Raw genomic sequence first — 141327 nt, 5'->3', positions numbered from 1 at the left:
GTTATCCCGAACATCTTAAGCGCGTGGTTCAAAGCAGTTCAGGCCTAAAAAAAAAAAACATGTTCTGAATGATTTCAGCTCATTCAGTTTTGTTATGAGCTCAATTTATTTCAGCTGTCATGGCAACCAAATGTGAATGTGTTCCTCATTGTGTCCTCATAAACAAAGAAAAGCAGTCTTTGTCACTCGAGTAAAACACTTGAAAGTAGAAGTCAAAGAAGACTGGATTTCAGGCAGACAAAGTATTTTCTCTGCGCGGACGCTTCAATAAGTCGTTGTCTGTGTGGTTCACTGTGGATAAGCAGTGACGATAAAGATAAATGGGAAAATTATTTTAGTTTGGTTGTTATAGGGGCGCCTCTGTATGTGTGTGTGTGTGTGTGTGTGTGTGTGTGTGTGTGTGTCACACAAGGCAAGGCAAGTTTATTTGTATAGCACATTTCAACAACAAGGTAATTCAAAGTGCTTCACATAAAACCATTAAAAGCATCAAAACATAAGGCAAAAGAAAAGGAGATTTAAAAACAATTAAAGAAACCGTGTAAGAAATAAAATTCAGTAGTAAAAAATCAAGCCACAGGCTGGCAACTACTACAATCATACTCTTAGAAGTATCAGTAGACTTGTGCTTCATTGTTTTGAGTCACACCAAAAGGCAGTTTCACTTTTTATGTAATCTTGTGAAATCATATTCGTTGAAAGCCACACTAGAGACGGCCCATGACTTAAGGCAATCAATTAAAGTGTCGTGTATTGTGTCAAATATGTCAGTACGGTCCAACAGAATGAGGAAAGCTACACACTCGGTGTCTGCTGCTCAACCTTAAGCCATCAGAAACTTTAACGAGACACAACTTAACTGCTCTGATTTGCCCTCAAACCAGATTGGATGTTCTCAAAGATGATTTTTTTTTTTTTACAGATAATCTCATTCAGCTGTTTAAACATAACCCACTCTTAAACTCTGCCCCAAAAAAGGTAAATTAGAAATAGGACGGTAGCTGCTAGGGGCAGAATGATCTAAACTGGATTTCTTCAGTAGAAGCTTTATTACCACAGTCTTAAAAGCTTTTGGGAATATCTCGCAATCTGAGGAGGAGGAGGAGGTATTCAAGGGTCGGTCCAAAGATAAATCTACCAAAGGTGTCTTTCAAAAGGCGACAGATCAGTAGCGATGAGCATTGGCATTTTTGCTCTTGCGTGAACTGTCACACTTGTTAGAAATGATTTGGACATACCTCAGATTCATGCAGACAGATAAAATCCCAATTTGGACATTGGACAAAAGCAAGATAGAAGGAAAAAAACTCCTTGAAATGTTAATTGTTACTGATTAACCTCTATTTATGATTAAAAAAGCAATCAGATCATACCAGTAATTAACAAGAGCTACTACACGATTCATTGTATGGTACAGTTAAACAGTGCGCCAGAGCCAAATACACTGTTCTTACTGTAGACAATAAGGAATTAAAGGAATGGGTTAACATTTTAGGAAAATATCATCTGTATAAAGCAACCTGGTAAATAATAATAAATCACAGTTATTTAATTCAGCATATTTGCACTCTGCATCATTGCACGAATATATTAATGTTTACAATTTACAGAAACAGTCCGACTTATACACATGAATCTAGTTGTTCATTTGTTGCATTGTTTATATGTATATACTTTTAATATATATTTGTAATCTGGTACATTATGTACCTAACAGCTAAATGTTCAAATGTACTCTTGTTCAGCTCATATTTATGGTATTTGTCAAACTTCTGATTCAAGTGCCAGTTGATTAGGCACACAAAGAAAGAGAAGCAAATAGAGAAGTGAGAGTCCAGATGCTTTTTGCACAGCTGAGGGTTTGGTCTTGGTTTGAAGAGAGCTTCTTCTGCTTCATGAAGAAGAAGAAAAAATAGAAGGAGCTGCTCAACCTCTGCTCTGGGCTAATTTTGGCCCTGTAGTATCTGTGCCGATTGTGAGGAGTCACAAGTAAATCTCCACAGGCCTTCAAGGGCACAGACATTCTTGTGCAGATGCAAGCGCACTTTGTTGCCGCACCACACACACACACACATAAAAAACACACATTCAGACACACGCGTGCGCTGCCTCACACTGATATTTGATGGGGAAGCAAATAGGAGCCTCTGTGTTGAGCCTCTGTGTGATGAGCAGCCTCAGTTCTGCTTCTGCTGCTTGCAATGTTGACGACAAATTGTAAGCTCCAATTGTCTTCACCTGTGCTTCGCTGCCTCACAGGGCTGATCAATTGGTCAGCGTGACCCGTAGTCATGTGTCGCCATTATGTACTATAATGAATCACTTACACACAGAATAATCGCGCATTTGAGCTGTTTAATTACACACTCAGAAACACAATTCATCAAAGCCTCAAACGTGTACACACAGATGTGGATATCCAGATGTGCTCCCTGTGGCTAAGTTCTGATCAACACAAACCTGGAATAAGAATCAGCCTGATGTAGCTGTGATGTCTTCCCGCATTGCTGCAGTACATTCTCATCTCTTTATCCTCCTTGTGGTGGTATTTCCACCATGTATGGAGGCTTTTTTTCCCTCCTGTGACATTTTGTGTAGGTACAGTAGCTTCACAGTAGTCTTGTTCATGAAAAGTATACGTTGCACAGGGAAAAGTAATTCAACCTTGTTTGATTGAGGTTAGCTTAAAGGCCAGAGATGTATCTTGTGTTGCTGTGAGGTGAGGCAGCACAACACCCCTGGAGACACCACACCATTGCAGCACCTATCTCCAATGCAGAGAAAGGGTTATCAGAGGCCATGTTGTAAGGCTTTGGGCGAACTCGGCTCACAGTTTTAGCTCAACAACTTGAAGCGCTGACACTGATGCCTGAACTGTGCTTGACGTCAAACTGTCAGCAAATTTGGTTTACAGTTTAAAAATATTTTACCTAATTTGAGGTTCTGTGGTGTATTTATGATGCTCTCACGTTTTTAAATATGTTTGTAAAAAAGGCCAACGCACAATAATAAAAGATAATAATAAGCATCTGGATTTCATGGTGGTAATGGAAAGAAAGGTACATAATACATTTTACATTCAATTAAAGTATTTCACAGTTCGCCAAAAGGAAGAATGCAATTCCACCATTACTTTGTCTGATTTTCCTCTTCGTCAGGTTCATTTTTTTGTTGCACAGGAGCTCCTATTACTGATGATTTCAAAGACAAACTACCAAACACATGAAAGTCACAACTGTTCCCATGGAAACAGATTAAATGCTTTTTGCATGAGAGCAGACGTGGGCTGAGGATATAACGACATAAAGAAAAAGGGAATTCCAGCAGTGCAGTGTACACTTCGACTTCGAGTACTTTGTTTTTGACAGGGGAATTGATTTCCTAATTGAATGTGTTTGAGGAGGAAGCAGATGTGGAGGAATTTAGATGGAAAGATATGTGCATGCGAAAGATGGAGGAGCCTCCAGGACTTTCCCTTTGCAGTGAAAGCCCTGCAGGCGTTTCTTTATTGCAAAGGCAAACTTTGAAGACCAAAGAGAGAGAGAGTGAGGAAAGAGGGAGGTCACTATTAAGGCTGGTACATTCATGTTTTTGCCCTTAACTATGATTTCTTTATGCGTCAATATTTTTCTTCTGTCCACACTTTCCCAACCCCGTTTCCAAACTGCAGCTCCAATCAAAACGACCCCTCAGCCACTGTTGGCAAAGTTAGAGACTTGGCTTCTTTCCGCCGGCACTTCCGGATGGGTTTCATGACCATGCCGGCCTCCCAGGACCTGTCCCCTCACTCTTGTGCCTCCGCCATGGCGCCGCGCTCGCAGTCCTGCCACGCTGTAGGTGCTGGGGATACAGGTCTGGAAAACGGCGATTACTCTGACACCCAATCCCATCACTGTGGCCGCTGCCCCCCAACCAAACCCAAGCGCCACCCCAACACTCGCCTCAGCGGCTCATCCACTGACGGCAGAGGACCCTTTGACATGCCGCCATCTCTCACGTCCTCTCACTCGCAGACCAAACACTCAGAGAAGAAAAATGGTAAGAAGTGTATTTTCAGGTGCATATTCCACAGAAAAGGATGATCTTGTATCTTCACATGCATTTTTATTTCTCCAACAGCCATGAAGAAGTCTGACTCTGGAGACCTCGGAGGGAAGAAGGTGCCTCCTTTAAAGCCCAAGAGAAGTCCAAGCACCCAGCTTTCCTTTGACCCGCTCCCTCCACGTGTGCCTCCTTCTGCCACATCCTTGCCTTTCCAGGCAGCAGACTCACAGATTCAGACAAGGGACGGGGACGATGAGCCGGTCTATATAGAGATGGTGGGCCAAGTGTTCACTAGAGACACCCAGACAGCCACCCCCCATCCTGTCACACCTGTGGCCACCACGCCTGACTCTGACTCAGACCAGAGTGAGGCTATCTATGAGGAGATGAAATACCCGCAGCAAGAGAACAGAGAGTCCCACAGACACCACCCTACCAAACACGAGAAACTGAAAACCTCTAAACACTTCCATGTCACCCCTTCCTCCTCCAACAGCGCCTCCTCTCTGCCACGCCCCTCCTCTTCCTCTCCTTCCTACTCCAAATCCAAAGCTACCGTGTCGATCTCCCATTCGTCTCCTCTGCCTTCCTCTGCATCCTCCACCCCTGTCCCCCAGGTCCTCTCCACCAGTCCGCACACTCCACGAGCTCCTACTCCCTACCTGCTGCAAGGGACTAAATCTGAGTCCGAGTCTAACACGAAGATCCCAGCCCCTTTCCCCAATCTTCTACAACACCGGCCTCCGCTGCTTGCCTTCCCACAGCCAGCAGCAGCCTCCAGCGGGGTCGGGGTGCAAAACAAGTCTGCGTCTGCTAAAATGGGAACTCAAACATCCAGCGTGACAACTCAAGCCAGCACCTCCTCCTCAACTTGTTCGAATGTTCCCTCGGCGCTGTCAGGCTCCAAGGAGTCGTCAGGAGGAAGTGCATCCCAGCAGGACAAACACAGCAGGGACGCCCAGTTGGGCCCTGCTCCCGGACTGAGAGCCAGGAGCCACTCCACACCTCTGCCGCCCTCCTCCAAATCCACCTCCCCTTTCTCCCATCACCACCACCACCCTCACCATCGCCCCTCGCACTACCACCACTATCGCAAGCCAGAGAGAGGAGACTCTCCCGCTCCACTCAAGAGCAGTTCTCAGAACCAGGCCACAGTCCAGACCCAAACCTCAAGTACAGGCAGGGAGGGCAAGTCTGTTAGCTTCCTCTTGAAGTCCGATAAAGGGGAGAGGGATAAGGACAGGGACAGGGACAGGGACAAGGACAGGGACAGGGACCGAGACAAGGATAGGGACAGAGACAGGGACCGGGATAGGGGTAGGGACAGGGACAGGGACAGAGATAGGGACAGGGATAGGGATAAAGACAGGGACAGAGAAAGAGAAAGAGACAGGGACAGGGAAAGAGAAAGAGACAGGGATCGAGATAGGGACGGAGGGCCCTTCTCCTTACAGTTGGATCACGTCCCCTCTACGTCTAAAAGCAGCACCAGCTCAACCCCGATGCCATTATCCTCATCCCAGCGTCCTCATTCACGCCCCCATCTTCGCTCTCACACTCCTCACAGCCTGCCAGCGTACAAGCCTCCCTCCTCGGACAGCCCCTTGCTGTGGACCTACCCCTCCGGTGGCTTCCGGAGACCGCCGGCTTACGAGAGCCTGCGAGGAAGCTCTCACACGGCGTCCCTGCAACAGCCCTCAAGTCTTACTGGTTTAGGTGAGGGGTCAATGAAGAGCAACGGAGGGTCTTCCTCCCTCCATTCTAAAGTGGGCTTCATGCCCTGGGACAGCAGTGCTAGCTTAGCTGCAGATGAGGGATCTTACTGGCCTATGCAGAGGAAATTGTCCTTCAGCCATGGGAGCAGAGAGACAGAGAGTAAGTCAGAAGTCATTTTGAATACAGAATGTTGCTCCTGTGTTGAAAAGAAATCAGGCTTTTGAAGGAATGTTACGTTAAATACCCTTTCATTCTGTTCCTGCCCATGTCTCAGAGGACGAGGGGCGTGCGTGGAATGGCAGCGCTGATGCCCTACTAAGGATGGATAAGGAGGACCTTGGCATGGGGTCCCGAGGAGGCCACTCTGGCATCCCAGTCCACTTCAGCGGTGCCACCAGCAGGGTGCTCGGTCACAGTGAGTCCCTGGCTGGTGTGGACAGCAGCCCGGGTTTCAGAGCCCTGCCCAGAGTTGGTCTGCCTCTTCCCTGCCAGACTTTCCCTGCCTGTCGCAATGGAGGTTAGTAAACACTTAGTGTTCATAATCTTTTAGTCATAGCCTCGAACCACAACATCTTATTTCGAAAGGAATGGCAGCGGATTTACACAGGGATTCTTCTGCTGGCTCTGCTGTGGTGTAGCTCTTAAACTTGGAAGAATCAGAGACTACATCCTCTCCTCTCCTCCGACTGTCACAGAAAGCTAACAGCTCTGCCTCCATTGCATCCTCTTGCACTGAAGTTAGCCTTGAAGCTCTGTCTCTCTTTGTCAGCCTCTTTTCATCTGCAATCAAGGCCTTTCCCTCGAAACAAAGGCTTGCTGCTGACCACGAGAGTCAGTGCAATACTTACCTTGAAGCAGAGCCAATAAAATAAGTGTTTCATAAACAGGCCCACATCTCTGCACACATACATTAATGGCCCCATTTTGATGGTGTTTACGATGCACATTGTGACAAAAAAGATTGTATGAAACACTTAATAAATAAATGGTGTTTAGTTGCATGAGCTAAGTATATGGACAGACAGAGTGCAATTCATGCCGGTGAAGTAAAGTGATATTACAGGATAATGCAGCCCAAGAGAGACAGAGTGCAAACCCTACCAATGCTGTCTGCAATCACATTTCACTTTCATTTAATTACATCACTTATATCACTTTAGTTAGTGTTACACTTGTTTTTTAACAATGCAAATATTTTGGCAGAAAATTGAATCAGGATCATATTGATAAACAATAATTGTTGAGGAGTGGAAATTACAGATCACCACTTCAATTTAATTATGTTTATGTTTGTTTCCTGTTCCAATAAATTGAATGGAATTCTGTTTGCAAGATAATATGAGGTATCAAGCTGACAGTCGAACGTTGACAGAGTGATACAGGAACACATGTCAGTGTAAATGTCCTCCATTGTTCATCAGTATAAGGTTAGTTTACAATTTTCTGCTAGCTTAAAGTATAGTGAGCCCACAATGTACAAAAGCTTTGTCTCAACTCACATGAGTGTAGTTCGACATGCACAGCATGTGTGTCACAATGAAAAGTTGTATCCCTGTGTTCTCATTAGCAGGCACACAGTGTAAATCTATTGTTTTTTTTACAGAAGTGGGGCGGCTGGGCCGCTCCTCCTCTGCTGCTGGAGTGAGACAGGTGGGTGGAGGAGACGTACAGAGACAGAGCAGCCTACCAGCACGAGAAGCCCTGAATAAGGTTAATATATAGCACCCAGCCATATAACGTTCGACTCTTATTAACTTCATTCATGGTAGATTTGGGAGTAACATTAATATTGGTCTCATTATTGCTTCCCCTCCTGCTAGAGACAGTGCTTCTGCAGATCTATTTATAGCTGGTAGATATGCCCACTGAGCAGAATAAGGCTCTGGCCTACCTCAAAAGAATAAGAGCTGCAAAGGTATATGACGTAGGCTGATATGTAATCAGAAAATGAGAGAGAATAGTGGATGAGAGAAAATGCTGTACTATGGTTTGGAGTGATGAGCTGCAGTCTTCCAGCAGCACATTTTGCCCAGATTCTGGCTGCATAGCAAGTGCTGACGCAGTTTGAGTGTGCTGCAGCGCCTGTCTTCATGCGGCTGGTTGACCCTCCCTCAGCCTGTAATAGATGAAGCAGCGCTGCATCCTCGTGGCTGTGCAGAGGAACTGCAGTTTTATTCTACATGTGCTAGGATTGGTTGCACTGCAGACAACACTGCAGTGACAATGCAGGTTGTATAGAAATTGAAATGCTATAATATCAAAAAATACGACATGAATTCACTTATATTTTCTATTGTGTTCAGCTGCATGGTCTGGCCCAGCCTCAAGTGCCCTGCAGTCCCAGCAGTCCCAGCGTGTCTCGGCAGCAGCAGCAGCTTCAGCTCCACCAGCAGCAGCTGCAGTTAAAGCAGCAGCTCCAGCAGCTTCAGCAACAGCACCATCTGCAGTTGCAGTTCCAGCAGCTCGCCCAGCTGGCACAGGGACAGCCTCCTGTCAGCGGGGGCACCACCCCGTCCGCAGCGCAGAGCCAGAGAGACGGTAAGCTGCTGGAAGTCATCGAGCGTAAACGCTGCCTGTGCAAAGAGATCAAGGCCCACAGGCGCCCTGACAGAAGCCTGTGCAAGCAGGACAGCATGCCCATCCTCCCTAGCTGGAGACGGACACCTGAGCCTCGTAAGACTGGCACGCCACCCTGCCAGAGGCCGCAGGCCGTCGTGTGGGACACAGCGATCTGAGGTGGGAAGACAAAGGCCTGCAAGTACAGTGCTGAAGAGTGATGAGATGAGTTGAAGATGGCTGAACAATTGATGAGAGAGAAGAGTTCGATGGGTTTAGTAACTGGAACGTACAATAACCGCAGATGAGCGAGAGAGTTTTGCTCTTATTGCGTGAGAAACTGATCACAGAACATCAATGGAGGTTATTGGAGACTTTGAACTCATTTGGTAAAAAAATAAAAAAAACAATAAAACAAAAAAAAGGCTATTAAAAGAGGTGAAGAAAGGACGTATTACAATCAGACTAAATGAATCTCTTACCCGGGTGATTTCTACTTGCTCTGTACTATGTCCTTCTCAATGTGTTCTAATTGCCAATGATTTTTTTGCCACAAAACGCCAGTATTGCCACAAAATGAAGACGCCATCGTAATAAGGGGTGGGATGTTTTCTCAAATTGGTGTTGCCAAATTTCCTCCTGACTACTTGACACATTAAAGGGATCATATATTTTCTCCAACACAAACTTGCATAGAAACTACTCTGCGGATGAGAAAAGGCGAGACTCCTTGATAAGTTATTGAAGTGTTTCTTGAAATCGTGAATGCTTATGAGATGTCTTGGTATCAATAGATTGTCATTGTGGATGCAAATAATCATCACTGAGGAGTAAAAGCTACCTACTGTATCTGTTTGCATATTTGTAATGTAAATCTATTTACTTTCTCAACGTTTCTGCAATTTTATAGCAATATGCTCCGGACGCTGGAGCAACATAATTAAAAACTTGTGTCAACTAGCCTAACATACATATCTAAGACTTGAATAAGTCATATTTACTGTGTCATTCTCTGCATGTCACAATAGACATACAGGATTGTAAAAGAATATGTGTAGAGATGATCATGTCAGACTTTTACATACAGCAGATCTTCACCATGATAACACGTGGTTGTATCAAAAGATGAATATATCGCCTGGGGGGTATATCGTTAGAAGAGGTGGTGCGAAAGATGGCACGTACTGTGTGCAGTCCAGCCAAATATAGATACAGATCAATGGTACAAAACTTCATCACCCATGCTTATCCACAGTTGCACATTTGTGATTGTTCCACCACACGGAAAAACAAGCACTGACACCCATCAACACAGACTGTACAATATGGTGCAACTGATAAGACTGTGAGTATTGATCACCTCAAACAGAATGCTGGAACAATCTGCACAAAACATGGTATACGCTTAGGAGAAATTAAACCCTAATGTACTGTAAATAGATATGTACAACTGTATTGAAAATGTAGCAATTATTTCCATTTTCATACTTGTAATCAATACATATTATGTAGCATATACTGTATAAACATAACTTTGTTCACTTGTTTTTTCTAAAAGAATTAAGTACTTTATCTGCTGCAGCCAGTCCATGCATTACTTATATAGTTTGACTAATGAACAGTAAGCCCTCTGAAGAAAGGCATGGTCCAACAGTTGTTTATTTAAATTTATGCAAGACTCCCTTTAAGCTGTGTTATTGTTTTATTTATACCCCTTTTTCTACATTCATTTTTATTTGTGTACAGATTTCAACAGCTTGTTGTCTTGACATTTTGAATACTTTGCTGCTATCTTGAACTACTGGTGTTCATTCAACCACACCGTGTTACCATAACAAACATTAATATCGTGGTTATTGTTACATTTTTTTTTTTTTTCTGAAAGCCACGTGAAATGAAGTTTGTACCTTGACGAGTGAGCCCTTCTGTAATAGTATTAAGGCACTTGAATGTCTCTTGGTTGTTGTCGTTTTATGATAGTTAGCACCAAGCTGTACAGTACAGTACACCCAGTGAAAAGAAGACCTATCTAAATGTTTGAGAGTCACTGCTTGGCCTTTTGTTTTAATTCCCACCTGCTCGTGTTTGAGGGTCCAGGTTTCAAACAAACACAGGTCAGGTCGAAGGAAATGGGCAAGTGCAATGCATGCAGAGATTCCTTACACTGGAAATGTCCCAATGATACTGACTATTGTGCCCAACTCCAAGTAAATCACCTTACTATGATTCCTTTTCACAGACTGATATGGAACCCATAGGTATCATTTCCAAAATAGTTTACAGAAACTGTTGGTTTTGTGTGTCTTCTAAAACAGTGGCCATTATATGAGTGCCATACTATATTGATATGGTAAGATACGGTGTACCTTGGAAATCACTGTAGTGCTATATTTGCATTGATATTGTCATTAAAAAATAAATTTTATATAATGAACTTTACACAACAAACAGGATCTGTGCATGTTTTCATGCCTTGTGTGGTTTCACAGTGGAGATGGTGGGGAGGTGGACATTATGTTCCCACTGCACTTGTGCAGCAAGTGTTGCAACACCCTGCGTGTCCATGTGAAGGCGCTACTTTCACTCTCCGCCGCTGCTGGTGTGGCTCCGTACATAACACCACAGTCACCGCTTCAATATAGCACACACACAAACCATTGTAATCCATCAGACCTTTATACCTTCACAGTTTGAATTTTAAATCATTTATTCACTAGGATTAGTTATTATTCTGGCTTTAAATTATGTTGAATGGTTATTTACAACTTGTGTTTACTGTAGCTCTAAATCTGCAACCAATGCTAAAAATAAAACTTTTTTTGTTTTTGTTTAAAATATAATATAAAAATCGGAACATGTAAAATATAATATAAATAAGATAGATCATCAAACACAACAATGGGGACTGCGATTTATCACTGGGAACCTCAGACACCTTTAGTCTTATATCTGGGGGATATTGTGTTGGTTTATCTTTGGGGGACGTGACGATAAGGGCCTGAGAGCCAATGAAAGGACGCCCATCAGCCAGCCCTTGATTTGCTGCAATGGTTGTCTTTCGTGCGTTAGGCCTACGAGGAGGGGAGATGCGGTGCAAACGATTGGCCAAGGCGGGAGGAGGAGGCGGGAGTAGCTCTTTCCGGGGATGGAGAGGGTGGGGGGGTTGAGAGAGGCGGAGGGAGTGCTTTACCGCAGTATCACTAGATTTTTGCACCACTCATCAAAACCCTGCGGCATACAGACAAGAGCTAGGGGGGAGGGCAGAGATTAGGGCTACGCTCGAGTGCAGGAACGCTATTTCTGAATATTACCACCCATCTTACTCTTACCACATTCTCTAAAGAAGTGTGTGTACTCTCATATCCATTCATTTGTGCGTCTGAGCGCTTCAGTATATTAGGTTTAATTATCTCTTTTAATCCCATAGCCGCGGTGCTACAGTAGCTCTCTCTCTCTCTCTCTCTCTCTCTCTCTCTCTCTCTCTCTCTCTCTCTCTCTCTCTCGCTCTCGCTCTCGCGCGCTCTCGCTCTCTCGTCTGTCTGGCCAATTGTTTCAACCCGGCGTTTATTGCATCAGGGCGCGTTTATTAGAGTTTAGGGGTCCAAACTTGTATGACAAAATGTCAAAAGATGGAGAAAAAAACGGGTGGAAGGAATCTATATGGAACTCGAGGACGAGGGAGTTTCTGGGCAGGACGGCTAGCAGCTGGGGTAAGTACTGTCCAGCTACAGCAATGCAGCAAACACGGCCCCTCCACGGCTCTGTAACAGGTCTCTGTCGCAGTCTTTTCAGCCTTTCCCCAAAGCTTCAGGAAAGGACTCCAGAAACGAAAGTGTGTCACTGTATTGTATTTCCAGTGTTCAGGTAATGAGTACAGCTGTCGCTGTCCACTATAGTCTGGTGCTGAAATCGGAATGCGGCATGAAGCCGGTGAAGAAAACAAAATCCTTCTGCCTAGTTTCTTTCTTTCTTTATTCATTTATGGCACTGCTTTCTCTGCGCAATGCACCCATCATAGGGGTGGAGGCACATGGTCTTATTTTACATTTGAATTAGCCAGATTACTGCAGCACTGCTGAGACAGGTTCCACTCTGTTGCAAAGTGCATATCACCAACTCGTCTCTTTGAAAGCAACGAGAGAGCTTTAGCTAGCTTCGACATGAATTCTGCGGCAGATGAGAGTTGTTTTTTTTGCCTGGGAGATGGGTTTCTTGAGTTAAGTATAAATAGGTTTGTAGGCCTGTAGCTTTATCTAGTGAGTAGTCAACATGATGTCATTCATTTTCAGGCTTTTGCCCCCTGCGATTTTAAGGGAGATCCAATCCCAGCCTCCATGTAACACAGGAGAATTGTCACATGCTGTCCTCCTTTCAGCTTGCAACTATATCAAAGATTCATGAAATGATAGGGCGCATATGGCTCTGTTCTAATGACATTGGAGCACTTTAATCTGGGTAAAGCCGGAGGCCAAAAGCTATTTGTATCACCTCCAACCCAGCCCCTCCCAGTGAGTGTACATCAGTGAGGGATTTATCTTAATTTATCCTAATCTAATGACTTCATTGGCTGATGGGGGAGGTATCAATTCAGAGGGTAGGAAAGTAGCCTAAACCACTTTCAAGAATTTAGATTATTTCTTGATCTTTACAATGGAGACATGATCTCAGTGGCACTGAAGTTTTGTGTTGATAATGTTTCATGAATGGACATTTTACTATTAGCGCAAAATTGGGAATCATTGAAAGTAGCTTCCTTTGCCGCAATCCTAGTGCAGTGTACGAGTTAATCCAGCTCAGTGCGTCCCATGTGCTTTAAGGTCTGGTGGCCTTTTTAAGCTGTGCTCTCTAAGGCTTGTTAATTAGGCTATTTCTGTAGTCAGCCACTACATACAGGTCTGCTAAACTTGGCATTTCACCGGAGCACTTTCTCATTCTCCGTATGATGCATACATTGTACGTAACCTACCCCGAGGTCCACTTGTTTGACTGCGTGGCAGTCCATCCATCCATCGTCTTTACCCACTTGTGTCAATATGCTCGCAGAAAAAAGTGAGGAAACACCCACGTCAGGTTGCCAGTCTCTTCAAAAAGCAAATTTGTTGTTCACATTTATAATTATGCAGTATACTGTACGTGCAGAGCCTTAGATCAAAGGCTTCTTTGAGGATGAAACACAGAACACTTGCTTGTGTGTTCTGCTTTGTGTAAAGAGCTGTAATGATATGGAAATAGCCTTTATAAAACAGAACAGTCCTGCAATTTTGATGGTACAGTGCCACCAGCCGACACCAGGCAAACATGTTCAAACAACTACCTCTATTTAAAATAGAACTAATTAAGTGTTCTGCGTCTCACACTTCCAAAAACAACAAAAGGCTCATTTTGCAATACAGGAGAAGAGCCTGAAAGGACCCGATGGGTAACAAAACCACGATGGTGGTCTCAGTATAAGATTGTAGACCATATACAAGTATATAATGACAATGAATAGGTGGTTTAACAATAAAAGGACTGCAGTGCATAGCTATTTATTCTTTCTCCAGAACACTTCATTTTCAGTTCAGAGATCCGTTTGATCACTAATTTACAAAGCAAATGAACGGCGTGTCTTCCTAATTCATTGTGAAAGAAAAGAGACACCTCCTGCTATTATTATTGAAGAAAGAACGGGATGCTGAACCCCCACCCCGGCCTTTTGTATATTGCTTTCAACTGCCGCCTGCAAACAAAACCAGGGTGAAAGAGAGATGCTTCACTGTCCGTCATCAGCATGGACTGAGTGGGCCGACCGTGAACCTAACACCCTCTCTGCCAGGGGGAAAGCCACCTGGCCCGCACGCTTGAGCCAATATGCACGTGTTCACATCCAGTCTCCCCTGGGTGGTGTCATATTTGCGGTTTGCACCACATCCCTTCTGGGTGACAGAGAAAAACACTTTAACATTTAGTTTTGTCACATCTTGTCTCTGATGCCTCTCTCGCTGTAGTGCTTGGTCCGGGGCCTGGAGGGCTGACTCTTTATATATTTAATGACTCAGCTTGGGTCTTTTCCACGCAACAGACATCTCGCTCAGCCATTCGATAAGTTCACCTCGGATTCCAATGACTCCAGCTGCAATTGGATGAGAAAAAACACACACGCAAGCTCTAAATCATCAAGATACCACTCTGTAATCCCCCCCCCCCCCTAGTGGAGCAGCTTCCCCTTGACATTTTGTTATGGATTCCTGTGTGGGGGAGGCAGCTGCAGCGCTCGCCGACAGAGTGAGTGAGCTCCATGCTGCGGCCACAACACGGGCCTCAGGTGTTGATGCTCAAAATGAGGGATGTGTCATAGACAAGGCTATTTATGTTGTATACAAGAATGTATGAGGTGGGAGAAAACAGCTGCTTCAAAAGTATTTGATCATTTAAGGAGGAAACATCACATCCAAGAGACGGTTCATCTAACCTCTGTGCATTAAACAAAATACCGCTGTGACAGAGTGGTACAATGTTACACGTGATTTAATTTTCCATTTAAATGTGCTGAAACAAGTCAGTTAATTGATCATGAGATCATTGAGCTCCTCGAATGTCATGCAAATGTATTATATGTTGGCTTCAGACTGTTAATTGGGCATAACAAGCAATCAGGAGACGTCACCTTGAGCACTATGAAATTGTGATGTCACCATTTTTTGGCAGCCATTAATCAAAAAGAAAAAAGGACAAATTCACTGAAAAATAAAAACATCCATCAGTTGCAGCACATGTAACAGTATCACTATGGTCTTCTTACACTGTTAATGAAATAGGTCCAGTCTATGATGGCGCGTAATCTCCTGACCCTGTGGCCCGGTCTCCAGGGGGTCCTGTCATCTGTCATCTGTCATCGTTCCTCCCCCTCTGTGGGCAGGGAAACGCTATGCGTCTCAGTGACCGGCCTTGGTTTAATCGGATGCAAGATTGTGAGGAAAGCAACCATGAACATACTGTTTTGACCAAATTGACTTCATTTTAGACCACGTTGTGCAGTTATATTTCAATCATGTGAAGGACGGTCGTTCATGTGTGAGGGAGAAAGAGAGAGGCAGATGGTTTCAGAGTTTAAAGAGGATTAACCGGCCTCCTGTGAACATTATTGGTCCGAAAGTGACCACACAGCAACACTGCAGCAACCTTTAATTAAAATGAACTGATTCCATTATCTACTCGGATTTAAGATTATTCCTGCTTAAAAATGTGCATTACGGTAATCATGAAATGGGCTGCACCCAAAGTTGCAGATGTAGCTAATGTAGCCTTCATGCATAAATCAAAAAGCTTTCATTATAATGCACCACCGCCAGCACAAACAAGTGTAGAGTGCGGCAGAAGTCTGGATACGAAGAGAACATTTGTGAGAATGTCAATGAATAATAAAACAGAGAATGCTCTATCTGTGCATAGCTCATGCACAGGCAACATTGTGTTAGTTTAGACAAGCTTCACTTTTCTACAAAATCCCTTTATTTGATCACATTTGATCATAAGGGAAAGGTGTGTTGCTTGCAGTGCTTCTTTGGTGTTTGTGTGTGGTAATTACAAAATGCTTGTTTGTATGATGCTTCGGGTAATTGTATTCTCAATAAATGATAGTTTCAGTGCATTGCCATTTTGTTCTTAGCCAATGTATATGCCAATGGAATTGAACTGAATTGATTTGATTTTGCAGATACCAATCTGTTCAGAAATGAGTGAGTGCGTCACAATTTAAAATGATATTAAGTGTAAAGAAACATTGACATGAACATGAAATCATACAATTACCGAAAAATATGAGGATAAGCAGCCATGACATCTTGAATTTAGCAGGCAAGCTATAGCCAAATAGACTTAGTTAGATATTCATTTAGAATAGGAACACAGGATTTGTGAGACACATTTATTTCTAATATCACCATGATATAATAATAATAATAATAATACATTTGATTTATATAGCGCTTTTCATGACACTCAAAGACACTTTACATTAAAATCATATCTGTACAGTGTTAATTTAAATAATACATATTTGCATGATGTATTCCATTTGTATGATTTAGCTTTTCTATTTACGCCAACTTATTTCCTCCTGAATAAGATAGAAGTTTCAATGTACAGAAGGAATAATTCATCTTTGATCATTTCTCACTGATATTGCTCACAGCTGATACAACCCTCTTCTCTCTCTGTCTGCAGGTCTTATTCTTCTCTTCTATGTAGTTTTCTACATCTTCCTTGCCGGCTTGTTTGCACTCACCATGTATGTCATGCTGCAGACTTTGGACGAAGACGAACCGACCTATCAAGACAGGCTCTCCACACCAGGTGCAGTAGCTAATAATACAAATTGTGCGGACACAGGTCACAGCCCGTGGCGCGGTGTCGTGAAACCCCTGCTGTCTCTCTCTTGTCATTCACAGGCATGGTGATTAGACCCAAACCAGATGAGTTCTATGAGATTATCTATAATGTCGATAAAACTGAGACCTGGGACATGTACGCTCCGGCCCTGGACACGTTCCTGACATGTAAGTCTGGCTCTCGGCCTCTCGTACAGTGATTCAGAAAGCTTACTGCTGTGGATTAGAATTAGAACAATCTAGAATCATTTTTTGACCTAATAAGAGATAGAGGTAGGAAATTGTCTTGCACCAAGGTTTCGGTTGAGCCATAAGCCCTTACAGACAAAATAAATATACCCCCCCCCCCCTGCAGCCTACAACAACTCCTTCCAGGCTGAGAACAATACCGAATGCACCCCAGACCAGTACTTCCTGCAGGCGGACAGCGGCGATGTGAAGAACAACCCGAAGCGCTCCTGTCAGTTCAACCGCACCATTCTGGAGGAATGCTCTGGAATCAATGATCGTCAATATGGATACCAGGAGGGCAAGCCATGCATCATCATCAAGCTGAATCGGGTATGAAAGGGATGGAAGCGGGATGGTGTTGCTAGGAGACATGGAGCGACTGAGACAATGAAACTGCTTGGGAATAAGGAAAAGAGTATCCCAGTAAAAATGAGAAAGTCAGAATGAAGATAACAGTCCTTGGTTATTGCATTTATCGTTAATTTCTGGCATATTTTATAGCGATTTTAAACATGATTTTCCATTCCTCTGTGTTTGAAATGAGTGAAATGGGAATCGTGCTGGAGACGTGTTGTCTCTATGTCTCGCCAGGTGATTGGGATGCTGCCAGGAATCAATGGACAGGCTCCGTTTGTCACCTGTGGTCCAAAGGTAATCCCCTTTTTGTCTTTCACAATGAAAAGTGTAACGTAACAATTTGGATTTCAACCCATTCATAGCTTTTGTGCCTCACTCTCATCTGCCACCTATCACTCGTCTCCATTTCCTGTGACGTCTGTGCTTGTATCGTTTCAACTATCATATCTGTGTTGCATGCCACGTTGTCACTTACACCACCTGCGTATGCTCCTCTTCTCTTTTCTTTTTTTCCCCCATTGCGTTTCATTAATTTGCTCACTCTCAGACATACAACGTTGGCCAAGATCAATGGGTAAGAACAGGATGGAACCTGTGTTTTTAGACTTTAGATTGCGTTAAAACATGCATAGTAGCAATGTAGATTTTAGATATATATGTATATTAAGACCGTGTTTTGCATTAAATAGACTGCTGAAGTAGATAGTGGGCATGTTGGGAAATTAGATTGAGAGGAAGGAGATTTGTGGGGCTCACATTTTCCTCGTGTACATATATATGTAGTGGCTGTAACTCATGAAGCTGTTTCATCCCCTTAGAGAGAAGACTCTGACAAAATTGGAGAGATGGTGTACTACCCTCCAAATGGCACTTTCAACCTTATGTACTACCCTTACTATGGCAAGAAAGCTCAGGTAAGATTTTGTCTGAAATCAAAATATTACTTAAATTAGCAGATATTGCTGCTAATAACCGAGCAGCTATTGCGTATCTCTAGAGAGTCTATTAAAGACTTACCAGACAAAATGCATCACTTCCTGTGTTGACGATGTCCCGGGGACCTGTTTTCGCAGGTGAACTACTCTCAGCCTTTAGTTGCCGTCAAGTTCCTTAACCTTACTGCCAATGAAGATGTCAACATCGAGTGCAGGATCAACGCCAACAACATTCCCGCTGGAAGTGAGAGAGACAAGTTTGCCGGAAGAGTGTCTTTCAAGCTGAGGATCAACACTATCTAGGTTGACCTTTTCCCTCTCCTGAAAACTACTTTCTTCATTCTCTGCAACATTGCACATACACAGAAACAAATCTCAGTATTCACACCCTTTGTAGGATTTGTTTACAACACCACCCCCCCCCCCCCCCACACACACACACACACTTTGGGGGAAACTGTTTGTCCAGTTGTGTGATGAAATGGGGCGAGAATAAAAGGGTGGTAATTCTGTCATTATTTCTGCCTGTGAGCTTTGGGACAAATTCTTTTCTGTAAATTAGTTTCAGGGTGACGTCTATTTATACTGCATGAAAAACTAGGGGATGTAAAGGATGTGAAAATGTGTTTTCAAAGTTTGCAAGGATCAGCAACATTAACACGTTATCGCTGCTCCCCTCCTGCTGCCTCCTTATAGAGTAGCCCTCTATAACTATACACAACTTACAATACAAAATGTGTATATCTACAGTATTTATACGGTATCACAACCTTATATCAGTATGTCTATTTTGTTGCACTCAAAAGAATAATCCGACAGACTCGCATATATCTTGATGGATGGATGCAGAGATGAAGGCATTTTGCATGTGTGTTTTGTCTTTCGTGTGCTATGAGGGCCAGGAGGCCCCTTACGTCCCACCTCTCTGCTAAGTGTGAAATAAGGTTATGTTAAACCACTGACCACCAGGAGGGGCCACACTGTCATCTACTGAACCTTACACACGGCAAGTGTGTACTTTTGAGAACAATACTGTAAGATAGGCATCTCCAAAAAAAAAAGGGAGTTACAGTCGAGGTAAAAAACCTATAAGATCGTGTATGTTTGTGCATATTTGAGCGTGTGTGTGTGTGTGCGTGTGCGTGCGTGTGTGCGTGGGTGTGTGTGCTCCATTCACAGGTCCCATTTCATACTGTAGGTCGGGAAGTTGCATGCAATGTGCAATATCCATTAAGTGGCATACATTATGAATGTCTGAGTCCATTTCTCGCAAGAGACAACACATTTAATGATAATTATTTCCAGATCATCTGATATTCATGCTGGTTGTTTCACCTGAGAGCAGCTTATGAAACAGATGTGGTTGTTCAGATTTGGGTTCTAATTTCATATCAACACCACTGATAAATTATGAAAGGAGACATTAGTCATGCTTCAGACATCTTACAACATCACCTTGGTTTGAGAGAAAAACTAAAACTACCAATCAGCTAGTTGCTAAACAGAACAGTAATGCTACGCAGGCTTTCAACGAACCACCTGAATATCAAATGAAAACAGCAAAACAGATCCTCCTGCTGCACGATGACATTACACTCCCCACTGTGTGTATCATTTCATTCCTAAAGCTGAAGCAAAAGCAAATTTCTTGTGTCTCAACTGTTAATTAATTGAAACACAAATATTTACAGTGTATATATATTTTTTCGTGCATTGCATCTATTTCATATGTATCAGAAATAGATGCCATTGTCAAATTTTGTATTGATTAACACTGGAAGTGTGCTTTGAATTAATTAATGTGCAGTTTTGAAGGATGTAGAAAGTAGAGCGCCCTCTTTCACTCGTACCCGTTATCACCCTCGACAATATTCATCCAGGATATCAAAAGGTAGAGTTTACATATTCTATTAATGGTTACTAGAGTCTTGAATATGTGAGTTGGTAGTTTTGTTTTATTCCTGTAGTCCTGTAGGAAATTAACAAAACTTAACAAAAATTTACTTCCTTGAATCATTTTTCATCTTCATCTTTGGTTTTCTTGTGGTATTCTTCACCGTTGTATGAATCAGTCTGACGGCAAAACCATCATGATGACTAGACAACCGACCGAAAACATAGATTGGGCCTGAGTTTAGTGCTGTTTACATTAACGTGCATTTATGGTCCAGTACAAGAAACACCTCTAAATGTTGGCTGGAGAAATCTGTGGAGTCTTTTTAAACCACCATTACTTTGGCACAGCTTGGAAAATTGTACCAATGCGACTGGTCCTGCCATGTCATCGCAGCAAATGTGGAACACAAGCATCTGTTCACTCACATTAAGGTCTGGCTCGACTCCACCACTCAATTTCTCTCAGAGCGATGTGTTTCTCTCGCAAATATCTCACAGTGGTCAAAAAAGGACCTCTTTATCTGATCCGGACTTGACAAGGAAAGACAATTGGATCTGATGTGATTATCTGATCTGCATATCTGCAGGGTTATTCACAATGAAGGACGTGCTCCAACAGTCATCAGAGGCTATTTTTTTGTGCTTTTTGTGACCATCCACTTTGCCAGCGTGCATTATCATGATGGAATATAAAAAGTGTTTTATTTATAAAAGAGTATTTTTATTGTTATTTTGTTGTAAAGTGGAGAGAATGTATAAAGTTGGATTGTACCATGTTGTGGGAGCTACCGGATATGTTTTCTGCATTCCATTCAACAAATGGCTAAATGTTAGCAGCCTGGTTGGAAATTGTTTTTCTTTTTCTTTTATGTAGAAACGTTTTGTCATGGTTTGAGTCATGTCTCCTTTTTGAAAGTGAGCTCACTAAAGCTTGCAATGAAAGTTCTCTGAAGTCAATGTTTCAGCATTAAGACACCGTCATTAAAAGTAAATTGATAGTGAATACATCAGAAAGAGCTTTCAGAGAACTTTCAAGCGCAAAACTTTGATGAGCTCTTTAGAATAAAGCTATAGGTCCAATGCAAATGTCAGAGAGAGTTAACGTTTCATGTTTCAAATAAGGCAGAACTTCAACAAACCTCATTTCCCCCACCTAACCCCTCGTCTTATATCGTTGTATTGCCTGAGACTGCGGTGTAAGGATATAGTTCAAAAAATAAATCCATTACATTTTGTTGAGATACTGTCGCCCCAAAAGGATGATGATTATATTCTGCATCTTTCTTTTTTTTTTGCTCTTACTGTATGTATATTTTTGCTCATGTCTACTGCAAACCAAGATAGAGAAATAAATAAATAAATATCATGGGAAATCAGGCTCACACTTATTTTTCTGCCTCTCAGTCATCTTTGGTGTCATCATAGGATGAGAGAAGGGATTTATCTTTCCTGGACAAATCCTTGATGAATTGAAGTAAATGGAGGCCAGGTCTAAGAACAGCAAAACTGCATAAAAAAATCCGTTTCCCAAGCTTTTTGCCCAAATCTTTCTATTTAAAACAGTTCCTCCTCTCCTGTCTCACGCACAGACTCACATAGCGCATGCGCAAGTATGAGATGTGACGGAGGTGTTTTAATTCGTACAATTTTGGCGAAAATGAATGTTCGGGAAGTAAAGTCAGAGAGCATACGACTGGATAAACGATCAACTTTGAATATACTGCACGTGTAAGAGTTTGTAAATTTATATATATATATATAATATTATATATATAATATTTTAATATCGTTTTGCTGTTGTTAAACCAGGCCTCCATAACCTCCAATCCATCTGGGATAAAGCTAGCCCTATTTTTAGGCCTCTGCTCGAATAATTTTGAGCAGTTATGAATGTCATATCTGTCCATCATAAAAATATATGAATCATAATTTGTGTCTGTGTGACTGTAGAATGGGCTGTCCTTGCTCGATTTACACAAGAAACACATTTTTCGATGTGGGCTAGTCCAACGGGAGCTATGCGGGGGTGTTTGGCAATCTCCTTGTCTGTTTACTGACTAAAAATCGGAAAATGCTGGACGAACCCCCCGCCCTACATGGATTGGTCCACCTCACAGAATCTCCTGCCATCTTTTCATTCATTCGGCCAGCGGAGTGATCTCAGTCACAGCCATGCAGGACAGCATTGAGGAAGTGCAGAAAGATCGGCATGTCGTGAATCCGTTTTTCGTCCATAAAATCATCAAAACGTAAGTTTTTTTACCCAATTTTTTTGTCGTGACCTGTGGCTGTTGTTGGCATATATATCCATAACTTTTGAACGGTTTGAAAGAGAGTAATTTCTAAAACTCTACGCGAAGCGGCGTCGAACCACGGCCCTCTGGATGTGCTCCTCCGCCAAAATCGCTCCGTGCTTTCTCATCAGACCAAAACAAAGAGTATAGTACTGCAGGTTTTTGCCCAGAAAAATGTGGTTTTGTGGTAAAACTTGTAATATTCTTCTAGATATGATCTTAGGTCATGTATAATTGTGTTTTGCAGTGTCTAAAATGGCTCCCATGGTTGTTTCGCCCAGAATCTCTGTTACACAGGTATTTATTTATTTATTTTTATTCGTTTCGCAAAAGTGAATTATACACAGAGTACACATGTGTACTCTGTCTAGGGTCCCCTTTAAAGGGTGGACCCTTTAAAGGGGACCCTAGACATCAAAAGGTTTTAATGTCACTCCGTATTCGTGTTCTCCATTCAAGTGAGAAACAACTAAATTCAACACTCGGTGAGTAATCAATATACAGATGATGATTTTGTTGGTGTATTCTTGCCATTACATAATTTAATTTTAAAACATTAAAAAAATGAACTAACATTATCAACTGTTTGTGTCTGTCTTTTTATGTATCTGTCTGTATGGACCCCGAGTCTGAAATAAAGTCTATCTATCTATCTGACTGCATGTGAAGAAGTAACAATGAAAGGTGTCCATGTATTGTGTAGCAGAGATATCTATTGAAATTAGTCTTGTAATGCCACTCGGAGAGGTGATAGTGAGTCACCAGCTTCCAGTCTGGGCTTGTCAATCACCTTGAAGGTAGAGGGTCCATGTGCGCTTTGATAGTTTGTTATGTTAAACTACCAAAGCGCACATGGGTCATGCAACCCCCATTTAGTGGCATGTAAACACAATATTGGCCACACCTGATGGTTTTTAGAATTTTTAATCTTTCTTGCCCTTAATAGTTCGTAGTTGTTTGTTGTTTTTGTTTCTACCGAATGTAATTGATTGTATGGACCCAATAGTAGAGGTGAAATGCTTCCCCCTATTTGTTTGGAGCATGTGGCCAGATCTTACACATTGTACCTTTTTAAAGTGGAATGGCCATAATGTCAATGTTGGACCTTTTTTTTCTCCATCGCTTCATCGTAGTCAAATAGAGTTCCGCTGTTTAGGGACAGAAAAAGAAGCCAGCCAGTGTCAAAAGAAGCGTGTTATCACATTCATCATAATCCTCACAGTCTACAGCGCCAGTGTGCACCGTATACGATGCACACATACTGCAAAAAGGAGTTGAGGTAATGTTCATATCTGTGAACTAGTGACAGTCTCTGCACTTTATTTTCACAAGAGTATCAAGAGGAAGTGAATACGCAGTGGAAATACCAGCAACATGCATCCTCCTGCACAGTGCAGGTTAAAGGTTTCTGGATTCTATAACAAATGGTTGTTCACAATCATGAATAATGATCGACCAGAGCTCAGAAATGTGTGAATTCTGTTTTAGTTGGTATTACTTTTTCCTTTGGGGAATGCTTTATATTAGTCTGCCGCCAACGGCTTGACAAGATTACAGGCGAAGTGTACTTCCGCTCTGTGACCTATAACCAGCTCCTGCCTCCTGTTCACACCGAGGCTTCGGGCTCCATCCTTATCTCTCCTTCCTTCACTGTCTCCTCCTCAGAAAGAGAGAGCACAGTCCAGGAAAAGGGAGAGACTCATGGATTACGTGGCATTAGAGGTATTTGTGGCTTTAAAATAGTTTGATCAAGAGTAGCGCCGATGATTGATGCTTACACACATGCTGTTCTCTCTGTTACACACACATTCTATATATACAAATCCTGAATAATCGGACACATATTCTTCGGATCAGGACTTTTTCTAATATTTAAGCCATGACATCTCATGTTTTCTTACACACAAAGAGATAAAATGAGGGGAACAGCATTTGTATTGGGGTTTAAAAAGCACATTTCCACAAAATGTATCACACAGAGCAGGTTTTATCCACCATGATGATAAGTGAAGATTATTCTGTAGCAGAGAGAACCTCTGCTGGGTGGTGAATAGCATTACACATACTCAGTCAAAAAATAGGCATCTGGATTCTTTCTTTTTTTTTTGTTATTTAATAATTATTAACATGACAGAAAAATGTATTCTCCACACTCGCACCACAGATGCTATGAAGTGCCATTTAGTCCTTTGTTCAGCACATGTTGATTGTTTGTGTAATACCTCTTTATTTGGGATAGATTGGTCCCAGATTTAAAGGCTACAAGGCATCTAGACCAAGCCAGTTTTGGAGGTAGTATACTGAATCACCAAGCATTAGCTACAATTAAAACAGCACATTTTCAATAGAATTTAAAATGTAAACTATACTGAACTGTACAATCTGATGCAATCCATGACAAGATCACCTCCCCTGTGACACGTGCTGAGAACAGTATAAGCTCAACAAATGCTGCATTTATCGCAGTGGTGTGGCAAAGGCTTGTGGTGCCCATGTTATTATGTGCACCTGCTTAAATAATTCACATTCTGTGTTTAGCCAGCCTGAATGCATCAGCTGTCTTCAAAATGCCTCTTCAGTGAGAAGCCGAGTCATGAGCTCATAAAATGTGATAAAGAATGTCCACAGGCCGAAAGCAAACTGACTTTCAGTTGATTGTTGATGCAGCACTTTGGTTGGGGGGGGGGGGGGGGGGGGGGGGGGATATGGCACGTGTGAATGTTAGCATAGAAAAAAGTTTATTCATGTTTCCTTGAGAAAAGTTAACGCCATGTTGTTTTAGCTAGACGTTTATGTGTGATGCCCAGGAAACCATGAGGGCAGTGCAAATATGGTCAAGTCTGATTTGCCCCTTTTCTATGGCAAGTCCAGCATGTTATTTTCCTCAAGGGCTTTCTGCGTCCTGTCATAAACCTCCCCGATGGCCTGAACCACTCTGTTCAGCACCGTGTTCAGCTCCCCCTGGTTCTGCACACACAGCAGCCTGAAGAAGAAAGCTCGCTCTGGCATGGCAATGAAGCCCAGCTCGGCGGCCCTGCGGACGAGCCAGGTGTGGTGGTTGGCGAGGGTGCTCTGGTAGGCCTCCCTGCACAGCTCCGAGGGGCTCCTCAGCCGGCCGGCCGCCGGCGTCTCAGCCAGCTTCTCCAGGAAGAGCTTTAGCCAAAGCAGAGCGCGATGCAGACGCAGAAGAGTCCTGCATCCAGACTCCGTCTGGTGGTGGAAGTCCACCAGTCCTTGGTTCAGCTCCACCCAGATCATGGAGCGCACAGAGTGATAAGCTCCGGCGTGCTGTGAGGCCTCCTTATCGTTCTTTGTCCCAGCCTCTCCGCTCACACTGTTTATTGAGTGTATATCTGGGCCCAGCTCTGCTTCAGGGTTCCCTTCTGACAACAGGGCCAGTTGACGGATTATGGAAGTCTTGCTTTCAATCTCTTTAGATATCAGTCCCACCATGGGGCCCAGCGCCCCCATAAACCTGGAGGAGTAAACCCAGAACAAGATGAATCATCTTACAGAGTCCAGCATGCCATAAACCGTAAATTGCTTCTTTCCTTCCATAAATGAATCTACCGCTCCTGCTTCATCTGATGAGTTTACCTCACAAGCTCGTCCCAGCTGGACAGATATGGCTGCATTAGCACGTCCGAGGTGTAGGCCGGTGCAGCCAGCAGGTGGGAGTGCAGGAGGGACACCTGGAAGGTCTGACCGGGGCACCCCTCGATGACCTGGGGGCCCTCAGCCCCATCGGCCTCACTGCTGTTGTACAGCTGGTTAAACTGACAGTAGGGGGGAAGGGCGGTATGTGAGTGTGGGGCCGATTGACGGGGGACAAAGAAAGGGAGAAAGCGGAAGTGATTCACTGCATCCAAATTAGCCATCTGCTTTACAAAATCAGCCTCATGGAGGAAATGTAGCGAGTGAGGAAATGCTTTATAATCTGTGTGTAGTCTTACCGTGTTCACCTGATTATATCCTTTCAAACAAGAATCCCAGTGGTAATCCAAACCTCCCTCTGCAGTGAGACATTATGAAGAGAAGCGGTGAGTGTTTGATTACCGAGACGTTTTTTTGTCTGATAATACTGCGACTCTGTTTCCAACACATTGTACGTTGCATGTGCATTCAACACATCAAAATTAAATATTTATTAGTTTGCATTTCCATATTAATTATGAAGAATTAAACCTGCAATAACTGATTTTTAGTTGTGAACACAATGTTGACGAATCCTGTTACTGTAATATAGATAAGTTATTTAGGCAACCAGCAGTTACAGAGCAACATTACTAAATCATTTGGAGTCATGTTTCTGGTCACCTGATGAATGTAAGTCTAACATTTACTCTGTTTTTAGCTCTGTTTTATGTCTCAGAAAATATCTGGCTCTTTAGCTGCTAAATGCTCCAATATGTTCACCAATAGTGTACCCTTGTCTGTGTGGTGTACAGAGGGTTTTTAGAGCTTTTTCACTTACAACCATTGCGTGCCACGGCTAAAAAACAACCTGTTTATAGAAGCTAAACAATGAGCTGAAACTCGCTATAAAGCTCCTTAAAGCTGAGATGAGCTGCAGATTCAGATACTAAGTATTTTTAGGTTCATTACAATGAGTGAGCCCTTTTTTGTAGGCTCATTAATTAATTATGTTGTCAAATATTATAGCTACTTTAAATAAGTAAGTATATAGTCTTATTAAAAAATTCTTGATTAATTCCACTTGAAGAAAAAAAAAAGGGAAATGCATTTTAATATAAATATGTAAGTAGATACCCCTCTAGTGGATTTTGAATTGTTTACATGTCTTATGACCGTGATGCTAACTTCAGTGGTTGGCCCACAGATAAAACTCTATGGGCCTGTGATTTGACGGCTTACCTGCCCGACTATCTAGCCGTCTAGTTAACCGCGTACCTGTGCACACTCATGGCTCTTCACCGGATCATTTTTTAAATAGCTTACTCTTTCTGGTTTCTCTACTGTTACCTACCCAAGTGTTTAAGATCATACAGCACATAGACGGAGAGAAAAACAAGGCAGAAAATAACATTCTTTTAACAGCAGGCCGTGATGTTGAGTTTTAATCCCTTTGAGCTCATTCCAGCCTGTGACAAAGATTTAAATTGTCTCAAAACACTGACTTCCTCAGCACACACCATGTGACCAAGACAAGCTGCTGGTATCAATTTTGGACCCCGTAAAAATCTCTAATGACATGCCTCCATTGACCCATGCACTAACCATTAGTATACTGTGGCAATACTATATAGCAGTGGTTCTCAAACTTCTTCTGTCGCGCCCCACTTAGGAGGAAGAAAAATGTTCATGCCCCACCGCCCCAACAAAATTGTAACAAAATGGTCCATGTTGAACTTTTATTGAAACAACATTTTGCGACTCCTCCGTCTGTGCTTTTTCAAATAATAGAATAAAGAAAATTGCAATCACTTTGAAGTAAACCAGATTGCTCCATCAGACAAAAACAAATAAAATGTGCAATCACTTTGTTAGAACAATGCAAATAAAGTTATAGCCGTGCAAAAAAGAACTACAATTTGGCAAAACATAGCTTATTGTAATTGGCTGCAATTAACCTGTTTTGCACTAAACATCTTTTCAAGATAACAATAAAGTGCAACCTGTGAAAAACAAAACAAGTTTCATACTATCTGCAGCTAGTTTTCAGACATAAAACACAGACTGGTCTCTCCTCATCTTCTATCGCGTTCACTGTGAAACCCAGAGCAAGAGAGGCGTCATCATATGTTCTTCTTGGCTGCTTGCTGTTCATCTCGGATGCATCGCTTGCGGTTGCTTTTCTGTTCCCGCCTGCCAAATGTCTCTTCATTACTACGGCATTACTAAGCCACACACGTGAGTCGCCAAGGATCATGGCCTTCGCGCAAGCGTAACCTGTTAACGGCGTAACGTAAACATTTACACGAAAGTACAGGCATTTCACCATGTATCAATTACTTAAAAAAAATAATTCCGAAAATAACTGACATGAAAAGCCCCTTCACACTGATATACTAGAGGTCTATATATTGGTATATTGAATTCAGCTTACTGAGGTCAAACTACTCCACACTTTGATTTGTTTAGAAGTATCACCTGTCAGGAGGCCTCTGCAGGTCTCCAGACCACACAGGCAAGGAACAGGTGTATCCAACCACCTTACAGCCAAAAGCCATCAAATCTGCCAGTGCTCCTCTACATGACTCATAAACATAAAAGCCCTTAAACTGCTTACCAGATTTTTGTTCCCATGTGAAAAACTATTTACGTTTTATTTATATATAAATATATGTAGACTTTTGGATTGAAAAGGAACCATTACATTTATTTATTTTCTTATATTAAACAATACTTATTTTTGTCTTATGTGCTGTACTTTATTATTGTCATTCTATACTTTTTAATATGAATATATAAATATATATTTGTCAAATAGTCCAACGATTCCCACAATAAAATACCAAGAGTTTGGAGCTGTTTTGCGTTATAAACCTTTAGATGTCATCATGTCCCAAGAATCGTCATCATGTTTAAAAAGTCTTTATTTAGGCACTACTTTATCTGATGTGACTTAAATAGCTCGTGTAAAAAAAAAAAGTCACTGTATCATTCCACAGTCCAAAAACATGTCAAATCACACGTAGAAATACTTCTGTTATGTTGTTAAATTTCTGAGCATGAAGAGTGAGCACTAAGTGGTGTGACCATCATGCTTGATTCTGCAGCCACCGCACCATGTGACACATTCCTGACGAGGAGCGCATGCATTTCAAACAAGGGAGGGATTGTATGGATTATCAGCACACGATAGAAACCACACACACACACACACACACACACACACACACACACACACACACAGAAATACTCACGGATCCACAGGGAGCCGAAGAACAGCAGCAGGACTACGATAGCAGCAGCGGCCTTGCTCTTAACACCCATACTGAAGTCCAGTTTGGGGTCTGCCGGTCCCTCTCGCTTCTTTCTCTTTGTCCCTATATTTTAACTCCTCCGTGTCTCACAAGGGTCCTTGTCCCCTTGCACTGGCTGTCACCACAATTACTTCTTGCTGGACCGACCCCTGACTCCGACCCCCCGCTTCCCCCTTCCTCGCAAATCTTTCATACTCCTCCCCAAAACCTGAAATAAAAAGTTCTCTCACCCATTGTATCTCACAGAGGTAACGTTTAGCTCTATTTCACGGCATCTGTTCTCCCCCGCCGCACTGTTACAACTCAGCCTGCTGCCGCTCTTTATTTTTTAGGTTTTCCTTTGGCTTTCTTTTGATTCACGTCTTTCTTCTTTCCTGCCTTTGTTTCTGACTGATTTTCAAGCTGCCTGTCTCTTGGGGTGTTGCTCAATCTGAGAGTCCAAAGATCAGCCACTGGCTGATAATGCAGAGCCAACTCAGCTTGTCCGCGACCGCCAGTAACCCCCTTCCTCCAGATTCATCTTCTATAAGCGCTATATTCCTGGTCAGTTCGAGTAAACACTTGCTCCGTCTCCTCTCCTCCCTCCTCCCTCTCCCTCTCTTTCTGTCTCTCTCGCTCTACAACTTATTCACACACACCATTAGCAGCACAAACACAGCTACCACACACAACAGTGCTGACACACATTTCAGTTGGTTTAAATGGGAGTATAACATGAAACGTATCTCAGGACACTCAATGTATACAAATGTATGTTTCCCCACTCTAATATCTTTATTGAAACCTGTAATGATTTAAAAAGCAGATTGTGTTGTCCCACAATCTGCAATTGGCTGACAAGAGCGATGTGTGATACCAGATCCACGTTTGTCAATGAATAACAAAGTCTGACCAATCTTATTCTAGCTGAGACGGCCAAATGAACAAAGATGTCCATTCACGCTAATCTAATTCTAGATATGACAAAGACACCTGCTGTTCTACAAAACATAGTGGGAAACTATTTTATAAAGAAGAATATCTAATTTCCTTTCCCTTGTCACATCCTTTACAAAAGTTGATTCATATTCTACATCCTTCTGAATTTCTAATTGCTTATTATTCAGAGATGAAATCCGATTGTTGGAGTCCAAAGTCCGAGACATGTCAGTAAAACTGGATTGAAGACGTAGTGCATGAAGGGTGTTCCCATGATTATCACCTCTGATAGTGATAATCATGGGAACACCCATCGCTATCACTGGGTTTGCCGTCTCTGCTGCGGGGGAAGTTGAACAATGATTAAACTCCACACTCAAGCCAAAACCACATGTGTGCTCCTGAAGAGGGACTTAACAATGGTATTTTGCAGTGGAGGAGCGGGAAAATGGCATTAATTACTTGGCTGGGAGGGGCTGGTCATGGGGCTTTTACTATGTGCAACCAATGAACGAGCCCATTTTAAATAGGCAACAACTGACAAGGGAATACTGTGAATCCATGTGAAAACATGTGATAATCTCACTATGATAATTTTAAAATAGATATAGTCCTTCAAAAATGTATGTTTGGTTAAAAAAAGAAGAAGCAGAAAGCTGTCTGCTTGACATGGCGCACAGGTGCAAAGTACTTAGTAGACTAAGCACATGGAACATGTGACTCCACGCTGTTCGACTTCATTTATGTACGGGGGTTCAGTAGAGCAGCAAAGAGGTGTTTTGTCACTGTCAGATAAAATCACACTGGATTCTCCATCAGCTTCTGTACAAAAGTTAGAGAAACGCATTAAGAGAGTCAAAACATTTGATCACATGATCTTCTTTTTTTTCCTAGGCTTCATCATTTTTTGTTTAAATTTAAGTACACGATTGTTACTGATTGTTGTGGATGTGACCTTGTGGGCTGAGGTACACCCGTGAACCTCCATTGGCAACAAGCTCTTGACATTTTATGTAAATCCCTAAACAGAGGATTACATCGTGAGAGTGAACGATTCATTTTAAGACGTTTACCGAGAGGAGTAAATAGAGGAGTAAAATTACAGCTCTTGGTCCAACCGCATTTACGTACAATGTTTGTGAACCACATGCTTCATTGGATGTAACTATATTTATAGCACTTGTTATCCAAAAAAAACCAGCATATCTGTCTGACATTTAGCACAGGGAGGCCTCCTTATCAGTTGTTTTAAAAGAACTGCCAAATATCATTGGTTGGAGTTGAGAGAAATTCTTGGCTTCAGCTGTGCAGAGTAAGAAGAGTAAACACTGGACTTCACCCAGACTGGGTGTAGTGGGAAAATGTGACCGAAACCGTATGCTGACAGGCTTCTTTATCTTATAATTCTCCCTTGTTTGGCTGAATCTAAAATGCCTGTTTTTTTGCTCTGCTCTGTGAGTGGACAGATCCAGCCATTCATCCGTCTCTGAGCTCTCAACCGAACTGAACTGAGTGTGAGACATATAATCTGCCTTCTGGAGGCTCCAGTTACCTTAAAGAAGCTCATCTCTGTTTCCCCAACTGTATATTTAGAAGTACATCACATACTGTGCAACTCACATGGCACATTCCAAAAATCAAGTCTGTTGCCCTTGTCCCTGCAGAGTGGCACTACTTCTATTACTCACAGTACTAATTATAAGAGCAAATTTAGTCTCTGGATTTGAAATGATTGAAACGTCACGGTTGTCTGGCTGGTTTGTTCTTTTTGGAGTTACTTTTGTAGCCAGATCCACTCCTGTTGCAAAAGAAGTTCTCCGACAAATCTTAAAGCCGTTCCAAGTCTCCAAGGAGTTTTATGAGCCTTGTCCGCCTCACTCCGTCGCTCCTGGAGTCCTGCTGTTGAAGGGCTCTGCGGTATGTACTCCAGACACACAGCACCTCGCTGCACCCAAGGGTGTACGTATCTCCATGTTGTTTTTGTTGTTTTCTTTGCTCCATCTGAAACACAGATCCACGTATTCTATTAAGACATTACACATAAATGCAGGACAAATATGCAAAGTCAGCATTACTATGAAAACATGTCAATCTATGACATGTATCAAACTAGAATTATTAAAATCAAAAACAATTTATAGGACTAATACAGGGGTATTGGATATTCATCATATTTGAGTTAAACAGCATAAAATCGAACTGTCGCCCACATTTTGTCATGAAAGTACTTTAAATAACTGGCATCGCCTCAGATAGTTGTTGTCTAATGATCGTGATGATGATTATTGTGGGTGGTGACCGCAGTGTGACTTGAAGTCCTGGTTTAGTGATTCCCAGCTGCTATGAAATCTGAGCCATGGATAGCAACAGCCGGGGTGGGCGACAGTCGGGGCGTTCGGTCGAGGGATTTAGGGCTCTTCCTCTCAGTCTTCACTCTCTCTCTCGCTCTCTCTCAAACTTAATATGTAGATTGAGTGCAGTGCCGTGCAGTGGAGTGGTCTTGGGACGTGATGGCAGCACGCAGGTTGTGGATATTTTTTGGAGTCGTAGCTGTTCTCGGGACTTTAATGGTTCAGGGTAAGTGGCGTCGTGTCAAACCTTTGGCACATCCTCATCGACTGGCTGGCTTCCTTTTTAGAGCAAAAGGCCTGATGATCGGCAGAAGATCAGCGTTCAGAGAGACAACAGGCTCTAAAACTCTTACTACATTGTTTGGGATACCAGAGAAAACTTACTTTAGACCCTTCGGGAAAACTTGTTAAAACTTCAACACACATACTCTTGTAAATCATTGAATTTGTGTCGATTATACACAGTTTTGACTATTTTGTAATTTTCCTTCTGTTGATCTGAAAGCATACATACAGTTAATCTTTAATATTTTACATACTGCTATATGGGAGACATAAACTGGCTTTTTGTTGACATCCGTGCACGACACCATGCACTTAATTTGTCGACTTGCATGACTTTGTAACACATGTAGCATACAAGGCAAACCCGATATAAAACATGTTTGGGTTTTTATCTCTTCTCGCATACAGTAAGTGCGCTGTCCACAGGGATCCTCTGTTCCATAACCTGTCCCATGATTAAGTATTGCTTTGAGTAAAGTCAATGCAGTTAATAGGCAGAGCGTCATCTGTGCTTTGTCCTGAGAGCAGCAGTACCGGAGTGTGTAAAGCTGTTCTGATGACATTCTGCAACAGGAAGGTACCAGACGCTGTAGTGGAAGCAGAAGTGAGAGCCTCGGTGTGATGGAAGTTTGAAAAGATACGATTCTACAAATCCATTTGGCCACTCAGGAGGGAAGAGGTGTGACGAGTTGCTCTCGACAGCTGTAGACAAATCTCCTGTCCATCTTCTTGGCAGAGGTCACCGGAGTAGTTTAAACATTCCTCAGTGACGAGGTGCCGGCATGCACGAGACAGACCCTGAAATGTAGACTTCTGGAAAGCATTCATTAGGATGCTGGAAATAGGAGTGAGGACGTCCAGGAGGAACAATGCAGACGCTCTCCTAGACAAGCTTTCTACGCTCTTACTGATAAACACATTGTTGTTGTGATTCACTTATCAAATTGACAATATCACTGTCAAATGCAAAACTTTATTTGAGGCCATTTGATCTCTATACACTTAGAGCAACAGCTGTACTTACAATCTTGATATTAATTAACTCAATCAAGGTGCAAAGTTAGTTCTGATATGAGGAATGAACTCTTCTCCTTGTGTCCTCATCGAGTGATGATCACACAGCGATGTGTAGTGGACTGGAAAGCATCTGACTGCTAACAGGCCTTGCTGCAAGATGGACAAACTCTTAACGCATAAATAGGAGTGTGCATTGGACAACACACTCAACTAGGGTGAGCTCGGTTTGCCTTTACCCTAGTCAAACAGTGAAGTTGTAATGTTTACCTAGTGGCCATGTTGTCCTGACCTACTGTGTGGCCTGCACTCTGGTCACCTTAAAGGGTCTGCTCAGGTGAACCACATATATTTTCTCACTCACAGCTAGTGCTATTTCGCAATTATATCTGCCAAAGTTACGAGATATCCGATCCATTTGACCATTTTGATCAGCACTGCATTCCCTCAGTGGTCACCTGCAGGCTATGTTGCTGTTGGGATTTAATAGAGCGTGTTTGGGTTATCAGCATTTAAGAAACTGAATTCTTGACATCAATAGAATTATTAATGTAAGTAACAATTATTAATGATTATTAATAACAACGGGGCACGACCCTGCGAACAGGGACCAATAACCAAACGATAAAACTAAGTCTCATAATTAGTGGTCACTCATAATGTCAATAGTCTGCGTATGACTACACATTCAGTGACAGTGAAGGGTTAAGTTCGTACACAAGGCTACTCCATACAGTTTCATTACACACATATGCACAAGTAATCACCGACGACTGCTCTTTAAAATATTACAGAGTTTATTAAATCAGAATAATAAATGATCAGATCAATTAATATTACAACCGCCAAATGCTATCATACAATTTGATATGCCTAATACCTAAACAAATGAATAAAATGGGGGAGAGTGTATGTATCTAGGTGAGGATGTATGTAGGTGTGTGTGTGTGTGTGTGTGTGTGTGTGTGTGTGTGTGTGTGTGTGTGTGTGTGTGTGTGTGTGTGTGTGTGTGTGTGTGTGTGTGTGTGTGTGTGTGTGTGTGTGTGTGTGAGTCTGTGTGTGAAGAGGGAGGGGCAATCTAAGAACTACAGCCAAGGACTACAAACCAAGATGGCGGACAAAATGGCTGAGAGGTGGCTATATGTAATCACCTGTGAGGCAATCGACTGCAAGGGGTTTCCCCAGGGGCATTAACTATGTGTGTGTGTTACGGGAGAGGAAGAAAGAAAAAGAAGGGAGAAAGCGACATGAATCAACTCTGTTGCGATGTTGTAAGGAGGATGAGTACGCTGGTCTTCTTATGCATAAGTATACCGCTGTCGTCTTGAACTGCCGGCAGCTTATGCACTGATAAGCCACGACTCTCAGCTCACTCACAGAGTCGAGTTAATGAAGAGAGAAATACCACACGAAGTGAAATAAAATAAATGAAAATAATCCCCAAACAAAACAGACCTTTATCACTGCGGTGAGATGAGCGTATTGTTTTCTTATCACATCTCTCAAGTGATAATACACAAACTCTACATCCACTCGCAGCGACGGATCTAATGCAGACAGTTACAGCAGTTAAGTACACAATACAGCGGAGCTCCGGGGTCCACGCTGATTACGCAACACCTTGATATCACGCAACAGGAACTTAACAGAACAAAATACGGGAATATCAACACATAAATGAATAACCTAGATTAAACTGAGGCTAAACTAAGCTATGCCCAGATACCATGAACCTTACTTGTAGAAGCTTCGGAAAAAAAAGGTCAGTCTCCGTGGAGGAATTGTTCAGTCCTCGAGGGGGGGGGGGGGGGGCTGCTTTTCAGCGCGGCGTTTGAACCGGCGCGGATTCGGTCCGTCGTGGCTCGCTCTGGAGCAAACGCAGGTCCGATCTGTTCTCGCTGCAGAGAGGACAGTTTTAACTTCGGTTGAGGCGACGTGGTCCGTGCGTCCTCCCGGGAATCGTCGGTCAGGAGAGGATTAGACGTCTTCCTGCCGGAATGTGTACACAAAAACAAAAAGCGGAGAACGGATCGCGGAAGTGATTCGTTCTGGCGGGATAAGGGGCCTTACTCAGAATAGAACACGGTTGTTTCGACCAGCGAAATGACATGTGACCTGACAGGGTTTGATGAGGGTTGAGGCCGCGGCTTCCTCGTGAGCCTGCGTCGCCAGCGTGATGCTGGAGCGAGGAGGCTGGAGCGAGGAGGCTGATGGGTCTTCATGTGGCCAGGGCGGACCCGGTGCGAAGAGGCAGAATCTCGCTGTGTTAGTGCTTATAAACCTGGTCTCACAAACAGTGGGGGGGCCTTTCTCGGCCAATGGAGGGTCAGCCTCAGGAAATGTCCGGAGCCGGGAGGTGTGGTCATTTGGGGTGGACATTCGCTCTGACTCCAGGTCAGAGATTTGTGAGGAAGGAAAGCATGGGAGGAGCTCAGCCAGCCAGGAGGTGGCGCCAGACCCCAACATTGCTTTCCCATCATCCCATTGTTTTTTAATGGGCTTTTGGTCAGGTGCCTGAAATATGGTTTGTGGTTAATAGAAGCTCAAGAGAGTTTAACGCTTTGTTCTACGATATGAAATCTGACGGAAGATACCCCGTGTTGTGAATTTTGAAGCTTTTAAGTGTTTTAAAAAAGGCGGTTGCAACCAAGTTGCTAAATAAGCCTACAACACATCATCACACCAACTCGTCCACTTTCACTGGCTCGTTGTCTATACTCGCGCTCATGCAACTGTGGTGAAGTTTGTTTACAGCCTAATTTGAACTTTTTGCTTCTGCCGATTGCATTCACGCTTCAGAAATCACAAAAGTGGTGTTTCATTGGTGAAGATTATCCTGCTAAACAAAATGTGTCATCATAAACGTTTTGTTTTTTTGCCACAGAGTTTATTTTCTGCAATAATCCCAAATCTAAAGTAAAAAATCCCCCTTTTTCTTTGAGGTAACCATTGGAAGGCTAACTTCCGGGGTTGGCCTTCAAAAATACGCCATCCCTGATCCGTGTGAGTTGAGTGAGACATCACATATTGTGTGTTTCTCACTCTACCATTGTAGACTGCATCCCTGTTTCCTAAAAAATTACATCCCCATACAACTATTCTGCATTCAGGCTGTAGTGCTAGTAATATTTAGTTTTGTGCTACAATGCCAGCATTGCTGTGGAAATGTGTCTTTGCAGCCGTCCATCATTCCCAGACTGTTCTCCTGTTATATACTTATTTTTGTAGATGGATACAAAAATCATGGAGTGCTATTCTACTGTATTATTATAGATATATTGTAGCAACACCAGAGCAGATGCAGTAGTAGTAGGCAAGGCTGTCAACTTTCTGTCTACATTTCAAAGACCTAAAGGGACGCTTCAGTGCTGCTGGATTTTGATGAAATACACAGGAATTGCACTTTTTGTTTTCCAATATTTAATCATGAACAACTGGCAAACCCTTGGAAAGTGAGAAGTCTCTCCAGTGTCATCACACCGCCCACTACACAGATTGTCCGACGGGAGAGTTACGATTATAGCTCGACGCTATGTGACATGTTTGTGCCTGATTGGACCAGGCAGACCTGGGGAGGAATCGATCACGGGGGACGACATCTTTACTGCTTCGTTGTATGTGTTGCATCTTTGCTTAATGATGGAATTGATGATTATTGTAGATGACCTGAGTGTGTGACTTAAAAGTGTCCTAGTTTCGAGTTTCCCAGCTGCTGTGTAATCTGAGCTACGGATAGTGACAGCTGGGAGGGAAGAGGCAATGTGTCGGAAATAACCTCTGCCTTAGTCCCTCTTCAAGTTTACACTGAAATATAGTGTAGCGGAGGAGGACAGACAGATCGCATTGTTGCCTTTTAATTAAGTGCCGTTTGAGCATCTTTAGGCCTACTAGTCTGTAGGCTCTTCACACACACAGAGATGGGCAAAGATACATCAAAATACCCCTCAAATAAATGTATCAAAATCAAATACAAAATACTGGTGCCAGAAAATGTAATAAAATACAATACATGTATTTTGTATTTAAAATACAGGAAATACTTTTTTCTGGATTTTCCGTTTTCTCACAATTTGAGCATCCAGGTTTGGGCTATATGTACACAAAGCTCTGGTGAACCCCACAAAAAGGAAGAACAGTCACAGACATGTTGTCCACCTGGCCAACTGTAGAATGTATGAAATAATAAAAATAAGAATACTTTCACAATATGCCTTTTTAAATAAAATAAATTGGATATTTTATGTTTTTTTAACAAATGGACATCTACTGTCATAGCCTGGCTAACTGTGAACTGTATTATCTGCCAGTAATTGATATGGCATTATGACATCCACATTGAGAAGATACAGCATAACTTGTAATTCAGTGCAAGATTAGATGGTCAGACGTCTCTTGATCATGAACATACAAGCTCCCAATCTCCCTCTTCCTATATAGCTCGCTACTCGACTGATAAGTTAACTTGCTAAACACTGGCTATGCACTAGCCTAGACAGCATGCTAGCGTCATTAGCATGTTAGCATTGATTGCTAGCTTGATATTATACCCATCACCATGTATATAGACAGCATGCTAGTGTCATTAGCATCGATTGCTAGCTTGATATTATAACCATCACCATGTATATACAATAGGCGATGTAGCCAGACCCAGACATAAATTATACATCAAGCTGGTTGACATCTGTCACACTCGGATACAATATTTACCTTGACAGACAATCCATTGAACTGGAAGATCTGAAGACTGAACTCGTGAACTGTTTTTTGATTGGTGGAGAAAGTATTCTGAGTATTTTAAATCCAAAATGACTCCACTCTAAAGTATTTTGTTACAAATTACATTCGATTTTTTTATCGGCCCTATCAAATACAAATTACAAAATACTCAAAGTAATTGAAATACGTATTTCAACGACAAGTAATAGAAATACTGCCCATCTCTGCACGCACATGATATCACATGTCAAGTTGGCTTAAGACGTTTGTGTTAAACATACAGTATAGGTGCTTCTAAGTACATACAAAAATAACGTATTTTGCATCTGCACTTCCTTTACTCCACATTGTCAAGAGCATTTTTCTTTAATGATCTCAAAAGCGACTATTCAATCAACTGTGGACAAGATTGGAAGGCAATGACAACATTTGTGATCGCAGGGTGTCAGTGTTAATATTTGAGAGTACAGATATACACATTTAAATAAACGGACCCAAACTTAGTTTACCTGCCTTTCAGACTGAATACTATTTAAGATGTGTCTCCCCCCTCCTGTCATGAAATATGAATCAGACGTAATTCCATCACACCAGCAGGTAAACTCACTCCATTTCTCATCTTTGTTTTCATGCAGTGCAGTGCAATGAGGAGTCCATCCTGATCCGCGACTTGTTCAAAGGCTACAACAAGAATATTCGTCCAGTGGTTCACCCTGAAGACAAGCTGGACATTCACATCAAGCTGACCCTCACTAACCTCATCTCCCTGGTGAGAGCTCTCTCTTGTTGCATCAAAGCCTGGCTGCAACACTGCCAAACAGCTCATTTACATCTACAGCTCAAATATTCACACTGCTTCTTCACTTCTACCGCAGAACGAAAAGGAGGAGACTCTTACGACTAATGTGTGGATTGAGATTGTGAGTTTTCCCTCTCTTCATATTGATATGTTTTTGTGTCTTTTGTACAAATCCTGGTCAAACTTTTGGGAGTAAAGTTCATTTTACCTTGCGGACTCTGTCCTGCTCCCTCATTCAGCCCTCGGCTGTGTCTCGTTTTTTAATGTCACTGTTGACCTTTCTCTCAAATGTCATCGACAGCAATGGCCTGATTATCGCCTTGCCTGGAACAAGTCTAACTATTATGACATTGAAGTTATTCGTGTTCCCTGCAAGACTGTTTGGCTCCCTGACATTGTCCTGGAGAACAAGTAAGGCAGTGACATCGTGCATTTTTCCCTCGCCTGCAGTGTCATCATACATAATCTAGTCTGATGTCAGCTGTTTCTGTTCTTTACCCTCAATCTCTGCAGCATAGATGGCAAGTTTGATGTGGCTTACTACGCCAATGTGTTGGTCTACAGCACCGGTTGGATGTACTGGCTGCCTCCTGCTATCTATCGCAGCACTTGTGCCATTGAGATCACCTTCTTCCCATTTGATTATCAAAACTGCACACTAGCATTCAGGTGAGGAACAATTATATCATTCCAATATATAAACTATATATATTTGTTGGTTTGTTTTATTTCATACATGGAGCCTGCATGGGTTAAACAGGCTCCATGTATGATGTAATTATACGTGGAGCAAACCCCAATGTGGGCTACAAACATGCTCATAGAACTGGAGTTACATCCAGGTAACAACCGTTTTCTCTTCTGTTCTATCGTCCTTGCCACGACCCCTAGATCCCAGACGTACAGTGCCAATGAAGTGGACCTCATCTTGGCTAAAGGAGATACAGGCGAGATTATTGAGTGGGTGGACATCGACCCCGCGGCTTTCACAGGTACAGTACGTCCGCATTCAACACTCTAATTTCCAAAGCACACAATTCCTCTCCAGCTTATTCTGTCTTCACCCATCAGAGAATGGCGAGTGGGCCATCGTCCATCGTCCAGGCAGGAAGATGATCAACACACGGTACACCCCAGATGACCTAGAGTATCAGGAGATCTTGTTCAATTTGGTCATCCAAAGGAAGCCCCTCTTCTACGTCATCAACATCATCCTGCCCTGCTCCCTCATCTCCTCGGTGGTGGTGCTAGCCTACTTCCTACCTGCACAAGGTCAGTGAAGCTGTTGTCTAATTCCCTACAGCTGTTAGATTATTATTGTTTCAGATGAGGCGATATTGCAATAATGTTGTAAAATACAAAGTGTCATAATGTTGGACTTTGGACATAAAACAAAATAATGATTCATTCTAGTTACTCTTATTCTGACCAATAAAAAACAGACCAGAATTAAAGGGTATTTTTTTTTATTGACTCTTCTTATATAAGCAATAAAACAGAGTAAGTATAGTCAGTAAGTATGTTCCGAAGAGAACACTCTTTGCAGATTTGTTTGCAGTGTAACGTTTTATCATTATCCCTGTAGAATTATTTGCTATAATAAAGTGCCTGAGCACAGAGAATGTACTGAGAGTATTGGATCCCAAAGCTGGTATGTTTTTAATTTTTTAATTTGCTGTGTTCCTTTGTCTCCTAAGTCTCTGTTGTCTCCTCCACAGCCGGGGGACAAAAGTTGACCGTGTCCATCTCTGTCTTGCTGGCTCAGACTGTCTTCCTCTTTCTTATTGCCCAGAAGATCCCTGAGACGTCTCTCTCGGTCCCTCTCATCGGCAAGTGAGTCTGTGTGTGTTCTCTGCTGACCTCTGCTGGGCTTCTTTCTTTTCTTTAATCCATACAGTTTGAGTTTCCAACACAGATCTTCTCTTTGTTCGCCATCAGGTACCTGATCTTTGTCATGTCTGTCACTACTCTCATTGCCACTAATCAAATAGTGGTGCTGAACTTCTCCCTGCGTAGCCCCAGCACTCATACCATGTCAAATACCATCAAACATGTAAGTGTATTCTATGCAGCAGAATTGAGTCAAATTGCTCGATTGAAGCGTTATTTTGTGTCAACTTCCCATCTTCTTTGCCTCCCGCAGGTGTTCCTGGAAATGGTACCTCGCTTCCTGGGCATGCCCCCACTGGTGGATGACAGTGAGGTGACAACCGAGGTGAACGGCGTGAGGGAGCGGCGGCGCAGCTCCTTTGGCCTCATGCAGAGAGCAGAGGAATATGTACTGAAACAACCTCGCAGTGAAATGATGTTCGACAAACAAAGAGAGAGGCATGGTCTCACACGATCCATTGGTAAGATGTCTATTTTCAAACCTATGACCCATCTCTAAAATCTAACCAGCCATCAACGTTGTGGCTATACTATTCTGTCTGACTCTGGGTCTCCTTCCCCCCTAGTGGATAATATGGATCTCAGCAGCACAGCCAACCTGTATAAGAGTTTGGCTCAAGCTGCCCCCGAGATCAAGCAATGTGTGGATGCCTGCAACTTCATTGCTGAGAGTACGAAACAACAAAATAACATTGGATCTGTGAGTGTCACTTTAAACATTTAGCATCGATTTTGATTTCAATACATTTTTTTGAATATGTCTATTGATTTCATGTTTTCCTATCTATAATGGTCGGTTATCTTCATCCTTTAATCAATATTCACTTGATTTCCAAACACAGGAAATTGAAAACTGGGTATTGATTGGGAAGATGATCGACAAGGTGTGTTTCTGGGCTGCCATTCTCCTCTTCATCATCGGCACAGTGTGGATCTTCCTAACAGGACACTTCAACCGGGCGCCTGAATTTCCGTTTCCGGGGCAGAGCAAAAAATATGTTCCGAGTTAAAAAAAGACAACTACAAAAAATACCATTTTGCTCAGATGAAAGCTTTGCGAGGGTCACTGTGCCTCATGCTGTCGATAAGGCTGAGCGATCTTCCTCATTGAGTCCCAGGCTCAGATTCGGGGTCGCGTTAGCAGACTTTAATAACAGAGATTTAACAACAAATCTGTCTGTGTTCATGTTCATGTTCACAGCGCGGACTTCTCTTTGTGAACACTTGTCAGGCAGCTGAGGGTTTTTCATTCAAACCTTCAACTTAGTTAGAGCCAATTTCTTCATTTTAGTGCAAGTTCTTTGGGTGTATACAGTAAATGGGTGCAACAGGTTAGAAATAGTGATATTTTAATTCATAATAATAATCATCATCATCATTACCAAGTACAATCAATATTTGTTTTGTGGTATAAAAGAAGCAAGTTCGGACTTCAGGTCAGAGGTGTGTTTAAAAAAAAAATGCTGAATGTGTTTCCTCACCATGCTGAGGAAGTTATTTCTGTTGACGCGAAGAATTTTTCATACCAAAACTACGACGGCATTAGATACTGTATTGCATGGATCCATAAGCACATAGAACCGGATTCATAAATAGCAATAAAGAAGGTTATTTAACTGAATAAGTGATTTTATTTACACATGATGTGCTGAAGTTGTCAATCTTTCATGGGCTTTAAGAATCGTCCGTGTATCACACTGAAAAACATATCTGATAAAGCCTGGAGAAGTTTCCCTGCATGTACTTTGTCTTATATGTGGGGAGCCTGTACATGTAACTTGAGCCAGCCAACTCTGAATCAAAGCCTTATTCTTCTTACTTTGGCTTATTTATCAGAAAGTCTTGTTAGGGGTAGATGTCTTGGAGCGACATTGTCTTGATTCATTGTGCCATGCTTTTTTTTTTTTTAAATAAACATTTTATTTTGTGCATTGTGACTTGCTGAATCAATTTATTGCAAAGTGTAAGCTGTTAGAAAAACCCGCCTTCCATATAAAATGAAGAAAATCTAATCTTGAATTGTATGTCAAAGTAGTTGTGCATGTAGTACTTCACAAGCTACAGCCGATCGTACCATATGCATCTCAGAAAAGACAGGAAAAGACAATAAGCAGTCACCGCAGCATTGTGGTTAAAAATGCTTTTATTGCTGCTATTATTGTCACGTCTGTATCAACTGGATGCTTAAAAAACATACGGTTAATTATCTTAACATCTTGATGTATTATTTAAATCAGCATGTTCGGTGTCTGTGATGTGATACACTGCTGTGAATCATTTCTAAATCACTAGTTAGACTTTTGTGTGGTTGAACACTCCCATGTGGTGTGAACATGTATTACACCAAAGCAGAAAGGGCTTTTTTTCCCCAGTAACAGTGACACACTAGAAGTGTCTCAGACTGTTACCAATTTTTGCTTATATCTTGCAAGTATTTTTCTTTTATCCTATAGTTCATTTTACCAGTCCACCTCAGTCAAAGTGTTCCACTAAAAATAAGTTGTATTTGCCTATATATCATCTCATTCAGCTTACAGGTCCACAAGTTCAGCAAGAGGAATGGGGGAACACAACAACAAATGTTACCACATAAGTGGAAAACATGAGTAACCTTCAGAGGGGATATTAATGCAATCAAAGATGAATCTTTATTACATCATCAACAGTGTTGGTAAGGGTGTGGGGAACAAATTTGGATTTTTGGTGATTGTCTAGTGACAATTAAATCACTGTCGAGAGTAAAGTCAGATTGCATGTCATTACATTTTTGAGAGTAGTAATCAGTCTGCGTCTCCTGTCTGTAAGTGGTGGTGTAGTTTAAACACAATCATGAAGCTACGTGTGTGCGGATGAATACATAAGAACTAGAATTGTTAACCGTTAAAATTATGAGGATTTCCCAGAAAAGCTTGTATTTAAAATAAAAATGTTGCGGGACAGTTCAACCTTGGATAGCTGGCACGACATGTAAACGGTCTTCCGGTACTTCCGGTAAATCCACCTTACAACGTTTAAACGTAAAAAAACAGAAAATCAGTGTCCGATATTTGCAAGCAAGCTTTTCATTTCGAAAATACGAACCGGAAATCCGGGGATACTTTCCGTGATGCACGTCAGTACAGATAACAAGTAACGCTGTCATGTAGTGATGGCGAGATGAAGCCTCATGAGGCATCGAACCACTTCAGCCAATTGGTTCGAGAAAGGGTTCATTACTCGAAGCTTCATGTGCACACGATACCACCTACTGGCCAAGTGTATAATCACAGGCAGCTGGATCTGAACCACATAATGTGATGCATTGAATTTTTGTGTCTGTTATGGCTGTTGGGAATGACTATGAATTACAAAAATGTATGACCAAATAATTTCTGTACATAAAATATCACACGTGCATAATAAAATATTTTTTTAATGTATTCTGTGTGTGTAAAAATGGTAGTATCATATGATATGGCAGGTTGTGTAATGATGTTATTATGTCACTTTAGGAAAATGGCATGGGCTTAAGCAGGCAGAGGACAGTGAAAGTGCTTGTGGAACTAGGAAGAGGGGACTGAATATGCTTGTGTAACTTGGACAGTGATGTACAGGACACGGGACATTTTATTCATTTTTATTCAGAAATAACAGTTTCTCAACAGTGTTTGGTTTTAAACGATTCCTTTTTTTTGACACAACCTCTCCGGCCTTTGAAAACACCCTTTCACAGGGTACAGAAGATGCTGGCGTGCACAAAAACGCAAGAGCAAGTCTATATAAATTTTCATACAGGAATTTTTGCCTCTCCCAGTACTCCAGAGGCTTTTCCAGCCTGCTTATGTTTGGCTCGGAAAGGTAGCGCTGGACCTCCACAGTGGCATCTGCTGTTACACTTTGAGTCTTCCGTGCCTCCATGACGCTGGTGTCTAAACGATGCCACAGTTTGCTACCTAAGAGGAAACCACAGATCATGTTACTAAGTGTTCTCATCGGAATAATCAATCTCAAAATGTAAAATAATAGATTACCTCCTGTGACATCATGAGAGGTGGAAGCCTGGGGGATTTCCTCTCTGCTTTGTTTTGACCGTATAATGGTGGCACACTCGGAGGTCAGTTGTTTTATTGCTTCGGTGGCTTGTGTTTGGCTGAAAAATCCTATTACTTTAAATCGGGGGTCCAGGAGGGTAGCAAGAGACATGATGCTCATCGACTGCAAATTGTACAGCTTCTCCCGGAGTTGCCTGATGAGCTGGTTTCCCATTTCCAATGCTGCTGCAGGTGCCGGCTTTGTTATTTCCTCCTGAAGGGTGTGCTCCAGCATCGTCACGAGGGGGACAACTTTGGAGGCAGACACATTTTCCTCTGCCGACAGCTCTACAGTGGCATCATAGAAGGGAGACAGCAAAGAAAGGCACCCTCCAACAATGTTGAACTCTTCTGCTGTTAGGAAGGGGACGTCATGTTGTAACACAGCTAACGCTGCTCCTACTGGCTCCCTTTGCTCCACCAAACGTTGCAGCATCAAATATGTGCTGTTCCATCTGGTCTCCACTTCTTGCACTAGCTTCATGTTTGCCATCCCCAGATGAAGTTGCACTTGTGTAAGCTTCTCCTTTAAAGATACAGATGAGTAGGCCATGAAATGACTGCAGTAGGAACACAGACAAACTATTAGCGTTATTAGAAATTGGAATAAAAGGAAAGAGCATACCTTAGCAGTGGTGCTGCTTCGAAAGAAGCCAACCAGCTTCCGTGCTTTGGCCCGGATGCCAGAGAGCACAGGCTGCTGGTCAAGTGCCTTCTTCACTATCCGATTCAGTGTGTGTGCAATGCAAATATGGTGCCGAAGCTTCAGCTCTCTCACACAGGCAACCATATTGGGAGCACCATCAGTGACCATACATGTCACCTTATTAGCGATTCCCCATTCCGCCATCAGGGAGGCTGTCACACAAGCTATATTTTCAGCAGTGTGTGATTGGGGGAATGCCTGCACTCCTAACAGCACTGAACTGAGTGTGGTTTTCTCACCCACAAAATGGCATGTTACAGCCAGGTAGGCATCCATATTGATGGATGTCCACATGTCAGAAGTAAGGCTAACAGCAGCCACCTTTTCCACTTCAGCCTTAGCCTTCTCCTTAGCTGACTCATACTTGGCCTCCACCATGGCCTTCAGAGCCTAAAGGAAAAAATATATAGTGCTGAACTGTGAGACACAATAAAGTACTCATTTGTTTCATGCATGCAGCCATACATACCTGCCTTGTAGGGATAACATAATTAGGATCCAGTTTGGACACAAATGCCCTGAATCCAACATCATCCACAATACTGAAGGGCTGTGTGTCCTTCACTATCATGGAGACGAGGGCTTCATCCAGCTCTTGTTTTCTGGTGGCTGGTTAAAAGAGAATAAATACAGTGTCTGTTACCTGTCTTTATTTGCACAATAAACAACAGTGAACAGGGAAAAATTGTGATGGTGCATTTGTAATATTGTAATGACTTACAATGGCTGGGTGAAGCTCCAGTTTCCTCCTTATTCTCATGCAAGGCACGGTAATGCCTTAGCATGGATGAGGTGTTGTTATTGTACCCCAACTCCTTGGAGCACAATAAACACCTCACCTTTGAATAAAATAAGAAACTGTGAAAAATACAGTTCTTGATAAGCAAACCTAATGTGTCTGAAATAGAGTTAGATTTAGCTTACCTTATTAGGAGTTATCAAATCAAAGTGTTCCCACACAGGGGAAACCCTCCTCTTCCTAGCTGGCTCCATCTTATCACCTATCCTTCTCTCCTCACTCTCCTAACTATCCAAACTATCTCTCTCTCTCTAAACTCTCCAAACTATATAAACGCTATCCAAACTATCTCTCTCTCTCCAAACTATATAAACGCTATCCAAACTATCTCTCTCTCTCTAAACTCTCCAAACTATATAAACGCTATCCAAACTATCTCTCTCTCTCTCTGAACTCTCCAAACTATATAAACGCTATCCAAACTATCCAAACTCTCAACTGACCGCAACTCTCCACCAACAACCCACATTTTGAATGGCGCCTGAGGGGTTTATATTGCTGTCAAACCTCCCGGCAAAATCTGAACCACTTCCTGAAGCAGTCACGTGGTACAGCCGGGCAGCGAGGCTTCGGACGTCATAGTTTTAGGCTCCTCCCCTAAATGAAGCAAGCCTCGATACGCGCTTCGAGGAAACGCCCCCTCCATTGCTCGACACACGCTTCGAAGCGTCGGCACATCTCGTAACATCACTACTGTCATGTAACGTTAGCTAGTTTCATTGGAGCCCACCTCCTCCTCTTTATGTAACGATACCTCATGATCCTGTATTCCTGTGTGTGTGTGTGTGTGTGTGTGTGTGATGGCGGTGGCCCGTCAGGACTTGTCGTGCCATTTCTCGGTCGAAACTTTTGTCACGCGAAAAATAAGCACGCGGTGTAGTTTGTGAATAAACATGTGCTTTTTGTCGAATCGGATTTAAAAATAGGAGACAAAATGTGCTACGCAACAGCGACCTCTTGCTGCAGTGTTTTCGTATATTAGATATTCCCTTTTCTTTTCTCCTCCTCCACACTGTGTCCCACTGGACACCCTGTGGGAGGGACTACCGTGTGCATCACCCACGGGGAATACTAATGACCTCTTCATTGAGAAAAACGATGAAACCTTACTTTTAGCCTGCATGTAGGCCAAATTACATGTTGTCTTTTCTGTCCCCGCGCGTGGAATAGCTGTGTGTCCCGAGTCGGCATTTGAACTGAACGTAAGTATCTCCGTGGGCCGAACGAACTACATCAGACGGATGTTACACTCCTCTGTCGCAGATTTAAGATATGAGTCCAGCTGCGGGACTTCCACGCCACCGAGGCACGAACACCCAGCGCCTATAGCTTGTCGTCGGTGTGTGTGAACAGTCGACTGTCGTCACTTTCGCCAGGTGATGTTTGTGGCGTAGTTTTGTAAACTTGAGTTATAGTTTAGTTTTGTGGAATGCGTCGCTGCGGGAAACGAGGCTATGGGTGGAGACGACATTCAGCAATGTCAGCCTCTGAAGTCTGAGCTGCCTTGATATCCGGAGACTTAAAGTGATTATACAGCCAACACTGTTGTGAGAATTAAGAAAGTGGATCATACAGATTGGGGGGAAATTCAAGATGATGTGTAGCTCACATAGGCTACAAACTTGTCTATACTTTAAAAAATTTTTTTTTAAAAAGCAAAGAGGCAAATGTATGTGTTGAGCTCCAAACTTGTATCTTAACCAAAGCTCGTAACAGTTTACTGTAATGGGCTAAACGTGTAGTGAAAACGTTGAAACGGTCAGAAACGATCTGCATTTTAGTCGACAGTTGCGCCGATTTTTGGGGAAACCCGCTGGGCTGAGGTTGGCTGTGTCAGCACTGTTGTGTTAGTCACGTAGGAATGTGTCATCCTGTCATTTGGTCGCACGTTTCAGAGTCTGGGGATACATATATATATTTTGTCTCAGTATGCATTTAAAGGCCACGTGCATGTCTCGGTTCTAAAAGGTCAGGTAAACTATGTAAACACACCATAACTTTCCCATAGAGCAGGGAACATAAACATCTGTAAAGATCAGGCTTATTTATTCAATATGACACCTTTTTACAATAAATACTACACTGATACTACACCTCGTTGACCCTAAGATGGGGAGAAACTAGCTATACCTGATGTGCAATTTCTTTAATTTATTAATATTTAATAATTCAGGATTATATTGTTCTTCAAGCAGAGTAATACATGTATCAGATCACATGTGACAGGTCCAGGCATGGCTACCTTTAGAAGAAAAAAAACGACAGTTAAATTGAGCCAGTTTTGTAACTTAGTTACTTTACCGACCACGCCCTGGGTAGGCCTCTACATCAGGGGGGTCAAGCTCATTTTCACTCTGGGCCACATCAGCATCACGCTCGCCCTCAAAGGGCCGGTTGTAACTGTAAGACTGTAAAACTAACTTCTCCCGAACATATTGTTAAACAACTCTCTCTGCATTTGATTGTTTATTCAAGTGTAAACATATTGTACATGCAGTTATATAAATGAAAAATGATATTTAAACACATTTCTGTGATTATAACATAAATCATTTTAATTGAGGGTTAATGAACCCACATTACTCTATCAAAGATCAAACTATTAAAGAAAATAACAAAGACAAATATCAAACACAAGTTATGACATTAACTTTGTTCAAAGCTATTTGTGTCGTCCTGTGCATGGCAGCTACATCCAAGAGCTGCTCACTGAGAGTCAGGTCTGATGAACATGGATAGATGATGTATCTGTGTTGTCTGTGCTTTCATCAACAGTTCATTAGAAACACAAGTACCTGCTCGTCTCTTAGCTGCTGTGTTGTTAGATTGCTGCTAGTTCATGAACTCGGTCTGCGATGGTGTTTCTTCACAAACTGACATTTGTAAAAGTCTGTATCTGGTCGGAGCTCTGCTCACATACCTTCAGCATGCACTGGGCTGTAGCTGTGTAAATATATTCTGCTGTGATTGCAGTCTGCCTTTTAATTCTTGGACAGTTTTATTTTTTCTTGGAGGCTAAATTTAGCTCCGTGTTTGGTGTCAAAATGCCGACGTGAATTGTATCCTTCATCACCGACACGCCTCATAACACAGAAGACAGACCTGTTTTTCTCCTTGAAGCACAAACATGCATTCGCTTTCCCATCTTTCATTACATTTTCTTCCCTCTGCATCAATTTTTCTCTTCGTGGACATTTTGGGATTATTTGTCGATCTTTTTCAATCGTTGGAAAACCTCTTTTCGGGCTGTTGCCTCTCCTGTCCACCTGTTGTGATAGTTTTAATGTCGGTACACAGACAACATGCTATCTCATAATTTCAACTTTCTATCTCATAATTTCGACCATGGGGATACTTTTATTGTCAAGTCTAACTTTTAATTATTTAAAAAAACAAAACATTTTTATTTTTTATTTTTGCTGGCGGATTTGCGGGCCACATAAAATGACGTGGCGGGCCGGATTCGGCCCGCGGGCCTTGAGTTTGACACATGTGCTCTACATCATTGCAGCAGGGTGAGAACTAGTTTGCTCAGCAGTAAAAACAAGATTTTCGGTGTGTACTTGATCTTTAAAGCGCCTTTGTGGAATATGTTAATGCTGTTGTATAAACTTTTTAATTATTCTGATGGTATACGTTTTTGTTTGTGGAAAACAAATTGACGATTCAAAGACAAATCCTGCACGTATAGGTGCTTTAAATCTCTCATGGCTTTGTCGGTCACTGCTGCTGGCAACATTGAGTGGTAACCGGTCCAGCACCACTAAAACACACACAAAGATTTATGCTCCTATGAACAGTTTGTGTGTAAGATGTTGCTTGGCTCTCAGTAAAAGCACTCCCCTCTGGCCAATTTGGCTCATGTTGCGGACTCTGGGTGGGTGGAGTGTGTTTCACAGGTAGGACGCCTGAGTAAGTTTCTCTGCAGCAAACAAAACACAAGAAAAGCTTGTCAAGTCAACACTCGACTTCTCTGCCTTAAAGGGTTAACGAAATATATTTTAAGATAATTATGTCATGCACAACATGTATGCTCTGTGGCAATTATAAGTTAGCTTTTCACCTGAGAGTAAAGGCTGATCAGAGAAAAAAGAAGCTACACTGCCACTATTCATAGCACTCAACAGAGGTTGTTTGGTTAAATATTATTTGTTCAACATATCTCTCTCAACAAACAGCAGTAGCTTTAAATTACAGGGTTTAATGTTAATTTGCATTCCTGAATGGTCAAAATGTATCTTATATTATATATATATAACAAACAAAGCTTAAAAGTGGTGACGAATTAGCTGTGCAGCAAACATGACAAAGAAGACATGGTCCTAATATAGGTTTCATATCAATTAAAACACAACTTGTTCTTTTCATGGTAATCCCTGATGTTAAATATGTTCTCCAGCAAATGATGGAAACTCAACAGAGTCTTGTTCAGCAGTTGTAAATTGAGTCCAGCCTAATGAGTCTCAAACAAACAAGATATGGTATTTGTTATGAAGGAAATAATTGAATAAACACTAACTGAGATAACAAATAATCGACAAAAGACATTATTCAATTTTAAAGTCCAAAAACATTTTTAGCGAGGAAAGTATGTTCTATTGCGGCTGTCACTTGTCCTTTTATTTCTATTAAGTCTTTAGATGCTACTGAAGCTAGCTAATAGTCCAGCTGATGTACCCAGCCAGTGTTCAGTATTGCGCCGGCCTCAACCTGCTTATTACTGTTCAGCCTCTTGTATAGTTTCTCCTTTATTCAGTGGATGGGAAACAAGATATACTGTACAGTCCAAGTGCTTCAGTGAGTGAACACCTTTTCTATTTGATTTTAGATTTTTTTTTATATGACACATATCTTGATCCCAAACTCTACCACTAATATTGAAGTTTAAATAATAGAGCAAGTTCAGAGATAATGCTGAAGTTTATCAAAAAGACAACAGAGTCATATCTGTGTCCTCTACAGCTATAGTTGGAAGACTTTTTATTTCTCATGGAATCAAAACTATCGGTGAACATTTTTAATTTTCAGTCAATTTTTGGAGTCCTTTAGTGTTCATATTGTTAGTATATGTTTCATCCTCATTTGTATTCCCAAACTCTCTCACTTCACTTTACTACACACACACACACACACACACACACACACACACACACACACACACACACACACACACACTCCCTCCCTCCCTCCCTCCCTCCCTCCCCTTTGCCTGGTTGCCCAGGAAACATTCAGCCATTCAAAGACATCTACCCACACACGATACAAAAGGGTTCACACGCACCTTTTTCTCGCGCTGGTAGCTGTGTCCTAGACTTCTCATGTGACGCAGTGTCGATGACTACTCTGCTGCTGGGGCTGCTTCATCTAGTGGTGTTATTTTTAGTTCATGCACTTCTGCTACAAACTACTGACACTATTAATGGGAGCAGTAGAAGTACTGATACCACCCAAAGGTCCACTACTTTTCCTCAATCAAAGGATAACTGCAAAAACATTGCTTCAGACTTTGCAGCAGAGACTTTTAAATGACTTCAAATGTTTCTAGTTTCAAACGCACCATATAGAATAACACATAGATGATCTGACATCTAAAGTGTAAATAGAATTAAAACTTTGAGGAAAGTTAACAGCCTACTTTAACTCAACTATAGCTACACTGGCAAAAACAGCAGTCATTTGATCGTTTAGATATGTACAGTATAGAGAAAATATGAGCAGAATCCCTTCAATTCAAATAAAATATACTATGATATAAAGACCTTTTAATTATGTAATTAATAGAGCTAAAACCTCGAACTTGCAGTCTGTGGAGCTACAATATCTCACTTTTTGCCTTTATTGGAATACCGAATCACTTAATTGTTAATTTCTTGAGGGGATGAAATGCTGAACTCCAAGTTTGTGTCTTTAAAATCTCTATCTGCTGTAGACAGGTCTCAGCTTCACAATTGTTTTGTATGCCTAGTGGTGGGAAGGTGCAAACACTCCGAACTGTGAATGTGAAACTCCCTTTTCTTTTTGGCTTTGCATCAGGGCAGCTGGCACTTGCAGCAGCAGTGCGATGGCCAGCCTAGAAGTGATCGAGCCGGTGACTCAAAGCTCGACGGCCCAAAACCTGGCCAGAAGGCGCTTTTCTCACGACGTTCACGGCATTTCTGCAGACGAGATAGATGGCCTCATGTCCAGCAGTGGTGAGATAAACGGTCCCTTTGATGAATACGTTTAACCGTTGAAACTCTAATGGCTGCATCGGAAGACTTTTAATCGAAATGTTCTAATCTTCCAATTCGCAGACGGGCGCCCTTTCCTTGTGGTGCATCATATTCCTGACGTAAAAGACGAGGGTATACCTTTCTTAATGCCTGGTATACCTGTTACATGCAGAGTGGACAACACAGAGAAATACACTACTCGCTCAAAGGTACACCAGTTTTTAATCACGTGTGGAAAATAATTCACATTCTTTTCTTTGGTGGTTGTCAACAAGATGCAAGTATTTATAGAAAGCTTTAGATAATCTTGACCATGTCAATCTGATTTACTGTTATTTGCTGCCTGAGTGTTTGAACTTTGAGTTGGTTTGTTTCGAGCCAGCTGGCTCAGCTTCTATAGAGAGGTATAGGCTTCTAAGTACGTCCCATATTTTCCTAAATCCAAACCACCATGCCCATGTACATCATTTCAATAACTTCCCTCCAGGTCCATGTCGGCACCCTGTACACAGTGCGGCTAACACATGGCCACTTCCACTGGGTAGTGAAGAGGAAGTACAAGCATTTCCAAGAGCTGCATCGAGACCTTTACAAGCACAAGATGATACTTCACTTGATACCTCTGGGAAGGTCGGTGCACTATTCGGTTTATTTCAATCATGCAAATCAACCTCTCGCTCCGAGAGACCTGCAGTGGAATTTTTTTTGCCAGATTTGTCAAGCACCAAGTGTTTTGAATATTTAAATTTCTCTCAAAGATTTGCAAAGGACAGGCAGCAGCTGAGAGCCATGTCAGAGGAAATGCCCAGCCTACACGGGACTGAGCGGACCAGGAGGACCTCCAGCAAAATGGTATCAAACTAATCAATCAGATACACAAATAGTTGACACAGAACACCAAATCTATTTGAATACACACACTTAATTGATGTTGTGGCAAGATATTAAAATGTATTTCATTCAAAGGAGATTGGTCTTCTCTATTAACTACTGTACATACTACAGCTGCTGTGTTGGTCTTTGCAGAGTCCTTATTCAGGCTGATCAATGTAAAATATTTTATTTATCGGAAATATCATAATATATTTTGGGACTGCCACTTCTTTGCGAAAAAATGATTTCTAATACAATTTAAAATCATTTTAGTTATTTTATTAAATGTAACTGTGTTATGAATATCATGTAACACATCATCTCTACAGAACAAAAACAGTTCCACTTATTTACCTGCTTTTCTGTTGCAGAAATACCTTGAGGAGTACCTGAATAGTCTGCTGGAGAACGTGTTTTGTAGGAATGATCACAGCATGGTAACGGCTTTAAAACAAAGACACGCACGCACACATACAAAGTGGATGCCATGCAGCACGATGACATTTTCACTTCTACTTTCTTTGTCAGCTGGATTTCCTCTCCGTCGGTGCGCTCTCCTTCGTCACGGACCTCGGACCCAAAGGCTTGTAAGCAAACAGAGAGTGTGTGAGGCCCAAGGAAAGGTGTGTTTAATGACCAAGTGCGTGACAGAGATTGATTGTGCCAACTTGTCTCAGGGAGGGACCCATCTTCAAGAGGTCGGGGGGTCACCGGATCCAAGGCCTCAACTGCATTGGCCATCATCGGTTCTGTTTCCGCTGGTCCCGGCGCTGGCTGGTGGTGAAAGACTCCTTCCTGTTGTATATGGACCGAGACCACGGCAGCATCAACTTTGTGTTGCTGTTTGACCCGGAGTTCAAAGTGAAAGTGGGCCACGCTCACACAGACACCACATATGGAGTCTGCATTGAGAACTACACTCGGTAGGTCAGCCGTTTGTTTGCCTATTGTACTGAGAGCTCCAGCATACTGTATGTATTTATACCTGAGGTTATGTTGTGTTTGTTGCTTTTTGTTCAGGAATCTAGTCATCAAATGCAGCAGCTATCGACAGACTCATTGGTGGAGTCATGAAATCAACCGGCTGGCAGAAACCTCCGACTTTCTCAAAGTGCACCGCTTCCAGGGGTTCGCTCCGCCACGGGAGAACACGCTCACTAAATGGTCAGATCCATGTTCTCCCGGAGATTCATCTGTTTTCACATTTCATCCTCGTTCATTAACCTTTATGTCTCATGGACTTTGTTTGAAGGTATGTGAATGGAAGTGGCTACTTTGCAGACCTGGCTGATGCTCTCGAACAAGCCAAGGAGGAAATCTTCATCACAGATTGGTGGTAAGTGTCGGCAAGATCTGGAGTCGGTGATGAAGAGGCTTCGTTTTACTAAGTTGGGGACATTTAGATATTTTAGCGACACATGAAGTGTATTTTTAATGTGACTAATGTAAGTGTCTTCCCTGTCAGGCTCAGCCCTGAAGTGTTCCTAAAGAGACCAGCCACTGATAACTACTGGTGCCTGAATGAGATACTCAAACGCAAAGCAGTACGAATTCTCTCTGTCTTGTTCTTCTCCTCCATACCAGTTAAATCATTTTCAAATTTCAGATTACCTGTGCGGATCAATTTTTCAAGTGGCGTTGCCTCTTCTTTAACTCCTTCCTGCAGGAACAAGGAGTCAAAGTGTGTGTTATGCTGTACAAAGAGATGGAGATGGCCCTTGGCATCAATAGTGAGCACAGCAAGAGGACTCTTATGAACATGCACCCAAACATCAAGGTCCGTCACATCCCCACGTCATTTGATACACGCAATTACCCAGAGGCCTCATGTCTTAACATCAATTTGAACCCCTATGTCCACCAGGTGATGCGACACCCTGACCACGTGTCCTCTGTGGTGTTGATGTGGGCTCACCACGAAAAGACCGTGGCCATTGACCAAACAGTCGCCTTTGTGGGGGGGATTGACCTGGCGTTTGGGAGGTGGGATGACAGCCAGTACCGGCTGACTGACCTGGGTTTGAGAGAGACAGCCAACAGTGTAAGCGAGGAGGAGCCCGAAGGAGATGGAGTAGCAATAAACGGATAAAGCATGAATGTGTTAATATTAGTTCATGAACCCGTGTGCTTTCAATATGTCACAACCCCTGCAGACACTAACACATGTCTCTGCTAACTAGGATAATGGTGTGTCTGGTTGTCCAAAACCAGCTGAACCAGATAAGCAAGCAAAGCAGGACCCTGATGACCTGACTGGCAACACTAAACTGTGGCTTGGCAAAGACTACAGCAACTTCATCAAGAAAGACTGGGTCCAACTGGACAGACCATTTGAAGGTAATGTCTTAATCGTCTTAAGTATCCTACACATGCAAACACACTGAGAGGAAAGGGGGAGCTGAAAAGGTTTTGCTTTTTGTATTTTTTCAGATAACATCGACCGTACTTTGGTTCCCCGCATGCCGTGGCGTGATTTTTCTGCAGCTGTTCATGGCAGAGCTGCCAGGGATGTAGCCCGCCACTTCATCCAGCGCTGGAACTTCGCCAAGGTCAGACTCAAAGCAAAGCTCTGTTGTTTTAAAGCTACCTGGGTTTTATTCTGACATTAGCATATTACTGTAAACATCTTCAGCCTTACAAATGAGTCGCATATATACCGGTAAGCTTCAGTTGGCTTTAAAGCATATATTAGCGCGTATTATTATTTAAAGCCGTCATATAGTGCTCAAGCAATCTCAGACCTTTGTTGCCTTGGACCTGTTGAAATCTTTCTACTTTATTATGGTATGCTACGCTAACCTATTGGGTTTATTAGCCACAACTACAACAATATGAGTCAGATAGTAAGTAGTAAAACAAAGTGTATCTAACTTTTGTTTTTATCAAGGCTTCTGTAGGAAACAATCTTGCTTTCATTCATTTGTTTTGTCTTCTCTAGATCTTCAAAAACAAGTACAAGGACGAGTTCTATCCTTACCTTCTTCCCAAGTCTCAGTGCACCGCTGACTCGCTCCCATTCACGGTGCCCGGATCCAGCAAGGCCAGAGTGCAGGTATTTAAGCACCAAAGACCAAGTCACTATGATGAGTCACACGTCATGGCAACACAGAAAACAAGCAAAGTATTTTAAGTATGGCTTAGTGCACACATGAAAAAGGGATTTTGTGTCCAACCAGCCTTAAAGATGCCTTTCATCAGGACAACATCAGGGTTTGAAACCTTGAACTCTCATCTCACAAGTGGAAGTGTTTCACTTTTTTAACGGGCTTCATGGGAAATGTGGTCCAGGTCATGAGAACTGCCAGCGTTAGCAACACCACTGGCATGGCAGAGGCTACCGTTCTCACTCTGTACTGACTGAGTGAGCGTTGGGAAACAACAGCGTTTGCTGTGTGTCCTTTCTTCTTCTACGGTGGGCAGTGGCCTGTAACCTTAGCTCTTGATCCCTGTTATGCCGCAGCTTTCCTATCAGGTTTAGTTAATCCCGTATTCAGGTTTCAGGGACTCAGTTCTCACATTTTTTTGTTAGAGCTGTACGTAAAGCAGAAGTTGAATGAATGAATGAAATTTATTTATAGAGCTCTTTTCACAGACATAACATCACAAAGTGCTCAACAGAGCAGAAATTTAAAAGCATAAAAACACAATGTGACCCTAGGGTCAATAAATTACATACACAGAGAAAAATAAAAAATAAAAATAAAAATTTAAAACATATTTTAAGAGCAGGTCTAGGACATGGGTTTTTACTCAAACGCCAGCCTAAAAAGGTGGGTTTTGAGCTGTTTTTTATAAGTATTCACAGTATCTGCGAGGCAAGTTGATGCACAAGCTGAGTACATCACAACTAGCTTAAACTACTCCCAAAGGTGACAGCAGCAGTTTCAGGTTTCTGATTTGTTACACGTCTATGATACAGCTAAAGCTTTTAAAAGTACTTTTAAAAAAGAAATAGCGTAACAATGCTAAATGCTAGTAATGCTAAAGTTCCTTGTTCTTCCCTAAAGTCTCGAGCTAAACTTGGATGTTCCGGTTGATTTGGTAACAGGCAGTTATTATGACGTGAAAGACGTGTCTCGTGGACTGACTCGTCTCTTCTTCAGGTGTTGCGCTCAGCCGACCGCTGGTCGACTGGAACCAATGAGAACTCGATCCTCAAAGCCTACGTCCACACCATCGAGAACAGCGAGCACTACATCTACATCGAGGTAATGCAGGAACAGACGAATCCGTATGTCTCTATCAATGCTTTCTAATGGTTTGTTGATGCTTTTTAAAATAACAGCATACATGGCAAAAAGAAACTGTTACCGCAAATCGTTTTAGTAGCAACACTTAAGAGTGGGTTCTGTTTTGTGTAGAAATGCATCTATTTGTATATAAAGATTGGCCTCTCTTTATTTCTGATGTTTCAGCATGTGATTCTTATTTACTTACATAACATTTGACTCTTTCATTTGACGTGACACTGAGAGATTCTGGAGCCAATGTGTGTCTGATCATGAGTTCTCATGAGTCTGAATATGATCACGGCTCGGCCCTTTCCCTGCCAGCTCCCTACCTGTGTTAGCCCTCACCTCATACCGAGCCACCATCTGCCTTTTCTCTGCCCTCAGAACCAGTTCTTCATCAGCTGTGCCGATGATGGGAAGACCGTCTCTAATGGGATCGGTGATGCAATTGTGAATCGAATCTTGCGTGCACACAGGTCGGGTTTGATTGCACGAGACCGATTTTACGTGGCGCTTCGTTTAATTTGCAGACCCGCGATCTCGAACCTTGAAGTTATAAAGCAGTTTTTCATGAAGCTCATTGTGACATTTAAACATGTTAAACAAAGCACATTTCAAAGAGTATGAACAATGAGTACATTTCTGCATTTTCTCAACAAATCAGAAATAAGAGTGAAAGGAACAGTCCACTTGTCGTAATGTTTAAATGGTCCACTTGTTGACATTGTGTCTTACTGCAGAGAGCAGAAGAAGTACAGGGTGTTTGTGGTGGTTCCTTTGCTTCCTGGATTTGAGGGAGACATCAATTTGGGAGGTGGAAATGCCATCCAAGCTATTCTGCACTTCACTTACAGGTGAGAGCCTTTTCTTCCCGGTATCATTTATGGACAAAATACAAAAGTTGAGGATTTGCTTCAAATTTAATTGGGATAATATTCCATTCTTTTAGCTTTTGGGTATTACAAAAGTAAGAAATAGCTGTTTCACCAGTTACTTTTTTAGGTATTTAATTAGTAGTTTTAGTTCAAAGTTGTAGCACAAGGCTGGAGTTTCTGTCAACCAAAAGTGCTACTTCATTGATAGATATGTTTTTATCCTATAATGTGTTAATTATGTTTTTTTTTGTGAATGATTAATCTCCTAGGACCATGTGCCGAGGCGAGCACTCTATTCTCTCAAGACTTAAGGAAGGTGAGTTTTCTGTCACTTGTCTGCTCTCATTTCCACACAACAATCCACCTGACATCACAAAATACCACCTGTTTCCTCTCTGACATGTTTCTTTCTTTTTCTTCGTGTTGCTCCTTTAAACTGAAGCTACTGGTACTAGGTATCTGCCCACCAGTTTCCATTTTCATCCTTGACTTCTTCTTATTTTCCATTTTAAGAGTCTATGTGAGTTTCCTATACATTTCCATTGTTTTGCATTGTCCTTTGTGATTGATGTGATTCTGGTTTGCCCCCCAGTTGAGGACCTGTGGACAGAGCACATCACCCTCTGCGGCCTGAGAACACATTCCCAGCTCTGCCAGTCGCTTGTCACAGAGCTCATCTATGTTCACAGCAAGACCATCATTGCTGATGACCGCTGCTATATCATTGGTACGTCACCACTGATGCAAACTCATTCAAAGACAGTTTTATCATTTTGACCTTAAGTTATCATTGAGCTATGAGACTACAGTGTATTTTAATCCATGAGTTTTAGCTGTAGTTTAATAGCACTGTCAACACTTGTAGAATAAAAACATTGCAAGTGGACAAATAGATGGACATTCATTCATTGAAATGAACAATAAAGACAATGACATTTAATATTTACAAGTTTAAGCTCCTTAAATTAGGTGTACAAAGGAACACTTGCCCGGGGATACCAAGATCAAGTGTACAGTATGGATATCGAAATGCTGCACAAATAATAAGGATCCTCTTTTGAGATGTCATTCGTTTAAATATTTCTGTAGTTAAAAAGTTAAAATCTAAGAAAAGATGCCATGAAGTCAAATGCCATTTTTGATACTAGTTATGGTTGTTATATTTTTTCAGAAAGTAATTTAAAGTATTTACATTCTGTCATTTTCATTCTTAGTGGTGAAGTCCACCATTCCGGTGCTGGGTTCAGATTGCCGTCACACACACACACACACACACACACACACACACACACACACACACACACACACACACACACTTGCACACCACGGGATTCACAGGAAACGATATAAACATTTAAAGCCATAAAGAATGCGGTGGCCTTTATTGTGAGGCATGCACAAGGAATGCAATGTATTTGTGACCAAATTAGGTGTGGCCAGGACTTAAATCTTAAGCACTGTACCTTTTAAAGCACATTATGTTAAACCAGGTTGAGACTGTTAAATATAAATCAAAGCGCTTAAATCAGCGGTTTGTTTGCCAAGATAAATTTCTTCCACAGACTCTGTGATTAGTCAGCTTTGAGTTCTGCACTCACAGACTTCATTTCATTTACAGAATATAAACCTGTAACATTCGAGTTCAAATCCATTTCTGAACAACAAATATGCAGATTCCACCGTACCGAACAAGAGAATCCTGGATTCATTGTGAAGAATATTTCCGATATAAAGTTATTTCATAGAGTTGCTTCATGCGTTGAATATGGTTTGACGAGTGACGCCTCTGAAATGACAGATTGTTGATGCTCGTACTTTCCACTTGCTTTCCAGGATCAGCCAACATCAATGACCGCAGCATGCTGGGCAACAGAGATAGTGAGATGGCAGTGTTTGTGGAAGATGAAGATCGGGTCCTTTCCGTCATGGGAGGGCAGGAGTACCAGGCAGGACCCCTCACACTCGCTCTGCGTAAAGAGTGTTTCAGGTCAGGACGAGATATGCAACTCCTGAAATGTGCGTTCTGTTTATGCATGACCATGAACTGTTACTACCTCTAAGGGAGTGTGTCACCTATCTGTCTGTCATGGAAAATATCAAGGCTAGCTCAGCTTGTTTTTATTGAGGAGGGTCGGCTGCCAAATGGAATCTGGCAACAACTGAGGAACCATCTATATTTTTTTGAGACTTACAAGAAAATCATCTCATTTGAAAATGATGTAATATTTTCCTTATGATGAACCTAAATAGTTTCATTCTCACTTAAGAACTTTAAATTATAATGTGGCATTACAAGAACGTTTTGGATGTTTGAATGCTCTGTGCTTGCTGAACGTTCGGCCGTTATTTATTTATTCATTTATTTTCCCCACCAGAGTTCTTGTTGGAGCTTCTTCAGACCCCAGTGTCAATATTGACGATCCAATCAGCGATGAATTCTTCTTCATGGGCTGGAATGCACCTGCTAAACTGAATGCCACCATATACGACAAGGTATAAATTATGTAAATGATGGTGGATCATAAATCATGATCTTTTTATTCAGGGTTCGATAGATGTAGTTTGTTTTCTTACCCCAGGTCTTCAAATGCTTGCCCGACAACGCTGTCCACAACATGCGACAGCTGAAGGAATACGCCAGCGAGGAACGCCTCTGCGACACAGATCCTGAGCAGGCCAGAGAGGAGCTAAAGGCCGTCCGAGGGCTGCTGGTCCACTTCCCGCTGAAGTTCCTGTGCGAGGAGAACCTGCTGCCTCCACTGAACACTAAAGAAGGCATGGCTCCGGTGGAGCTGTGGACATAACTACGTAACCGCTAAGGGGCTGCTGCACCACATGCACCCTGTAGTTTCTAATGTTTAGCACATTAACCTTAAATAGTTCCAACACTGACGCTGCAATGGTGAGGAAAGACATCGCCTCAGCACAGTTAACGTTTTTTATATTGTCTCTTTGACTGACGATGAGTTCGAACAAAACCACTGACATGTCGATGTTTCATCATGATTTAGAGCAGTAGCTTAACCTGAACTGGACAGTTTGTTCGTGATGATTGCGTCTGCTGCATAACTTACACTACAGTGCAATCTGATCTGCAGGGCTGGCGGTGGTGTTAGACACACACAAATGACTATGAGTCAGGAGAGGATTGCGAGGTTGTATTGGAAATTAAGCATTCTCACATGATCTGGGAACATAGTGTACATTTATTGGTGCAAGGTTTTTGGGTCTCTCTCTCTCTCTCTCTCTCTCTCTCTCTCTCTCTCTCTCTCTCTCGCTCTCTCGCGAGCGCGCGCGCACTCCCTCCCTCTCTCCCGCGCGTGCACTCCCTCTCTCCCTCTGAGGCTTCACCTCTCACTGCAGTGCCAGCAAATCTGTCAGAACATTTGTGGTTGTTATGGTGACGGATATAAAGAGATGACTGGATGGTAGCTGAGACAAAAAACTGGAGAGGGCAGAAAAGGGAGAGTATCGATAAGAGGGATAACTTACTACATCAGGATGTTGTTTCTGGAAAAATAGACGGTAACATGTTGAAAGAGGACCGATCAGTTCTGTGGGAGCAAAATCATTTCGATATTTTTGGATGAATGATCAGGTGGGAAAACTGTTGGAGGGAAAGAAAAGGAGGACAAGATAATTAAAGGCTGCTAGGTTGATTTACGGCTAAATGTTGCTTCTTTTTTTTCTAAAGTCACCATGACAACCAAAGTGAATTATTATTACATCATTCTGTCAGCAGAACAGAACAAAACATTCCAGCATCCACTTCAGCTATTTCCACGCCGGCTCCTCAAGTCCGTGTCCAGGTGCCATAAAATGTCTCACAGATCTACGTTCTATTGATTTACATGCACCAGGCTTTTATTAGGCACATTACATTTGGCCATTACACTGTGACTGAGTAGTGGCAGAATGTGGCTTATATTCACGGTGCAATTCCCACAGAGCAACATCAAGTCTTGAATCACAAAGAGTTTTAGGTTTTGTTTCATATGAAATCATGGTAATTCTCTTGACTGAGCCATTAGCACTGAATGACCACTATTGAGCAAGTCTTGCACTGGATAAACATGTAGCATCCATATTGCATTGACTGATTTTGAAATATGTAATAACTTGTAGCAAAGCAGGACCTGGAACACAGTCTTGCCAAGTTTATCAGAAACTGCAAAGCTCTTGTATGATTTCAAGATTTTAGAGAACAACCAGCAGTGAGGCAGACAAAAGGCAGAATGTGAGGCTTTTGAATGGGACTTTATCTTTTATACTCTTTTGTGGTTTTGTCATTGAATTTTTAAAAAAGAGATCTGTATGTTTATGGAGACTTCAAATATTGGATTGATGTGCATGGCATTACCATAATCCCAAAATGATTGCTGAACATACAACAGAGCCAGTGAAATATACACAGACTTTTTGTCTGTGCAGAATTTGTTGTCAACAACACGACCAAGGTGGTTACAGCGTCTAAGGAGTACTTTTGGAACAATAGGCACAGGGGGTAAATTGGCACCTCTCCAGTACCAATCATCACTCCACACTTGGTCCGTGCAGGGACTTGAACTTGCAACCCTCCGGTTCCCAGGCCTGGTCCCTACTGCTGCTCCACAGCCAATGCGTCAGTGAATCTGACAGATGACAAGTGTCACACATGAACTCTGCCTTGTCACTACATGAAGCGCCTTTCACAGAGGAAGATATTAAAAGACACTATGAGCTCTTGCACACTAGAAACTGGGTATTTGCTGTAACCTGTCTTTTACAGCACAAAAGGGTTGCCTTGAGGGTTATACTTTGTTTAAAGATTCTACCGAAATGTCTGTGATATACTGAGAACCTTGTACTGTTTTACCATGATTTTTGATTTTATTGGACTAATAGCCAGCATTACCAGTACATTTTTATCAATAAACTACTAACGGAAACTAAACAAAAAAGTCACCATGTGAAAATCTTTATGTATGAAAACCTGCAGATCTTGGTTATTACCTTCGGGTTGCTGATGTATAGCCTACTAACACTGAGGGTTAGAGAGATAATACATATTCTTACTTAATCATTTAAAAACAGTTATGAACAACCTCTACTTCAAGGTATGTTGTTTTTCTTATTTCCTCAATAAACTTGTTTTTTATGGGGTTTCAATGTGACTTTAAAAAAAAAATGTAATCACGTTGGCCATGGGTATCAAAAAATAGCCTTCCACAGCCAGAACTACTGATACCATCTAGAGACAGAGCGTGACATTTTTCAAGAAAAAAAACAACGATGTGGAGGCAAGCATTCTAATCCTCAAATTCAAGGATCTTTTGTCATTATGCAACACAAGGATGCACAACAACATGTTGTTGTAGCCCATTTTCAACACAACAAACACATGGCAAACAAAACAAAAACAGTAGCACATTCCTGCATCACAAGGAGTGTAAACAGCAGCAACAAACTGGTATCACTACTTTAAATTCCATATTTTATGTTTATTCTTGGAACAAATAATGTATTTTAATAGATTCATTTGAAGACTGAGTGTACATATAAACTGAACTTGTAAATGGGCACTATTTAACACAATAAATAAGTTAATTTAATATATGAATGCTGAAATATTCAATAAAGCACCATGCTAGATTGTTTTTTAACTATTTGTGGACAGCTTTGGACTTGAATCATGCATTATTGATGAGCATTATGATCTGTTGAAGATAAAGTAGGCCTGTCTTAATGTAAAATAACTGTAGTCGGCATAAAGCTCTTAGGATGGCAGACATATCAGAGCAAAACAAAGAACAGGAAAGGGTCAATTAGTAGCCACAGACACACTGTGAATGATGCATTGCAGTGTGTTCTTTAGTTATCCAGCAGAATCGTATTTTAATTTAATTTATTTTTGAGACGGAGTAGGTCATTGCAGGACAGATATGTCAGAGGACGACGTCGGCTGTGCTGCTGGGAGCAGACAGACGCAGTTGCGTAGGTTGCGGTCCGCTGTAGTTTTACAGCTAATTTGTCCCTGATGAAGCACCGTAGTCATCCAGAGCAAACACTTGAGGAGCGTGTGCAGCCAATCGTCAGTACAACCCGCAAGACTACAACAAGGCTGGGAGTGGGAGGGAGGACTCGGGAAGCAAAACATGGCGAAATAACAAGTTTAGCTGTCGCCGCTTTTGAAACTGCACCGTGTCTTTAGTGTTGGAGTATAACTACCAGTTCATACAAATCGGACGCGTGAGCACGAAGGCAACGCTTAACTTTAAAGAGTCGTTCGCCCCAATTTACAAGTATTACGGCGGTGCCTCGCGAAAAAAAAATAAAAAATAGTGCTCGTCTGCTTGCCTGCGCTTTCCCCCCGGAAGGTTGTGGCGGTGCTAGGCGCGACTGTCAACAGAGAAAATGGATGAAGAAGGAAAGTTTATTCTGGAAAAGACTATTTAGCCGACTAGCTTAGCTACGTTAGCTAGCCAGTTGACGTGCGGTTGATTGCACGCACCTGACTCTGTGTTCGGATGAACGTGCTCTCCGGGTCCAAACTGAGGAATATTTAAGTCGTGTTAACAAGTTTGACAACTGCAGTCGCGAAGGATCGTATTTCAAACGAGGCCATTATTTTCATTTTCCGCACTTTGTCTGTATATTTTGGGAGGACACACATTTGAGGCTAATATTGACAGCCTGACAGACGGTTCTGGTGCGGACGGACACGGACGCCATCACATCGGACGTTGCGTCCCTCCTTAAAAAAAACAACAACCATTGCGCTGTTGAGCCGTAAATGTTGTTTTCTACTAGGAATGCTTCAGTGACACACCAGTCCTATCGGGTAGTTTAGACTCATCATTCTCTCACACATGACATTAGCTGGATGTTGCACAGCAGCAGAGACGTCTTGTCAAAATGAACGCAGCAAGGTGTTCAACAACAGTGGAGGTGCATCGCGTTGTTGGTAGAACGGTACCGATGGCCGGCTAACGGTGACGTTACCACTTTGTTGATATCTCTTGTGTGAACTGTATTTTGATTAAATATTGTAAGCAGGATTTCTGTAAAAACAACAACTGCGGATAACAGTGTAGCTCTCGTGAGCTAGCCAGCTGGGTGCGCCTATGTGCAGCTCTCTATCTGCGATGTGTTCGCTAATCTAAGTGCTAACCGTGTTGTTCCGCAACAGTTTCTGCACATTGAACAGCCCGTTTTGCTGAATTTAATCCATAGATAACACCGGTCACGATAGCTGTAGCAGCCGCTTACAATCCCCCTCAGTACTTCTTGTGAAATATCTGGCTAACTTGGTAGCTAAGGCTCTAAGTTTTCAACAGCCATGTCTGAAAACGCCCCCACACGAAGCCTGGACGACATAGACCTCGCCGCTCTGAGGGTGAGTATTTGTTGTTGTGACGATACGTGTGCTACACTTTATTCATGTAGAATGATGGCAGACGGACTCATTGGATGTTATGTCATTTGAACTGAAGTGTCGGTTTGCCTCCTGACACAAGCACGACCATTCAACTCCCACGCGACAAAAGTTGAGGTGGAATAAACGTCCCTTGGCCCTGCGTTGCTGTAGACAGTGTCACAGATTCACATCAGAGATCAACGAATAAAGAAGCGAGTTTACAGCCTGGACAACTTTTAGTGATTATTGCATTAATAAAAAATAAATTAAAAAAATTTAAAAAAAACACGAGAATGATGGCTGCTTCTGTTGCTTGTGCATCACCTGAAACTCGTTGTCATTGTCATGTAGTTATTAGTCTGTTTTTTATAATGTATTTTAAACTAACGTTACCAGTTCTAAACTCTTGATATTGAGATGCACAAACACGATCTCTATTGTTCAACATATTGTTGTTTGGAGGTGTTTTGCAGTCGTGATTCCAAGTTGAATGGGAAATCCTCTCACCATTTCCATGTGAATTTTGGATCTGGTCTTCCCGGTTTGGTTTCTCTTAAAATACTGAAAATATTATACTTTGTTCTTATTGATCTGGTATTAGCAGTGGTCCACCTTGAAGGCCTCAGTTTAAAAGAAAAATCAACAAACCTTTTTTTTTTTTTACTACCCTCTTCTAACAATAGAACCACTTTACCAGGCAAGACATGAAATCAGATGAGGATAAAAAGGGTCAGCAGTCAGCACTATTCTGATTTGATGAAAAATCTTCTTTCCAAGGCTACAGTTTCTTAATTGAGACCACCGCTCTGATGCTCCCTTTTGATGCATCTCTCCATTTCAATGGGAAGTGTCAACATCTATGATTGTGTTGCAGCAGTAAATCCCCCAAAGACAGACCCTTATTATCATTATAAAGAAGCTTTTTATGCATTCAGTCACTTTGAAATGGTAGATCACAGCCATGTCTCCACACTTAGCTACAGGTTTGAAACAGAACAATAGCTTTATTTTATTTTGTATCTCTGTCTAGAATCAAAATGACCGAAGGTTACTCTGAGTGACTTTCCTCTGGGTGGGTTACTCCATGGAAAATAATTGTGTTGAGGAATTCACATATTTATGGGGCTTAACAGGAGATCAGGGGTAGTTTATTTTTTCATTTAAAACAAGATACAATCACTTCATTGAATTTGGGAATTATCAGTCTCAATAATATCTCTGTTCAGTAAATTGAAGTTGGGTTTTGTTGGAAAGTGAAGTCATTGGCGGGTTTAAAGTGTTAATGAAATTCTTAAAATACAAAAAAAAGACCAATATCTGCCTGGCCATCTACCACTAGAATGCATTGTGATTTGGGTTAGCTGAGCATTTAAAGGTGCCCTTCGGAGTTTTCTTATAAACAAACAAAAGTGAGATGTTTACATTCAGTATCACTCACCAGAAGGCATCGTGTGTGTCCTTGAGCTCCAACAAATGTGTTAAATGCATTTCCTCCCTCGTAAAACATTTGTCGAGTCATTTTTTTTTTTAGTATTTTGAATCCTGCATTGTTTACTAGCTAATGGTCCTCTTCTTCCGTGCCTTTGTTGGGGCATGCTGCATGTCTCGGGCGTTACTGCCACCTGTTGATGAGTGGAATACTGTGAAACCATTGGCAGGACTGTGGAGCACAACACCCTTGTGCATGTTCATGCGCATTAGGGACCCAGTCATAGAGAAACGGCTCCACAGCGCTACTGTAGGACAAAAACTCCACAGGGAACCTTTAAGTGGCTCAATCACAGGACTCCAGCATTGGGCTACATAGCAACAGTCCACTGTACACGAGCAACAACGAATCATTTGTGCTGCAACTCGTTCCAATGTCAGTAGCACTGGATAAAATCAAGCCACCTGCACAACTGTTTCAACTACAGGTGGCATAGCAAGTTACACTAAGACAATTAAAGCGACATGGTCATACTCCAACAAATATGTCTGCTGAGTTTCACCTGTTTTGTTCTTAATTTAAAACTATTGGAAAGTGATTTCTATGCTAATTTTCAGTTTCAAACCGAAGTGTGGGCCCATAGTGGTAGCATAATACAACAATGGGAAAATAAATAAATGTTCCACCTTAACTGAGATGTGCAAATGCATGCTGTTGGGATCAGTTGGCTGAATTTGAAAAAAGATGAAGTACTTCCAAATTGAAGTATCAGGAAGCCATTTATAAACATTTAAGGTCAACTGTAAAGTTGCTCACTAATGATATTCAAGGAATGCAAGTGTTTGAGTCGTGATTTTGACTATTGGTGCAGTTGTGTGTCCACAGAAAGGGCAGACTTCCTCTGTCAGCTAAGTTGACACCCCTGCAGGAAATGTGTGGTCAACTTCCCAATGGACCATTATCAGTGTCTTTTAAAGTATATACCCTGTTAAACTGAGGTTGATGCATTGCATTATTCCCTGAGGTTAATCAATGCATTACGTATAGACATTAATAAGACGGCGTTATATCCTTAAGAGCTGCCATTTGTATCATTTAAGCAGGCTGACTGCAGGTTTCTCCTCCAGTTACCCCGTGGTTTTACTGCTTCCTTGCCGTTTTAGCAATCATTGCAATGTGTCTGACTGTGTGTGTGCTGGTGGTGCTAATCCTTGAACATAACGGTACCCTTCCCCTTCTATCACTTCGTTCCTCTCATCCCACTCTCGTGGGCGACGCTACCGCCTCTGCCTTGCCACCCACTAATTATTCTCTTCCATATCATCACATTGTTGCCTCCCGCGTTACGTTACAGTTCCCCCTCTTTAGTGTTGGAACACGCTTCAGAATACGGTATCTTTATGTCGTATGGGTTGTGTGTGCAGTTGCATCAAATGTGTGGTCACTTCCCAGTTTTACTGCCTCATCTTTCATAAGTATACGTGCTATTTTCTTCCCATAAATGTTTCCAGTCTCAAAGGAATTCCCCCCCTCCCTGTTGAATGCAGAAAACCCATCATTGGAAACAGATGAAAGCAGGATAGGTCATGCTGTACATTCAAAACCCAAAGCAGCAGTCTAACCACCCACACATCTTCTTAAAGCCACATTGAAATTGGTTGAAAGTGGAACTGATTGTCATATTCCCTTGTGTCTTGGGGGAGGGGTTGCGTAATTAAGTCAAAGCACCCCCTGGTATCAGTAGAATGTGTGTTCACTCTATTGAAACTTAAAATGAACAAATCAGGAAAAGGCCAGATGGATGTCCATGTCAAATCTATATCTAATCTAATATCAATATGTAGTGTATCTGCTCGTCTGTTTCCTCCGTGTTGTGGGTGGGCGGTGAGTGTGTGTGTGTGTGTGTGTGTGTGTGGGTGACTAGGAAGATTGAGTTGAGATGATTTGTATGGTAATATTGGCTTTAGTGCATACAAAGTAGAAACCTTTGGGGTTGTTTTTATGTACGAGTCTTTGTGCTTTTGACGTGTTGATGGAGTCAATAGATCTACTGCTCCACTTTCACTGATGTACACATTCAATTAAAGATTCTCGATTGTTCTGTTGAGGCAAAAGATTGAAATTACTTTTAATTTAAACATTTTTAGCCTGTTGGTTTTATTTTGTGTCCTCAACAGTGTTTTGTATTCAGACTTATTGAAGCCAGATGGCAGGAGTTACTAGAACAGGTGTAGTTTAGTATGAATTTACGATCTAAGCGTGACTTTTAACTGAGGAAACACAAGTGTATCAACTTGAAATACGACCTCCACTTAGGGCCGGCATTCAAGTGTGGATGTGTAGGATTCAAAGAATCAAGCGAGCATCAGCCACTTAGAACAAGAAATAGATGCGGTTTGCTTAGAGTGTAGCCATTTTTTAATTTGGCAAAAATAAAAAGCACAATGAAATGCAGTTTATTTTATTGAAATGCTGTTTTTATTTGGAGCGGTTTGTATTTTGATGGTGTATCTGACCCTGCTCTGTCTGTATGTTGTACGACTCATGAATCTGACCGTGTCTCCCGTAGGATCCAGCAGGGATCTTTGAGCTGGTCGAGGTCGTCGGCAATGGGACCTATGGGCAGGTGTACAAGGTGAGACATGATGCCTAAATTATACCTCCATGATGTCGAGCTCTTGTTGTAGACAAACTCATTCAACACATCAAGTTTTCACCTGTGCGATGTGCTATAAAACTGGGCACCAAAGACCACTCTAGTGCCTGTTCTGTGTTAAATGTTTTTTGCATTCATTTCTCAGATTACAGTAGATTTAGCGAACTGCTATGTAAGTACATTTTTCAGCTGTCGGCCTGAAAAGTTAAAACTGTCTGTGACCGAAAGATAAGAAAGTGTAAAATAAGATCGGTGAAGAGGTGTGATGATAAGGCAATTAGCCACACTTGATGGGGCGACATTCAAGGAGTTAATTTTAAACTTTATTGACCACTGTTGTGATGAACTTGTCAGGGCCGTCACGTGAAGACGGGCCAGCTGGCTGCCATCAAGGTGATGGACGTCACGGAGGAGGAAGAAGAGGAGATCAAAGCTGAAATCAACATGCTGAAAAAATACAGCCACCACCGCAACATAGCCACGTACTACGGTGCCTTTGTGAAGAAGAGTCCACCAGGACACGATGACCAACTTTGGGTCGGTCTCTCCTTTTACCTGGCCTGATCCTTTTTATAGCAGTGTGCCTCATTGATTGTGCTCACTACGTCTGCATTTGTCTGTATGTAGCTGGTGATGGAGTTCTGTGGGGCGGGATCAGTGACCGACCTGGTGAAGAACACTAAGGGCAGCTCTCTAAAGGAGGACTGGATCGCTTACATCTGCAGAGAAATCCTACGGGTGAGATATGGCCGTCCCACCAGTCAAAACAAGTCTGCAGCAGAGGTCACTCCTTACTGATCCATTTTGACTTCTTTGTCTGTGTGCAGGGCCTTTCTCATCTCCACGCCCACAAAGTCATCCACAGGGACATCAAGGGCCAGAACGTGCTGCTGACGGAGAACGCAGAGGTCAAACTTGGTACGTTGAATGCTTGTAGGTTTCAGGTAAAAGAGCAACAGCAGGTATCTGCTACCCAGCGTCGTCTCACATCCTGTTTCCTCTGATCGCTCTGTCCACATTCAGTTGATTTCGGGGTGAGTGCTCAGTTGGACAGGACCGTCGGGCGTAGGAACACCTTCATCGGCACACCGTACTGGATGGCGCCTGAGGTTATTGCCTGTGACGAGAACCCCGACTCCACCTATGACTACAGGGTAACGGAAGCGCTGCGTTTGTGTCCGCACTATGCTGCGGGAGCGTATGAAAGGTAGACACTGACCTGGTCCCTTGTGTGTTTTGCAGAGTGATATCTGGTCCTTGGGGATCACAGCCATTGAGATGGCAGAGGGAGCTCCTCGTAAGTGTATACACTCCTTTGAACCTGCTCTTGTTTGAAACATGCATTTCTATGTACCCAGCAACAGACCGTGTCTCACCGCCAGAGAAGACCTCATGAATGAGTCAGTCTTGCATGTTGTCTGAGTCTTCAGATGGGCAGCTGACTCACTGTAATCAAGGTAGTGGAGTCGTGAGCTGGCAGTTGGCCTGTGGAGGCTGATTGCACAGAGCTCTCTGGTCTGCTCAGCGGGGCGATGTGTCTGTCCAGAGATTTGGTGTCAAACCTGACGAAGAAGAAAAGAAAATCTCACTAAAGAGTAGCAGCTAAAATGTTTGTGAAATGAATCCCAGCTGTGGTGAACTTATAATGATGATGTTCTGAGAGCCTTTTGTTCACATCACTGATAAGAACTACGGAGCTCTTGTAGCCCATGCTGCTGCTGCTGCCAATGACATAAGACGTACGGGACAACTGTGAAGCTGATGGTACCTTTTTAAATTATGCAGTGTGTAATTACTCACTCCATCAGCTTCATTACTGAAGTATGTATTCCACTTACAACGGCGCAATGTTCCTTGTTTTTTGATTAGATCTCTTTTAGGTTTTACGGCTGAAACCATTTTTTTTTAATTAAATTTTGATTAGTTGGTCGACAGACAACAATGGAAGATGGTTTTATGAATTAGTTAATTTCTCTGTTTAAAATCATATCACTATCTTTTACTGTTTTACTATTACTGTTTGCCGAACAAATACAGACACCACGTTCGTCTTGGATAACATAAGATAGATAAATATTTTGATTTGATTAATTGATTGATATCATCATTATTGCAACCCTAGTCGTTGGCTCTCTTATTTATTCATTTTACATAACGACTGTTAAAGACCAGATGTATTGAACCTTTCTAACTGTTTTTTTTATTGAGTTATATATTTAAAGCAGTAGTTCAATTTAGTTTGTCATCAAATAATTCAATAGAACATCTGTATTGATGTGTGACGGGTGAACTACGGTCAATTTATCGACAACATTGTAAAGACGGGACTGACGAATGCTCTCTGTGTCCGTCGCTGGTTCATTGAGACGCGTCATTGTTCTAGTTCCAGTAATGTATTCATTAGCTTTACAGCGTTACTGGCTTTCTGTTTATTTTTGAACATGTGAATTATTGAGCATCTTTTCACTGAATCTTTTCGTCACTAGCTGTGTTAGCAGACACCCTCCATACCTTTTACTGTTTGTTCACACGTCTAAGGAAACACGGGGCTGTCAGTATGGTGACTAACAGGTAATCATTTAAAAACAGTTTGAAGACCGTCCGTACGATTGATCAGCTAAAAGCAGAAACAAACGGATCAGTTCACTCCAGGTATTTAATGCAACACTAAATGACATCATTCACACTGACACAACTGCCAACATCCTGTCAGTGGGTGATCCAGTCCTTCTTAAATGAAAGTAAACCAATGCGAGTCTACTGAATACATACTAATGCTTATACGTTATGTCTGTGTGTGATACAAGGTAAACATGCATGTTATATGACACACACACACACGGTAGCTGTGATCCTTTTGTTCCCTTAAAATACTGAAATAAAATGTTCCTCCTGCCTTCGGCTCTCACAGTCACGTTGCATTCGTCCAAAAGACTGCCGTGTGAAAGCCTATTTACTGTGAAACTAACGCTAACCAGTCAGGTTTAGCTACCTACCTACGCTGGGAACACAATGACTCACATTGAATGTAAGAGCAAGGGCTGTAACAATAAGCCTGAGGCACCAGGAACGATTGGATAACAGCAGCTGTAACCATGTATGAGGATACAAAGACTGTGTAATGGTGGCTCGTATTTTTTTGAAACCACCAGCTGTGGGAGTATATGATACTCTGTCTTACATTTGATTTATTCTGATGTTGCTTTTCCCTTCCGTTTATTGTAGGTCTCAGCTTTGGTTGGGGGATTTGATAATATCTACCAACTCATCATCTTCTTTTATTTCTGCAGCCTTGTGTGACATGCACCCGATGAGAGCCCTCTTCCTCATTCCCAGGAATCCCCCCCCAAAACTTAAATCCAAAAAATGGTGAGTTATCAACCGTCCTGTTGTTACTTACATATATCATATCCCAGACACCTAGCAGGCTCCCCTCATATGATTTCAAATGTGCATTAAGTCTCTCAACCTTATGTTTCCAAAGACAAACCCAAGAGTAAAGGTGATTGCAGGAGATCACAGTTACGTGCGCTGCAGTAACGTTGTTGCTCTGTTTACCTGATGTTTTGAGAAAGCAGGTCACCGCAGAGCAACAACCAGGTTGAAGGGATAGTTTAGAGTTTTTCAAGTAGAGTTGCACGAGGTACTTATTAATAGACGGCGTATTACCGACAATAGATGACGATTGTTACGCCCCCTGTTTGGAGAAACGGACATGAGTAGCAGCACGGGAGCAAAGTACTGCTGTGGACGGGGGCAGCAGCAAAACGTATTTTAGCCACAGAACAAAAGGCCCACCTAAAGAAATCAATAGCAGTTTAAATACACGCTATTAGAATACTTTCACAGGTTTACCTGGCCAGCCCTCTTCAACTGTGCTTCAAGTTACTTTGGGTGCATTTGTCCTTCTATTAGGGAAAGATTTTTAGGAAAGCCGTCCCTCACTCAGATTTCAAAGTGCGAGAGGTCAAGTCCTTTGTCCCAGAGACGAGTATGATCGTGAGCCAGATGAGAAGCTGAAGGCTTTTCAACGTATTTGCCGTGTTCTTTTTCCTACCCTGCTCCTATTAATCTTTATGCTGCTCGTTAATGGACCCACTTAGTGGAGTTTATGGTCCCACTGCATCCAGAATGAAACGTTTCTTTCACATTGCTTTAAAAAAAAATTCCAATCATAAAGAAGCCGTCGGTCAATATTGTGTGACCCAGATGAACAACTATGCAAATATACAAAACAGAAGTAAGGGATGGACTCAATAACTCTTGGTCGCCATGTTTGACCAGTATTAACCCCGTACAGGTAGTGTGTATTGCATAGAGTTGAGTTGTATTTGGCAGTGATCATGTTGTGGTTGTACTGTTCACTGGTAAATTGCAGCTACTAGCTCCCATACCAATCAAATACTGTACATTCTGTAAAGACATTACAGAATGTTATGTTATTGATCTTTTTTTTTTTTCAAGCGTTCCTAGAAATGTCACATACATGACTCCCCAGAAAATGCCAGACCTGTTAAAGATGGAACTTGTCCCACTTGCGTCTCTCCTCTGCCCAGCTGCCAACTGTTCCCTTCCTCCCTGCCCTCCCACTCTCCCTCACTAGTTTATCCTCCTCTCACCTCTCCGTTCCTCCCAGGTCCAAGAAATTCATTGACTTCATAGAGGGCTGTCTGGTGAAGACGTATACCAGCCGACCATCCACAGAGCAGCTTCTCAAGCACACCTTCATCCGGGACCAGCCCACTGAGCGCCAGGTCCGAATTCAGCTCAAAGACCATATCGACCGTACGCGCAAGAAAAGGGGAGAAAAGGGTGAGCAGATGAGATGGAAAGAGCCTAAATGGGTGTAACCCAGGGCACCCTGTCTCTTCATGCACCATGATTTACTACACGTTACAGTATACTGTACATTATCCCCCCCATCTTTTTCACGTAATTCACTTCTCTTGATGCTAATTTTCATTACAGAAGAAACGGAGTACGAGTACAGTGGTAGTGATGAAGAGGATGAAAATCGTGGAGATGACAGAGAGTCGAGGTATTTTCACTTTATTAACTGCATTCATCAATATATTCTCTGTCCAAGTGACTTGTGTTCTCCGTGTGAATGATTGTCCCCCAAAAGCCTCTCCCTCATTTTTTTATTTTTTTTCCTTTAATTTTGGCCATCAGTTCCATCCTCAACGTGCCCGGTGAGTCCACCCTGAGGCGGGACTTCCAGCGTCTGCAGCAGGAGAACAAAGAGCGCTCGGAGGCTCACAAGAGGCAGCAGGCCCAGCTGGCTGCTCAGCGTCGGGATCCTGAGGAGCACAAGAGGCAACTGTTGCACGACCGACAGAAACGCATAGAAGAGCAGAAAGAACAGCGGCGCCGTCTCGAAGAGGTAATAATCAACTTTTAGTGGAGTAGTATTGTGAGAAATACGTGTATTAGCTTTCTTTTCGAGAGTTGGATGAGAAGAATAGTACTACTCTTATATCTGCATGCTGAACATGAACGTAGAGCAAGGAGGCGTTTATCGTAGCTTAGCATAAAGACAGGAGAAGACTAGCCTGACTCTACAAAGTTCAGAAATACTCCACTCAACACCACTAAAATGTGTGCTGTAACTATTTCCTAAGAACAATAGTTACAACACATAACTCTCTAAAAGTACATGTCGAAATACTCCTTTTTAAAGAAAACTAAGATATTTTTCTCACCTTTTTTATCTTAAATTATTTCTTATTTCTTTTTTTCCCCGTTTTGACACAACACTTAACATTCCAATATTGTCCACGATTATTGTAATGCACCCAATGCTGACATTTTAGTATCTCCAAAATACAATTCTGCATAAACTCAGCATTGGTGATGAAAAGCACATCACTAGAAAGGATTGGAAAGTTCCCTAGCAGTGCATGATGCTCAATTTACAAAACGTAGTTGTGTTTCAGAGACCTTGCTGTAATGTCGGCCGAGTATCAGCAATCTATCTTTTGAAGTGAATTTACCTCCTGTGCATAAATCATCTCCCAACTTCAGAGAATGAAAACACATTCATTCGGCGTCTCTAGTTTAAACGCACACATTCACAGTAAAGTCAGATGCACATCCCAGCTCCTCACAACTGAATTGCGTCTTATCATCGTGGTCTTCCTCTTCCTTGTATGGTGCTGGTTCTGATTCATTCTGATACATTTATAAATACGAACAGATCAGATTTTGTCGGGGATATAAAAAAAATGGTGTCTTTGGCCTTATTTCCTCTGTCACCCTTCTTTTATAATTAAATGTAATCTTACACATTTTACCAGAGGCTCATGATACTAATACATTATGCAACAGGCGGAACATTTTTAATTCAAAGCAAAACTGCAACAAGAATATAATGTTCCTTGTCTGTGTGTCTGCTCTTGTTCTTCATCCACTTACTACTCGCTGTTGCCCTTTTATTTGTCCGTTACTATTCATTTGGTTTGCCATTGGTTGCTTTAGTCATAAGTACATAGCAGTTTTAATCTGCCTTCTATTATCGGCCTACTAAACCTTTATGCAATATACTTAATGTATATCAATCCATGAACATAAGTAATAAAATATAAAACAGTTTGAATAGTTTATACTTTGAAATGTAGAAATGAGGCCTAAATGAAAAACGCACACCAGGGCAACTAAAACCTATCCATCCATTGTTTTATTTATTGATTCCCCCTCACCAACTTAACGCCTCCATAAGTTAATAACTAGTTGCGAGGACTGAACAAAGTCTCCGGTCACCTTAACTTGCAACAGTACATTTTCAACATGTTGTTCGCTGACGTTCATAGTTGAATAAATGGGTAAACAGTGGGGAATAGAGTGAGATTACTCCTTACAACACAGGTGTGAATTATTAATTCTGCAAACATTCGCCCAAAGTGAGATGATTTTGTAGCCTAGAGTGAGATGTTTTGTGAGTACCAGGTTTGTGCAGAAAAGGTCTAAATGAACTACCACAGATCTTACGCTACGTTGTTGGTTTGTAAATGCTGTTAAGTGTTTGCACAATACCAATTCCTCCTGACTTTGTTGATATATGTCCTTGTCGCACGGCTCAAGGATTATGTGGATGTTGTAGCGGTTAACAGAAAGTTTTGATTTACACTTGTAATGTTGTCAATATTTCACATCCCCTGAATGTGTCATCATGTTATCTTCTCTGTCCAGAAGGCAGCTGAACTTGCTTTTTTTTTTGTTATCTGACATAGAGTCGACAAAAAAAGTGTTGTCATAGTGACGGTGTCTTGTTGTGGATAGCTGTCTGACAGTCTTCAGCCATCAGCCCTGATCAGCAGTCAGTTCATGGTTTGGCTGCATCGTGCTCATTTTATGCATCCTGTTGTTACATGCATTAAACAAACGTAGGCATAAGACCTAAAGGACATGGGAGCAAATATTGATGGACAACAGAATGAAGTAAAGAGTTTGTTTATGCTGTGATTTTATTGTCACGGTTGATGAACACTTTATGCTTGTAGCGAATATTTAAGTCGTGGTTTTTTTATTTTGAATGACCATAACTGAGCTGCTGTGAAATGTCTGAGGAGTTCTGTGGGATTTTAATGAGGCGCACTTTTTGCACCGATACTGAAAATGTTGTGCAGTGTTGGTAAGTGTTTCACTGCAGTATAAATGAACTCTCCTGATATACCACCACCTCCTCGTCTGTCTTCTCTGGCTCCTCAGCAACAACTGAGTGGACAAGAGCTTTGTGTGCCGTGTGTCATTTCAGCACAAAGAACAAGCCCTGTTGTTTCAATGTCCCTTTAAAAAAAGATAAGGACCGCTCCCTGCCAAAAGTGAATAACTGTCGTCAATTTGAGTTTGATTCAAAGCAGCAAACTCTGATGATGATTCGGATGCAATAGGTGTGTGTGTTTTGTTTGAGTGACTCAGCCTCTGTTTCCTGCCCTGCATCCTCACTCCATTTTATTTCTTTTTTTTTCCAGCTCTGCACAAAAAACAAGGGAGGGTTTGCTTATAAGCAGGCTATCCATTATAAATGCCCCTGTGCAAACACAGCCTGTATGCTCATTTCTCTTTTCTTTTTTTCCCCCTGTCGCCCTTCTCTCCCAGCAACAGAGAAAGGAGCGAGACATGGTGAGGCAGCAAGATAAAGGTCCCCACCGGAGGCTCGACGATATGAGACGGGAGGAAGATAGAAGGTTGGCTGAGAGGGAGCAGGTAACCAACCGCGGGAGATGTGGGGCTGCAATCGGCCAATCGCTGTCGCGTGTGGGCGTGTCCGCCAGCAACACAGTGCCAGTTGCTCTGGTGGTGAAATTCCACGAGTAGGTTGCCATAGCAGCAAGGGTCTAAATTAGTGTATTTATTCAGAGATGAGTTTTCTGTGGGTGAGCTCTCTGCGTCTCTTGTGCTCCGTTTCCAGTCTACTCTCAGCAACACAAGAGTCTGGCAACACGGCAACATCGCCCCGTGCTCCCAAACACTCATTGTATGCCACAAAATGACCACAATGTACTGCTAAATATCCAAACCTTCTCAACGCAGTGATTAGTGCGAAACCGTGATGTCATGTTTCAATGGTAACTTGTATTTGTCTCTTATAACTTCCGAGTGGAGACGGTGCATGTTTTTGCCGCTGAAATTAATTTAAAGAATTGTTATCAGTGCGATGCACAGTGTCTGTTTACTGGAATGCTGTTGCGTAACTGTTCTGTGCCTCTTATCTTTCTGTGTCCTGTCTTTTCTCTTTTCCCGCCTTTTAATGCCTGTCATTCCTGCCTCCTTACCTTTCCTCAGGAGTTTATCAGACATAAGTTAGAAGAAGAGCAGCGGCAGTTAGAAATCCTTCAGCAGCAGTTGCTTCAGGAGCAAGCACTGCTTATGGTAACTAGTCCTCACTACTCCTTTATCATGTCTTGTTTTGACTGCAGAGGTTTCCATGTCCTCTCGGTTACAATAGATCATTAGTGAAGGACATCTTTTGATCAGCACAGAAAAAAAAAAACCTGTGTCCTCACAACAATATGGCTTGTTTTCTTATTTTGCCAAGTTCAGTCACATATCACAAAACTGCCTCAGGGGGCTTTATAATTGGTACAGCATATGCCACCCTCTATCCTTACAGCCTCGATTCTGATAGGGAAAACCGGTGTTGCAGTGTTTTGTCAAAACAAACACTGCAGTGTTCCATGTCTGCCTGTGTTTGAGGTAGATGCTGTTAGGTCGAGGGAAAGGCAGACGATACTGCGTGTCTTGTAAAGGCATGCACTGACCTAGATTTTTGAGGGCAGATTTCAGAGTTTGTTATTGACTCTTGCTTACAGTGAAGAGAGGAGTTGCCACTCTCCTAACATCTTTGCTTTAGCTAGCTCCTGTGAAGCATACGAGGAGCTGTCATTCAGATTGAGCTGTAGTCTCGGCTCCTTTTTCTGTTTTGTTGGAACCGAATCCTCACTACTGTAGTTATGAGGCAATTGGGATAGTTTACCACATTTGCCTGCTATGTTACACATACACACAGGAATTATGGGTATGTGCATCTTCATAAATCACAGGGTCAGCCACAGGACAGTGGCCCTGAAGTGGTAGCACACCCCTAGGAACAGTGCCGTAATGCTGTGAGGCAATTTTGGTGTTCAGTCAGCATTTTAGGATAACATGACGTACACTGGCCACCAGAAAAAAAACTTTGCGCATACACCGACATTACCACAGTGCCTGTAATAAACTCTAATCCTCTCCTGATGTTTGAATCGGCTGTGATTATGCAAACTTAACGTTTCCTGCAGCTGATTCATAGTAATAGTCTTTCCATAGTGCCTTTCATTAGATGTAATGAAGAAAGTACCGGGCAAAATGTGAATCAAATAGAAATAAGTCACCTAAGTTTTGGCAGTGTGGAAGATTCCCCCTTTAAAAAAAACAAGTGTGTGTGTGTGTATATATATATATATATATATATATATATATATATATATATATATCCATGTTAAATATGTGTGTTGGGGTGGCAGCAGGGTAGATGTCCCTTTCCACAGGAGTTCACAGGTCCCTCTGAGCTGTAATCCCTCAATGTCCTCGGCCTATTCAAACGTGTCCTCCCACGTAGGGAAGCACCTGGGTGAGGCATTCTCACCAGGTGCCGGGCTGTGTTCTCTCACTGTGCAGGAACACCACATTGGTTTCTGAGAGGACTTTGGTTTGTTTGTCATCCACAGTTTCGTGCTTTCACTCACCACCCACAACATGTATGTGAGCATTGTAGTGTAGACTGACGTGTAGATCTAATGCTTTGCTGTGTGGCCCGTAGTGATTAAGAACAACAGCAATGATCTTAGCTTTATTACAACAGTTAACTTTGCCTCTGTGTACGTAAAGTTGTTTCTCAAATGTAACTTAATGTGAGACATTTCCTGCTTGAGAATCTAATCTCTGCTGTTATAAGAAGCAATGTGCTTGTTTCGTTATGTATGCCGTGGCCATCAAAAGGCGAGGAGACCTGTGCCTACAACTCACAGTGTAAAAGTGAGTCAGTTGACTTATTGGTTTTTCATTGTCAGTTAAATATACAGCACAAAAAGGTTTTGCTAAAAATATTCTTTTGATGTGCGTTTTGTTTTTTACGACCTGCCTGACCTGTTTTTCGTGTCCACTCTGAGACAAGCAATGACTTGACTGCAGTGTGTTTTGTTTTTTTTTCATCCCAGGAGTATAAGCGCAAGCAGCTAGAGGAACAGCGTCAGTCAGAGCGACTGCAGAGGCAGCTGCAGCAGGAGCATGCCTACCTGGTGTCTCTGCAACAACAGCAGCAAGAAAAGAAGCCCCAGCTCTACCACTACAACAAAAACCTGGAGCCCAACAACAAACCCACTTGGGCCCGTGAGGTAGCAATGTTGCCTACATTTGAAGCGTTGAGCGCCACAGTCACACTGCTGTACACTGGCCTGCAATGTGCATCCTCCTTTCATTGTCATCCTTATCGCAGGTGGAGGAGCGAAGTAAGCTCAACAGACAGGGCTCACCCAAAATCTGCACCACTGTCTCCGACAATGCCCTCCAGTCTCGCTCTGACTCGATCAGCCAGTCGGGAATGGTCCAGTCTTCTCAGACCCCACCAATGCAGAGGCCTGTTGAACCCCAAGGGGGGCAGGGAAAGGTGGGTGCAAAATTCAGTTGATTAAATCAACACAAGATACAGCTGCTTATGCCTTTCTGCCCTTAATTCTTTAGCTGCTTTATCCTTCATTGTCTCTGCTACCTTATTTATGCCTTTCTTTCCTTCTTTACCCCTCCTTTCCTTCTCCACACATCTGTGATCACTTTGTCCCTACATGTTAAAAACATCTCCTTGGAATACAAACACAACCTTGCGTTCTTCTCCACCTCGGCCTGCTTCGCCGACTCTCTCGTCCTCTCTTTCTTCCACTTTGCTGCTCCTCCCTCCTGGTGTGCTGCTGCTCCTCCTGTCCTCCGCAGTTCCAGATGGCTCACTTGGTTCCACTGAAGCCTTATGCCGCCCCTGTCCCTCGTTCCCAGTCCCTCTGTGACCAGCCCACTAAGACCATGTCCGCATTCCCCACCCAGGATCCCTCCCTTACCCCCTCACCCCGTCCCATCCACTCCAGAGAGCTGGTGCGACAAAACTCTGACCCGACTTCAGAAACGCCGGCACCACAGGCACACCAAATCGAGGATCGCGGCCCCTGGATCCGCCTGCCAGATGTGGAACTCCCACCCAAGGTGAGATCTTGTGGCTGGTTTTGACTCTGCAGTAGGTGTACAGACCCAAAACATAACCCCAGTTTGCAAAAGACTCCCATATTGACACACAAATAGTATGTTAGGAACTCATTTTGTCAGAACAGTGTTAAATGTAAGACTGTGATGTTTCCGTCCTCAGATTCCACAAAGGACGGCGTCTATTGCCACAGCTCTCAACACCAACCTGACCTCTGGCATAAGGCATCCAGTGCGAGCCAGGTACTAAAGGCAGCCTACTGATTTATCAGATGCTTACAGAAATGAGTGCCTGCTAAATGATGGTAGACGGACTTCAGGTAACTCGTTTGTATCCTCACTGCAGCAATCCAGATCTCAGTCGCAATGATCGCTGGGAGAGAGGAGACAGTATGAGCATCATAGCCAATCTTCCCCAGACTGGCTCTCTAGAGAGGCATCGCATCCTCAGTGAGTCCCCCCCCCGTGCTATTTCTCTGCAGACTGTCTTTACAGTGAGTTTGTTTTCAGAATTCTAACTCTGCAACCTTGTTATTTGTAGGTTCCTCCAAAATGGATTCGCCCATGCTCTCCCATGATAGCCGTCATAAGCCGGGGGAGTCTCGCACCTCCTCCCGCCCTGGGCGCCCTGCAGTAAGTGGTTGTTTTCAAACGGACAATATATTCGCTGTCTCTTCAGTATCCCCTACTTGTACAGCTAGGTTTAACATCAGTGTAGGGGAGCATGCAACACATAATATGGTTGAATTAAAAACACACCTGGTTTGTAAACTGACATGTCGTATACTAACTCAAGGTGTTCTTCTCACATTATCTTTCCTTTATGTTTTATAAGAGTCATGTCTCTCCTCTTCTTAAATCCCTGTTTGTTGACTTTACCTCAATTGTGCAGAGTTACAAGAGAGCTATAGGGGAGGTTAGTATCAGTGTCCTTGTGCGTTATGCAGTCCTCAGTGTTCATGCATGAGTTTGCATCTGCATTCATTGACTGTACGACATGTTGAATGAATTGCATGCTCTACACTTATTTATTTATCGGTGTAATCATGATTTGTCTTTGAATGAAATCCTACTCTTCAAATAAAAGCCTTTTTTCATGTGTTGTGGACATTTCACACTCAACACCGGCCTTGAAGCCTCAAAATCATCCCAACATGTCACCAGGTGGCAGGCTCTGAATTCAGAGGACTGGGAGTTTTTGAGCCCATCCTCCTGATGAGCCTTCACCTTCACTTGTGTTTGGATCGTCTTTAATATGATTTGCTGCTTTCTGTGATAGCTGAAATTATGTTGACAACATTTTTGAATGCATTCTTAAAGTAAATATGTGTGTGTGTGTGTGTGTGTGCAGGACCATGGCCTCTTTGCCAAGGAGCGTGCCGAGGAGCAGCCAAGGCTCCCAGTCAAGGCCAATGATTACTCCTCCTCATCGGAGAGCAGCGAGAGTAGTGAAGAGAGCGAGAGTGGCGAGGGAGCAGAGGAGGAAGAAAGCCCCACAGATCGGTAACACCTACAAATGATAGCAATTCAAGAAGCAAACAATTGTCTTTATTTGTCAAATTGACTTTGAAGTACAGTATTCAATACTGCGCTACTCTCTTTTCACACTCTTCCATTATCAGGCTCGGAGTCTTGTGTAATCCTTGACTTGTATTCCTCAATTGATTTCAGTCACAGGGACGCAGACACTGATTCAGTTAACACCATGGTGGTTCATGAAGACGAAGGCGAGGGGGGAGAGGGAGAGCAAGCCGGAGGCTACGGGGATCAGACCATGCTGGTGCAGAGGGTGAGTCATCTGTGCACGTAACGAGGCTTAAAATGCATTTTGACTTGATGGAAAATCAACACAATACAAGTCAAAGAATATTGCAAAGCTGCAGGACAGTTGTTCGGTGACAATGTTGCTTTATTTACGCACGTAACTGACCAAATGAATACATTATGTGGAACCATTGCACCCTTAATGAAGTCTCATATCAGAAAATGAAGATGCCCAAAACATCAGCGATGACTTTCAGGGTTCACTGAAAAGCCCCTTTGTAGATTAAATGTTCAAAAAGCACTCTGAATTAAATGAATGTAATAATACATTTGATTTTGTACATGTCAAAAACCACCCTGGGTTAGAGAAGGTTGGCAGAAGTCTTTGAGATTTTTGGAGAGACAGCAATATACTTTCACACAATCTGCAAATGTACTTTCGTTTTTTAAAGCAAGTCAGCTTCACTGACGACACAAATATTTATTTGTATCACTTTAGATCATTTATGTCATCCAATAGATTGCACAATTGATACCATCTTCAGGTCAGTTGGCATATACGATTGCTGTAGTTTGCATTGTTTGTGCTGTCAATAGCTGTGAGACACCGACATCAGCAATAAATAAGGTCCCAAACTCGTATATTTAACACCTTTTCAAAGAGTCTGTTCACGACGTTACTTTACGTCTTGTAGTTACTGTGGTGTGCTAACCAGACGGGTCATATCCTGGTGATTGATGCAGCAGATGATCATAGATCCAAGTCTGCCATTGACGATAAGTAATACATAGAGGTGTGTGTTTTCTCTTTTACCTGAAAGACCCCAGAGAAGCGGAGCCATAACGGATACACTAACTTGCCAGATGTGGTTCAGCCCTCTCACTCCCCCACAGATTCAGCCACTCACTCCTCCCCTGGGAAGGACTCTGTTTATGATGTAAGTTCTACTGATGCTAAATATATCGGTCCTAAATTCCTGGTTTTATTTTTTTTTATCTGCCCTCATTCCAGCCATGAAGTCCACCCATAACACAAAATTACATTTCACGACAATCTGTTCAGCTCGTTAGTGGAGACACCATCAAAAATATGACTCAAACGGGCATACAGTAGGCACACAAATATGTTTTTAACATTTTGAAACTAAAATCAAATAATGAGCAAACTAAAGTCTGCACAGACATGATGTTCACTGAAACAACACCTTTCTGCTCCACCAGTATCAGTCCAGAGGTTTGGTTAAAGCATCTGGCAAGTCCTCCTTCACCACCTTTGTGGATCTGGGCATGTACCAGTCCCCAGGAGGTACAGGGGATAGCATGTCTGTCACTGGTGAGTCATTCAATTACAGCATAATTAATTAAGAATGTAACTTGTTCATCAGCTAAATTCCCTTTTTAAAAGGATGAGTGGGAGATTTATGTCTCGTTCCGAAGCTTGTACCATTTTGCCGGCGGTTGCGTTTTCCTTTGGTCGATTAAGCCGTTTCCCTCGGGGCCTCCCTGTTTAGGCTCCAGGTTTGAGCAGCTGAAGATGGAGGTGAGGAAAGGATCCATGGTGAACGTCAATCCCACCAACACACGCCCCCCCAATGACACACCTGAGATCCGCAAGTACAAGAAGAGGTTCAACGCGGAGATCCTGTGTGCTGCCCTCTGGGGTGAGAACAGATTCAATACTCGAGTGTAACGATGAAACATTAGCTCTCTTAAACCAACTTATTAATCAAAATATGTTTATCTTTTGAGTTGCTAGACTCTGAGAGTTCAGTCAGATTATTGGTGCCATTATTTTAACCCTCATCTTTGGCTCAACAGCCTGACAAATAACGAATATGTCGGCTCCATCAGGTTAAAAATATGACCAAAACATCTGAAAGTTGTTTTTATAATGTGTCAACTTCAAAGTCCTGTTTCTCCATCCTCCAACAGTGCTGTAGGTAAAGTTGTCAATGGGTGACATTGTCGCAGTTACATCACATATTTATTAAAGCAATCTTTATTTTTTTCCTCCTCTAAAGAAAATGAAATTGTATCGTGGAGGTGTTGCAGGAAAGTTAAACCATACAAAAGTGTGTGTGTGTGTGTGTGTGTGTGTGTGTGTGTGTGTGTGTGTGTGTGTGTGTGTGTGTGTGTGTGTGTGTGTGTGTGTGTGTGTGTGTGTGTGTGTGTGTGTGTGTGTGTGTGTGTGTGTGTGTGTGTGTCCACCCGCCCCAGGTGTGAACCTGTTGGTGGGCACAGAGAACGGGTTGAAGCTGCTGGACCGCAGTGGTCAGGGCAAGGTTTACCCCCTCATCAACTCCCGCAGGTTCCAGCAGATGGACGTCCTGGAGGGCCTCAACCTGCTCATCACCATATCAGGTCATTACTGCTGCTCAGCACCAGTCTGCTCTCACCACACTTGGTTAAAGCCGTCTGTACTTTTGGCAAAGGACTGTCTTTTTAATGGGATGCCAAACACTAGATGCCAATTGTGCTCATGCCTTCAGAGTAATTGTTTTGCTTTGCATTTTGCCTTTGCACTTCAAAGCCACAGGAAAGCTTTTTTTATTTGTGTGTGTGTGCCGTGTGTTTAAGGGCTTGGAGGTGTTGTGAAAAGATGGTTTTGAACAAATATGTCAAGCCAATCCAGAGCTAAAAATAGGAAATATCGGTGTAATATACTGTATTGATAATGCGATGATATTTTGTTGGTTACTAATGTTCTTATCAGACACATAACAGCAGAAATATGTATGTCTGCACAGCTAAAACACACGTTTGTGCCAGTAACCTCAATTTAATGCATTTAAATAATCACTGATATGAGCCTCTTTGTAAGTGATCTCTGTGTCTATTAAGGCAAGAAAAACAAGGTGCGTGTCTACTACCTGGCCTGGCTGAGGAACAAGATCCTCCACAATGACCCTGAGGTGGAGAAGAAGCAGGGCTGGACCACTGTGGGGGAGATGGAGGGCTGCGTGCACTACAAAGTGGGTGAGTGACAGATGGAGGGCTGTTTTATCACCGCTGTCTATTCCACTCCGGAGAAGTTCTCATAAATGCATTTGGCCCAGTGAATTATTGATTGCGAGTATCTGATGTCAGATGGCCTTGTGGTTGTTCTCTCCAGTGAAATACGAGAGGATAAAGTTCCTGGTGATTGCTTTGAAGAATGCGGTGGAAGTGTACGCTTGGGCGCCCAAACCTTATCACAAATTCATGGCCTTCAAGGTAAGTCTCCCCTTTCCTCTGAGCTGGACTAGTGATGCCAGATCAGTCAACCAGAAGAGCATTTAAGTAGATCATCTTCTCGTTCTCACTGTCTGCTCCCTGCACTCCAGTCTTTTGCGGACCTGCCACACAGGCCCGTCCTGGTCGACCTGACCGTGGAGGAGGGTCAGAGGTTAAAGGTCATCTACGGTTCATGCGCTGGCTTCCACGCCATCGACGTGGACTCCGGAAACAACTATGACATTTACATCCCCGTTCATGTGAGTCGCGCAGCCGTCTGTGTTTCGGGTGATGTGAAACCTACAGGAAGTCATCCCTTCTGTTTTCCTCTCGAACAGATTCAGAGCCACGTGACACCGCACGCAATCGTGTTCCTGCCCAGCTCCGACGGCATGGAGATGCTGCTGTGCTACGAAGACGAGGGGGTCTACGTCAACACCTACGGGCGCATCATCAAGGACGTGGTCCTGCAGTGGGGCGAGATGCCCACATCTGTTGGTGCGGATCGAATCCCAAAACAAACTTGCATGGGCGTAGATCAAAGTGGATGTTATCAGCTGTGCAAACTATAAGCAGCGTGCCAAAGTACTAATGCTAACGTTTTGCCTTGCAGCTCATATCTGCTCAAATCAGATCATGGGATGGGGAGAGAAGGCCATTGAGATCCGTTCCGTGGAGACCGGCCACCTGGACGGTGTCTTCATGCACAAACGAGCTCAGAGGCTGAAGTTCCTTTGTGAGCGAAATGACAAGGTGAGAGAGAAGCAAGCTTAAAGGTGTGGGAGAGTCGGGCCACTGACAGCCGCTGAACCTAAACACGTCCTCTTGTGTCTGTGCTGTGCCTCAGGTGTTCTTTGCATCAGTGCGGTCTGGAGGCAGCAGCCAGGTGTACTTCATGACGCTGAACAGAAACTGCATCATGAACTGGTGAAGGAGCAGCTGCTCTGGTCAGTGTGTGTGTGGAACCCAGCGGGGTTCGGAGAAGGAAGGGCATCCGAAATTCTCACAACCGCATGCACACAACTGCGAACACCTTCCTCCCTTTCTCTTCAGCTCCCCCTCTCTCACACGCACTCATGCGGCAAACACACACACACACACTTTAAGACACACTTTCCACAGAGGCCCCCCCCCCCCCCCGGATAACATTCTCCCTGGAATCATCAAGAAATATCCCTGATGGCCTTCAAATGTTAATACCATCTCTTGATTTGTTCTGTAAATATTCTTGTCTTGAGCTGCTTTACTTGGTGGACCCGTGTTCTGTCGTAACTATTTAGTTCCTCATTGTGAAGTATGTTAAAAAGAAACATTCCTCGATGGTTCCACGTTTATGAAGAAGGCATTATTTACCAATACTGTATGTTGAAATGAAGCTGTAAATAGGTGGCACCTTACTCTTAGTAATCATTTGCCGGCGTCTTATATCGCCTCCCGTCGGTGTGTTGCCGCCGGACACGTGGACGTCGAATAATAAAAAAATGCTGGAACGCCCATCTGCTGTGGCTTTCTGACCCCCGTTGTTCTGGGGCTCTGATGAAGTTTAAAGGAAGTATTTAGTACAGAAAAATATATTACAAAGGGACATTAAAGTGGGGACAAAGTAGCTCGTTGAAGTGTTTTTAGTTCTGTACAGTAGACGGTAACCTGAAGTCCGGCTTTCACTAACCTTTTCTGACCTGAATGGCAAATGAGGTTGCAACTCTTGATCACATTAAGTAAGCCTTGAACGCTTCAAAAGCAAACTAGATTTCAATGAATAACTTGATCAAACCAATCAGAAGTCACATCCATGTGCAGTACTCACAATCAGGAATGTGAAATCTCCTACTTTGCCTTCTTTTGTTTTTCCTATGGTTTAAGTGAAGCCCTTCATTATTTGACTCATCAGGCTTGTATCTAAACTTTTTTTTGTTTTCATAGATTTACATAATACAAAAATGTTATTTATATGTAGTGGTTCTGTATTGGTATTGACCTACTGGTAATCTTACTTTTACTGTAATTATATTGCCATTATATTGCAATATATGCTAATCTGTGGAGTCTTTGTTTGAAGAGGGGAGTCTGTGTACTTGGCTGGTCGTGTCAGAGAGGGATGTTTGTCGGTAAAAGAGGACGTTGGAGGAACGTGAAAAGAGGGCGTCGCTGAGATCACAGTGATTAAGGGAGATCATTTCCATGGTCCTTTCACCCTCCTACCACAGTGATCTACCCTACTGTATCATATTTCAGTTCTAAGACTATTTAGTTCGTGTGGATCTCTTGTGTTTGCAGAGAACAGCTTGGTGTGGTGCAGTTCATTCTTTGTCTTGGGGCCAGTGGACAGATTTAATGTAGGGTGACTGCAATACCACAGAGGACTCCATCTCATCAGGCACTTTGGAGAAGACTGCTGGAACACTTGAGACGTAATATATATTATATCCGTACATTCTGCCAAAGTTCACCGCGTATTCTGCAGCGAGTGCAGGAAGCCAGGGCAAACGGAGCTCGGCTAAAATAGCAACTATAAAGATTTGTGTAGAAACTCTTCCTACAGATCACTAACCGATGTTCCTTTCTGTATATACAGCGAAAAATGGCAGCTGCCTTCTCACTAATATTATGGTATCGTGCTTAATGAGCTGCTTTGGATCTCCTATAGCTCTTGACTTTGTGTTTGTTAGTATTGCATAGGCCCCCCCCCCCCCCCCCCCTTTGTTTATGGGGATTAACTGTCTGCTTTGTTTAGGCAGCTGCACAAGGGAGATTCTGTGTGCTCTCATACACCGGGCAGTACGGTAGAGGTACGAGGCAGCGTCATCAGGAAGTAGAGTGCTGATTTTCCTGTCAGCAGTGGGTTGGTCCACACATGAATCACGCTTTTTGACCAGTGATTCACACGGCGTTACAGCACCACCGTGCTTCCACAGCACTTTGGTATCAACAGGTGGACATTTTAAAAGTCACTCCTGTCATCGGCATGGAGTTGTTTGGAAATTGTCTACATTTTTCAACAAGTTAGTTCATCTGCTTATAAATAGAAGCTGACATGTTGATGTTAAAAGAACAAAACTGTAATTTCTCTGTTAAAGCGCCAGCAGAAAAAGCTTTTGGTCGTTCTAAAGAGGAACCTCGGCTAGTGATCAGCGGGATCGTCTGCTAAAAGTTGCGAAGAAGATATATTTCATACAGGCAAAAATAAAGCTATAAAGCTATAGAGAATGCAGTACATGGTCAAAACAGAGGGCGTTTAATCAAAGAGTATATACAGAGATTGCTACTTTTGTGGTGAGATTATAAAACAAACTGTAAATGGGCATGGAAAGCACTTTCACTTCAGTAAGCGTATATCTCGAGCAGATAGTGTGCATGTAAGCCATGGAAATAGAGTATATAGTACTGTATCAAAGTTGTCCCCTTTTAGCGAATGTGTTTTCTTGAGTGTCTGGTATGTGCCATGACTTTCCGTTCTAATGCCACAATTACAATCCACCAGGAGCTCTGGCACTCGTGCTTTTTCTGGTCAAATCATTTTTTTATCAATCTGCCATGTTTACAGTTAAAGCAGTGCCTTGGAAGTTTAGAAGGTGAGAGATGTAAGGATTGGTTATGAGCCCCCCCCCCCCCCCCCCCCCCCCCCCCCTCCCACCACCACCACCACACACACACACACACACGTGTCTTACTTGAAATCTCACATTGAAGAGGCACAACCATATTTGCTCCCTTGATATGATTTGTGCCACTGAAGTCTAATCCCTAATATCCCGTTAACGGACTTGAAATGCCTTTTTTTTTTTTTTCTTTTTTTTTTTTTTTTGGCACCACGTATATATGACCTAAAAATGATTTTCCGACAATAATCCATTCACAAAGTTGCAATAACAATTAAATTGCCACGTGTCCAATTAATCAAGTGTAACATGTGAAGGATCTGCTCACAGCGGGAGCCAGCAGAGTGAAAAGCCATACGTATGAAACGCGTTTGTAGAGAGAACTTAGTACTTGTGTTAACTCTGCGTGTGACGTCTGCTCAGAAAATGTAGGTTCTTGCAGCAAAGATGAGAGAAAGCGCTTATTCTCGAATGACGTTGATTGCGTAATCGTGTCGTTGGGGAAAGTAGCTTGATATATTCTGAAAGGCCTATTTTATAAAATGTGTAAATTAGTCTACATTGAGAAATCAAAGTGAATGTACATCTATAAGACAGATTTGTATTTATATGAACATGTGTACTGCTCTAATAATCAAAGCACAATGTATTTTAAGGCAGATATCAAAGCTATAATTGAGTGCAACGGAGAGATGGAGTTTTTTCTTTTTCATTCACTCAGCAGTCGTCAAACTCGTCGGTGTGTAATCAGTCTAAGTGGTTGGTGATCGTGAAACGAGTCGTCCGCTGAGACAGCTGTGTGTGTGTGTGTGTGTGTGTAGACTGTCCATTACTGCAGCATGTCTGAGTTATGTAGCTGTAAAATGAATAACGTCCGTCTTCTTGTTACCAGAGGAGTCCGCTGTGACGCTCGTGGTGACTCAGATTGGCCTCGTGTGTAATTTGCCTTCGTGAAGGTGACGGGCTGTAAATATGCTCAGGTGACGACGGGAAACAGCACACAGGTGGTGCGGTGGGGATGTGAGGTTATTGACTCTTGGCAGCATTTAGGAAATGAAAAGTTCATCGATCAATTAGTGACATTAATTAACAGATTAGAGGAAGACTTAGTCAATTATCATTTCTTGACAACTTAAATTTTTTATGCATTTTTGTCACCAGGTATTAAAGTCCTTCAAGAGGAACTCCTGCTGATTTTACACTCCAGTCTGTTTACAGGTGTCGGAGTACGACTGCACATGTGGACATTTGTTTTTGAGGTTTGGATTTAGAAGGAAGTGAATTTACCAGACCTCTCTAGCTCGCTCCTCATCTGCTACTTGCATAACAGAATCTCTCACCAAACAGTTCGGTGCATTGTGGGTAATGTAGGCATTAGATTTTCACATTGAATAAAAATGTGCATGGATTTATAAAGTTCAATTGGTGTTTCTAATTCAGAAGTGGAGCCCCAAACACTGAATACAGAGCGATGGGCAGACATTTCCTCGACCAAAATGTTTGCAACGTCTCAGGTGTTGCCTGGCAACGTCAGTCAGTGCACTTACTGCCAATGCCACTGAAACAGACTGGTGTGTGTGTGTAAAACCAGTGGAGAACTCCTCAACACACATACTCACGTAGCCGAATATAAAGTTTATTTGGAAGACTTTAGTGTATTTCTACCTTGGTTTTTTGCAGTTGAATATGATTGTTTAAAGATGAAGCATAATACCATAGCGACATATTCATTTAATCTTCTTTATTGTCTGATTTGTGTTGACTGTTGTTTTTCTGGATAGCATTTTGATTAAATGATTTGACTTAGTAAAAACGGACTTGTTTACTTTATGAAGACTTTTCATGTTACCAATAAACAAAAGATCTCTCAAAACGAGCTCCTGCTCAAACTCTTGTGGCTCAGCAATGTTGTAAACGTGTGAACATGGACGAGTAGTTTATGGGTGAGCTAATACAGACCGGCAATTCGATTTAGGCAGTCGCTTCAAATATGAAGCTTTTTAAATTGTATGCAGCAGAAATTCTTACAAGTTTGCATTTTGTAACAGTTCTTGTAACAAGATGTTTCAGGACAGATTTCATTGCTGAATTCATGCAACAGCCAAGATGCATAGTTTGTCATCACAAAGAAAGAGCAGTTGTAGGTCGGAGCGCTGAACATGTAGAACACCGTCCTGAGAGACATTTCTTTTTCTTTCTTTTTAGTAAGCAATACAAGCATTTGAACAAATCCAAACCGTGGCTGTCCGTCTCCGTGTGGCCGACAGGAAGTGACTCTTCAGCGGCCTTTGGCAGACTGAATGTAGGCTGGTTTTTGTGTCGCTTTACTTTTGTGCGTAATCGCAAAGAATAACTGCTTCTCCCCGTCAGTTTAACACAATCGCCTGTTGGGATGCTTTGTTCTTGCTTCACTGTAGTGAAATCCCAGGAACTGCCTTTAGTGAACTCTGAAGTAATGTTAATATTGTGATGAGGCACTCTTCTCTCATCGCTTCTGTTTCTTATCAATAACGTGTGAATAGATTAGCAGCTGAAGCTGAGAGCAAGGCAGATCACACTTAAGCTCAAACTATGTGGATCTTTGGACAGAACTTCAACATCTATTATTCTTTTTCAATTACTTTTTTGTTTTGTTTTTTAAGACGGTAAACATGTTTGCAATGTTTTAGTGTGTGTGTGCGCGTCTGTGTTACTTGTGAGAGGTTAACTAACTCCAGATTGTATTTCATAGGCTGATACAACTTTAAACTTTCAAAAGATTGTGTGTTGAATGAATTCATGTCTTAATACAGAATTGTTTGAAAAATAAAATACCTTAATCTCATTCGTCCGGTTTCATGTCTTTGACTTCTGAATAAATGTCCGTTGTACAGATTTGAATGTCGATGAACTACATTTCTTTGAATTCTCATTACTGGAGACCTAAGCTTGCCTCTCCAAAATAATTGTCAATACTTTTTAAAGGCCCTGCTCACCCCCATTAGACCGTTGCTCAGGCTGAAGGTGGGCGGAGCTACACTAGGATTACAAGAGGCCACTGGACTTAGTTCTACTAATAATGATAAAGATGTAAATGTGCAGCAAAGATAAAGATGTCAATCAAGCAGAGTGTTCACACAGGCATTTTCAGGGCGACTAATTGAGCTGACCTGTGGGTGCACAGGGCCTTCAAGAATATAGTAGTGAGAATATTAAATATAAGCCACCGTTTAACCACATGATGGTGCTAGAATCCACTTGGACCTGTTGTCCCCGTCACTGGATTTGTGTGACGTATATAACAAATTCAAAATGTCCACCTCACCGGAAACCCAGCTCAATATTCCCCAGCATGCCATTCAATGGATGAAATGAATTGCCGTAAAGATTTGTTTTTTGTAATAAAGCCATTTGTGTCCTTATTTTGTGAACCTGAGATGCTGAGTGAGCTGCAGCGCCTCCTGGTGGCTGAAGGTAAAAACACTTCAATCCTGCAAGAATAGCTAAATCTCTTCCTGTATGAAACATTTTAGTTCAACTTCAATCAACAGATATGGAAACACAAACTATCCTTACCTGAGCAATGAGTGATGATTGGAAAGTGTATCAAATAACATTTCTGTGACTTGAGCACAGGTGACATGTTTTTCCTGCAGTAGAAATGGAGCAAGACTGATTCTTAACATTCAAGATATTTAAATTGTGACGGTTTAGGTTCTTTCCACATTTCTAATTAAATAGGTTACTAACTACAACTGTGGTATCCGCTGTCAGGTGGTCCAACTTTAAACTTTGTATTATGTTGTTGCAATTATACCGTTTTTATTATAATGGTTTTAAATAGTACAATCACTGCAATACATTTCAGTTGAGATTCTTAAAATAATCCTCTTTCCAATGATGTCTGTGATAAATGTTTCACTGTAAAACGAGAATAACTAGTTTGTTATTCTTGTTTGTGCTAAAATGTTTCTCGGCTATTTTGAAACTATACCATTCATTTAACAGCATGGGTCAATGTACCAGAACAAACATTGTAATGTCACGTACCAGGCTGAACGACGCATGAAAACACTTGTTTTCTCTCCGGTTGATCAGCTTCACAAGTGTATGAATAAAGAAACAGTGCTTTAAAAAAGGAAACCACAATAACTGGCAGGAGAGGCTATTATTTATTAATATTATGTACAATTATACCATTGTCATGTCCAGATAATACATTGATAAAGTCAAAGTATGAATACTGGCTCCTGCTTTATTAAGATGCGTCTTACAATGTTTTTATTTTTTTTTCACTCAACTTTGAATCTCAGATCTTTAATGTTTTTGTTAATTTAACTTTTATCAATATTCTCTATTAATAATCCTTAACGTGTATCTGAGGCACACAGGGAGAACATGAATAAAATAAGTGTAAAAAAAAAGAAGAAAACCAAAACTGAAGAGATTTACTGTATGCGGGGGTACATATCTATAAAAACAGTGATTACATGATGTTTCGAACAGATGAAAATAAGAGTTGATATTTCCTTGGACTCTGTCGATCATCGGCTCATCCTGTCTGTCAGTGTTTTGTTTTGTTGTCGTTGTTTTCAGTGTTAATGGACTCACATAATTCTCTTTCCACAACCATTCTTCCTTCACATTAGCATCGCTGAGATACATGTGGTACTGAGACAAAAATAGTACAGAAAAATTTGTCTGAAGTGCATTTTGGACTTCATTGTAAACAAAGACAGAATTGTCAAATAACGTCTTCTCCCCTGTTTAACTCGAGGAGCAGTGTCTCTCAGGAAAAAGTGTGTGTGTGTGTGTGTGCGTGTGTGTGTTACGTGAATGAGCGTGTTAGACGTGTTAAAAGGCTTCAGGTAATAGTGGCATTTGTGTTTTTTATTTGAGCAGCTGAAAAATCAACTGTTTTTTGTCACATTTTTACATTTTACAGATTATGTGTGTGTGTGTGTGTGTGTGTGTGGGGGGGGAACTGTACTTAAACCAGCTGTAGGTAGTGAGGGCATGTGTTCAGGTTTTGTGTCATCTTGTCCTGCATACAGCATGTGTGTGTGTGTGTGTGTAAACTCATATCTAAGTCATATATATTATGTACAGTACAATGTTGCAGTTTGTCTGTTGAATCTTACATACAGTGAATACAGGGTGCAAACAGTGTCCCAAGACGGGAGCAATGTCTGTCTGTTTGTTGGACGTGCGTGCGTGTGCGTGTGTGTGCGTGTGTGTGTTTGCGGTTAATGTGCGTGGCTCAGTTCCAGATCTTAAGGAAGCTGTCCCAGGACCCGGTGCTCACCGCCATGCCGTCATCCGTCACACCCAGACAGCTCACACGATTGTCATGGCCGGCCAGGACCCCTGCAGGGGGGACAGGGACAAACAAAAGAGGAGTTGTTGCTGTAACTGTATAACTGCACTTTCTGTTATTTCTAAAGGGATCTGTGTAACTCTGCATTATTTTTAAGAAGGTAAATTAGCCTTTGAATTGGGTAATGAAATGAGGCATGAAGTTTTCACACTCTCGTTTTGCACCAAACACGCTTTCACTTGGTCCCTGAGTTAAATATTGCAGGTGATAAGTGATACAATATGGACTGTTGCCTTTTCGTCCTCTAATCCTTTGGTGAAGTGTATAAACGCATACCTACGATCGCCCCTTTCTGGCAGAACTCTACAGACTAACTAAGATAGAAATAATGTTAAAAGCAAATACATTTGGTGTCTCAATGAAGTAACTCCACGAGGAAGATAATCCTCACTTGAGCTGCAGGTTGAACCTTTCCAGACCTACTCTTTGAGCTGTTTCCTCTCGCCTGACCCACTCACCTGCTCTGTCTCCCTTCATGGCGTCCCAGATGTTGCAGTTGAAGTCATCATAACCAGCCAGCAGCAAACGGCCGGAGCGCGAGAAAGCCACGGAGGTGATGCCACAAATGATGTTGTCGTGGCAGTAGAGGCTGAGCTCCTGGTCCGCGCGCAGGTCAAACAGCCTGCAGGTGGCGTCGTCTGAGCCGGTGGCAAAGGCGCTGCCGTTGGGAAAGAACTGAGGAGCAGCACGGGGAGATGAATGAGAAGCAGGAAGTGTGGATACAGGTACATGAAGAGACAACAAGTAGGTGATTCTGTCCCCTATAGAGTCCCCTATTCCCTTCTATGACGGAAAACTATGCTCTCATTGGCTACTAGTGTCTCGGCACTCGGACTGAATCTGATCAGATGATCGCGGCGTTTTCAAAACCAAATCTGTCCAGCTGTCATCCATCAGATTTAACCTGTGTGGTACATCAGTCCAGAGAGTTGGAGTCTGGACTGATGCAGGATGTTCAGATATGGTGTTAATTGATCATCTTGTTAATCCTCTAGCGTGCTCCCGGTTTAAATCCCCCCCCAAAGCTGGAGACAAGACAGCGTGTGACGTCACTGAGACAAATCCTGGAGGCGCTCTGTTGATCGTCTGTTCGGCGGTTTCCAGACTGACACTTTAGACCATTGTTGCGCCGACACCAGTGCGAAACATTTGGAATTCCTAATGGACATATTGGTTGATGCACAAAACAGTTTCTTGATCCATTTTTGTTCCATCTCTCTTTAGATTTATTATAATTTATTAGTGTGTGAAGCTTATATTTTTCTATTTAGGATTATTTTTTTCAGACTTAACAAAGCTCCTGCAGAGTTTTAGGAAGAAAATGTTTCCCGTGACGCATGAACTGAACTTCATGTGTAAAAATTGACGAGTGCCCCTTTAAACTGCAATCACAGATCATTTTGTTTTCAACAGTACGAATGAAGATACATATATTTGTACTTGTTTGGTCACTCCGTTCCCCGAGCACACTCACACAGATGGCGTTGATGTCCGACTCGTGGCCTGTGAAGGTCTGCCGGCACATGCTGTCCCTGATGTCCCACAGTTTGACCGAGGCGTCGCAGGCTCCTGACACAAAGGTGCGGAGGTCGGGCGACAGGGACAGGCTCATGACGTCGCCGCTGTGCCCAGAGAAAACCGTGGTCTGCTGACTCGTCTCGATGTCCCACAGTGCACTGGGGCGGAGGGGCAGAGTTAGACACTGATCAGCTCGCGACAAACACGCTCGCACTTTTGATCTCAGTGGCTCACCATGTGGTGTCTCCTGAACTCGTGATGATTTGATTGTCGTCAATGAAACGGCAACATGACAGGTAACCTGAGAGAACAGAGCAGGTGTTTGTTGAAACTTGCATATTGACAGGTGATCCTATACATAAGTGGCATTCCTAGGGTATACTCTGTTATATAACAGGCACAAAAAACCCGAATATTATTGCAACAGTGCACTGACTTTACAGAAAAAACATGAGGGTACCGTTGTGTAGACTTTGACAGACACCTGATATGTTATAATAGCATCGTATTAGAGTCTCGCAGACAGGAGTCGATGTCTCCGCTCATTAAGACGGCGCTGCCCTGCGATGAATTGACCACGTGAACGAAATCTTCTTTGTTCAGGGCTGTGGGAGCAGAGCTTTCCCACGAGGTAGGGGTCTCATCGGTTGATGCGGTTGAGAGCGTGACCTTCTCTCACCTGTGTGGCCAGGTAGCTCCCTGCTGACCCTGACGTTGCCCTCGCGAGTCTTCAAGCAGTAGATGGAGCAGATGTTGTCCAGGCCTCCGCAGGCCACGTAGTTCCCAGACGGGGCGTACGCACAGGTCATCACCCAGGAGGAGCGCAGGGGGATGGCGTGTATCTACGAAGGCGTGGAGGCAACAGACGTTCAACTTTTGGACTAGAAAGAAAAACCCTCCAGCCTAGTAATAACACTAACCTAATGCTGACGTTAGAGTAAGTCATGACAATGGTAGCACGAGAAGCTGTGACGAGTCAACCACCGACGACTGATGTGACTATTTATCCAGCTGATGAGAAGAATTACTCGGCTGACTTTACCTTGTTAGTGGTGTAGCTGTCCCAGATGATCAGTTTTCCATCTTGAGAGGCACTAACCAGAAGCCTGGAGACACAAACGTTCAAACTTTATTCATCTGTTTCAGTTACAGTGATCCCCATCTTAGTTTGGCATGTAGGCATGATATATGTATCCATATGTAATGTATTATCTCATGTTAAGTTGCTGAATGAATGTCGCCAAATTGCAATGTCTGAAGTGTTTGCTACAGTAGCGACTCACTTTGAGTCAGTGCCCCAGTGCATGGCGTAGATCTTGGCGAGGTGGCCGCGGAGGGTGCGTCTCGTCCGCATCTGAATCCGCCCCACAGGATCCAGACCAGCAGTTATCTGGGTTAGAGGGGAGAGGTTAAACAAAAATGATTGTATTCATAAAAATCGCCCTTTTTTTTATTGATAACTGTGGGATGGGAGGTTCCACAGTGAAGTGTCTTGAGATTGTAACAATATTGTAATATGCCATTCCAAATTTGATGATACAAATACATTTAAATGTAAAAAACTAAAAAATCTCATTTACGAATGATGACATTAAAGTAATGTATAAAGCAAAGCACAGGAAAATGTTAAACCACCATGTTTATACTGCTGGTGATCATGTTATTAGTTATAAATCATCAATGACTAAGCATCTATATTTTCCCAAAAATAATGAACTTATTATCACGTTTCCAAATCGATGGTCACCAAACCAATTATTCTCACTAGAATCAAACCCCCGACATCTTGAACAGATATAACAGACATTCAGGGGCCCTTACCTGTGTCAGGGTTGAATCTCCACATGCTTTCCTGGCATCCTGTTGGACAGGGAATCATAGGACGAAAAAAACAAGACATTACACAACATGTAAATCTATCAGTGGATGGAAACTAAACTCTAAAAACACTGGACTCACTCTTATCTGGTTCCTAAGCTGCTCGGCCTCCTGGCGAAGCTGCTCCAGCTCACTCATTTTGGATTTGTCTGAGCCGTCACCTGTTGGTCGTGGAAAAACTTAAAATGTCAGTCTCAGATTTACATTAAGTATCATCTCATAATTGCTGTATATGAGTGAGCCCCACAGGGATTAGCATCGTTTTATGATTTGATAATCCACTATAATCCAGGAGTCCACTTTCATCAAAAATGAATCAATTAGGTGAAATAATGTACTTAAAACACTGTTTGTAAGAAATAATAAAATAAATACACACACATTTTAATCTCTACGGTTTACTGAACCCACACAGTGAGAAAAAACCTTGTAATCTGTTTATGGCTGTGCAACCATGCCTGGTTTAACTGAGGAGAATAATCTGTAATGACTAAACCTCTATCCAGCAGCCAGCATCAGCAGGCAGCAGACACTGAGCGAACACTCCCTCTAAAGCCGAGGGAACTTGTTACACTGTGCAATTACAGGTTGTGTATCAAGTCCGAACTGGTGCTAATGCTGGATACAGTCATCTGCATGTCGTCGGAGGCACTGCGGTTTGGAAGAATTAACATGGCAGGAGTTATATCATTTCAGCTATGGGCCAACTGCTCTCACACTGTGCATCACGTCAAGCTTTCGGGAGGAAACAGCATTTCCTGCTCCTGATAGGAGCACAGTTACACATTCAAAACCGCTTCCCAAACAGGGAGCTTCTATTTGCATTTGTGCAGCAATTCAAATCCACAGCAAACATGCATACAGTGCACACTGCAAAGGAAGAGCAATTAGCTACAGTAGGTCACTGTTCCCTGGAGGGGACCTGCGACCAGATGGATCACACGGCACTAATGGAAGCCAAAAGGGCCGCATCATGGGTCTCAGTCTCCTGGCACAGCTGCTCATTTAGCCAATGAGGAGGATAAAAAGCTGAGGGGGGGGGGGGGGGGATGTGATGCATCACAGATCAGGCCTGGATGGGTCCGACCAGATGCTGGGATGCATGTTCCCAGTAGCCTGCGAGCATCGACTGGATGGCGAGCAGAGCTGTGACGAAGTCATGCCGATGGACGGAGTGGAAAAAAAAAAAGAAGAAAAGACCCCCACACATCACAGCCAACATGACTCCACCTGCACTGATGCATGGCCAGACGAGAGGCTGTACCTCCTTCACCACGATGAGGAAGGTTAACGTGAGAATAAAGCCTCATCTGAACATCTGAGGAGTAGTGGCCTCTTTTTTTAAAATTAAAGAGCACATTTTATAACACAAGGAGAGAGAAATGATGCCCGAAAGTGTGCCTGGCCCCACCCCTTCGGATGCACATCTGATGTGGAGCTACATCGACATGGCATGACTGCATCTGCAAAACTGGAGATGGAGTGCAGAAGCCGCTGCATCTTTGACAGAGCAAATGTTAATGTCAGAGAGACTGTGCGGCTACGCTCAGTATAACCCAGGTTAACACACACACACACACACACACACACACACAGGCCTGTGTGCTGGGAGCTCCGCACGGTGTCAAAAAGCCGCCGTAAAGAAAGAAGCGGGTACAAGCCAGATTCAGATATATAGGATGTACTCCATAAGGGTCTTTTTTTAGTTTCACCTTCCGCCGCATTTATATATAAACCCAGTGTCTCCAAATAAGAAGGGCAGGCCCCCGTGAAAACAGGCTACATCACATCGCATATCGATCAGCACCGAGCGGCTGATGGAGGCCTTGACCACATCTCGTTTCAGATGCTGAGCTCCTAAAATGCGGATGTAGCGAAGTTAATTTAGTCGAAATGATGCCACGAATAGAGCACATCATCGGCCAGCCATCTTACGCTCCCCGCGCTGGCCTACAGCGGCTGTCACCGTGTTTGATAATGGGGTGGCTACCTGTTAATTCTCCCGATGATTTTGCAGCTTTTTTTTTTTTTTCCTTCCGCGAAAAAAAAAAGCAACGTCCCCCGGAAAAAAAAAAAAGGAATCCCGTGGAAGGGTTTTAACTATACGTCTTTCTCACTCATTAAAAAAAAAAAAAAATGAGATCCACTTTAAAGTCCGTGTGTCACGATTAGGCTGTTTCCCAAATCCTTCAGCGAACAGGCAAACGGAGGAGGGCTACACACATTTCCATTTCTCTGCTTTAGTGGAGCCTCCTGAAAAAAAAAAGAAAAAAGAAAAAAGATGAGATCTGCTGCTGCTGCTGCTTGTGTTGCCGTTTCCTCCTCGAAATGCTTTCCCCTCCTTTGCTTTTCACGCCCGACCAGTTAACAAAAACATCTTTGTCCAAATGCGACGTAAACAAACAGAATTTCGGCTCGGTGCTCGGCCCGCATCAAGCTCTGTCCATGAAATACTACACAGTCCGTTTCACTCCGATTCTGCTTTTCGTGACGTTATCCTCGTTTCCTTCCTCTCTCTGGTTTCCTCCTCCCTCTGCCGACACTTCATCAGGACAACCGCCTCCGAGCCGGCAATGAATTACTGAGTAAAATCGGCCTCAGATGAGAAAATAATGCCATGAAACAAAAAGAGAACTGCTTCTATAAGCTGCAAGACATCAACCCATCAGTAGACCGACTGCGTGGATTGTGTCACAGTATAATGCGCCGCGGCCCTCTCGGTCACTTATCCACACGGTTCCTGTTTTTTTTTCTTTTTTTCTGAATATCATTATTCAGAAACAAGCAGCCAGATCACGCGGTGGGCGCTTGCAGAAGGATCCTCAAATCCGGGCATGGAGCATGTTTCAACCACACCCATCTCTTAAATACCAGTAAATCCCATGACCCCCCCCCCCCCCCTGATCAGATCACTCTGCAGTTTTGGGATCCTTTTGTCACATGGACTCGTCAGTTGTAGATGTTCAGCGGGAGGTTGCTCATAATGTTGTTGTTGTTTTTTTTACTAATGCTCATTTCATGTTTTTTTTTCAGGATGCAGCACAATGAGTAACATATGTGGAAGCATGGCCTCGTTGTGAGCATACATGCTCATCCTCTCCACTCTGATGTTACAGAATGTGCATCACGCATCACGGAGGTCAAATGAACAAGAAATCAGAGCATACAGGGCTGAACTGCTGGTTGGATCAGGTGACGTTTTGCAGTAGCTCACTCTGCTGAGACTGATTCAGTGAGTGAGTCCTTTTATTTAGTATGGGATGTATGAAATAAATGTGGATGTGATTCAGAAATCCCCCCCAATGTTGCATCACTCCTCATTCATTGCATCTATCTATCTATCTATCTATCTATCTATCTATCTATCTATCTATCTATCTATCTATCTATCTATCTATCTATCTATCTATCTATCTATCTATCTATCTATCTATCTATCTATCTATCTATCTATCTATCTATCTATCTATCTATCTATCTATCTATCTATCTATCTATCTATCGCTCTGTCTGTCTATCTATCTGAAGCTGATTAAATAAAGGCAAATTATCTTCTCTATTTCTATAAGCAACTGTTTGAGAACATAACATGTTGGCATTTGCTCAGTGTTATAAGATATTGGGCAGAGTATTGGAAACCATTGATGGAGGAGCTGGTGAAATAAGATGGAGATGCTGCATGTCTATAACATCACAATCCCCTTTGTTCATTGTCAGAGCGTGTTTGTTTTTTCTTCTCTAGACTATTTGAGCTATTCCATTTTTTTTTTGTTATGATGAAAGAAAAATCCCAATATTTTAACGATAACCTCACTTGACATCACAGGTCAGTCCTGCTACACATAATGTATCAGGCCCTCCTCCCTCCCTCCCTTTCTATTTATGGACGTCGTCTCTGTCCCAACAGTGACCCCTGGTGTGGAGAAGAGACATTACAGTCCAGCCGACAGAACAACTTTACACCAGCGCCTCATGGGCATATATATGTGTGAATGCAAGTTTTTTTTTAACTCTTGGTGGACCCAGCAGATTAACAACTCACCACCTCATGTAGGCTCCACGTTTTGGAAGTTATTAATACGTTATTGGTGATGTCACGTTTGACTGCAAGTAAGGGGCGTGGTAACTTTCGGCAAGCAGCAGTTCCTTTTGCTCATACGGTCTGTGGTGTTTTGTTTTTTTTGCCCTCCCCTTTTGGCAGTCACATGGTCGGTTTCTGCTCCTCCCGTGACACTTTTGAACAAATAATAGAGGAGCGAGGCGTGCCATGGCTGCTGTGTTGTTATTGGGCGGCACATCTTTCACAGCATCCAACTCTCGGGACAGCTCAAGTCCTGTCATGTCCACCGTCCTGCTGCGGTTCTATTTTGACCGCCCACTGCGCATCTGACCCGGGCTATCTTCTGCTAAAAGCTGAGACCAGCAGAGAGAGAGAGAGAGAGAGAGAGAGAGAGAGAGAGGGGCAGACCTCACTCAGTGTGCCACGGAAACAAGTAGGAAGTGGGTGAAACTGTCCCGTGGAGGTTCATCGAGGTAAGTTAGGCTGTCCTCTGTGCTTTTTGGGATACTGGACATCAAAGGGTGCGTCTGACCGAACACATCCTGGATGTTGCCGTTTGAATGACACACGCACACACTGCGCGAGCGCTGCACACCGGGTGCGTTGCTTTATGACCGCCCCGGCCACTTCCTGCCAGAGAGCCTCAAAAACAACATGTACCCACCATGAAGCTGCTAAATGACGTATTATTCATCCAATGTTTTCACAAAAGACGTAAAGTTGTAATTGTCGCAGTTGCTCCACCCTCGCGTATGTGTAAGTGACGAAAACGGTGATTTATTTGGGTGACCGACTTGTTTCTGAAGTCGGGTCCGTGGACCCCGAGAGGGCCTCTTTGGGTGGGTTTCGGCGGTCTTGCATGGACGCGAGAGCTCAGTGCGCCACTGACAGCATCCTGCAGAGCATGGCCGCGAGGCCAAAGCCCACTTCCAGCATCACCGAGTAGAACTAGCAGAGCACTTGATATGGATCAGTACATGACAGTAAACAGTCCTCAGTGTAAACTACTTCCCTTTTCATACTGCTCAGATCTCATCTCCCCATCATGGGGTTGAGAGAATGTTTCATGAGATGTATTTTACTATATTTGTGAATGTTGTGCAACTGTAATACAAACAGCCAAATTACTTTTTTATCAGCAAGTGGTGGATAGACTAGAGATGCCTAAAGAGTAGCTCACTGGAGACAGGCATACATTTGTTAAATTGAGCTGCACCTGTAATTATTTACAAGATTGAATGATCCGTCCGTTATTCTCTTGATTCGACATCGATAAGTCATTGAGCTTGAGATTGCTCGTCCGACCAACAGTCTACAGCTCAACACATTGGGGGACAAATAAAAGCAGGAAATTGTCAAATCTGAGCAGCTGGAACCAGAGAGTTTTGGGAATTTTTGCTTTAAAAATGATCTGTATGATTAATGGACTAATTCTTTCAGCTCTAAAGGTAAAATACAGTGAAGTCTTAGGTAGAAAAGAACCAGTAACTGGGTGTAAGCCTGATAATAATGAGATCATGTCCCATCGTGTTGTGGTCATGTGATGCCTGTATGACTCACAGAGAGCAGTGTTGTTGAGGCCACAGCTTCAGTGATGAAAACTGCCTCTTTGAGGAAAGAAACATGGGAAAAGTTGAGCGCTGCCGGCATCTGAGAGAGAGAGAGAGAGAAAGAAAACAAGCACGATCACCTGAACACAGAGGGGCATGCTCCGGCTGCTCAGCTGAGATGTCTGCTCTTCGCTTTTGAGCTGCGTGTAAAAACAGACAAGCAGCTGTGAATCAGGTGACTGCAAATACCAGCCTGAGGTGTGAGCCGCAGACTCTCTCTGGTGGCGTTTCGCTGCTCGATGTTTGCAATATTTTGTAGGGAAGTGACGGTCTGTGGAAAAAAAGTAACAGAGCAGGTACTAACATTGTAGTATCAGCCAGGTGTGGCACCAATTGCTCGATTCAAATTAGCACGCTTGCGTTAAGCCTCTAAATCTGAAGGTTTGTCAAACTCACACTTTTATTGTCAGCTGCTCAAAAAGCCTCACAACAGAGTAAACAATTGGTTTACGTGAGGCCTGAAGCGTTCACGGGGCGGTGCGTGACCTGTGCTGCTGGTCACATGATGCTGGCAAGGTTAGAAACCTCACTGTGTGACAAAAACAAACGTGCCTGTGTGTTTGCAGCTTGCTGCTACACTTGATTTGAACAATACATCAAGTAAACAAAGGCTGTACACACACATATAAGTTACATATATGAGTGACGCTGACATTATATGTCTGCGTGGCGGTTAAACGGTCACACTTTGTCCGTAAAAGATGGGAACTGTTCAACAAGGACACGCATTGGCCTTAAAAGTGGACTGTGTGCATCCGGGGCATGCAGCATCCTTCACCCTGCAGGCCTTCTCACAACATGGCTGTGTGTGTGTGGGGGGGGGGACATCTGCTCATGTCTGTGGAGCTTAATGATGGCATAAGACCATGATCTCCAACTTCAACCCTTTTCCTTTCTACTAAGCATGCAGAGTGCTATACAGCCAGGCAGTTAACAGTTTTTCTCAGAGTAGTGGACAAACAAGCATGTCAGAATGATTGCCTTCCAGCAGTCAATTCAATACCGTATGTATATTTTGACACCCGCCCTCATTCATTTTGTCTTTGACAGACTGATCCCAGGCTCCTCGCACCAACCATGTCGAACGAGCGCACCCCTCTGGTCACCTCAGGGGTGTGCGGTCTGGCTGTGACCGCGGCGGCATGCGGCGTGGAGTTGGACGCCGCCGCCAGTGAATCCGGCCCCGGGACACCGAGCAAAGACCCTCGACATCTGAACACTTTTTTCGGGGTGATGGTGCCGACCATCCTCTCCATGTTCAGCATCGTGCTGTTCCTGAGAACCGGTGAGCGGCGCGCGGGAAGAGATCAGAAGACTAGAAGGCCGCTTTTGGGTTGTAGACAGTGGGAGTTAGCATGAATCCCTTACAACACAACTGAGTCATTGTGCTGTGCAGTAGTGACTAACACTGACGTCCTCTCTCTCTCCCTCTCTCTCTCTCTCTCTCTCTCTCTCTCGCAGGGTTTGTGGTCGGTCACGCGGGGCTGTTACAGGGTCTTCTGATGGTGGTTGTGGCCTACACCATTATATCTCTCACAATACTGTCCATCTGTGCCATTTCCACCAACGGTGCTATACAAGGGGGTGGAGCCTACTGTATCCTTAGAGACCTAGCTGTTGTTGTCCACCGAGTGTTGCTTGATCTTGCCATTTCAGTCGAAACGTCGGCCTTAACTGAATGTGACCAGACATGATAAGCCGGTCTCTGGGCCCAGAGTTTGGAGGAAGCATTGGTTTGATGTTCTTCCTGGCCAAAGTGTTTGCATGTGGAGAGTACGTTCTTGGTCTTGTGGAGGCGATCCTCGATGTATTCGGTTCAGATCCTGGTAAGTATTTGGTTCATGTTCTGTGTTTTTATGAACGAAACTACCTCCACCTACTTCTTAGTCGGGGTGGGAATCGCCAGAGAGCTTGTGATACGATATTATCGCGATACTTGGGTCACGATACGATATTATCAGGATACTGCGATATTATCACGATACTTTCACGACACTGCGATATTCTGAGTATTGTGATAACATGTATTGCGATTCATTACTTTTTTCAACTTCAAATTATGTCCCCAAAGGAAAACTGTGTCAACAACATGTTTTATCTGAGTTCTTTCTCTGATGTCGCCATCTTTGTTTCGACCAACTTCCTACCAATCACGCAGACCCGGCACCTCTGCTGACCTCACCAGAAAACAACTCAGCACCATCTAGTGGACTGAAAAAGCAATTGATTTGATTTTTTTTTCTTTTTTTTAAATAGTTTATATAATAAAATATCGATACCTGGCGTCCGTGTATCGATATAATATCGCCACGCAAAATATCGCGACACTATCCTGTATCGATTTTTCCCCCACCCCTACTTCTTAGTACACATCCCTTGTTTTCTTCTTGCTCTGCTGTAGAGTCGTCTGTGCCGGCGGGCGTGCGCGTGCTTCCTCAGGGTTACTGGTACACGGTGCTGTACTCCTCAGCGGTCCTCCTGCTGTGTCTGCTCGTGTGTCTGGTGGGCGCCCACATCTACTCCCGCACCGCCTTCATCATCCTGCTGGTGGTCACTGTATCCTTGCTGTCCATCTTCATCAGCTCTGTGGCGGTCCAACCTCTGGATTTTGTCATCGCCCACAAGGGGGCCGACAACCAGACCCTCCGCTACAACGCCAGCTACACGGGCTTCAACGCCACCACCCTGAGGAACAACCTGGGCTGTGAGTGGTCGGGGCTTGATGTTGTTGTCAGAGAGGATATGAAAGTACCGGTACATTGACTTCTTGTACATTTTTTGGGGGCATCTATTCAAGGTCTCTCTATTGTTCCTCATTTTTGTCATTGCAGCTGGTTACTCTTTGGACTACAGCACCAACTCTGTCATGTCTTTCGCCACCGTGTTTGCTGTCCTGTTCACCAGCTGCACCGGGATCATGGCCGGAGCCAACATGTCAGGTTAACGCTTGTTGTCTCACATGTATAATCACATTGGTGGAAGGCAACTGGAGTATTTTTGCCATGATGCCACTTTTACCTTTTGATTGATGTGCATGTCGTTATGCAGAACCTTGTCAAACGAGAGATTTGTTCAAACACATGTAGCAATTCAGTAAATCTGCGTTGTGCACACAAACATGCACACGCTGACGTTTGCTCTCGCTCCGCATGTCTCCGCAGGGGAGCTGAAGAGTCCGAGTGTTTCCATCCCTAAAGGCACCATCGTGGCCGTCTTTTACACTTTCACGGTCTACGTCCTCCTCTTCATCCTGGTCAGCGCCACATGTGACAGGTCTGAAATGGTTCATAGTTGTGTTGTCTGATATGAATCCTTAAAGAGAGATCGACAATATAAATTAATTAGTTTCTTGTTCTTTAGGACCCTGTTGATTCAGGATTATGGCTTCCTCCAGAGGATAAACATCTGGCCGCCGTTCGTCACCGTCGGGATATTCTGCGCTGCCCTTTCAGCTGCAATGTGCGCCATGATCGGAGCGTCCCGCATCCTCCACGCTCTCGCTCTGGATCACCTCTTTGGTACGGCTTGAGGAGGTTTTTGGCTCATCATATCAGTGCCCTCTTCACTCATTTCCTAACAGACTGTTGTTTTCCCCCCCCCCACAGGTTTGCCATTAGCCCCGGCTACAATCACATCCAGCTCCGGCAATCCGTGGGTGGCAGTGGTGTACACCTGGGGTTTGGCACAGGTGAGCGGCGCTTCTGCGGCATGCAGTCTCATATTTTCAGAATAACGACTGGTGACTGAAGCTGTTGTGCGCTCTGTGTTTCAGTGCGTCGTGTTTGCAGGCCAGCTCAACGCCGTGGCAGGTTTGGTGACTGTTTTCTACTTGCTTGCCTACGCTGCGGTTGACCTGGCCTGTCTGGCTCTTGAGTGGGCGTCGGCACCAAATTTCAGGTAATAAAAGATCAAATCGCTATAAAAAGAAAGATAAGCAATCAGTCGGCATTGCTATCATATTTTTCATCAGCGTGTAATTGTTTTCAGAATAACACCTGCTGTTGAGGTATAAATATTAAATACTGCCAGAGAAGGACACGTTTTAGGCTTTCAGTTCTGAAACAGCTGTTTCATATTCATAGTCCAATCATTGAGTTTGGCCATGAATTCTGGCAAATAAAGTAAGAAAATCAATCTACAATTGCTCAGTGATACAACAAACGCTGACAATGTGAGCTAGCTTAAAGGTGTCTTCTTTTGGAGAGTACAGGCTCAAAAATACAACAACAATATATATATTTAAAACCCAATCGGCCTCACTTGGATTTATTACGATCATATAATTTACACGGCAATAAAGCCATATTTATTGTCTGATTGTCTTCTGTTTTTAATGTGACCGGCGGCCTCTGTCCTTTGTCTCTGTGTGTTTAACAGGCCGACCTTCCAGCTCTTCTCCTGGCACACCTGCCTGCTGGGCATCCTGAGCTGTTTAGTGATGATGTTCGTCATAAACCCCGTGTACTCCTCGGGCAGTATCGTCCTCCTGTTACTGCTGCTGCTTTTCCTCCACTACAGATCGCCCACCAGCAGCTGGGGCTACATCAGCCAGGCTCTCATTTTCCATCAGGTATCTGGACTCGTGCCGAGACAAACACACACGCACACACATGAACAGACGGCGCCGCAGCGTGTCAACAATGCCGTCTTCCTATTGGTTTAGGTGCGTAAGTACCTGTTGATGCTGGATGTGAGGAAGGACCACGTGAAGTTCTGGAGGCCGCAGATGTTGTTAATGGTGGCCAACCCTCGCTCCTCCTGTCAGCTCATCCTGTTTGTCAACCAGCTGAAGAAGGGCGGCCTCTATGTCTTGGGCCACGTGCAGCTGGGAGATCTGGGTAATTCCCTGTGGATGGTCTGTGATTGGCCATCGACAGCTAACAGTATTAAATTAATCTTATCTGTGAGTCATTTTAGAAGCTAAATGAAACTCACCTTTTGGCCTTTTCATGTGTCTGGAAGCCTTTCACTGATGTATTCGATCAACGTGGCATCATGCGATTAGTCTTATCATTCTATCCGAGAGCACATGAACAAGCAGGAACTGTTAGAGCCGGTCGCATATTACTGAGGTTGTGTAACAGATCTGATTGGCTTCCCTGAAGTCACAGGCACCATCCTGGAAGACGACCTCGAGGGCTTTCACTTTCCATCTGCTGCTTCTCTTGCATTATTTAATAAGATAAAAAGTTTCCTCTGTTTCATTGTTGCATCAGCAGCTGAGAGTTTACACCAGACGTCCTTACTTTCCAACGGCAGTGATGGAAAGTAACTAAGTCTATTCACGCAAACACTGTACTTAAGTTCAAATGTGAGGTACTTTACTTGAGTATTTTCCTTTTTTTTTTGTGGAAAGTATTTTATGTTTTACTTCACTATATTTGTTTGACAGCTACTTTTAAGCTTAAATCGTACCTTTTTAGCGTTGGATCGCTTACAAAGAAGTCAAATTTACCAATAATTTGTTTAAGCTTCAGTTAAGAAGAAATAGTCGACCACTGGACCAGAATAATTGTATTAGTTTGTATATAAAGCCCATCTCAACCAGCTACAACCGTGAAATGCTGCTGAAGCACTGATTTACCACGATTGACAACATAATAATGTGATAATAATAATATTTCAGGTCCAGGAGACATTTTACTGCAGCACATGTACTGTTACTTTAAGTACATTTAGCTGTACTAAAGCTGATAAACTTAAGTTATGTACTTGTACTTTTCAGTTTTAAATGCAGGACTTGTATTTTTACATTGTGATACTTTTACCTTTTACTTAAGTAAAGGACCTGAGAACTTCATCCACTAATGTAACTGTGTTCAGTAGTTTTGAATCTATAAAATGAAGCCCTGTGTTGTCTTACTGTTTGTACTCTTCAACTCTACGTATGAAATACATTTCCGACTAATTCTGCTGTGTTCTAGACTCTCTGCCATCAGACCCGGTTCAGCAGCAGTACAACTTCTGGCTGAGCCTCGTTGATAAACTCGATGTGAAGGCCTTTGTAGACCTGACGCTGTCCCCCTCCGTCAGACAGGGAACGCAGCATCTGCTGCGCATCACAGGCCTCGGTAAGCTCTCTCATCCCTGCCATGCCTGCATTCAGCACAGATTATGATGTCGCTTTATCCGTACTTCTGTTTCTCTCGACAAGGTGGCATGAAGCCCAACACGCTGATTCTGGGTTTCTACGACAGCTGCACTCCCGAGGACTTCTTCCTACAAGATTCCGCGTTCTGCGACTCTTCGATAGGACAAGGGAGTGAGGGCGAATATAATTTTGGGGTCGACTTGCCTTCATTGCAGGCCCATTTCCCACCGGTCCGACATGTTGAGAGCCCGCGCTGGCTGTCGCCAGAGGAGTACGTGGGCATCATTTCTGACGCCATTAAAATGAACAAGAACGTGTGCCTCGCCCGCTATTTCTTCCAGTTGGAGGGAGAGGGCAAAGACAGCAAGGTGGACGGGTCGGAGCGGACAATAGATGTGTGGCCCCTCAACCTGCTCCAGCCGGACAGCCGGGATTACGAGGACGTGTGCAGCCTGTTCCTGCTGCAGATGGCCTGCGTGCTCAACATGTCCAACAAGTGGCGCAATGCAAGAATGAGAATCTTCCTGAACGTGGAGACGGAGTCCAGCGACCAGGGCTGGGTGGTGAACGAGGAGACGTTCCGGGAGCTGCTGAGGAAGCTGAGGATCAGGGCGTCGATAAAGATCGTGCCCTGGGACTCTGTGGTGCAGCACCATGTTCAGCCGAACGGGGAGCCCCCTGCAGAGCCCACGCGAGCTCTGTCCGAGGAGTTCCTGTCCGCAGTGAACTGCATGTTGATGGAGCACAGCTCTCAAGCCGCCGTTCGCTTCCTGTATTTACCTCGACCCACCGCTCAGTCACAGCAGTACTTGGCTCAGGTGGAAGCAGTGACCAATAGTTTGGGGCCAACGCTCCTGATTCACGGGGTCACCCCAGTCACATCCACTGATCTGTGAGCATGCGCGGCCGTTCTGTTCACTGGTATTGTAGATGCAGCAAAGTCTTATCTGCGTGAGTTTGAACTCTGGTTACATGTATAACTAACACACAAGGTACAGTATGCAGCAACAGTTACAATATGTTCCGCTAATGAAGCTTTTTTTGTTGTTTTACTCAAGCTTACAAAAGGATCACGGAGTGCATTTTTAGAATATGCCACTTGAGGTTTTGAAATAGGTTATTTTCCTATTTACATATACTTGAACTGGCTTAGAGATTGAGCCACAAAATGTGGGAACACTAACTTTTGTGGGTGCGGTTTATGTTGATACATCTTCTTCTTTGGATCAGCTTTAAATCCGTCTTTTCACATGAGGCGGAAATAAGAAATCTGTCAAAGACTCAGAAAAAAAAAAACACAATTTGTTTGGAGCAATACGGGTTGTCTATGACATTTAATATAGAAATTGATATCCATCGTTTCAGGGATCAAATTATGAATTTGTGATAGCAATTGACCAAAGTAAAATTTCCTAAATGGTATTGTGTTAAAGCATAACCTACATTATCCTCCATCCTCATATTTCTGCTGGACCAAGTCATCCAAAGACTTTTTTTGTTTGTTTCTGAGCTGATTTGAGGTCTGATTTTTGTTTCCCATGCACTTCTGCAAACACGTCTTCTTTCGCTGTGAAATGTGCGTCTCTAGTCTTCAGAAAGGGAACCGTTTTATACATGTGACCTCAGAATGATGAACAGCATTTGTTGCTGTTGTATGTGTTTACTTGAAAACTACACTTAGATGTTGTGCTTCATGATGACTGTCAAAGTACATCAAAAATGGTTTAATTGATAGTTACTGTAATCCACTACGACCAATGATGAATCGGACCAACTCGAGGCGGAAACCAGAGCAAGTACTCACATTTTTACACTTAATTTACCCTATTTACAGCACAACATACAGAATACATGTTACCGTTTCGTGTCACGTCTGCTATTATAGTGATGCAGCACTCAAATGGACCTTTTAACATCCATGAAAGGTCCGTTTAACAAATAGGAAGTTGCTTCTGGAGTTGTGGTTAACAGTCAATGGAAAAGCCTGAACGGACTGACTCTTGTATGCTAAAGGTCATTACTGTAGATGTACATATTAAACTGCTGTTTGTCTAAGGTGTAAATATATGCCAAATGTCGTGTGTATCGGTATCAAATATAATCTTGTAAAATCTTCACAGAAAACAAGTGTTTAAAAGATTGCTTGAATGCAATACAACCCGATTGTGTCTGTGTATATTTGTGTAATATATAATATGTATATATATTAATATAAATACTCGCTCCATTGATGAATCAAAACTTCATGCAACGGAGAATAAATGGGCAAAATATAACAATTTACATTTGTAGTGTAGTTTATTTACTATAGTAACCATGCTATAACATGTATGTCAGTAAGAACTTCTGTGCAGACGCAGGCACTACTCCTCCTTTTGACCAAGCTCGTCCTTTTGCGTGCACACGTTTGCATCATGTCGGCTGGCTGTTGCGGCGTTTCGCAGCTTTCTCACGAGGAACGGTGACATGCGTAACCAGTCCGGCAGCAGTATCGTGAGAGCCGTGTTCTGCAGGATGATGGGGAAAGAGAAGGAGAGGCGTTAAGATGTCGCTGCAGCTGACGGGTTGTGAGTGATTCGGTCTCTCGTCCCTCTGACCTGGAGCGCGTGGGACAGACAGCCGCTGGTGTAGCTGGAGTGACCCACGGTGTTCAAGGCCTCGCGGGCGAACCCGGAAGCGCTCCTCACAAAGAAGTTGACTGCTATTTGTTTCGTCATGTTGGTGGACACCATGAAGGGGGCCACGCACTAGGGAGAAATGTACTGTGGTTGGACAGGTTGAACTTCCCTTTGCATTCATACACATTCATGACTTTTAAAAGCATTTTGCCGTTTGAGCACTGAGACTGAAAAACAACGAGTCCAGTGCGGAAGTCTCCAAAGCACGGTGTGTTGGATGCAGCTTCCCATGCAGTGAAAAAAAACAAAAGAGGAAGATAACCTGTGTCAGCATTAGGAGGCAACGGTTCATTTTATGACTTGAATGTTTGTTCAACCGAATAAAACACTCAGACAGACAATTCAAAGCCACCTGCGTCAGTAGAAACAGTTTCGTTTTAGTGGAACTGAGCAACTTAGAGAGTATGTTTCAGCAAAGTGACTAAATGTACACCATTTAAAGCCCTTACAAAGTCTCTCACACCCAATCATCCACCAGGTGACTTCAGGTGACTAAGTCCCTGAAGGTTCAGGGTTTGAGGCTTTGGGGGGGGGGGTATTGGGATTGGGCCAAGCGTGCAGTGTGGAAAAAACCAACATTACGCATGCCCAAAACGCCTCGTGCTGCATTTAGATGTTTTTGCTGTTTGCCAAGTAATTGGCTTATAGTTGACAGAGAAGTCACTGGTCAGTACTTCTTTTACAGAAGATAGTATAGCTGTAGTTGGGCACTGAGAACCGATGTGGATGATCCTCTACAGCACAGTGTCAAACTCAAGGCCTGCCTCAAGCTCAAGATCGACAACTAATCCCAAAATGTCCACGAAGAGAAAAATTGATGCAGAGGGAAGAAAATGTAATGAAAGATGGGAAAGTGAATACATGTTTGTGCTTGAAGGAGAACAACGGGTCTGTCTTCTGTGTTATGAGGCGTGTCGGTGATGAAGGATACAATTCACGTCCGCATTTTGACACCAAACACGGAGCTAAATTTAGCCTCCAAGAAAAACATCAAATTGTCCAAGAATTAAAAGGCAGACTGCAATCACAGCAGAATCTATTTACACAGCTACAGCCCAGTGCATGCTGAAGGATGTGAGCAGAGCTCCGACCAGATACAGACTTTTACAAATGTCAGTTTATGAAGAAACACCGTCGCAGACCGAGTTCATGAACTAGCAGCAATCTAACAACACAGCTAGCTAAGAGACGAGCAGGTACTCGTCTTCTTAATGAACTGTTGATGAAAGCACAGACAACACGGATACAGAGCATCTATCCGTGTTTATCAGACCTGACTCAGTGAGCAGCTCTTGGATGTAGCTGCCATGCACAGGACGACGACAGGGAGGAACATTAGTGATGCAGAGAGGTGACACAAACAGCTTTGAACAAAGTGAATGTAACAACTTGTGCTTGATGATATTTGTCTTTGTTATTTTCCTGAACAGTTTGATCTTTGATGGAGTAATGTGGGTTTCTTAACCCGAAATTTAAATGATTTATTTATTCATAATAACAGAAATGTGCTTAAATATCATTTTACATTTATATAACTGCATGTACAATGTTTTTACACTTGAATAAACAAGAATCAAATGCAGAGAGTTAGTTAACAATATGTTAGGGTTTAGTTACATTCATACAGTGTTAGAGTTACAACCGGCCCTTTGAGGAAAACTGTGATGCTGATGTGGCCCAGAGTAAAAATGAGTTTGACACCCCTGCTCTACAGCACAGATTTAAAAGTCTGTCTCCTGAAGGTAAAACTTGAAATTGAATTATTCGGTGCCCACACCAGCTGCGGGATATTAATATTTACCAAACATCTGGTTAAAAAAGTAACGAACCAGATTTCACGTGCAGTGGTTCACTCTGGAAAAAGTTGGCTAACTCAGAAAAGACGCTCCGTTTGCTTGACTGTATGCTGTTCGGAGAGAGTGTCGTTACCTGGTCAAGAGCGGGCTTTCAGTATCAGCATCTTCCTGAGAGGATTACCAAACATGAAAGCAGCAGGACAACGCAGTCAAATTGGGCTTCCTCGGCAGAGCAGGGGGATTGAGCAGCACAACAGCAAACTAATGAGAACAGGTAAGTGCCCAGTGGGACTATCACCTGCTGTGCTAAAGTGTGTAATATCATATGCACTTTATGTCAAGTTGTGTAGCCAATTGTTTAGTTTCCCACCTAATATTACCACTGACCAGGCAAAAAGTAGTCCACTTTTACTGAGTCTCTTACTGTAAAATATCCTTAAAAACAACAACATAGAAACAAGCCAGTGTAATGACATAATGATTTCCAATTATTTTCAAGTGTCAACTCCTCTCAATTCTAGTTGAGTGTTTCGTCTGCATTGCTCTTGCTTCATTCTTTGTTTTTGTAACATGTTGAAATAATATCTTGTTTAAAGTAAATAAAACTTCATGGGCTAAGTGATCGTTTTCATAGCTTAATACGTTTCCTCCAGCTTTAGTGCATTTGAATGACCTAAGTACTTCATACTTTACCTGAACAATAATTCCCTTTGACTTGTACTCTGCATGCAGACACTGAGAGAAATATGTTACAAAAATCTGAAATAAAGAAAGTCACAAAACAAGCAGAAGAGGGGGTGAAGTGTCATGAAGTTGTGCATTAACAGTGAATATGTAAGTGAGTTTGTGTGTTTGGATCAATGTGTACATGTAAATAACATGATGTCTGGATGAGAAAGTACCTTAGTGGCACAATAAAGGGACAACAAAGGCTGTGGACGGACGCCCACTTCAGAGGAGATATTGATAATCAGCCCTGTCCCTCTGGGAAGGAGAGCAAAGACAAACGTCCATAAATTCATCTAATATTTACTTCAGATGAACCGGTAACTTCTGGACGTTTGTGACATTACCTTTCAACCATGTCTGGAAGAACCAGTCTGGTCATCTGAGTGAAGAAGATATAAATCATCACCATCTTTTTTTTATGCAGCATCAGCCATTTACAAAAAAATAGAACTTCAGATATTCTTCAGATATAGTGGAAAAGGTGACTACTTAAACACACAGTAAATACTCAGATATCTTACCTGAGGGACTGAAAGCATGTTGCAGTTGATAATCTGAGTGATTTTCTGGTCAGAATAAACACACAAGAGGAACTATGAGTTAGAAATATTAGAGACAAACTTGACCTCCAACAGCCTGAGTTCGAACAAATAAATCATCTGTTGTATTGCCTTCAGAAAATGATATTTAGGATGCAAATTCAGATTCAGACAAATGTTACCTGTTCAGCATCTGGTGTTTCCAAGAAATAGGCAAAATTATCAGAGTAGGTCATTCCAACATTGTTCACTGTGAGGGTTACAAAGACACACACAACCTTTGTTAATGTTGTCTTGTGTCAATCATTGACTGATTCAACTGAGAGCTACATGTTTGATGTTTTTTCTGGCTGCTGAGAGTTGAAAAATGTTCATCTTTTGGGGGTGCCGTCCAACTTCAGCTCTTCAACCAAACAATTTCCAAATTTGTCAATAAGATCACACCATAGAAGCTAATTTACATCCAGTAATAAATAATATTTAATTTGAGATATAGTATATACTATTACTGTTACTATCTACACAACTGTTGAACTAACTACTTACTTTAACTACTGTAAGTGATCTTTATCTGCAACAGAAAGACTGGTGAAACAGAATAATGTGGCTTTCTAAGTAGCCTACTATTTTTGAGTGAGGACAATAAAATATCTATTTTAAATAATTCAATATACAGACGTTTGTGTAAATCATCCTGAAAGTTTGTTATGATTTTAGTCCAAGTGCACACCCTGTGATCTTCGGCGCCCCCCAGAGGGGGCCTGGATAAGAGACGTTGCTTCCCCGGACCAATATGGTGGCAGTGAAGACTTATTGCTCCAGTAAACAGCCGCTTTTTCGATGTCAACTTTTCGAGAGTAAGTTGCTTGCAATATTTCTCAGTTACGAAAGCATCTGAATGACTTCCTAGTACTTTTCTTGTGCTCTGTAATTGGTTGTCCTATTACCCAGAATCCCAATCTCCAGTCCCTGTAGTTGTTCAGCAATAGCAGGGTAGATACTTTGGCTGTCTGTGAAGTCCACTTGGATGGTGCGGGTCTTTCGTCCGTACTGATCTTCTGTTGCACATGGAAAGACAAATGTTTACTGTAATGGGAAAACCATAAACTGTATATAGAAGTGGACGTTGTCACTGTGACGTCGCCCGTTGGTTTGTGGACAACTACTAGTTCTTCAGCTTTGAAGCCTTTATTTTATCATTTTGGCCGTGGCCATCTTGGTTTTTTGCAACCAGAAGTGACACTAGAGAGTGGCGCTGAGTACAACAGAACGATGAATAAGACACATTCGGCAACCAAAAATGTTACAATTAACTTTAAGTAAATAAAGTTGTAAGACAAAACCATTGTTAACATTCTGTTGATCACAAGCGATGCCGTAAAGCATGCCCTGATTTATGGTCTATTTTACTTAATGGGACCATAATTGACGAAATGAACACCATGCTGTATTGACAAAGACTTGAAACTAGCGATTGAGACCATAACCTCATGTTTACCATGTTTACTGAGGGAATCGGTGAGAAGTAAGGTCATTTTCATCGACCTCTATACAATCTGACTTATTTTTGCAACCAGAAGAGTCGCCCCCTGATGGCCATTAGAAAGAATGCAAGTTTAAGACACCTCCTGGCTTCACTTTTCACAGCCGGAGGTTGCCGCCTGTGGAAAACAGTAGTACAACAGCAGCTTTATTTTCTCTTCACTCACCTATTTCTTTGGCAATCATTTGAAGCTTATCATCAGATCTGCTGATCAAAACAACATCCAGGCCTCTTTGTGCCAGCTAGGAGGAGACATACAGGACAGACAAGTTTGTTGGCTCTTTTAACCAACAACAACACTCTGCATTGGTGAGATCTCAAACCCTCGATCCAAAACAACGTAACACATATCAACCAACTGTCTGGCTCCTAACTGGAAATTTGGACCCCCAATATGGAGAGAAATTGTTGTAGTCGGAAGTTGGAGACTCACCTCACGGGCATAAGCTTTGCCAATGCCAGATGTGGCACCAGTGACAACTGCACAAACGAGAAAGCACACAAACGAGAAAGCACACACGTTAGAGGAATACATTTTACACTCATTTTAGATTTATTAAAACCTTTGTCCATTTGTTTATCAAGTCATGACGGAAGTTTACAAGATGTGGATTTGACTACCAAGACCACTTGACATTACCCTGATGTGATGTAAAAATGAAGGTTGAAAGTGGAGTATTACACCTGGGTTTATTCAGTAGCTACCTTCCTTTCTTGTAGTCAGTATATTGTTCTAACCTGATGCTTAAATATTACCTCTAGAACTTTGACACAGTAACTACAATCAAGTCGGCTCATTTACCAAACTCCTCAACCAGCGCTGCAAAAATACAGACACACTTAAAAACAAATGATGCACACTATTCTGCATGGATGAAACAAAGTTTGCCACATTGAGCTTCAGGTGCAAATGTTCGTTATTAAATCATCCCAAGTATAAAGGGGTAAGACTTCCGAGAGATGCTCAGGGGAGAGGAGATGTAAGAAGAGAAAACACTCTACTGTATGAAGTTAAGATCCTTCTCACGCAGAAAAACAAGACAAAAGGCCCAGTTTATCTTCATCTAAAAAGTGTGTGTATACACTCTTCTGATTATTTGGGGTCCAAATTGTTTTTTTCATCAGAAAAGTGTCAGAAGTGGAAACAAACAAACTGCACTAACTTAACAAAGGAATATGGGGAATTGACTTGAAGCTGATGTGTGCCTGTAGACCATCGAAATGTTTGCAGGAAATGTCCCCTCATGTAGGAATGTGAACATCTTATCAAGTCCTGAATCAAACTGCCTTCACAGAAAGGAAGTCTGGTGCTACTGATGGAAGTTATTGTTGCAAGAACATCCAAATATTCCCACATCTTAGCTGTCTGCTCTCTGTAGTTCACTAACTTACAGTCTCTACCACCTGTTTCAGAAGTTTAGAGTCATCCGGTATGTTGATGTATGTCTTCTTTCTTTCAATATAATGACTATTTTAACAGAGACAAAAAGAACCAAATGTATAATTTACATTTGAAATAGTTTTTCCCCCTGAAGAAGACAAATTGAATGATTAAAGGTTAAGTTGAATCAATGACTCCGCAGTGTTGAATGCAACGTGAGAATATTGTTGTGACCATTTTCCCCCAAAATCACCTTTTGATTTTGATTTTATTCTCCCAGACCAGACAAGCAGGGACATAGATCATCATTGAACCACGAAGAGTTTAAACTGTGAAGCTGAGATTCTGTGATCCAGGTCCAATCGTGCAAACCCGACACGAATCTTCTATTTCTGTTGTGACGTTTAAAAAGCTTGACCTAAGCAACATACCTGTGAATATTCCAGCTTGTTATAGGCTGCCTGATTGTGCACTTGACACTGAGACAGAAACTTCTTCCCATTTAAATCTGCACACATTTTGATGATAATCTTCCAGTTTCTTTTACCAGTGACCGACTTCTTCTTATATAACTGTCGGTGGGATCTTTGTCTCTTTCTGCTCCTGGTTGAACCATTGTACAGCATGTCAAAAACAAACCCTTCATAGAAAAATAACATCTGTTTGTAAAGAAGTCTTTCTGCAACCTAAGAGCATGAAAGGACAATTAAAAAATATAGAGTCGTCGTCTCTCAGCTATCTGACTGTAACAACTCAAGCTTTTGTTTAGCCACAAACGCAACTTGTAAGAGATCATAACGTAGATTTTCTTTGACATTACCTGCCCATTGGCCATATGTCTTCAAATCCACATGCCAAAGCTCCGACAAAACAAACTGTCTGAATCCACACCAACATCTCCAGGCCAGTCTCAGCAGGTGGAAAACAACAGTGAATCCCCCAATGATGGCCAGCGCGTCAATAAATGACATTTTTTCAGCAGAGCTCTCGACTGAACAGGATTTCCTTCCTAGACAATGTCAAATATATGTTAGATGAAGTGAAAACTTTGTTGATGTACTCCTCCCACACTGCTCCACCCATCCCTGCGTGGTGCTGCTGTCAGATACTGGCAGCTTGGCAGACAGCAAATACCGGTAGGCTGAGCCCTGGAGCCCCACGGTGCACCTAAAGCTTTCAAACTCCCTGCAGACTCAACTAAAGGAACTGTAAAATCCCCATTCAAAGACGCAAGATCCTTTTCTGACAAAAATGTCTTTCAAGAGCTTAACATCAAAGAGATTGGGGTGCTTTAACAGATGAATATCTGCAGTGAATTAGCCGTCTGTCTCTGTTTTATTCAGCTATCAGATGAACCAACAGAGGGTGCTGCCGCTCTCTAACCGGCCACAGCTGGACCAGGATTTGATAGAGAGATGCAGTGATGACCTGGAACACACTAGTTCTGAGGGTGATCATAAACTCAACAACTCACAATATGAAGTGCAACTTAAGTTAAATGAACCAGCAATCACAACATTAGGGGGAAACCCTCTGAATGTGTGATTCTCCAGAGGCATGTGAAGTCTGTCAGAGTTGAATTGTTTCTGTTTATTAACTTATGACATTCTACTGTATGATAGTATTGCTGTTATTTCTCTAGTGCCTGTTAATAGGATGTATCATACTGTTAATTATTTAATAAAAACTAACAAAACTGTCAACTGATATGTTGAAAACCTCAAAACTATTAAATTGTATACGGTAGATTTTCAATTAGTTGAGTAATTGAATGTATCATCAATCTTTTAAAACTCTTGGAAACTGAACTGTCGTAAGACTAGTGGAACGGCAAAGAGCATAAGCGAACGTCTCAGAGGGATTTGAACTGCAGCAACAGGGTTATATGGGGCAACAGATACGGGCACCTTAATCCCTGCACCAGGTTCAAGCTTCAGGTGATTACATGCAATTCTACAATTTAAGGTCGCCATCGGGGATAAGTGTGCAACAATTCACATTGCAAAGGTTTTCTTTGTTCTGCTCTGTATGAGGAGATGTATTGCTTTTTCGCTTTGGGTACATTTAGTGCTGAGAGAATAGGGGGTTTCTCAAGGTGTGCATGATGATCAATGATGGAACGACGCTTAGCTAAGGGTTGATATTGAACCTATCTTTCTTTCAAAGGCAAAGTTCATGGGTTTTGATGAGTGGAGTGTTCCTGTTCTGGCACAAGAAGGTCCATAATCTCTCACACCAACTATGGAACTGAGTTCTTCACAAGATCATGTACTTTTTATGGTCCTCCTAATAAATATCAGTACAGTTAGCCACCATTGTAGTTTGATTCTTCCCAGTTCTGACTGTTGAAATAGCCAACCAATCTATCAATTGAGTCAGTCAAGTTTTGTTAAATTCATTTAAAATGTTCGAAGCTACATCAGCACCTACGGTAAATGTATGCTCCTGTGTAAATGATCCAGAGTGAACATACCTTTACTTTCACCTTCTTTTTCCTCCCCCCACACACACACACACACACACACACACACACACACACACACACACACACACACACACACACACACACACACACACACACTCACACTGTGGATTAGAAGCTAAAGAGGGCTGAGAAGTCAGAGCTTGGCTTGCCAGTCCTTCCCACTCTTACCTCTCTTTTACCTGTTACCTCTCCACAGCTTTTAACAACCCAGACGCTGGATCGGGGTTTCACCTCTTTCCATGCACTGCCCCTCTGTGGTTTGGGGTGGGTCCCAGTCCAAAACGGGGTCATCAAGAGCTAAAGCAACTGGAAATGTGGAGATTTTCCATTTTCAGTATTGTCTTTAAGGAACTTGGATACAAGAGGAGAAAATTCATTTTTTTATGTTTTACTTTCCACTCTCTTTGGATTACCTATGATATTGTTTCCCAGTGAAAGGACAACGATCACTGTTCCTGCTGTATGCTCCCGTATACTTAATCCACCTGGAGTTTGGATGGTGCTATTCAACTGCTCCAACATCGATATGGCTCCTACAGTATGTAGTGAAACTGCTCCAGGTCAGCGCTGTCTCTTATTACATCTGTTTCATTGAATTCTATTGTCATTGATTTACCACTATCAAGTGTCATTGTAGCCTAGTTCGAATCTCTTTGCGGCAGAGCTACTCCGGCAAAGGTGAGACTGTTGGAACGCCAAGGCTTGTTCACTCCCTTCATAAAGACTAAAGAAAATACCACTATTCATGAAATGATGTGTTCACATAATATCACCTATTTCTTATTCTCAGCATCACTTTAGAACAATGGTAGCATATATGTCAGTGCTACTCTGAACCTATTATGAACTGATAAGCCAATGACCGTATTAGTCACTTTAGAAGGCCTGTTGCTTGAAGGCTAAGACTCAAATCAGCCAGTATTTTTGGCGTTTAAAATGTCATTTTTGAACCACTGACGGCTACAGGTGGTTTATATGTAAGATTGAACATCGATCTGGCCTCATTTAAGATTCAAGCACATATAAACTAGAGCTGGAGAGATAAATCAGCCAGGCTGATAAATGGGCCGATTATAGGAGACATATCAATATTTTCTCGGCTGATAAAGAACAAGCGATTGCAGGACAGAAATGTCAAACTGAGTTTGAGATCATTTAGAAACAGGGGTAGTCTTTTATAGTTTGTCTATCAGAGAGAACTGACAAGTTCATCTTTTAGGTGTAAAATGTTCCACTTAGTGTATATTATTGTCACAATTCTTAATTTTCTTTATTTAATCAAAGGAATCAATAACAAGATGTTTGTTTATGCCATATTTTATGTTGGAAAAAACCCCACTCACCATTATATTCTCAGATTTCGATGTTGGCCTGAAAATATCCAGTATCAGTCAGACTATAATATATACACAACACAACAAGCACAAGATTAGCATTTTTGTCATCCAGTGTTGTTTCACTCAAGGGAAATTCTTTCAGTATTTTAAACTGTGCGCTTTAAGTTTTTTAAATTCTCTTTATGAACCAGCATTATCTTGGTGGAACTTCTTTATTTCTTTCAAGCTCAACTTCCTTTAACCTCAGAAGCAATGCTCTGAATTTTAGCACTAGCTGCCACTGACGTTCCCCTCACCACTGGCAGGCTGGTCAGGCCTTTTGCTCAGCTGTCAATGTCCCTTCTTTTTACATCAGCAGCCATTCTTAAGTGTTTCTGAACACAGAATGAAGTCTGCTGGTACAGATTTAAATGCTGGTTTTAACAATCCGAGGAGAGAATAATCCAGAAATCAATGTCTGAGAACATCTCAAGAGATTGACTATTGAAGGGAGAAGAGATGCCAAGACTAAATGAAGACACCAAGGCCAGATTTAGCTCCACATTACCTGGCACTTCATTTGATAAACTCCATGGGCCCAGCAGAGCTTACCAGCTTGCCACACAAGCCATTCATTCTTCAAGGAACAGCACTGGCAATGTGGGCTCATGCTCAGTGAGACAGATGGATGCTGACACAATTCAACATCACATTCTGTGGCACAAACTGCTCCACAATTGCAAATTCAGGTCAGGGATCATGTCAGTACAAGACTGTTTAAGCCCTGCGGTATCCTTGTTTGTGTCACAGAACCTAACGAGCGAGAGCAGATCACACTAAATTGTTGAGCAACACATTTTCTAATTGCACCTTTTTTCTCCCTTATTCCCCGGAGGCAGTCATGACTTGGGGTTGTCTCGTCGCCTGTCCAGTTTTGGACTAGAGGCCTGCAAACAGTTGCAGTGGATTTAGTGTGTTCAAATCATTAGCAGCTTCATCATCAAAACCACAGTTGCCATCATCCTCCATGCAACGCTCCAGGAGCCGGTGTGGGAACTGGCTCCTTGTGCCGTTGCTCATACTCTCAATACTGCCCTGTCAGGCCTGGGCGACCACTTTTAAGATGGTCCTGGTTGGACCCTGGACGTGTGACCCCTTATACGCCAAAGCACTTCCTGACTTGGCAGCCCGCCTCGCCACTGCTCGCATAAACAAGGACCCCTACCTCAACAAAGGCTACTGGTATGACTACACGCTGGTCAATGAGGACTGCAAGTCATCCCGGGCCCTGGCTCGCTTTGCTGAGCTGGAAGGTTATGGTGCTGCATTTCTGGGCCCTGCCAACCCAGGCTACTGCTCCTCCGCCGCTTTGTATGCAAAAGAGTGGGATGTTGGGATTCTTTCCTGGGCTTGCCTCAAACCCAACATGAATAAATTAGGGATGTATTCCAACTTCCTGCGGCCGCTGCCGCTGTCCTCCCGTGTACTTTTCTGGGTTTTGCGGTACTTTGGTTGGGCCCATGTTTCCATAATCTCAGAGGCGACCGATTTGTGGGAAGCCACGGGACATGAGCTGGCCTCGTCACTGAGGGCCCTTGGCCTGCCTGTCAACCCTGTGGTGACCATGGAGTCGGACAAGGATGGGCCTCGGAGAGCGCTGACAAAAGTGCGGGAAGCAGACCGGGTCAGAGGTGAGCTTTATATGTGAAGATGACTGAAATAAGAACAAAAAAACATGAATGTAACAACATTAAAACGTCTTTCACGCTGTTTTAGTCCACATGAATCATGCAAATGAATCCGTTTTTAATCCCTCTTCTCTTCACAGTGGTGATTATGTGCATGCCCTCTGTCCTGATTGGTGGGCAAGCCCAGTACGAGCTTCTGACAACAGCCTTGTTCATGCGTATGATCGACCGTGGCTACGTGTTTATCCCCTACGACACCCTCCTCTACTCACTACCCTACAACGACGCACCCTACTATATGCTTGGCAATGACACCAAGCTGCGCAAAGCTTTTGACGGAGTCCTCACCATCACTGTGGACTCTGGCAAAAGCAATTTCTATGAGGCTTTCAAAGACGGTCAGGACAGCTATGAAATCCGCAGCAGCACCCCACCAGAACAGGTGAGATTTGTGTGATACTTGTGTGTATAGTAATGGTAAATGAAGAATAGAGAAGAGGATACTCAAAGCCACTGATACAAACATTTGAATTGACTCAAAATCATCACATTACTGTCTCCTCTGTAAGGTTTCTCCATTCTTTGGCACCATCTACAACATGATCTACTACACAGCTATGGCTGCTGAGCAGGCCCGCGCCAATGGAGGCCACTGGGTAACCGGTCCGATGCTGGGTGACAGCAAGGGCGGCTTTGAATTTGAAGGCTTTAATCAGCACTTGAAGGCTGGCAAGGAAGGGGAAGGCATGCAAGCTCGCATGTAGTGCTGGACTACAGCGGCATTGGCCACTATCTCTACTCCACCCATGTTCTGGATGCCGCTCATACATATGGAGGAGTCGGGAGCTTGAAATACCTCGGCCGTTCCATCCATTTTGCGGGCAGCACGCCCTACACAGACTCCGGCTGCTGGTTTAGCCCATACTTTGCCTGCACTGGAGGTGAGGGCACTAGTAGTGTCATCGCAGAAAATAAATATAAGCTGGTGCACTACTGAATAATTCAGTGCATTCAAACTGTCTTTGTGTTTCTCTTCTCTTCCCAAAGGCCTGGACACAGTCACTTTCTTCTTTCTTCTCCTTGTGTTCATTGCAATCATTGGATGTGGAGCTAACTTCTTTATTAGTCTCAAGTATGTACAGCAGAGTATCAGAGAATCATATCTCATCCGGTCTTGTGTGATCTTTCAAAAAGACTGATTGTTTTTCTTTTGTCCAGGAGAAGTGGCAGGATTGGGTTCAGCTTTGGAGGTAGTAACGGTGGATCAACAAAGGTAGTGCTGACACTGGACGACCTGGTCTTCATCAACACTCAACTCAGCAAACGGGTCAGTTCCTTGCTGAATCTCCGTCTATACTGTCTGTATTTTGCTTCTCTCTGCTTTGCAAGTATGTGACGTATGGCAGTTGTTTGCCTGTAAATGAGTATGTACTTCAACTGTGTGTGTGAGCAGAAGATCAATGATGAAAGTATCCTGAAAAGCCAGCTCGATCTTAAGACACCTCATCACTCGGTGTCCGGTCGCAGCTACTTGGCGTCCACACCAGACCACACCAATGTTGCAGTGTTTGAGGTGAGGCGACTGACACGGTCAATAAACTCAGATTTATCCTTTTGGTTGGTTTTTGGTTTCACAAAGTCTGTCTTTTTGTGTTTGTCCCAGGGTGACTGGGTTTGGTTGAAGAAATGTGGACCTGTATCAGGTGTCAACAGCAACACTGAGTTTGTCTTTGTCAAGGTTCGTGAATGTATGTGTCATTATCCAAATTACTGACTTTCCATTGTTGCCAGGAAACCCCAAATACAGACTGGTCTGGTCCCTGGCCACAACAAAACGCATCAAACTGAGTGACTTGTGTCTTGATGTTTCCATTGTCTTCCAATCAGCTCCGAGACATGAGGCACGAGAACCTCAATCTGTTCCTGGGACTGTTCTGCGACTCTGGGATCCTTGCAGTTGTGACCGAACACTGCACCAGGGGCAGCTTGGAGAATCTGCTCAACAATGAGGAAGTGCGTCTTGACTGGATGTTCAAGTCTTCCCTGTTAATGGATCTGATTCTGGTGAGAGAGACAAAATGACCAACATGCCTTTCATTTCCCATCTTGTCATGTTGCCTCACCGCTCAGACGTTTATCTCAAACTGTCATCAGGGAATGAAGTACCTGCACAATCGTGACATCGTCCACGGACGGCTCAAATCCCGTAACTGTGTGGTAGACGGCGCTTTGTATTGAAGGTGACAGACTATGGGTTCAATGAAATTTTGATTGCCCAAGGCATTGACACGAATGAGGAAAAGCCAGAAAGTGAGTTCATGTGCATTCGCTGATTCATTTAGTGACCAAGCTCGTACCTGTCAATCCTTTTTGTTTATTTATTACTTTGTGCAATCTTTGTAAAGATCTGCTTTGGACGGCTCCTGAGCTGCTGAGAAGCACCAGTCAAAGGAGGAGGGGCACCTTCGCTGGGGATGTCTACAGCTTCTCCATCATCGGGCAGGAGGTCATCTCCCGCTCTGCACCTTACTGCATGCTGGACATGCCGCCCAAGGGTGAGTGATATGGCATTAGTAACCCCAAAGGATGGATACGTGAAAATAAACTGTGACGTAGTAGTAGAAGGCCATGTACAAAAGATCGATGAAGATTTTGAATAGTTTTGTACAGGTTCTATTTGAAATCCTGTCTTTTATGTTCCCCACCTACTTTAAGAGCCACATGCACGTGTAATGAGGAATATGGCATGAAATAAATCAAAACTTGTCACTGTCAACACGGCATCTCGAATGGAGTCCACAGGGTTGCGTGAGTGTCTCTTACATCTTTTCTTCTTTTTTATTTTTTTTTAAAAGTTCTATCGTGGTTGAGAGTACATACAGTATGTAGTTTGTGTGCATGCTGCCTGAGCCTAAACAGGGCTTTAAGTTAGCAGTCCTTGGTAATCCTTTAAGACTATCAGCAGAATTAGAGGCCAATTTGATGTTTCGGTGTAAACATCAACATCAGTGACCAAGTCTGACTCCGCTACATTCTGCATGCTGAATAAATTAACAATGCACTTACGTATTAGCTGCTGAGTACACTCAGAAACTCTTCCATTTGATAGCGCTCCCAGATGATCGTACTGTAATACATGAAACTATTCACCTTTTGAACTGATCAGTAGAAGTCTAATTTACTATGTATGAAACTCAGTACTCAAGTACTGTACTTGGGTACAAATCTGAGTATTTCCATTTTATGCAGATTTATAGTTCTACTCCACTTCATCTCTGACGCAAATATTGTACTTTTTTGTCTAAAAGCTTTAGTTACTAGTTTGTACTGGTTCTTACCGATGATTTTGAAAAATGAATTTTTCTGATGAGCTGAAGGATGACTTGTTTCTTTATGTGTTGAGACATTTCTTCTACATCTTCAGATAAATAAACTACATAAATACCCTCTTGGGTCAGCTGGAAAATGCATCGTCACAAAGCTGAAAGCAGGGCTCTTTTTCTGAGCTCATTAAGAGTTTACGTTACAGAGAAGCATGTTTCTTACAGGACAGCGACACTACAAACATGACACACAACAAATGAACACAACCTGAAACATCTACAACAGTAAAATGCAACATACACATTAAGGCAGCAGTAATATTAATCCAATAAACATCATATATAATACTGACAAGTAACATTTTACTCGACAATAAGTACTTTTACTTTTGATAATGTAAGTAAATCTTGCTGATAATTGTTTAATACTTTTACTTCAGTACGGATTTGAAGGCAGAGCTGTAACTTGTAGTGGATTATTTTCACAGTGTGGATTTTTACTGAAGTAAACGATCTGAAGACTTCTTCCACCACTGCTAAAATAACTATTAGGAATCTACGCCATCAGCAGCAAGGTATTGATGGGTAGTCTGCTGCCACCAGCTGGTTTAATACCAAAACGACAGCCTGACTCTATACACGTCTCAGATATTATCATTTTAAACCTTAAAGTTCCAAAGACAACAGAGATTGTACATGTTCAACTGATATTAAAGCCCTTTCAGTGTGTTTCTGTCATTTCCATCATAGCTTACAGAATCCATGTCAACAGAAGAACGGTCGATGTTCTGAATGAGTTGAAGCTGGGATACAAAATTGAGCACAGAGGCATGACAGAGTTAAAGGTCAAATGACTAGACACGCGCTCATAATGTACCCACAGTAACACCGGCATCGTAATAACAGCTCATGAATTCTGACGGTTGTTTATTTTTAGGGAAAAGGGATTGAGAACACATGTTGGTTGGTAGGAAGAGAGGATTTCACCAAGCCTCTGCCTATTCCTCCAGACCTGACAGGGTAAGAGAGCTCCTCCACATTATGCATTCATGTGATTTGCCTGATTTCATCTTTACACTGCATTCCAGTCTCTGTGCATGAAAAGCTGTATTTCCTATTATAGGGCAGCCAATCATGGTATCGCTTTAGAGGAGATACCTCCGGACAGACGACAGAAATTCCTGGATCGACAGAAGAAGATGGGCTAGGCTGGTTTTTTTAATTAATTTTTTATTTACTGATGTTCCAGAATGAAAAGTAATGCTTTCGAGATCAACATTGTTTTTCAGTGAAAGAAATAGACTGCGAGATGTGTGGAGGAAAAGTTGAACATGCAACAACCACAATCGACTATAATTTGTGCTATACGCTCAAAATGAAGTCAAGCACCAGTCACAAGGGATTTCACACTCTTTGGAAATCATTTCTAAACTGAAATAATCTTTATTGTAGAAAAAGCAACTGTCCTTGTATGTGTTCAACTAAAAACAGAGTATACATACAGCATGATATGCATACCAAGGTTGAATTACCGATCCCAAATTAGCATTGGTTCAGAGGACAGCAAGAAGGGATTGTGATGGATGAGTCGTTTACAGTATCATGTGTAATACTGTACTTCCAGTACTTCAAGTACTGGATGTATTTGTACTTGTACGGTTTTCCGTATTTGTACTTATCTTTGTGCTCTGTGGAGATATTGGAGATATTTTATCATGAGCATCCCGGGGGTGGAAGCTATTACTGTCTGACTATTCATCTCGGGTGAAATAGAACACTCACTTTCAAAGCATTAGCCTTTTGCAACAACTCTGAATTGAAACATTTTCACAGTAATTTAAGCTGGAGAGCACCGGATAGATCAGACAGGTTGAGAGCTCCGCTCGAGGGTGGCTCTGATTTTGCTTTGGTGGCAGCATTACTCTGATTATTCACACATTTGATGAATGAAACCTCAGAATCCAAAAATTGTTCAAATGTGTCAAACAAATGATCTGGTTTGTTTATTTAATATTTGATGGATATAGATGGAAAAAACAAATCACAACATCTTTGTGATATTGTCACCTAACATTTTGTCCCCTTACTGCAATAGACATGTTTGACTAACTCGTCAATTCAATTAGGTGTATCAAAGATAAGGATGTGCTCTAAATTTTAGATTAGATTACTTGTTAATTATAAAGATACATACTGGAAATGACATTGGGGCCAAAACATCTGCAAAGCTTGAAATAATGAATAAAATCCAACATTTAATGACGGATCATTTTCAGAAAAATGCATAAGTGACCCACAAAACATTGTTTCTAAAGATATGTTCCTCTAACTAATATCGTCATGATACTATACATACAGTATGTATTGTTCATTAGCAATGTGTGTATTGCTTTGCTGACATTTTCTACCAAATCATAGAAGATGTACACAACATGAAACAAGACCCAATCTATTGCTCACTAACGACAATGCGTTTTCACGATTGCTTCCCCTAAAATAGCCTATTACTGAAACACGCTGCATGGCTGAGTGTACTGTACAGCTGTGTGTTTAACCGGGTCCTAATAGGACAGCAATGGGGAGACCTGATTTCTGTCACGCACAGTATTTCTGCTCTGGACTGATATGCAGAATGTCTGAGTCAGTCGGCTGAAATTCTTATCTCCAATAATGTGCTTCAGCAGATTGAGCTTTCTCATGTATTTCTCATGTATTTCTCATGTATTGTACTTCTAGCGGAATATGTCGGGCAGCGTCTGAGTTTTTCGCCCATTATTTTCTCTTTGGGCTCTCCGGGACCCCACACAGCGACTGCATCTGAAGGTCCTATGAGAACAAATGTTCACTAAGTCGCTCCCGTGCCCAACCCCAGGGGATTTTTACAGAACATGTGGGGGAAAGCATACTCATAAAACGGGGAGGACATAGTCCTCTGAGTCATTTCTGTTTGGCTCGGGGATGTGTACATACTGTAAATTTGTACATAGTTAGTTTGTGATGGTGTCCTGCAGGGTTAGGGACTTTTTAGTGGAGTTTTTATTTCTGCTTGGGTTCCCTAAACCCCTGACACAAAAGGACATTACCAAAGAACAAGGATTTAATCACAGTGCATTCAAGAAGCGAGCGACGACATTCTTCACACACTCTCTGTTGGCTGGCTAATTGTCTGCTGCAGCACTGATATTGAAGCAATGTCGGGATGTGATTTCTTTTCTGCAGACATTTTTTCCTTAACTTGCTGACTCCCTTCAAAAATCGACAAAAAATGGACATGTGATGACTTGATTATCAGGTTGCTCGTGGTGTAGTCTTTCACACCATTAAGTGTTTATCACTGGCTCTTCAAAAATTAAAAAAAGCTGTCTGAATATTCCTTTGATGAGTTATTCTATTGACATAGGACCTACGTTTGCTAGATTTCTAATCAACTTGCCAAATAGATTGATCTCATCAAAACTGAATGGAGGTGTTCTCAATGTGTCTCTGTAAATAAATGATGATTTTAGGGAAGATTGTGTCGTCGTATGTGTGTTGAGGCTATTTTCCCAAATGGTGCCCTGACGGTATTCAACTATGATCCAAAACAAGTGGACCCATAAGTCACAAGTTGAATAAAGGCCTGTAAATCACACTATAAATGACAGATAAGCAATTTTTAGCTTGATATTTCCAAGTTGGTGCATGTTAACGGTCAACTCATACTTTTTACTTAAAACAAGCTTTAAACTTTGAAATAGCGGTGTTGCAAATGGGCAAAGGACTTTGAAACAAGTGGTGACCTACTTAAAGTATCAGCAACTTTAAAACGCCACTTAATTGTGAAGAAGAGTAACTCAATGGGAGTCTTACATCAACATTTCACCGTAAATGGCCAAGCTAATTACAGTGATGCGAACAAGTTTTCGGTTGGTTTAACACTGTTTTATTTTGTACTGGAACAATCCAATGAAAATGTAAGGATGGCTTTACATAATGCAACTTCTGTGCAACACACTGCACATCGTAGACAAACCCTCTTGAGTGTTTGAGTCCGAATTTCCTCCTGAACATTGCAAATGTTGATAAATCTTGTGCATGTTTATTTAATGGATTTCCTGCTGACACACAACCTCCACGGAACTGAAGTTGCACCAACTTACAGTAACTTCGGCCAACAATTTACTAGATTTAGACATAGAAAGCGTTATTCATAGTTTTCAGTGTCAGAGTATATTTCCTGCTTTAGGTCCAGAGATTTCCTTAAAAAGATTCTTTAAATGCCAAATGTCCTATGTGTGAGCTAGTACCGAAGACCATAACATAATATTTTGATCTACGAAATGATTCAAATGTTATGTCCAAATCATGCCGATCCTGTCTGCACTGCTGGTGATAGCAGTGCCCTGAGGAAGATGTCGGCTCAAAAGCAATTCTTGTTTCTGCTACTAACGGGGGTTGCTCTGAGGACAATTTGATCACAGGTTGCTATGCCAAACCTTTTTTGGCACGTTGGTGGTGCAACCACACCCCTGGGATTCAACCATGGACAGTATGAGAGACTTTCATTCGAAAGGCCTATGTTGTTTAGCATGTTGTTTGCTTAGGGCATAAATTATTTTTTATTAATTATAAGCGTGTGGCATTATTATTCTGCTAATACTCTGTCTGTCTGTTTGTATGGCTCACCTTGTAAAAAATCATAAAACCTGAGTCCACAAAAGATAACCACCACCATATTGTTTGAACACTGGCTTTGCCATATTGGTCCTTTTATTGCCTTTGGTGCACCGAACCATATAACAATAGGGCAATCAACTCTATGTATTATGAGACTTTATTAACTGTATTTAATTTAATTAAATCTGTGATTATTATCACAGATTTAATTGGATTGCTGCTAAACTGCATGTCATCATCAGCCAATAATGGCTTGCAACTGATGGTCAGTTTGCAGCTGCCCAAGTGGTTGTTGAACTGTCTTTACACTGATTTCAGATTTATCTTAAATTAAACTGAAAAAGAATCAACTCATTGAACACAGATGAAGCCATGTTATTCAATAAAACATCATACAATTTTGTATCACGATAATATTCCTAAATAATAACTAGATAATACTCTAGATAATAATACGCCCTTACATTGTTTCCCTGTAAATGATGCACACAGGCCTTTGCACTTACAGTCAGCATGACATCCAACTGTACCTATGAGGCCCATAGCTGCATGACACGCCCTGACCTCTCGAACAGCGTGTTCTTCACCTGTTTTCCTCCTGACTTTGCACAGTGGGCAGTCAGTGGGCTAAAATCTTCCTAAATGCTGAATTAAACGACATGAACTGTCCCATCGTCAACGTGATCATAAACGAAGTGTTTTTTCGCTGGATACCGTGTTCCTCTGCGCACCCCAGCAGTGCTGAAGCCCCCCCCATGCCATTCGACTGGCAACGGCTTGGAGGTGCCAGTCGAGCAGAAGCTGAGTCAAGTCAACCAGAGAGAGCCAGGCGGTGACCGGAAACACAGCAGGTTGGCTTTCACAATTAAAGCACACTGGGTTGTGGTCACAAAAAAAACCAAAAAAAAAACAGCATACTCAGCATGTGAGTTACTGAATCATTACCTTTAATGTGGTTTAATAAGAAGGCGCTATCAGCTTTTACTCTGAAATACCAGTTCATGTAGGTAGACGACCCGCTTGCGCTGTTTTCATGTGACGACAAAAGAAAAGCCAACTATATGGTAATGCTGCAGTAATGTGTATGATTTGTACCAGTCCAGACATGGTTGTATGTATATATTTTGTTGATAGTAGCATGCTTTTATTATCATAACTGTTTTCTTCTCTTTTTGCACATTCGCTTGTAAATAAAGGGACAAAAAAGGTGTTACACTGCACAGATGCTGACCACTCAGGGAGACACTGGACAAGCGCAGTACTCACAAATATACTGTAGCAATGAGGGGGGGGGGGGTATGCCTGCGCTGTGGTGTGCTTGTCCTACATGCCATTTTGACCCTGACTAGAGTATAAGTGATGAAAATAGATAGAATGAGAATGGATAAGCAGATGGGTAGAAAGGCCTTAATCAGTTCGACAGTGGTTTTATTTTGAAAATCTTCATCGGAAGTTTTTCTTTATGCCCCCCCCTTAGCTTGATGGTGGTGGGTATCGACTGAATCTGGGCAACCTCAGACAGGTGGAGGAGACGAACTGCACCGTGGTTGGACTCGATCGTGCAGGACTGGGTTGGGCTGCAGGACGAGCAGCGGTGGACGCTGTGCACGCTCGGTGCGCGGAGCCTCCTGCGGCTGCTGGGTTCACAGTATGATACCAGATCCAAAACATGGTTTGGCTGATTCTCCCATCCTGAGCCTTCGCACACATGCTGGACACTTACATGTGGACGCGGGGAGGACGAGGGACGTCGGCTATAGCTGCAATGGATTAATGAGGTGTACACATGGACTTCGGGTTTTTTCCCCCTGAGCTTATTGCCTGCTAACATATATTTATCACCGTGTCTTGGCCATGGAGAACCAAGCAGCCGAGCCGCAGAACTATGAAGACGTGCAGAAAAGCGGCTATCTCCGCAAGCATAAATCAATGCACCGGCGGTTCTTCGTGCTGAGGGCGGCCTCGGAGCATGGTCCTGCTCGACTTGAGTATTACGAGAACGAGAAGAAATTCCGCAGTAAATCACCCGTGCCCAAAAAAGTCCTGAGCCTGGAGACTTGCTTCAACATCAACAAGCGGGCAGATTCCAAGAACAAGCACATGATAGTGCTTTACACCCGCAGCGAGAGCTTTGCCATCGCTGCGGACAGCGAGGAGGTCCAAGATGAGTGGTACCAAGCAATGCTGGACCTCCAGGGCAACTGTAAGATATGAAACAAGTGTGATGTGATCTCTGCTGTCTGTTTCTGCATCGGGCCCATCCTGGCTCATATCGGCTGTTTGTTCTCCATGCACATGTTTGGCTCGACCATTCCTGGTTGTTCATTGCATATCACAGGCTCGGAATTGTTTTTATATGTATTTATTTATTTTTTGCTGCAGCTGTAGTTTAGCAATTTAATTTGAATAAATCAGTCTTAAGTTCAGCAATTTGGACGGCGTGTTTTCAACCATGAGGCAGGTGGATCCGACTGAACGGGGGTAGACCAACACGCGATGGGCGGCATGTGCCGTGTTTGTGCTGCACACATCTCAATGAGCGTTGGTTTTTAATACACCTAGAAGCTGCGGATCATTTTCTGTCAGCAAAATAAAGCTGCGGATCATTTTCTGTCAGCAAAACGCAATTTGGTGTTTTAAATAGCGCCTATATGTAACAATATTGAGATGCTCGCCCTTTTTTCTGTCTGAAATGCAGCCCGTTACATTGGACGGTGTGTTTTTGCATGGCGCAGTGGGCATATAGCAACCATCCAAGGGATGCATCACATAGTAGTAGCCTATCGTGGTGCACTCCGCTGGAGCCTGTGTTGTTGTTTTTCTGCACAGCTCTGACTGCCGTTCGCCGAACCTACATTCGTGTTACACGGTGCTGCTGGTCGGGAGGAGATGGCATCGTCAGTGCGCTCTCACTGGGAAATGTGTTTCTGTTGGTTATCCTCGTGTTTACGTTGTTATCCTTATATGCTGGAGCTGAGAACATGATCCACCCTCCCTCCCTGTTATCTTTTTTTTTGCCTTTCAGTGAGCTGAGACTGATGGGCATGCCCAGCTTTCATTTTTTTCTCACACGTTGTGGAACCTTGGATAGAGACACTGAGCAGCTACAGACCCCCATTTTGTTGAGATTATGTCTCAGGGACAGCCACCATAAAACACTGTTCCTAATTTATGTCCCTCTCCATAATGTGCACAAATGGAGATTGAAACACATCAATACATCATGTTACGGTGATTCCAGTGGGGATCATCTCTAATAGATTTTACATTTCTCTTGAGGATGGGAGAAAACGACTACAGTTGTCAGATGTTCAGTGAATATAGCAGTGACTGTGTGGCAAGAGAAAAAAAAAAGACCAGATTATAATGTTATAATTTGAAATGTGATTGGCATTGAACTGAAATATGATGCATAATTTCACAATTGAGAATGCTGCTTTCGGTAGATGTATTCTATTCCTCCTAAGACTTAATTGATTATAGAGCTGTAGCTTAAAAGTGATGGTGATGAATTGGCTGCAGCACTGTTGCTTGGCAGAAGCTGGGACACAGTAGAGATTCATGCATGTATAGAAGTTTAGCAATGGTCGATATTACTTATTAGTGTCACCTTCACTGGTTTGTCATTTTGGCTTTGATCAATATTCAAACAGGTTATATGTAAATGTAGGGTGTTTATTAATGTATGTATATGTGATATGTTTAGTCATGAAACTATTTAATTGTTCATTTATTGATTCTTCATTGTATTCATAGGTAAAACTCCTGAAGACCATGGCAGTAGTGGAGAGTGTAGCTCTCCGTCTCCTGTTCCAACTGTCAAGGAAGTGTGGCAGGTCAAGGTTTGGCCTAAAGGTCTTGGGCATGCCAGGAACTTAGTGGGCATCTACCGGCTGTGCCTCACTGACAAGACAGTCAACTTTGTCAAGCTCAACTCTGATGTGGCATCCGTGGTGTTGCAGCTGATGAATGTTCGCAGGTGTGGCCATTCAGAGAATTTTTTCTTCATTGAGGTGGGCCGCTCCGCGATTACCGGCCCTGGAGAGTTCTGGATGCAGGTGGATGACTCTGTGGTGGCTCAGAACATGCACGAGACCCTGCTGGAGGCCATGAAGGCCCTGAGTGAGGAGTTCCGTCAGCGCAGTAAATCTCAGTCTGTGGGGACGTCGTGTGGGGGTGGTACCGCTTCAAACCCCATCAGCGTCCCGAGCCGTCGGCATCATCCAAATCTGCCACCGAGCCAGGTGGGCTTATCCAGACGAGCCCGCACAGAGACCCCTGGAACGGGAGGCAGCAGCACGAGCACTTCGCCTACATCACGCCACGGATTCCCGAGGGCACGGACTGCCAGCATCGGGGCCTGGTCGGAGGAGGGCGGAGCAAGTGCCAAAGGGACATGGGCCAGCTCCAGCCCAAGTCTTAACGGTTCCTGCTCAACTACGCCGACACTGAGGCCCAAGCCCACCAGGGCCCCAACTCCTGCTAAGATTACCCTCAGCCTTGCGCGGTACACGCCTAATCCTGCTCCCTCTCCTGCACCGAGTCTGTCCTCCAGCTCCGGCCATGGCTCAGAGTGTGGCCTAGTCGGGGCAGCAGTAGGAGGAATGACGATCTGCTCCTACCCTCGAGTCTCTCAGAGAGTTTCTATTTCAGGTTCCCCGAGCGACTACGGCTCCTCAGATGAATATGGCTCCAGTCCTGGGGAACACTCTCTGCTCGTACCCAGTCTGTCCGGACATCACGTACATGGGGAAGGCTCCTCCAGCTATATAGTGATGGGACAGCGAGAGGGCCTGCTCGGTTCCCATCATCGCTCAAAAGGCCGACGTATTTTGCGCAGCTCGTCCAGTAGGGAGTCTGAGGCGGAACGTAGACTATTAAGTAAAAGGGCTTCTCTGCCTTTGGCACCCCATGAACGACTGATCCCACGTAGAAAAGATGAAGATGATGAAGACGATGAAGAATACGCCATCATGTCGCAGAGTGCTAATCGAGAGAGGGCTGGCTCAGGGGGTTTGGCGGCTGGGGGTGGGCAGCTTGACGCAGGAGGGAAAAAAAGAGGCAAGAGGGCTGACAAAAGCAGGCGAGAAGTGGAAGGTGGAGCAGCTGTGGATAGCGGCTATATGTCAATGTTGCCGGGAGTCACTTCTCCCGTTTCACTCTCTCTCTCCATAGGTATGTCTGACGCCAGGGCTAAACCTGATGATGAGTATATGTCCATGACCCCCAACAACAGTGTGTCCCCCCCGCAGCACATCCGCCAGCCCAGCACAGAGGGCTACATGGTCATGTCTCCCAACAGCAGCAGCTCCACGGACCTGCACGGCATGTGGGACAGCAGGGCCAGCATGGAGAGCCGGGCTGCCAGTGACTACATGAACATCTCACCTGACTGCAGCCGCTCTGCCTGCAGCACACCGCCTTCCCACCCCGAACAGCACCAACTGCAACCAAAAATGTTCAATTCCTACTTCTCCCTGCCAAGAGCGTATCAACATACTCTCTATTCTCGCTTTGAGGAGGACTTAAGCAAAGGGGAGGGAAATAAGGACAGCAGTGGGCACGACAGTGCTGGAAGGGGAGGGGGAGTGGGTTACAGCAAGAGAAACAAAATTGCAGCGGGCTCTGCAGGAGGCTGTCAACTCTCCATGTCTTCCTCTTCCTTCTCCTCCAGCTCAGCCAGCAGTGAGAGCCTGGAAGACAAGTCCATATCGGCAGGGAGAGGATTGAGTTTAGTGAGGACTGGAGCAGAGTACAAGTTTGTGGGAACGTGCACAAAAGATGGGCGCCATCATCAAAAACGTGGATCAAGTAGTAAGAGCCCAAAGCAACAGAGGAGGGGTCGTCCCCTCAGCATGTCTTCAGACATTATTAAAGCAAATACCCTTCCCAGGGTGAAGGAGAATCTGCTGCCATCCGTGTCACAAAATGTCGGTGAGTATGTCAGTATTGTGTACAAGGAGGAGAATAAGTATAGCAGAGGAAGACGTTCAGGTTCTGAACGCAGACAACCTGTGATCCATGGAACCCTCCGGCCTTTGAACCAACCCCTCCTCTGCCACGATAATCCGGCTATCCTTCCTCGCAGCTTCTCCGCTCCGTTGTCCACCTCCGCCGAATACGTCAGCATGGATTTAGGGAAGTCCTCGACGCCCCTGACTCCTGTTAGATCCACATTCAGCACCCTACAGGGCCCACCAGCTGTTGCCCCCAAGGCCCGGCGTGAACACAGCACGTCCTCTCTTCCGGCAGCGGAGGGCAATGCCGGGTACAGAGCAAAAGTAAAGATGGCAGCAATGCCAACAGACGCCCCTACTCCATTCACGGACAGCAAAGGTTCAGATCCCAGCATTTCAGCAAGACCTGCCATCCACCCTGGTCAACCCTCATCCATGGAGCGGGAGACAGGCTCGGGTTTCTCCCCAGTCAAGTCCTACCAGTCTCCCGAGCGGAGCGGCAAATTGGCCCGAGGTGACTCGCAGGGACGGCAGAGCCACCGTTCAGAGACATTTAGCTCACCTCCCTCCCACCCACGCCACCCGCCCTCTTCTACCTCCATCTTCCCGGAGGGCAGCCAGGCGGCGAGCCATCGGCATGGTTTGGATTGCTCACTGTGGGAGAACAGGCAGGCGGCTAGTTTATCTGCAACACCTCCGCCACAAGCCGCCACCTCATCTGCTGAACCAGGCCTTAACTATATTGACCTTGACCTGGCCATTAAGGAGAACCCTCAAGCCGGAGTGGAGCGCGCCTCTGCCGCCTACAGCATCGGAGGGAGCGCCGTGGGCAGCGGTGCTGTCTCCGGCCTCAACACGTATGCCAGTATTGATTTCTATAAGTCAGAAGAACTGAGAGCACACCAGAACAGCAGGAAAGATGGTCACGGTAAGTATGACTTGGACTGCAAACCCATCTCATCTTAAAATATCTATTACATTCTTTTGTACAATGTGAGATTATGTGTTCATAAGATGCTCAGATATTCTACAGCTGAGGCTCTGTACATTCTTAGATGATATTACAGTTCATGACAGCTTGTATAAGGTCGCAGTGTCTGCATTGGCACCTTCATTTGTTCTGTTGTAGACAATCAGGTAATTGGTAACTGAACAACACTTGTTACAGCAAGAAACGGAGGGGACAAGACAAAGTCTGAGGCTTAACTAAATGTGTCAAATATTTAAATAATATGGAAAATACAACCAAATACGATTCAAGTGTCTTATATTCCTTCTCTTCACTCAGTAGGACGCACTCGATTACCTCTTGATTGTTTGACTTTTTATAACCTTTCAAAAAAAGAGTTAGGATAACAAACATTGTTTGCATCTTCACTTTGTCTGGAAATAGCACATCAGTAGAGCTGCAGCTATTCGTCGATATAAATCTCCAACAATTTCATGACCGACCGATTGATTGATTCAGTAATCTTTCAAACAAAAAAAAGGTTTAGGCTGCTGAAATGTGATGATGTGCTGCTTTTCATTGTCGTATAGTAATATGATTATCTTCCCGTGATTGGACTGATGGATGAATGACTTATACTGGTAAATTATAAAAGGCATTTTTCAATATTTTTGATTTTGATATCTTCCCCCGGATTAGTCGATTAAGAAAATAATTGTGAGTTGCCCTAATTTTTGGCATTTTTATTTATTCATTGCAAAATAATGCAAAAAGTAATTATGCTTTTTTATTCAAGATGCAATGTCATAACAGCTGCAATTATTAGTTGCCAATCAACAAAAATGCATCTGATTAATCAATAAAAAAATGATGAACCTAGATTTTAATTTGCAAATATTTGCTGC

At 42.9% G+C, this 141327-nt stretch overlaps 11 protein-coding genes across 22 annotated transcripts in view; 8 read left to right on the top strand and 3 right to left on the bottom strand.

The window, feature by feature from the left end:
• Nucleotides 1-8495, top strand: part of nyap1 (neuronal tyrosine phosphorylated phosphoinositide-3-kinase adaptor 1) — a gene marked incomplete at both ends in the record, with an annotated part of 12006 nt that extends 3511 nt beyond the window's left edge. The window contains 5 exons of the mRNA XM_079283120.1: nt 3671-4038; nt 4120-5919; nt 6035-6277; nt 7364-7470; nt 8064-8495. Of these exons, the coding sequence (XP_079139246.1) occupies nt 3671-4038; nt 4120-5919; nt 6035-6277; nt 7364-7470; nt 8064-8495 (2950 nt within the window). The remainder of the gene's footprint in view (nt 1-3670; nt 4039-4119; nt 5920-6034; nt 6278-7363; nt 7471-8063) is intronic.
• Nucleotides 8496-11570: 3075 nt separating this feature from the next.
• atp1b2b (ATPase Na+/K+ transporting subunit beta 2b) lies at nt 11571-21438 on the top strand. 2 transcript variants are annotated; one of them, XM_079283786.1, is made up of 8 exons: nt 11571-12026; nt 16522-16650; nt 16746-16853; nt 17041-17246; nt 17508-17567; nt 17821-17847; nt 18092-18187; nt 18347-21438. In XM_079283786.1, the coding sequence occupies exons 1-8, from the start codon at nt 11936-11938 to the stop codon at nt 18509-18511; spliced, it is 882 nt and encodes a 293-aa protein (XP_079139912.1). In that variant the 5' UTR covers nt 11571-11935; the 3' UTR covers nt 18512-21438. The 2 variants fall into 2 exon arrangements, with proteins under 2 accessions (XP_079139912.1, XP_079139913.1); XM_079283787.1 differs by lacking the exon at nt 17821-17847.
• A 3723-nt stretch (nt 21439-25161) lies between these two features.
• gltpd2b (glycolipid transfer protein domain containing 2b) lies at nt 25162-29461 on the bottom strand. The gene is made up of 4 exons (XM_079283021.1): nt 29286-29461; nt 26352-26410; nt 25996-26174; nt 25162-25873 (listed from the first exon to the last, which is right to left on the bottom strand). Exons 1-4 carry the CDS (start codon nt 29353-29355, stop codon nt 25255-25257), a joined length of 927 nt encoding a protein of 308 aa, XP_079139147.1. The 5' UTR covers nt 29356-29461; the 3' UTR covers nt 25162-25254.
• Nucleotides 29462-32074: 2613 nt separating this feature from the next.
• chrne (cholinergic receptor, nicotinic, epsilon) lies at nt 32075-43252 on the top strand. 2 transcript variants are annotated; one of them, XM_079284208.1, is made up of 13 exons: nt 32075-32180; nt 32733-32840; nt 39268-39401; nt 39508-39552; nt 39733-39842; nt 39945-40100; nt 40323-40423; nt 40503-40703; nt 41150-41264; nt 41370-41484; nt 41575-41782; nt 41888-42021; nt 42164-43252. In XM_079284208.1, exons 2-13 carry the CDS (start codon nt 32774-32776, stop codon nt 42329-42331), a joined length of 1554 nt encoding a protein of 517 aa, XP_079140334.1. In that variant the 5' UTR covers nt 32075-32180; nt 32733-32773; the 3' UTR covers nt 42332-43252. The 2 variants fall into 2 exon arrangements, with proteins under 2 accessions (XP_079140334.1, XP_079140333.1); XM_079284207.1 differs by lacking the exon at nt 32075-32180 and having other exon boundaries at nt 32647-32840.
• A 4743-nt stretch (nt 43253-47995) lies between these two features.
• Nucleotides 47996-64151, top strand: pld2 (phospholipase D2). 2 transcript variants are annotated; one of them, XM_079283461.1, is made up of 24 exons: nt 47996-48098; nt 52935-53087; nt 53190-53317; nt 53596-53738; nt 53867-53960; nt 54353-54418; nt 54510-54568; nt 54659-54904; nt 55002-55145; nt 55234-55317; nt 55447-55525; nt 55648-55758; nt 55846-56022; nt 56162-56318; nt 56412-56530; nt 56920-57033; nt 58085-58189; nt 58598-58689; nt 58954-59067; nt 59358-59404; nt 59681-59815; nt 60922-61075; nt 61464-61581; nt 61668-64151. In XM_079283461.1, exons 2-24 carry the CDS (start codon nt 52958-52960, stop codon nt 61890-61892), a joined length of 2841 nt encoding a protein of 946 aa, XP_079139587.1. In that variant the 5' UTR covers nt 47996-48098; nt 52935-52957; the 3' UTR covers nt 61893-64151. The 2 variants fall into 2 exon arrangements, with proteins under 2 accessions (XP_079139587.1, XP_079139586.1); XM_079283460.1 differs by having other exon boundaries at nt 52930-53087.
• A 1082-nt stretch (nt 64152-65233) lies between these two features.
• On the top strand, nt 65234-93693 carry mink1 (misshapen-like kinase 1). Of its 9 annotated transcripts, XM_079283887.1 has the most exons (32): nt 65234-66463; nt 70483-70548; nt 70924-71106; nt 71197-71307; nt 71397-71487; nt 71593-71723; nt 71812-71866; nt 73860-73938; nt 75206-75381; nt 75538-75607; nt 75742-75952; nt 78667-78774; nt 79354-79440; nt 81046-81081; nt 81264-81440; nt 81542-81712; nt 82033-82296; nt 82457-82536; nt 82640-82743; nt 82835-82926; nt 83645-83796; nt 83965-84082; nt 84879-84995; nt 85279-85390; nt 85569-85718; nt 86275-86418; nt 86899-87033; nt 87170-87270; nt 87381-87530; nt 87609-87768; nt 87884-88023; nt 88118-93693. In XM_079283887.1, exons 1-32 carry the CDS (start codon nt 66407-66409, stop codon nt 88199-88201), a joined length of 3912 nt encoding a protein of 1303 aa, XP_079140013.1. In that variant the 5' UTR covers nt 65234-66406; the 3' UTR covers nt 88202-93693. The 9 variants fall into 9 exon arrangements, with proteins under 9 accessions (XP_079140013.1, XP_079140015.1, XP_079140014.1 ...); XM_079283889.1 differs by lacking the exon at nt 81046-81081; XM_079283888.1 differs by having other exon boundaries at nt 82141-82296; nt 87381-87768.
• Nucleotides 93694-95012: 1319 nt separating this feature from the next.
• On the bottom strand, nt 95013-102329 carry gnb2 (guanine nucleotide binding protein (G protein), beta polypeptide 2). The gene is made up of 10 exons (XM_079283907.1): nt 101612-102329; nt 99703-99782; nt 99565-99603; nt 99027-99133; nt 98786-98849; nt 98423-98585; nt 97978-98044; nt 97700-97901; nt 96684-96900; nt 95013-96215 (listed from the first exon to the last, which is right to left on the bottom strand). Exons 2-10 carry the CDS (start codon nt 99757-99759, stop codon nt 96109-96111), a joined length of 1023 nt encoding a protein of 340 aa, XP_079140033.1. The 5' UTR covers nt 99760-99782; nt 101612-102329; the 3' UTR covers nt 95013-96108.
• A 1623-nt stretch (nt 102330-103952) lies between these two features.
• On the top strand, nt 103953-113530 carry slc12a9 (solute carrier family 12 member 9). The gene is made up of 14 exons (XM_079284059.1): nt 103953-104154; nt 106342-106576; nt 106753-106887; nt 106980-107117; nt 107693-107995; nt 108123-108230; nt 108453-108564; nt 108652-108809; nt 108897-108979; nt 109064-109188; nt 109669-109861; nt 109955-110129; nt 111216-111362; nt 111446-113530. Exons 2-14 carry the CDS (start codon nt 106369-106371, stop codon nt 112276-112278), a joined length of 2718 nt encoding a protein of 905 aa, XP_079140185.1. The 5' UTR covers nt 103953-104154; nt 106342-106368; the 3' UTR covers nt 112279-113530.
• Nucleotides 113531-113745: 215 nt separating this feature from the next.
• Nucleotides 113746-121019, bottom strand: hsd20b2 (hydroxysteroid (20-beta) dehydrogenase 2; the record flags this gene model as incomplete). Its single annotated transcript, XM_079284090.1, has 11 exons — nt 113746-113889; nt 113980-114129; nt 116550-116615; nt 116759-116840; nt 116930-116964; nt 117107-117151; nt 117307-117374; nt 118072-118182; nt 118834-118909; nt 119101-119147; nt 120869-121019. The coding sequence occupies 11 exons, from the start codon at nt 121017-121019 to the stop codon at nt 113746-113748; spliced, it is 975 nt and encodes a 324-aa protein (XP_079140216.1).
• Nucleotides 121020-124876: 3857 nt separating this feature from the next.
• Nucleotides 124877-130068, top strand: gucy2d (guanylate cyclase 2D, retinal; the record flags this gene model as incomplete). Its single annotated transcript, XM_079283359.1, is given in 15 exon segments — nt 124877-125540; nt 125678-125979; nt 126107-126287; nt 126290-126478; nt 126585-126669; nt 126756-126864; nt 126991-127110; nt 127201-127275; nt 127425-127601; nt 127692-127761; nt 127764-127847; nt 127943-128092; nt 129611-129705; nt 129798-129880; nt 129984-130068. Coding segments are annotated over 15 exon segments (2469 nt in total).
• A 5302-nt stretch (nt 130069-135370) lies between these two features.
• LOC306788029 (insulin receptor substrate 1-B) lies at nt 135371-140439 on the top strand (the record flags this gene model as incomplete). Its single annotated transcript, XM_079283358.1, has 2 exons — nt 135371-135719; nt 137273-140439. The coding sequence occupies 2 exons, from the start codon at nt 135371-135373 to the stop codon at nt 140437-140439; spliced, it is 3516 nt and encodes a 1171-aa protein (XP_079139484.1).
• Nucleotides 140440-141327: the final 888 nt, after the last annotated feature.

Source organism: Melanostigma gelatinosum, assembly GCF_949748355.1.
Source record: "Melanostigma gelatinosum genome assembly, chromosome: 14".
Lineage (NCBI taxonomy): Eukaryota > Metazoa > Chordata > Actinopteri > Perciformes > Zoarcidae > Melanostigma > Melanostigma gelatinosum.
This window is presented reverse-complemented; position numbering and strand designations above follow the sequence as displayed.

Excerpts from the sequence above, each read along its gene's own strand:
- atp1b2b (XM_079283786.1), top strand. The coding sequence starts at position 11,936 with ATGTCAAAAGATGGAGAAAAAAACGGGTGGAAGGAATCTATATGGAAC. Across the intron at positions 17,247-17,507 it reads TCATCATCAAGCTGAATCGG|GTGATTGGGATGCTGCCAGG; the intron begins GTATGAAAGGGA and ends ATGTCTCGCCAG. Across the intron at positions 18,188-18,346 it reads ACTATGGCAAGAAAGCTCAG|GTGAACTACTCTCAGCCTTT; the intron begins GTAAGATTTTGT and ends CTGTTTTCGCAG.
- gltpd2b (XM_079283021.1), bottom strand. The coding sequence starts at position 29,355 with ATGGGTGTTAAGAGCAAGGCCGCTGCTGCTATCGTAGTCCTGCTGCTG. Across the intron at positions 26,411-29,285 it reads CTTCGGCTCCCTGTGGATCC|AGGGAGGTTTGGATTACCAC; the intron begins GTGAGTATTTCT and ends GTCTCACTGCAG. Across the intron at positions 25,874-25,995 it reads AGCTGGGACGAGCTTGTGAG|GTTTATGGGGGCGCTGGGCC; the intron begins GTAAACTCATCA and ends TTACTCCTCCAG.
- chrne (XM_079284208.1), top strand. The coding sequence starts at position 32,774 with ATGGCAGCACGCAGGTTGTGGATATTTTTTGGAGTCGTAGCTGTTCTC. Across the intron at positions 39,843-39,944 it reads GACATTGTCCTGGAGAACAA|CATAGATGGCAAGTTTGATG; the intron begins GTAAGGCAGTGA and ends CAATCTCTGCAG. Across the intron at positions 42,022-42,163 it reads AACAAAATAACATTGGATCT|GAAATTGAAAACTGGGTATT; the intron begins GTGAGTGTCACT and ends TTCCAAACACAG.
- pld2 (XM_079283461.1), top strand. The coding sequence starts at position 52,958 with ATGGCCAGCCTAGAAGTGATCGAGCCGGTGACTCAAAGCTCGACGGCC. Across the intron at positions 54,419-54,509 it reads GTAGGAATGATCACAGCATG|CTGGATTTCCTCTCCGTCGG; the intron begins GTAACGGCTTTA and ends TTTCTTTGTCAG. Across the intron at positions 58,190-58,597 it reads AGCACTACATCTACATCGAG|AACCAGTTCTTCATCAGCTG; the intron begins GTAATGCAGGAA and ends CTCTGCCCTCAG.
- mink1 (XM_079283884.1), top strand. The coding sequence starts at position 66,407 with ATGTCTGAAAACGCCCCCACACGAAGCCTGGACGACATAGACCTCGCC. Across the intron at positions 82,297-82,456 it reads ATGTGGAACTCCCACCCAAG|ATTCCACAAAGGACGGCGTC; the intron begins GTGAGATCTTGT and ends TTCCGTCCTCAG. Across the intron at positions 83,797-83,964 it reads GAAGAAAGCCCCACAGATCG|TCACAGGGACGCAGACACTG; the intron begins GTAACACCTACA and ends AATTGATTTCAG.
- gnb2 (XM_079283907.1), bottom strand. The coding sequence starts at position 99,759 with ATGAGTGAGCTGGAGCAGCTTCGCCAGGAGGCCGAGCAGCTTAGGAAC. Across the intron at positions 99,134-99,564 it reads GAGATTCAACCCTGACACAG|ATAACTGCTGGTCTGGATCC; the intron begins GTAAGGGCCCCT and ends CCTCTAACCCAG. Across the intron at positions 98,586-98,785 it reads ACAGCTACACCACTAACAAG|ATACACGCCATCCCCCTGCG; the intron begins GTAAAGTCAGCC and ends ACGCCTTCGTAG.
- slc12a9 (XM_079284059.1), top strand. The coding sequence starts at position 106,369 with ATGTCGAACGAGCGCACCCCTCTGGTCACCTCAGGGGTGTGCGGTCTG. Across the intron at positions 107,996-108,122 it reads CCTGAGGAACAACCTGGGCT|CTGGTTACTCTTTGGACTAC; the intron begins GTGAGTGGTCGG and ends TTGTCATTGCAG. Across the intron at positions 109,862-109,954 it reads AGGCTCTCATTTTCCATCAG|GTGCGTAAGTACCTGTTGAT; the intron begins GTATCTGGACTC and ends CTATTGGTTTAG.